Here is a 144,179-nt window from a genome sequence, read left to right as displayed (position 1 = left end):
CTTGAGGTCCAGGACCTGAGAGACCTGGCATGGGTGGTGGCTTGCCCAGCCATTTATTCAACAGCCTCCTCCACTTCGGTCAACTGGGTCAAGAGCTTTGGCCTGATAGCAGTTCCTTGCCACCCAGGCTTCTTGTCATCTGGTGGGGCATGGGTCTGTTGCTCTATTTTGGCATGTATCTTTCTGCCACCAATACCTCCCTGTTGAAGAATTTGATCAATCTGGAGGCCAGGGTGTCTAACCAGTTGAGGAGGTGATGGGGCTGCTCTGGTGCCTTTCAGGATTCTCCCTCCACCTCCCAACCTCCTTGAAAGAAAACTGTAGTCAGGTCCTTGTGTGTATGCAACAATGCACACAGAATGGTAAGCCTACATTTTTGGGCACGGATATCGCAATCACGCTGCAACTATTGGAGATATTAGACAAGATTTTAGACACAAAAATACTCATCTATACGCTATAAGTGCCTATACAAATTTAGCAATACAATTGCATGTGCATTTTTGTACAAAGTTTTATCTTTAAGAAATAAAATAAGAAACTGCTGTAAAGGCTATCGTGTTAGAAAGCCTGTAATATTTAAGAACATAAGAACTGTCAAATTGAATCAGACAAATGGTCCACTAGCCCTGAATCCTGTCTACAACAGTAGCCAGTAGCAGAGCTTCAGGGGGAGTGTACAAAACAGATAGAGTGATCCACCCTGTCTTCCCCTCCTGGTCTCTGACAGTCAGAGGTTTAGGGTCAACCCAAACGTGGGGTTGCATCCCTGACCATCTTTGTTAATCTTTGTTAATCTTTGTTCATTGATGACCACTGCTGTGCACTGAGCTGAAGTTTTCAGAGAACTACCCATGATGACTAAGAACTCTTTCTTGAATAGTAACAGCTAATTTAGAACCAATCGTATGCGTAGTTGGAATTATTTTTTCCAGTGTTCATTGCTTTGCACTTATCAATGTTGAAGTTCATCTGCCATTTTTGTCACTTGGTCTAGTGAGATCCCCATGTAACTCTTCTCAGTGAACTATGGACTTACCTATCTTGAATAGTTTTGTATCACCTACAAGCTTTGCTACTTCATTGATCACCCATTTTTCCAGATCTTTAATGAATATGTTCAACAGCGTAGGTCTCAGTACAGATCCTCATGGGACCCCAATATTCACCTGTCTCCATTGTGAAAATGAACCATTTATTCCTACCCTTTGTTTCCTATCTTTTAACCAGTTACTGATCCAAGAGAGGACCTTCCTTGTGATGAAACAGACATGAGATTTTATATCCACTTCTTAAGCGAGATTCAGTCTAATACATTTTTAAACATGTTTTTCTATAGTACAGTTTGAGAACTTTAACAATCTTAAATGGCTAGCTAGTTTGTTTCCTTGGTGCATTTTGAAATAGGCTTTTAAGTTAAAATTCTCTTTAATGTTATTAATATATGCCTTCAAATAAAGACAAACAACTAATAAAATCTTTATCAATGGGTCAATAGCAGATCAATATTCTGGGCCAGATCCTCAGCTGGGGTAAATCAATATAGCTCCACTGAGGTCAATGATTTAGCCCAAGAACACTTCTTTTGTTAAATATGTAGCATGTTTTTAAAAGTTTTTTTTTTAATTAAAGATTTCCTACTAACAATCTAAAGATGGCTGGAATTCAGAACATTTCAGTCAACTCACCAATGGGACCTGGGGGGGAACGTAACAAAATAAATCTACAAGAAAGACTGCTTCTAATATCCCTGGAGAGGAAGAATGAAAAGAAGTGCCTCCTGCCAGGAAGTCTGACTTCAAAGAGTTAACATGAGAATAAACCCCAAATATTCTCTAACGTACAAAGAGAACTGTCTCAGAGCTGTTTTGGTTTATTACTCCCTTAAATGAATAAATAAATTAATTAAAAATACTTATTTTGCAAGACCTTATAACAAAGTCATGTAGATGCTCTTAGACAAATCGCTGGTCTCAATCATCCACCAATTTTGGGTGTGCATGTTTGAAATTCAAACTGAAATATAGATCTGATTTTGCCAAGGGTACCTATTTTTTCTGGGATGAACTGAAACCCAATTTCTGAATGCCTCCAAATGGTGGTGGTGATATGGAAATACAGCTCAAAATGTGAACTTTGCAAATAGGTTATTTTTAAAAAATACCCCCTCCTCCCTTTCTGTGATTTCTTTCATTTCTAGAACCAAACAAACATGAACCTTTTCAGATGCTGGAATGTTTGAAGACGGTATGGAGATTCTTTCTCCCCCTTGTCTTTGATTGGGGTTTTCCTTCTAGCTAAGAGATGAAGTCAAAATACTGAAAAAAAATTAAATTCTGCAACACAAATTGCTCTCAAGATATTTCCAGGTCAAGAAACAGAAGCTCCACCAATCTCATAAGAAAGTCTTTTCTCATGAGATTTCCAAATGAACATTACCCAAGAGGTGGGAATAGTTAGAATTATTTCAGATTAGCAACAAAAAGTTAGGTTCCTTTATATAAATCACACCCAAATATCAAGAATCACCCATAAGTACTTAGTAATGGTATTAATTAGAAATGGTGGTATTTTGGATCAATCTAATAAGGTGACTGTTGGGGAGGAGTACTGCAAAACATGGGACGCCTAATATGATCTTGAGTTATATATAGGACAGTATTATTGGTGGGGTATGATACTGATTTCAATAGAGAAAAATGAACACTGAAGTAGTATGTAACATCTTTGAAAAAGAGTGATTGACTGTTCTAAAATGGGGCAGTTTGAGAGCGTCGGGATAAGGATAAGAGATTTCAAACCAAATGATGTTAGGAAGCTATGTATAGATATTCAACCAACCTCAGACTGGCCTCTAAATTTGCACCCACAGGTGCCAATTCTACTTTCACATGCACTGATGTATAGAAAAACGTTATTAATTCCACTGAAATTAATGGAGTTACACCAGAGTAAAGTGAGGTCAGAATGAGCTTTGCATGTGTACTCATCTGCCAGTGTATATAGGGCAGTCAGATATAGGTACCCAGTTTGCACCCAGAAATGTCCATTTCAATCCAATAAGTATACTCAGAGGTTGCCTATTGGATTGGGTCCTACATACGAGATAGGCAAGCAAATGCTCATCTTCTCCCAGTTTGTGGATTGCTCTGGGGCTTAGGCAAGAGATAGGTGTCTGGATGCCTAGAGTGAGGCAGCAGTGCACATTCCTGGAAGCAGAAATCTATGTGCTGAGGGAAATTTTACCATGAAAGCTTAGGTGCTGATTAAGTTTAGGTCCTACAGGGTTTGGGTGGAGTTTTGTAGATCACAGTGGAGCCAAAAATTGGGATTTAGGCTCCTAAACCCCAGACTTAGTTCCTTTGTGGATCAGGCTCCAAGAAAGTAAAATAAACAGGGCTCAGGCTAATTGAAACCTTCTTCTGAGCACAATATTCTAGGCACATCAGAAAACAAGCTCAATGCAAAAGGAAAGTAGGAAAAATAAATGAAACAACTATGGCCAGACCACATGATTTTTTAAAGACCTAGAAATAAAAAGTCAATCTTAAAAAAAAAATTGATCAATTTATATGGGGATAGTAAACGTATAAAGATTGAAATTCCTAAAAATAAAGTTTCAGAAAAGAGCCTCTTGTGAGTAGGAAAAATATATAAGAATATAAAGGCAGGAGCAAAATAAATCAGAAAAACAAAGGTACACAGTGGGGTACTATGTACAAGGATTTAGAAAGGGACAAGAGGCTAATAAAGGAAAATATAGGTCTGATTTTTAACAGGAGAGGGAAACTCACAAGTAGGAGAATAAAATATTTAATGGTTACTTTGCTTGATTTTTCTCTAAAAAATGATCATGGTAACAACATCCTTAATACTATTATAGTTGAGAAAAGTTACACGGCAAAATCAGAAAGGAAGGGGATTAGGAATGCATATGTATATTAAAATCAATAAGGCCATGTGACAGGATAGTCCACTTACCCCTAGGATGGCATCTCCTCCTGGCCACTCTGGGGAATAGGTCGTGAGGTCAACGCCCCTTCCCATAGTTGCACGCCATCCTCTGCCTCTCTCTGGGTCTGCAGCCCCTCTCTCGCTCCACAAACTTCTGCTGTCTCTTTGTGACTTGGTCCTCTGGCCACGTCACCAAATGGTTTCCCCTTCTGGGATTGGAAAGTCTCTTCCCACAAACAGGCTCAGGCACTCTTCCCATTCACTGTCTCAGTGGCTGGCAAGGGAACCAGGGCCTGCCCTCTACTCTGGTTTGTAGCTCAGGGACCCTTTAGCCAGCAGTCAAGTTCTGTTCCCTTTTAGACCTTACTGCCTTTCCCTGAGTCACTTCCTACCATCTGGCACTCCCACCTTTTTGGAGTTTGCTAGCCTCCTAACTCTCCCCTCCCAGAGAGTAACTATAGATTACCTTTCCCTGTAGTCTCCAAACACTCTCCCTTCTCCCAGGGAGTGACTGCGGACTTTCCCAGCTTCCCTTCTGCTTCCAGTTTCCTGTTTTTATAGTCCCAGCCCAGCTCATTCCTCCTCAGTTGGACTCCCTCACTCTGTCAGGGGATTACTTAGCCACCTGATTCCCCTCAGATCTGGCATGCTGGGTTGGTTAATTAGACCCTTTCTGAATCTGAATTAACCGTTTCTGGGCAAGTGTGAGGTGAACATCCCATCACATGCCAAAATAATTTATCCCAGAATGCTAAAAGTTGAAACCATTATTAATATAATGATCCAATCTAAATAAAAAAGTACTGAAATTTTGACCTAAAATGTGATTCTCGTCTGATTTGTTACATGCTTTCCATTTTGTGTGTATTACCTGGAAAAAATGTTAATGTACATAGATTAAAGCAATACATCTAGATGGAAAATATCATTGCTGTAAATTTCTTTACAGTTAAAATTGGAAAGTAGCAAGCCTTTGGTGGAACATGTACTGAAAGTGAATTATTGCATATTCAGCCTATCCAATCTGAAAGCCAGAAATAAATGACAACATGAAATAATCAAATGTAATAGGCCAAATGATGCCTTGACTTGTGCAGTGGCACAAGGAAGTAAGGGGGTGTAAGACAACCACCCACATATAGGTATCAACACAGGAGGGCAAGGAGGCTCTGAGAAGTTGTTATACTCCCCTAGCATGTAAGTGGGTGGCAGGGGGCAGAGGTAGATGGCAGAGAATGAGTGGAACACTTCCCCAGCATATGGGGAGGATACATGGTACTGGGTCTACATCTGGCATAGTTTATGTCCTCCTCAAAGTAGCAGGAAGTCTGGGAAGAAGATTTCCAGAGCCACCGTCTTCATCCCAGCCTACTCCAAGGCAGTGCAACAGTGTGCTGCCTCTCACTCCAAATGGATCATTAAGTCAGATCTATCCCAGTATTTACTGTGGGCTAATTGCTTGTTTTTCACTCTGTGGTTTTTGGGGTTTTTTTCCCTTTTGATGTCATCTTAGAAATATTTACTTCAACTTGTGCTGTAATCTGCTTATTGCAGTCAGTTACATTAGGTTTTTACAAATGGATATCCACAGCACAAAAGCAACCACAAAGGCACACTGAGATAATTAATAACCATGCAAACTTAGAACTGGTTTGTATACCATTCATGATGAAGAATTATAACCTACTTTACTCTCTGTTCTTCTAAAGTTATGAAATAATGCCAAGGATGAAAAAAACAAAACAAAACACTTCACCATGTTTCCATTGTTTGTGCGTAGGCCACAAAAAATTAAATACCCTTCCCTTTTTTGTTTAGTGAGCAACAAAACACTGTGATTTATGTCCATTGAAGAGATTCTACAATGAAAAAAATCTTTCAAATAGTCCCAAAGAAGGCCATTAGGCTCCCTTAACATGCTATTAACGTATGTTTCTGATTAGTGGTGCTCATTATTAATGCTTTGCCGTTATGTTCATCTGATATTTCTTTATTCAGAACAATGAAACAAAATAAATGAACCCTTGTTCAGCAGGAGCTGTCAAATTAGAAATGGTTACAAAGCAATAATTAGGGAAAATGGATCACAGTGTTCATGTTTTGGCAATGATTGTCCCTCTGTGGAGCCATTAACAAAATCTAGTCATTGGCTCAGCATACAATTTTAATGAAGCCACAAGTAAACAAACTGCAAAATGATGTGGGACTGGATTTTGCTTGCTTTATGGGACAACCAGCCATTTTACTTTTCCTTTTCTTTTCTATTCCTGCAGCTCCTGATGCCAGTGTGCATGGTAAAGGAGAATTAAAGAAGATTAGTTATTTAGTGGTATGGTTTTTGAAACACTGTCCTCTACTGACCCACATAGTGAAGGTCAGCTGTAGTTATATGAGTATAACAGCATCATTTATTGATTTAAGGGGAAAACAGTTTCACATTAACAATCATGAAAATAAGGGTTCTGAAACAAACTGAAAATCCTGGGATTAAAATTTCCAATTGCTGTGCAGAGAATATCCACAACGAATGCTCATAAGGAATCTAATGCAGCTTGTACATTACTCCACTCATGTTTTTATCCATTTCAACAATCTATATTTAATGCCATAAGATATTTTGGCTGTTTCAACTTCTGAAGCCTGTAGAAAGTCAGTTTGTTTAAGAAAGCCTTCACAACCCTAACTGTGAGTCATTTAAACGTTCCTTTTAACAAGCTGACAGTGTTTACTTCAAATAACCCACCTTGTTAGTAGGTGTTGATTCTGTTGAAAAAGGATGAAGTGGGTTCTCCTAACTCACTGAGGGAAGGTACTCATTACTTCACCAGGTGAAAGGGGTCTCTGAAGGAGAGAAGATTTAGGGTATGGGCTGAGCAGACCTGAGGAATCCCTAAGGCTACTAGTCAGCTTACCAAAACTCCGCAAGCTAATTGGTCTTCAGGATTCTGACTGTTAGGATATTCTTGCTTGTCTTCAATTAGTGTTGATTTTGCTGATATTGGATTTCTCCATCCTATTGGTGAGCAACCAAAAAGAGAGGAGGCTTATGCCTCAGTCACATGGCTTCTGAAGCAATGATAATATGGCCATAGAGACCAAAATTTTCTTCTAGTATCATTTCTTTTAAAGGCTCATAACCAGTTTCTCTCCTCTTCCTGGTATCTCCTTCCAGAAATTCCTTGACAAATCAAAATAGGGCACTCCCTGGAGTTGGTGGGCCTTTCATCCAATCAGATTTGGATTTGTAAACTAAAACTATTTAATGTTTTACTTGGTGCCCAGACTGTTTATTTAGTGATTTCCAAAATATACTTAAGGTCCTGAAAACTTTGAGGAAGCTAACTTGAGTACTCTTTAGTTATATGTTCCACTGAGACATTGTGTCAAGCGACCTCTAAAGAATAAGAATAAATCCAATTTAAAATTCCAAAATGAATAAAAAGGCAAAATTTACAAAAAAATTGGCGCTGAATGTAACCATACTTCAGGCACTTCACACTTACTCTCAGACAGACAAAATTATTCACAGATTCACTTCCTCTAATCTCAGATTGAATAGATGATCTTTCACATTATAAAACATTTGAAGTTCCCTTCATTTTCTGCTGATGCCAATAGAACCACAATACTTGCTTTAAACAACATTTTAATTAAAAAGACTTTTACTTTAAGAAAGGCCTGGAGTCTTCTGCCCTAAACCTCCACAGGACTCCATAGCTACGGAATAGTCTCCCAGAATGTTTTTCTTCGTGAACACAAAGTGACACTATAAAATTGTAGCAGTATTGAGAAAGATGCACACTTTGCAAAGTAAGTGTGGATATATAAAAACACCAAGAGGAAAATGAAAATGACATCCTCAAAGGAAACCTGCCCATCTTCAAAAGGTGAGCCTAGAAACTTAAATTCATAACTCTGCTAGACACCAAAAATCACGGATTTAACAGGGGCACTGACTGGTTTTATGGGTCATTACAACAATTTGTAACACACCACCTTGCCTGCTACCCCTTAATTGCACATTTTAAGCCCTTTATGATAACAATCTAGCCTTCAGTTGCCCACTTCATTTCAGTGACCACCTACTTTTGTTACCTCCTATGCTTAAAAATCTGTCCCACGTTGTATTTAGCCCAGACCCTCTGATTTCCTTTGGCAGACCTGAAGAAGAGCTCTGTGTAGCTCAAACACTTATCCCTCCATCAACAGAAATTGGTCCAATAGAATATATTACCTCACCAGCGTTGCGTCTCTCATATCCCGGGATCTGACTACAACAACACTGCAAACAATCCTTATTATCCACTTTCTCGTGAGTTTCTGTCAAGGGCTCAGATAATAGAACCCATTCAACCAGAGTTTTTAAAAGATTTGCTCTGTTATTTTATTATTAACAAAAAACCACAACTAAATGATTGAATCAGACTATCACAATAAAAATCTGTGTAACTGTAGCCTCCTAGTGGAGCACTCTTGGTCAGTAAGTGTGATACAGTCCACTTGCTGTTCCCTCCCAATTGACAACATAGCTTAATTTAGGACCAAAAGATCTCAGTTCTTTATGTGCCTGTCAATTTCTGGTCTTGTCCCTTATACCTACTCTACACTAGAAAGCTGTGCTTGTAAAACTCACCTTTTTTTTCAGCATAGACTGGTATGCATCCACGCTTCAATTTGTCTCCTACCAACAAAACTGCACTTTTTCTGGAAGTTATTCTCCTTTTCAGAGAGACATAAGCCCCTTGTCCAAAAAATTCTATTGACACAATATCCATGTGGGGGAACATATACCTTTCCTGGTATAAACAGACCGCCAACTGCAGTCTCACATTACAAGACTCCCTTAAGCTGCGACCTGTCTGGTAGCACATTTGACTTCTGCTGCACAGGGTCACAGTATCTAGATTCACATCAATTTTAAATGCCCAGCCACTTCTCTTCCTGTTACCTGCAACCTTTTCACTGAAAGCATGGTTCCTTACTCTTCGTCTCGTGACACTGCCCAGTCCAGGAGGTACAAGCTCAATTTCTTTGCACTTTAGAGAGAGAAGAACGTTCAAACACAGCTACAGCACTACCACAGGAACACTTATCACAACTTGGTAATGGAGATAGTGAAACTTAAGTAGTCCAGAGCGGAGTCTTAATGGCCAGTGCAGACCTGCTCAGTCGATCCAGAAATCGCCGTTCTAAGACCAGCTACACAAGCAGCGCAGTGCAGACAAAGCACAGAAGAGAAGCTCAGCAGTCGATGGGAGTTATGCAAGTTTTTTGCGTACTTTGTGTAACTCCTATCGACTGCCGCTGAACCTCACAGATAGGTGTAGACAAGGCCTCATTGTCACATAAAGGAAAAGACTGAAGCAAGAGTACCAGAAGGTGAATGAGAATGAGAATGAGAATAGTTTTGGAGTCACCTGCATGACCTGTGCCTTTTATAGAGAGCTGGATGTGATATTCAGATGGGACCTGATCCCCTCCCATGTAACTACTGGACATTTCACATCCTGGAGTGGAGGAGGAAGGCTCCACTCAACCTCTTCCCCCAGAGTGACAGATGAGGAAGATGTGTTCATTGGCTAGGAAGGGAGGATGAGGCAGAGCTACCTCAGCATTCCTGGTGAATGTTCTGCCATTCCCAACACACCCCATTAACGTTCCACTCCCTCAGTTTACAACAGGAGGTGAGTATAAACCCAGATCTAGTGCCCACATTATAAACAAACCTCCTTCCTCCACCCCTTCTTGTCAAAATGGTAGGCTAGTGCAGAAGAAAATCTCTTTTTAAATAGAACTTTATTGCAAAGGCCCTGATTCCATCAATAGCAGCACTACGTATTGTTCATAGCAAAGTTAATGAGGCAGCATTAACATTACATGATTTCATTAGACTGGTAACATGGGGTTTACATGTACATACAGTGTCTTCATACACAAACAGTTCTCAACAACAGAGTGTGTGCATTTTAGGCATTACCTGCAGCTTGGCAAGGCATCATAAATCATGAAAGAACACATCCACAGTGCCCATAGGTTTGGAAATTCAAGACAAAATATATGTTTCCTCTTACAGTTGAAGTAGAATTGCAATGATCTGGAGGCATTGCATACAAATTAGAAAGGCATCATGTACCAAATCAGCAAATGCATGCATAGCACATACAAGGGGTATAGGTGGCACCAAGAGGATCTTTGATGGTCTCAGAATTATTATTTTTATCTGTAGATGCCATTATGCTTCCTTCTACAATACCACTGTTCAACTGAAATGTTTGAATCCCGTTTGGTGCCACTGCCACCTTTTCTCAATTAAACAATTAACAATTTCCTCAAACATTTAACAATACCTCTAATCAATAGAACAAGTGATTATGGATTTACAAACATGAACCCAACCACAAGGAATTGTGCACATTCTTATGAAATGCAATATTTTATTAAATAAACAGAAAGAACAGAAAGTATTAGTACATAATAGGGTGTACAAGAAAGTAAGTATGAAAAATAGGGACAGAGGTTGGAGGGTAAGAGAAGCCTATATAAAACAAAGCCCCAAATATCGGGACTATCCCTATAAAATTGGGACATCTGATCTCCCTAATACATAAACTAAATTAAGACTGAAATAGTGACCTAACTGGTGTCACAGACAGTTAGAGGGATAAGTCTCATAACTGGAAAATTGGTACTGAGGAATATCACTTGCTCAGGAAGTACAGATAGGGAAATAAGGGCAGAGCTCATGCATTATGCATCAGGAACATGTACACTTGATCTGAGGTCCAGAAGGCGGTGACAGGCAGACCAGCTGAAATTATCTGGGTGCAGCTAAAAGAGGAAAAAAATAATGGTGACGTCATGTAGGGGACTATTATAGACCACCATATCAAGAGGAGGAAGTGGATGAGGCATTTCTAGAGCAAATAAGAGAAATATTCAATGCACAAGACCTAGTAGTAATGAAGGACTATACCCAGACTTCTTTTGGAAACATAATACAGCAAAACACAAAAGGCCAGCAAGTTCTTGGAACGTACTGCAGACAATATTGGTTTCAGAACGTGGAGGACGTAACCATGGGACATCAATTTTAGACTTGATTCTGAAAAACAGGGAGGAATTGGTTGTGAATCTGAAGGTGGAAGGCAACTTGGATGAAAGTGATAACGAAACAATAGATTTCATGATTCTAAAGAAAGGAAGGGGTGAGATTAGCAAAATAAGGGAAATGGACTTCACAATAACAGACTAACAAATTCAGAGAATTGGTAGGCAAGTTCCCATGGGAAGAAAATCAAAGAGATAAAAGAGTTCAATAGTGCTGGCACTTTCTCAAAGAGAAAATATTAAAGGCACAATAGCATGCTAGCCAGATGCGAAAGAAAGAGAGAAAGAAGTGTAAGAGGCCAATAGGGCTCCATCTGGAGCTCTTTAATTACCTGAAAATCAAAAGGGATTCCTACAAAACGTGGAAACATGGACAAATTGCTCAGGATGAATACAAAAGAATAGCACAAACATGTCAGGACAAAATCAGAAAAATTAAGGTACAAAATGAGTTACACCTAGCAAGGGACATAAAAAGTAATAAAAAAGAGGTACTATAAATACATGAGAAACAAGAGAAAAGTGTAGGTCTTCTACTTAGCAGGGAAGAAGAGTTGTTAACTGATGACATCAAGAAAGCTGAGGTGTTCTGTGCCTATTTTCCTTCTGTCTTCACTAAAAAGGTTAATGGTGACTAGACACTTAAAACAATTTATATTGACAACAAGGAGAAAGGAATGCAAGCCAAAATAGGGAAAGAACAGGATAAAGAATATTTAGATACTGTAATGTATTCAAATTGGCAGGGCCTAATGAAATTCATCCTATGGTACTTAAGGAATTGGTTGACACATCTCTCAACCATTAGCAATTATCTTCCAAAACGCATTGAGGACAGGTGAGGTCCAAGAGTACTGAAGTAAGGGCAAACATAGTACCCCAGCTTTTAAAAAAAGGGAAAAAAAGAGGACCTGGAGAATTATAGACCAGACAGCTTAACTCTGATTTCCGGAAAGACACTGGAACAAAGTATTAAACATTCAGTTTGTAAGCACCTAGAGGCCAGTGGTATTACAAGAAATAGTGAGCATTGATTTGTCAAGAACAAACCATGCCAAACCAATCTAATTTCTTTCTTTGATAGGTTTAGGGGACTAGTGGCTGGGGGGGAAGCAGTGGATGTGGTAGATCTTAATTTTAATAAAGCTTTTAATACAGTCCCATATTGGTATTCTCATAAGCAAACTAGGAAAATGTGGTCTACATGAAATTACTATATGGTAGCTGCACAACTGGTTGAACGTCCATACTCAAAGGGTAGTTATCAATGGTTTGCTGTCAAACTGAAAGTATGAATCTTTTGGGGCCCCACAAGGGTTAGTCCTGGGTCAGGTATTATTAAATATTGTCATTAATAGCTTGGATAATGGAGTGGAGAGTACACTTATAACATTTGTAGATGACACCATGCTGGGAGCGATTGCAATCACTTTGGAATACAGGTTAAGAATTCAAAATAACCTTGATCAATTGAAGAATTTGTCTTAAATCAACAAGATGAAATTCAATAAAGACAACTGCAAAGTACTACACTTAAAAAAGACTAATCAAAGGCACAACTACAGAATGGGGAATAAGTGGCTAGGTGATAGTACTACTTGAAAATGAGCTTGGAATTATAGTAGATCAAAAAGGCTAATATCGTTCTGGGGAGTGAGTGTCATATGTAGACATGGGAAGTGTCCTTACTCAGCACTGATGAGGCCTCAGCTGGAGTACTATATCCAATTCTAGGCACCACACTTTAGGAAAGATATGGACAAATTGGAGAGAGTACAGAGGAGAGCACAAAAATGTTAAAGGTTTAGAAAACCTGACCTATGAGGAAAGGTTAAAAAATTGGCCATGTTTAGTCTTGAGAAAAGCAGACTGAGTGGGGAATCTCATAACAGTCTTCAAAATATATTAAGAGATCCTACAAAAAGGACCATGATCAATTGTTCTCCATGTCCACCTAAGGTAGGACAAGCAGTAATATGAAGTAAGGGAAATTTAGGTTCGATAATAGGGAAAGGATTTCAATTATAAGAATAGTTAAGCACTAGAGTAGGCTTCCAAGGGAGGCTGTGGAATCCCCATCATTGGAAGTTTTTCAGAACCTCTCAGGGATGGTCTAGATATACCTGGTCCTGCCTCAGTGCAGGAGATCCCTTAGATGACCTCTCAAAGTGCATTCTAGCCCTACATTACTATGGTGCAATTAAATCCTCTTCCCCACTACATTGTCTGGAACTAGTTTGCTCTCTGTACATAGGGCTATCAACTGAAAAGTGTGGCAAACTAAAACCTCACTATTACTCAATCTTCCCTCCCATCCCCAATGCCCCATATGACGCACAATAAACAGCAGTGAACAAACCCAACATCCCTTAGCTTAACCCACTATGCATTCTGACACTTTACCTTATATCTTCAGCAGTATCTTGCTACTTTCTTGCTTGAGGGTTCGTTGGTACCTTATAAATCTTTCAAGAAGTTTTCCATTCTCTAGGAAATAAAGAAACGGTACTTCAAAAAGCATTTTTCTTCATCATTTAAAAAAAATAATACAGAAGTCTCCTAAGATGTGGGTCTGCATCGACGCATTGCATTTTTATAAGTTTACTACATATTGATGGATTGTGGTGTGACAACAAATGTAGAAAGCCCTTGAATTGAAATGATTCTGGGGGTGGCTGTTCCTTTTGTGATTCCTTTTTTGCTTTTGTGTTTAAACCACAGACTTCAATAGTAACACATGCCAAAGTTCTCTACAGGAAAGATAGAACAGAGGCATGGGTTTTGAATAAAATATTTAATGAAACTTGTCCTTCTTGCTCTCTAGCAGCCACAGTCTGTGCTTTTCTGCTTCACACACATTTTATGAAAGCAAACTTTTTTCAAGATTTCACTGTGTCCTGCCTGTTTGTCACCACTAAGCATTCTCTTTTTAAAAAAATGGTAGCTAAATAAGCCATTAGGTACCACTGCTAACTTAAATCCTGCTGGTGTCAGCTGGTAGGAGGCAAGTAAAATATTACATGCTGCTGTTTTCAAGTAAGTAAAAAGTTTCCAGCTAAAGTTCTCCTTATAGTGTTAATTTAGCATTGTGTACCACACAGAGAACCAGCTCCAAGACTGTCAAATGTTTTGTCTTATTTGGTTAGTTATTTACTGGGTTATTTTATCTGCAATATATTTAAGGTTAAATGCAGCCTTTATCCAAGACAGAATTCCCATTCAAATCAATGGATATCACCTATGTAGACAGAGGTTAGTTGCTCACAGACAACTTGCTGACAACCTGATTGATGACTTCATAACAGAGAAAAATGCTACAGGACCAAATTCAGAGATGAGTCTCAGTAAGCCTGGAGAGTGTCCATTGTAATGTAATATACACCTTTTAGGAGTTGTCCTGCCCCAGACAGGGTACAGGTACCCTCTCTTTATTAATGTTCTCTCCCACAACTGGTTTTCTCTGAAAGACATACTTATTTCAGACTCTAATTCTGAGAGTCATACCCATTTCTCTTACATGCAGATTGAATTAACAAGTCCCCTGCCACAGTGATACAGTAAAATTTACTGGGCTGTTATATGCAGGATTATAATTTCAGATGGTTGGAACACTGCAGAGGAAGAGAGGAGGAGGACAACCCAAATTGAAAAACTGACCTTTTTGATCCACAGATGGACAGCTTGACACAATTCCATTTCACACATTTTTTTCAATAGGTTTGGTTTTCATTCCAAAGGAGAATACAAAAATTTCAAAACCTCAAAAGCCTTTGTGAAACAGAATGGTCAGTCTCCCACTCAGCTCTAGTTATAATTACTGCTAACTGTGCAGGTTAACACCTGGTTACACTCCATGTGTTACACTCTAGTTTAGACTCCATATAGATTTCCTTAGACTTAGACTTCCTCTAGAGTTAGACAAACTTGCACCCAATTACTAACATGTAATTTACAGACAGTGACTATATCAACTTGCCGGCTGCATTGGGTTTGGCTATCTTCAGACAGCCCTGGCAGAAGGCAATTGGTTATTGTGCCAAACACTGACTAATTACTCCAGGAATGCAGTGGAATAAAGATCAGTCTCTCAAGAGCAAGGGCAGCTCTGCTGGCTTGTGCAGAAGAAGCAATGGTTTCCCATCTTCCCCTTCCTGCCCCAGTTTAGCAGGGTCTTGCACTGCTGGTGGTACTAGGCTTGCATAGTCTTTGTTCTGTGGAGGGTTACAAAGAGAGGAGGGGAAGACATCCTTCTGTCTATCCCTCTCTTGTGTTTTTAATCTAGAGATGGACCCGAATCAAAATCCCAGATCTAAACATTTCCAAGCTTTTTTTGAGGGGTAAGGGACTAGAAATCAAGTCTGGATCCACATCCAAATTTTGCCAATAGCCCACATTTTCACAAACCAAAACTCTGGATCCAAACAACCCTTAACTTAGTGGTGCTGAAAAATCCAGATCTGGATGTTGTCAATTGAGTCATCTCTGCTCTTATCCATTCAACTGTTTACTAAAAAGCAAAACTTCCTTTTTAAAAAATGCAAAAAGCCCCCAATTAACTGATGCAGAGATACAGTATGGTTGCCTGGCAACATGAATGCAACTCAGGGATCTGCAGGTCAAAACCAGATGTCAATATAAAAGTTTTAAAGTCCAGTTTGCATTACAGTATATGAATCTGAACAAGAAAAAAGACTTCAGAGTGTATTTTGACCCTTCTTTAGCATTAATCCTGTTCTCAGTAGAACAACCAGAGGAAGAAGTAGGTACTTTTCTGGCATCTAAAAACTAGAGTTAGCTGTAGGTAGTTTACTCCTTCCATGGATCTGAGTATTTCACATGAAAGAGGTCTCCAGTAACTTGCAGGTTGAGCATCTATTTGGCAACTGCAGTGGAACCACTTTATAAATACCCTCAGGGGTTATGTTATGACCCTCGCTGAATTATTCCAGAGAGAAGCACTATACTCCTACACAAACATAAGCATTTATCACTCTCTGACAATATCCATGGGTTTTCATAATGTCAGCTATTAACTTTCAATAGTCTTTACCCTTAAAATGGGAGCTTTGTGGAGGTGGGGGGTTAAAAAGTGTCGGGGTAATTCAAAAGATTGCCAGAACACTTAGACATAAAGGGAATGGAGCTTTGGAGAATGTCTGTGTGGAGGGGTGTCTGAAGTGAACCTCAGAAGAACCAAAACTTTTCACCGTTGCTCCTTACTCTCACAGGTGATTCATTACACTCTGCTCAATAGATGAAGTGCTGCAGTCTATGAGATGGATGATGTGCTCTCATCCTGGAGTTTCATTTTCTCACCATAAAAGTCACAAATTTACAGAAATGGTCCCTAATTTTGGGTGCCTTGATTTTTGCATGCCCAGCTAAAAGAAATTTAGGGCCAGGTTTTCAGAGCTACTGAGCACTTGTTAGTCCCATTGATTTCAGCTGGAGCTGAAGTATCTTGTTACTAAAAATCTCCAAATGTTCCTGAACAAATACTCTTGAAGATCCAGATGGCATTTCCCTGTTAGAGAATTTTTGTTTGTCCACTAAATTGAGATGATGGTTTAGCAATTTTGGCTTGGCAGAAATCAGGAGTTTTGAGGAGGTATTTGAAAGTGATGGTCAGGACGGACGCGGTTAGGGGAAATGGCATCTCGTATATAGGCATGAAGAATTGGATTCCAGAATAGAGGCCAGCACACAAGATAAGAAGGTAGAAAGACAAATTAACAACAACAAAAGGAATAACAATGGGTACAGTAGGATTAATTAGAGAAGGAGTGGGAGTTGTAAGGTATAGCTGAGGTAGACTGGTTCAGAGTTTTGAAGGTGAAGAGAATAGAAACTTGAATTTGATGCAGAAGTTAAGAGGAAGCCGACAGACATTCAAAGAGGTAAGTGGCATGTGCTCAGCTATGGGCTAGGATGATGATTTTATTCACAGCAATCTGAACTGACTGGAAGAGAACAAGATGAAAGCAGAGGAAGCCAGAGAGGAAAACAGTACAGTAGTTGAGGTGCAGACAATCAACTCATGGGCAAACATGTTAGCCACAGGGCAGAGAGGAAGACTCATCCTTTTATTTAATAAACCCTATATGAATTCTATTATCAGGAAACAAAGTAAACCTTACAAATAATCTGTTTGCAAGTTCAAGAATGATCAAATATGGTTTAAAAATCTACGTTACTGAAAGTTGGTTTGAAATAATCATGCAAGTTCAAAAAGACATTAAGCCCTTGATAGCACTGGCAAAAAGGGCATATTCAATTTAGATTACAAACAGTGAGAACATCGTATTTTAGACTGCATTACACACTGCCCGATGAATGATTTATGTCTTTACAGTAAATCAGTAGCAAAACAAGGAACATTGTGTAGACAATAGTGCTGTCACTGTATGTGCAGGAAGTGATGATATCACCATGTTTGAACATTTCTTAAACTTCCTTGTCTTCTTCAAGAAGTTATTTATCTGAAGAAGAGCTCTATGTAAGCCTGAAATCTTGTTTCTTTCATCAACAGAAGTTGCTATAATAAAATATCTTACTTCACCCATCGTCTCCCGCTAATATCCTGGGACCAACATAGACAACAATACTGCAAACAAAAACGTCTTGCACAATTAGCAAACATTATGAGGTAGTGTATCAGAGCCAACACAATATCTTACAAAAGAGTTAAAGGTCAAAGAAAAAAGGTTCTCTTAGGTCCCAATCCTGCAAGCCTGTCCAGCAACTTATTCTGCAAAGTAGGAGCACAGCCACTGTGTTCACTGCAGCAACCTGAGAATTGTTACAACATCTGCAGCATGTGTGTTCCCTTACCTTAGTTGGGGAATGGTTACAGATCCTCTAGCATACATCACCTCCTGGCACTGTGGTACTCCTATTCCACACTACCCCCAGCATTGAGACACAGTGAGAACCTACAAGGATGAATATTTGCTCAATTGTTTAAATAAATTTGCTTCTTCCATATTTCCCTCCCCTTTGTGTGTTCACTTTTGACAAATATTCACGCAACTGAGTTTTACTGGCATGAATACTTGTAGAAAGCAAACTTTAAAGTCACATACATGAATATTCACAGAAACCAAATTTTGCATTCATATGTGCAGATATGCCTGCCAGTGTGCTCACAGACACATTCAGCCAGGAAACAGGAATAATACATGTGATTTTCTGGCCAGTAATAATTAACCAATGCAATTCAAGTACTGAACATTCACAGAGAACTATTGATAAGCAGTTCAAAAATTTGGAAAAAATTCACTAAAAATGTATAGAACATAATAAATAATGAATAAATTTGAGGAAACTGAATTGCAAAATTATTTTTCTTAGTGCCACTGCTGGCTGATAATATTTCTGGGAAAGATCTAACAGTGTGCACATGGCTGTCCCACGAATAGAAAAAGGCTAAATTCATTGAATAAATTAATGTTATAAAATATTATTTCTGTTCAACCATTTTATTTTAACTCAACAGCAGCACCTATTACACAATCCTTTCCCCCTCTATTGATCAATTGTGCTATCTCCATTTCAACAGACAAAAAACAGTCACTGTTAAACCCATACTCTCTTGGCTCTGTTGTATATAATTTACCTGAGAGATAGCTCTTTGTCCAGACTAGTGGCCTTACTTTAAGCATCACAGTGTGTCTCATTTAACTAAAATGTGGTTAGCACACATAAAATACCATTTGTCTCTTTTTAAAAACAAAAAAGTTGCTTCGAGATTTGTCACACAATTCTCTTCAAATGGAAATTTCCTTGAACTGTCAAAGAAACACAAACAGGTCTAACAGGAAGCACAAAAAAAAAAGAGATTGTAGTCTGTGATCATCAATAACAAAAGACTCAATGCAGAGGGCTACAGTGCTGAGAACCCTCAACTGCAATTGCCATGTCATCACTAAGGCTACAGCAAAGCCGCCGCCGTCAGATCAATTTCTCTGGATTGACTGAGCGGTCAGTGAAGACCTGCTCAGTTGATCCAGAAATCAACATACTAAGACCACTTTTGCAAGTGCAGTGAAGACGGTGCGCAGAAGAGGAGCAGAGAAGTCGATGGGAGTTACGTAAGTTTTTTGTGTAACTTGCGTAACTCCCGTTGACTGCCGCCGAATCCCGGAGGTAAGTATAGACAGGGTCTAAGACCTGAGCATACGCAGCATCTCATAAACAACGCTCAGCATCTTGCAAGATGCAGAAAGGAACAGCAGTGGGTAGGAGAATGGGCATGCTGATACCAATGAAGCTAACAGTTAGGTAAGGCAATACATGCAGTAGAATGACTGTATCCAATAGGGTGAGAAATTTGGGCAAAGCCAAATAGAAACAACTAAGATGTTTGTGCACCAGTGGAAGGAGCCTGGGTAACAAAATCAGGGCCCAAGCATAATTTTTTCTGCCCAGTACAAACTTTTAACATGGGCCCCCTCCCATAATGGAGGGTAATGGGGGTTGCAGCCTGGGCCATGTGGGGGTCCTGAACAAAATGTAGGAACTAGAACTACTGGTGCAGGAAGTGAAACCAAATATTATAGGGATAACAGAAACATGGTGGAATAGTAGTCATGACTGGAGTACAGCTATTGAAGGGTATGTGCTGTTCAGGAAAGACAAATAAAGGTAAAGGTAGTGGAGTAGCATTGTATATTAATGATGAAATAGACTGTAAAGAAATTGGAAGTGATGGTGTGGATAAGACACAGTCTGTTTGGGTCAAAATCACTTTGGGGAAGAAAGCTATCAGAAGTTCTCCTGGGATAGTGCTTGGGGTATGTTACAGACCTCCAGAGATCACTTTAATGTTTTTAATGAAATAAATACTACTGGGAATTGTGTAATTATAGGAGACCTTAACTTCACAGATCTAGATTGGAGGACAATGCTACTAATAGTAGGGCCCAGATTTTCCTGGATGTGATAGCTGAGAGATTTCTTCAACAAACAGTTGCTGAATCAACAAGAGGTGATGGCATTTTGGTATTGGTGATTAGTGAGGACCTCATAGAAGAATTGGTTGCAGAGGACAACCTTGGTTTGAGTGATCATGAGCTAATTCATGAATGGAAGGATAAACAAATGGAAGGATAAACAAAAGTAAATCTGTAATTGGAGTCCTTGATTTCAAAAGGGCAAACTTAAAAAAATTAAGGGAATTATTTAGGTAAGTGGACTGGACTGAAGAACTCAAGGATCTGAATGTGGAGGAGGCTTGAAGTTACTTTAAGTCAAAGGTGCAGAAACAATCTGAAGTCCGTATCCCAAGCAACGGGGAAAAATCATAGGGAAGAGTAGCAGACCGAGATGAATAAGCAAGCACCTCAAGCAGATGATTAAGACAAAGCAGAAAGCCTACAAGGAATAGAAGATGGGAACGATCATCAAGGAAAGCTACCTCTTGGAGGTCAAAGTGTAGGGATAAAGTGAGAATTGCCAAAGCCACGCATATTTGGACCTTGCAAAGGAAATTAAAACCAATAATAAAAGGATTCTATAGCCATATAAATAAAAAGAAAACAAGGAAAGAAGTGGGACCACTAAGCACTGAGAATGAGGTGGAGATTATCTTTAATCTAGGCATGGCCCAACACTTACACAAATACTTTGCCTCAGTTTTTAAATAAGGGTAGTGACGAGTTAAGGGGTAGTGACAAAGTGGCTAATGAGAACAAGGATATGAAAATAGAAATTACCACATCCAAGGTGGAAGTCAAACTCAAACTTCTTAATGGGACCATATAAAGGAGCCCGGATAATCTCCATCCAAGAATATTAAAGGAACTGGCACATGAAATTGCAAGTCCAATAGCAAGTATTTTAAATGAATCTGTAAATTTGGGGGTCATACTCTGACTGGAGAATTGCTAATATGGTACCTATTGTTAAGAAAGGGGGAAAAGTGATTTAGGAAACTACAGGCCTGTTAGTTTGACCTCAATTGTATTCAAGGCCTTGGAACAAATTTTGAAACACAAAATAGTTAAGGACATAGAGGTTAAAGGTAATTGGGATAAAATACAACATGCACAACCTGATCTCTCTCTGAGAAGATAACTGATTTTTTAAACAAAGGAAATGCAGTACATTTAATCTACCTGGATTTCTGTAAAGCAATTGATACAGTGTCACATGGGAAATTATTAGTTAAATTAGAGAAGATGGAGATTTATATGAGAATTGAAAGGTGGATAAAGAACTGGTTAAAGGGGAGACTACAACAGGTCATACTGAAAGGTGACCTGTCAGGCTGGAAAGAGGTTACTAGTGGAGTTCCTCAGGGATCAGTATTGGGACCAATTTTATTTAACATTTTTATTGCTGACCTTGGCACAAAGAGAGAGTGTGCTACTAAAATTTGATTCAAAGTTGGGAGGTATTGCCAATATGGTGGAGGAGTGGAATATTGTACAAGAAGATCTGGATATCCTTTAAAACTGAAGTAATAGAAATGGGATGAAATTTAATAGTGCAGAGTGCAAGATCATGCACTTAGGGACTAACAACAAGACTTTTTGCTATAAGCTGGGGACTTATCAGTTGGAAGTGACAGAGGAGGAGAAAGACCTGGGAGTATTGGTTGATCACAGGATGACTATGAGCCACCAATACAAGGCCTTGAAAAAGACCTAATGCAGTCCTAGGATGCCTCAGGCAAGGTATTTCCAGTAGAGACAGGGAAGTGTAAGTACGTCATACAAGGCACTGGTGAGACTTCATCTGGAATACTGTGTGCAATTCTGGTCTCCCATGTTTAAGAAAGATTAATTCAAACTGGAACAAATACAGAGAAGGGCTACAAGAATGATCAGAGAAATGGAAAACCTACTTCACAAGAGGATACTCAAGGAGCTTGACTGGTTTAGCCTAACCAAAAATGGCTGAGGGAAGATATGACTGATCTCTATAAATAGATCAGAGGGATAAATACCAGGAAGTAAAGGAGTTACTTAATTTAAGCGTCAAAGTGGACACAAAAACAAAGGGCTATAAACTGGCCATCAACACGTTTAGGCTTGAAATTAGATGAAGGCTTCTAACCACCAGAGGAGTGAAGTTCTGGAACAGCCTTCCAAAGAGAGCAGTGAGGGCAAAAAAATCTAACTGGCTTCAAGACTGAGCTTGATAAATTTATGGAGGGGATGGTATGATGGGACAATGGCATGTAGCTGATCTGTGACTGCTAGTAGCAAATATCTCACAGCCAGTGATTGGACACTAGATGGGGAGGGCTCTGAGTTACTATAAGAATTCTTTCCCATGTGTCTGACTGGTGGGTCTTGCCTACATACTCAGTCTAAATGATCACTATATTTGAGATCAGGAAGGAATTTCCCCCCAGGTCAGATTGGCAGAGACCCTGAGGTTTTTGGTCTTGCTCTGCAGCATGGTGCATGGGTCATTTGCACGTTTAAACTAGTGTAAATTACAGATTCTCTGTAACTTAAAGTTTTTAAATCATGATTTGAGGATTTCAGTAACTCAGCCAGAGGTTATAGGTTTATTACAGGAATGGGTAGGTGAGGTTCTGTGGCCTGCAAGGCACAGGATGTCAGACTAGATGATCATGCTGGTGTCTTCTGACCTTAAAGTCTAGGAGTCTAAATGAAATGTCTCTGTTTGCCTTTGTCTCTCACAGTAATATACTTTAGAGACAGTAATGATAAATAATTTCTAAAGCTTAATGATGTTTTGGCTGTTGATTATTCCTAAAAGATCCTTAATGCCAATCAAATCTGCCGGGAGTGATTTACACAGCAAAATGTTTGTTAAAATGAACATTATAGGCTGGCTTTAAGGTCAGTTTAATTAAATATATATGGAGTGCATTGGAAGCTACAGTATATGTAGCCAGGTGCTATTCAGTCATTTAAAAACTGCTTAATCTTCAAATTATCAATCAGAAAAAATGTAAAAATATATATATTACTAATTACAGCAACTTTGTCAGAGTTAATTAACCTTTGATGAAATCAGAGAATCTCCCAGTATAATTACTCATCTGTGGGGGGGTTCCTAATTCTTTGGGCTGGTTCACACTTACTGCGCGATTCGGCAGCAGTCAACAGGAGTTAAGCAAACTATGCAGAGTAGTTTGCGTAAGTGACGTTGACTGCTTTGCTTCCCTTCTGTGTGCTGTTCTCACTGCGCTGAGCCGACGGGAACAGTGTTCCCGTCAGCTCAGCACTGTGCTACTTGAGGGAGTGGACTTACTCAGTCGACTTCCTGATCGATTGAGCAGGTCTCACTGACCGCTCAATCGATCAAGAAAGATTGATCTGGTGGCGGCGATTTTGCCGCCATCAGTCTGAACATAGCCTTTGAAACTGTAACTCGTGTGTATGATTGCTAAGGACAGTAGCTGTATTTCTTGCCTATAAATATAATATGAAATTCAATATGTTTAGATTGCAAGTTCTTTGGGGCAGAGACCATGAAATCCTACATATTTGTAAAAAACCTACTGTGTTGTGGCATTACTGAAGTACAAACAATAAATTAAGGACATACAAGAGAGGAAAAGAGAAGGAAGCGTTTGGATAATAGATATACATCAAATAGGCCAGACCGTTTTAAGATGCTCAGTTCAATATAGCCCTCCCTAATACTGAGGCAAATCTGTACTGATTCATCATTTGGAAAAGGCACAGTTTATCACAGAATTGAGGGAGAGAATATATAAACGTATATGCAAGGATTATATAAAAAAGAAAAGGTACATACTGTTAACTGTATCCTCCAGAAAAGACTATAAACCCTCAGGGCCAGACTTAAACAAAGCCACCAACTCTAAAAACCACACAAGAGGAAAATTGCACACAAATGCAAAACACAAAATAGGTCAGGCAGAATAAAAAAAATAAAGTGTCACAAAGGTATATAATCAGGGAGATCAAAGCTGAAGATGACTGGTGAGCAAATGACATTATTTAGCTTCGGCCTCATAACAAATTTACCTTAGATAGTAGCAGCAGCCACTTGATAGACTTCTATGTTTCAACTAAAGCTGAGGGCCAGGATTAATATCATGTTACATACACAGGCAAAGCTTCTACAGAAATTAATGAGACTCTTTGCTTCTGTAATGAGTACAGCATGAGCGTCAAAGACTTATAACTACTGTTACTTTATGTAAAATTATTTCTGTCATTGGCACAAAGAATCCGAAGAAGGTATCATGAACTGGAAATAAGCCTCATTTTAGGCTTGTTTTGATGATTGTCAGACCAGTTCCAACTTAGAAATGCAAACTCTTCCAAAACCCACTAGAAGTCTAGACTTCTCAAACTTTCATAGGTCTTTTATGGTATACCAGTGCACCCCCATTGGCGTCAATGAAGTTGAATGGATGTGAAGGCAGTATGTGGGCCTAACATTATCTATATGAAACGAGGTGAAATGGTTAAGTAAGCTGAAGTCACGTAACTGATGTTTGGAGCAATGGCGTCCTTCACGTAAGAATGCAGTATATTATATTAACTTAACTCTCTTAGGCTTCTTATTTATCCTAAGTACTTATATAGCCCTCATCACTCTAGTATCTATACGTGTGTCACAACAACTGTGAGATAGTACTTTCCTATTATCCCCATGCTATAGATGGAGAACTGAGGCTCAGAGAGGCTAAGTGACTTGCCCAAAGTCCTACAAGAAGTCTGTAGTAGAGCAGGGAATTGGGTTTCTCAAGTTTTAAGCTAGTGCCCTAACTACTGGACCATCCTACATACCTGAAGATTTCTTAGTTGTCATGTCCCTGAATCTTTTGGAGGCTAGTGAGTAGCACTGGAAGTTTCAAGTGGATAGCACAGTTCTGTCTTTGTACTACTTACTAGAGGTGATATTTGAAAGATTAACTTTACAACATGACAGGTCAGTACAACAGGTACATATGGAGTTCATGGTTTTACACAGGTCCATATTTTGATAAGAAACATAAAAAAGGCAACAGTTATCTATTGACGGAGAAGGGAAAATTCATTGAAATCATCATTTGTCTAACAGTTAATATCTGCTACTGTTGTGTGACTATAGTGAATTGTCTTGACAAAATTATTTTACACATTGGTTATAAGTAAGTGATACTTTTGTTCTCCTAAGGCACCCACTGAGAGAATGAGAATAATAGACTTCACAGGTAGGCTGCAAACACATTTAGGATAAAGGGGATTTTTTTTTTTTATTACTTGAAATGTCTTTATATATTAAAAAAAACTCTCATCTTAGATTCAGCTTCTGATTCAGTATGGTTCTACTTTTTAGTACATTTTCCAGGTGGATTGTTAGAAGAATATGATGTTAAAATAGCCTGCTCCAGGCCTCATATTGAGTAAATGGCTCACACGGGGTTCGAGTTTAGGATCTTAGCATCTTCTAATCCTTCACACTAACTAGACCATATGAGTTCTTTTATATATTTGGCAGAAGATTAAATTAATCTATACACTAGTTATCATTACTTGTTTAGACCTTATAAATAGGCTTGGAAATATTAGATTTTTTTCAGTAAGTATTTGCAAATAATTTCACAATACACACACAGAGTGACAAAAAATATTTCCATTGATAATCATCCAAATTTACAGATAGGCAAAGTAAGAAAAATGCTGCTTAAGAATTTATTACAGTTTGATATTATAGATTTTTACTTTGTATATTTTGACATGTGATGTTGACATTTGTGTTTTAACAGATAGAGATTTAATTTTTTTGAATCTCAACTTCTACTGTCATTAAATAATTATTGTCTGATCCCCCCATCATCTGACTCATCCATAATTTCCAAAAGCTGTGAAAATTTAAATACAAATAAAAAAGCTTAAAACTCATAATTTTGTGCAACTGTGAAAATTTAAATTGATAAAAATCTTTAAAAATGCTTTAGAATAAACATTACATAATCTTTGCAGTTCACATCAGTGTTATCAGCTTGCTTCACTTCTTTACCTTACTCATTTTTTCCAAGGTAAAATGAGCCAAGTCAGCGAAAAGTATCTCAAACAAAGTTATTAAGATTCCCATCACCTGTAACAATCAAAGCTATTAACTCCTGACTTCTCAACTCCTGACTTCTCAACAGTTCAGCAATCTAACACCTTGTGTGGTGGAATTATTTAATGCTGGGAAATGTTTCCATATGGACTGACTGACTGTAGGACGGGCTCCTGCATGGCCTGGTCATTGCAGCCCTTCCTCAGGCCCAGGCTCTGAGGAAGACCACTGCACCATCCAAAAAGGGGAACATTAGCTTCGGGTATGAGTCTGGTGCCCCAGCCCAGAGGCAGGGTGGGTGAGCAAGCAGTGTCCTTCGGTCAGGAGAGCAGGGGACAATAATCACTCCCTGGATGGCGAGGACAAGGGGGAGGGGAGAGGGACACAGGCCCACCCGACTCCACTGCGTCCCAGCCCAGGGCCCTAGCAGTGACAAAGGCGTTGCCACTGAGTCGGCGGGGCTCCCACCGCAACAGACCGACGGGGCTTGCCCCTGTCTCAGCCACAGCTATGGCTGTCCCTGGGCCACTTCCTCCCCATATTCCCAGGTACCTGTGTCCGCCGGGTCCTCGGGGTTGCTGGGGTATACGGCCTGGGGAAGACCTGCCAGTCCCTCCTCATCCACAGGTGGCAAGGCAGGGAGTTCCTCTGCGAGGGGCAGCTCCTCCAGGTCACAGGGCTCGGGGGATGGCTCCACCTCTGGCAACTCCTCCAGGTCCTGTCCCATCTCTGGGGGCTCGGCGTCAGGCAGGTTTTCCAGGTCAGTCCGGCTTTGGGGGGGATCTCCCAGCCCACAGGCTCAGGGGACTCGCTCCAGTCACTGGGGCCCACGGGCCTGGCCCAGTCCTGGGGCCCAGTAGGCCTAGGCCAGTCTAGGAGGTCTGGGGGCCCTATCCAACCCTTAGGGCTTGGTTGTTTGGGCTGTCCCCAGGTCCTATGCTGGATGGGTGAGGGGGGGGGCGCTCGCTTGGTGCCACGGCCCAGCTGGGCTCAGGCCTTGGCTGCAACCGGCAAAACAACACATCTGCCTCCAGCAGCAACCAGTTCCTCACTGAGCTGTGGGGCCTGCCCTTTATACTCCCAGCCCTGGCTGAGGCTCCGCCCCTCTGTTGCCATATTGGTGGGCCGGCGGGGCCTATCACTAGCCAGCTCCCCAGTTGCCGGGCAGACTGGGCTGCCGGCCCTTTCAGTGTCTGCTCTGGGTGTTGCGGCCCTTCCTCTGGCCCAGGCTCTGAGGAAGGCCACTGCACCTTCCTACACAGACCTTGTGGATGGTTTTCAGTTTACCAAAGAAATGGACCAAAACCAAAACTTTTTCTGAAATCCCTTCCTACCCCCAACACACTCACAATCTGAATGCTTCAGATTAAGTAAAATCTACAGCTGCATTATCCCTAAATTTTGGTTGTACAAAAACAAAAACACTCCAATCTCAGGCTTTTCTTGCAAATATTCTAGCAATAAACATTGGGGGGTGGAGGTTGTTTGTTTGTTTTTTAAACTGATTAAAAGTTTCAGCCCCTATTCCCAGCCTTAGAGCTTTTCTGGGAGGAACACAACATCATACAGAATAAATCCATTTATTTACATCTATCTCCCATTTAAACCATACCTCTGCAGTAGTGATAGCTTCAGCCCACTTCTCTGATGATATTAGTGCTCTCCAATACAATTAATATTAAAATTAAAAATTCTTTAAAATTAGACAAATTATTAAGATACTATGTCTAAAGGCACTGAATGCAATAAATAGGGAGGTACAGTATACTTGAGCAGGTTTCAATTTTTTATTCAGAAATGCTTTTCAAAGAACAAGTCTTTTTTCTAAACAAAAATTTTCATATACATCTTTTGTTATGTTTGATCATTTTGAGTTTTTGACAAAAACAAGGGCCCCCCCTCTTTTTTTTTTTTTTTTTTTTTTTCAGTTTTTGAAAACAAGGAATAGATTTATTGCCTCCTTTCCCGTTTTCCTTTTTCTATTTTGCCACTGAGAAAGTTAAGGAAAGGGAAAAAAAGGGGGGCATGTGGGGAAAAAAACCTAAAAAAGTGAAAACCAGAATATTTGGATTTTTGAAAACCAAAAATTCAATACTGATTTTTTTTAATATGGAAAAATAAAAAAAAGGTGGACATTTTGGAAAAAAAAAAAAGATTGTCAAAAAATGAAGTGAAAAACAATTACCATGTTTTGACTAGCTCTATAACTTTCAGCTTATCTGTGATCAAAAATGAGTTTACTTTAAAAAATTTCATTACTTTCTCTACTCTCCCAAGAGTAATGACCAGTGAGTATGCAAGCAATGACCAGGACAACAGCTAAATTATTCAATTCACATTTTCTTTTACCACTGAAGAAAAGCATCAATCAATAAAAAAACACATTGTTCAAAATCAGCAATTACATGACAAATCCTAATTCTGTTGTGAATTGCCCTCTTCCTTAGACAATCAATTCCAAGTTCCAGCTCCCCTAAATGATTTACCAGGACCACAGTTAATGCCCAAGATTAAAGAAAAATCCTGCCTTTGCCATTATTAGTCTGGGAGACAAATGGATTAGAATGGCACCCATTTTGCAATGGACCTGACTGTGCGGGGCATGTTAGGCCCTATCTTTGGGGACCAAGCAGAGGAGTGCAGCATGTAGGTCCACTAACTTATGCTGCACACTGTAGTGTTCACTGTGTAGGTACCAGGAATACGGACGCACGAAGACCGTGACCCTGTGCAGCTGTTATATACTAGCTGGGTCAGTAGTTAGTCCCCATCCTACTGCTTTTGTGAAAACTGGGTTATGATCATCTTCTGCTGCTGTGGGGGGGACGACAAAAGAGGGTGTTCACTTGCTAGGATCACAGAATCATAGAAATGTAGGGCTGGAATGTATCTTGAGAGGTCATCTAGTCCTGCCCCCTGCACTGAGGCAGGACCAAATATACCTAGACTATCATTGACAGGTGTTTGTCCAACCTGTTCTTAAAAACCTCCAATGATATGAATTTCACAACCTCCCTTGGAAGCCTATTCCAGTGCATAATTATCCTTATTGTTAGAAAACCTTTCCTAACATCTAACCTGAATCTCCCTTGCTGCCAATTAAGCCCATTACTTCTTGCCTTACCTTCAGTGGTCATGGAGAATAATTGATCACCAGCCACTTTGTAACAGCCCTTAATGTCTTTGGAAACTGTTATCAGGTCTCCAGCTCAGGCTTTTTTTTTTTTTTTCAAAACTAAATACATCCAGATTTTTTAACCTTTCCTCATAAGTCATGTTTTCTAAACATTTTATCATTTTGGAGGCTCTCATTTCTGTACTCTCTCCAATTTGTCCACATCTTTCTTAAAGTGCAAGGCTCAGAATAAGCTGTGACTTCACCAGTGCTGAGTAGAGCAGAACAATTACCTCCCAAGTTTTACATATGACACTGTTAATATACCCCAGAATATTAGCCTTTGTTTGCAACTGTATCACAGAGTGTGATATAGTATGATCCACTATATCTCCCAGATCCTCTTCAACTGGCTAACCAGTTATTCCCCATTTTGTATTTGTGCATTTGATTTTTCCTTCCCAAGTGCAGAACTTTCACTTGTCTTTATTGAATTTCATCTTGATGATTTCTCCAATTTGTTAGTTATTTTGAATTCTAAACCTATCCTCCAAAGTGCTCGCAACCCCTCTCACCATGGTGTCATATGTGGGACCCCTATAGACATATCCGCCCAGTTTGATAGTGATCCACTCATAATTATTCTTTAAGTATGGTCTTTCAATCAGTTTTGTGCACCCATCTTATAGTAGTTACATTGACAGCACATTTTCCTAGTTTGTTTATGAGAATGTCATGTGGAACTGTGTCAAAAGCTTCTACCATGTGTATGGACTTTTACTGTCCCAAACAAAGTCCACAGCCCCTGTTTGTGGAAAGTTACTGGCCCAAGATGGAGGTCAGGGTCACATGAGAATATCACAAGCTTTGATGGCTCACAGAGGCAGCCAATGCCCATATTCTTTTTGAGGCATCCATAGGAAAGGCTGACTGGGCAGGTTGAATTTTTTCAATGGCCCATAGTGAACTGAATGTCACTAATAAGCCAGCCACACCCTACCTGTCTGGCCTTAATGTAAATTCTATCTGGTAGGTGTCACCCAGGAATGCAACACATTTGGGATACCAATACATAGCCAATATTCATAACTTTAGATACAAAGATGATATGTGGATTTAACCCGGATAATTATACGTGATAGATTGTAACTTTTCCATTGACACCTTATATGACGTACTTTGTACAAGAGTTGTTGCAGTTGTATAACAGTGGTACCAACAAGGATACAACTGATCATCTTTCTTAGCTACAGCCTCACACCTTTAATATTGTCTCTTTGAGAAACTGCCAGCTCTCCTGAATACCTTTTTTCCTTAGATTTTCTTCCCATGGGACCTTACCCAGCAGTTCTCTGAGTTTGTTAAACTCTGCTTTTTTGAAGTCCATTGTCCACTTCACTCCCTCTTTTACTTAGAATCATGAAATCTATCATTTCCTGATCACTTTCATCCAAACTGCCTTTCATCCAAATTGCCAAATGTTCCTTCCTCCTAGTCAGAATCAACTCTAAAATGGCTGTCCCCCTAGTTACTTCCTCCACCTTCTGAAACAAGAAGTTGATCCCAATACATTCCAAAAACTTATTTTATGTTTCCAGTAGATGTCTGGGTACTTAAAGTCCCCCATTACTACCAGGTCTCATGTTTTGGATATTTATGTTATTTGCTCTAGAAATGCCTCATCCAACTCCTCCTCCTGATTTGGAGGTCTATAATAAATTCATGCCATAATGTTGTCCCTGTTTTTCCCCCTTCTATCTTCACCCAAAGACTTTCAACTGTCTTCCTCTCACTTCCTTCTGGACCTGAGAACAAATGTGTGTATTTTTAATGTATAATATAATAACTCCTCACTTTTTTCCTGCTTGTCCTTCTTAAACAAGCTATAACCCTGCAAAGCAATATTCCAGTCATTATAATTTATCCAACCAAGTTTCAATTATGTCAATTAAGTAATAATTTACCTTATGTATTAATATTTCCAGTTCTTCCTGTTTATTCCCCATACTCTGAGTTTGTTTATAGATATCTAAGATGCTGAGCAGATTCCCCATTTGTTTTTTCTCATGTTGCTCCAATAAACCTCTTGTAATTTTCCTTCCTCCTTATCCCAATATCAGCAGTTTGATAAGATCACCTCTTTTTAGTATCTATCTGTAGGCTTATATCATCTGCCCTCTCCTTTGATCATCTGCCTTTATCTCATTAAATCTATTCCTTGCCATTGCAGGGGCCTCAGGCATTGGTGAACATTGGTCCCTCCTGGTCTCTGCCTGTGGCAGTAATAGTTTACTCTCCTGAAAGAGGTAATATTTTGGTCAAATTCTGGTTTCTGGGCTTGCTGTAGGGATAGTTGAGTGATATTTGGTGGTTTGTGATATACAGGAGATCAAATGAGGTGATCTAGTGATCCCTTCTTGCCTTAAATTCTATGAGGTCCTAGATGTCCTCCTCCTTCACTATAACACACCATGCAACAGTGAGGAGGATTTGACCCTCAGTCAGTTCCTGCTGATAATCTAAGCTTAGTCATTATCTAAATACTGATTATCCAGTTCTTTCTGGCACAATAACATATCACATGATAAAAGATCTGAGCAAACCAACTTTAACTCTCCTGTTTCTATTTTAAAGTGCATATTCTTACCCACCAAGCCTTATCAGATATAGTAGGATAAAAGGGCTCCAACCTATTCTTTTACAATAGCACTGTCCCATTATTGTTGAATGAGATTTCTAGTCCTATATCTCTCCCTTCATTTAATCTATATATAGATATTCGGAAGCTATTTGATCTGGCAATTCCTGAATCTTCAACTGGCATTCTGACTCACATATACCATATCTCGGATTTGCAAGAAAGGTTCCAAATGAATTAAAAGGAGGGAGGGCCAGTAAGTTATTATTAGATGTACCGTGCAGGCATTGAATTTTGAAGCTGATATTTAACTGTGATCTGTCATTAGTAACCAAGTGAAAACTGTCTACTTACGTGTATAGTTTCTCTCAAAATCGTTTATACATGGGAAAAATAAAGGTCCTGAAAGTTATTTATTTCCCAAAATTAAAGAAAATGGGTTGTTCTCAATATCTGCTATCATTAGTGCTGTCCTGTTATTGACAATGTCACAGGCTTCTCTGTTTCTTTTTGCTTATGTTGTTCAGTTACAATGACCCAATTTCATTGGGGATATTAAACAGTAGTATAAGTTAGAGTGAGTCTGTTTACTTCTCTATTACACACACACACACCCATGCACGCACACACACACACATACCCCTATCATTTATCTCACTAGGAGTTGTGCATGAAGAGCTGATGGGGCCCTGAGCATAGTCAGTCAGAAAACAGGTGTAATTGACAAGTACAGATGGTTAAAACTTTCAAACTCAAATTTTTCACAAATTCAATAACATTTCAAAATTCACACAAAAGGAAAATTTTACACAGAATTTTTGGGACCTCTTTCCCCTTTTTAAATTAGCTACAGCAACAGGGTCATATGAGGGAATGTAACTTGCGCCAGTATGATATGGTGTACATTACAATATACACCAATCTGGTATTCTGTAGGAATCAAACTCAAACCCTATTCACCAGGTCCCTTACGAGAAGTTACCTGAGTGAGTATCATGTGAATAACTCCAATAGTTTCCCAAACTACATGGTTTTCATATACACCATAGTCATCTCAAAGATATCCAGCCAATTGACCTGTATTGACTCATGCTAAACATCATTATTTGGCTTCCTTCAGGATGTCCAATCTTCTCTGACTTCTCCTTTAGTCTGATTTGTGTCTTAACAGGGCAATTTTAATACCACACTTAACTTTCTGTTCCAGTGGTTACCTTTCTGGCATATCAGCCAAGAGGAGCCAACAGTCCATCCTAATAATTACCTTCCTTTTTAAATGGTCATTCTTCTTGCCACCCTTTATAAGTTATGTTGACTAGATTGTGTTTGTCAAGGCTTTGGCAAGACTCATGCTCCAGTCCAAGCTATTCCACAAGTGGTCTGTTTACAATCATTACCCTTTGAAATAACAATGCTACCTCAAAATAAAACAGCCACAGTTTCATTGTCTTGCAGGTGAAAATTAAGAAAAGTTCTAGTCAGTACCTCGTTTGCCCCCTTACACCCCTTACAATAACTAGTATTAGATACATTAAGCATCTGCAAGACAACTGAAATTACTAAAACCAAATCACTCATTGATTTTTTTCATAGGATAAGATAGGAAGAACATGTCTAAAGTTGGTGACCTGAATGTGTTTCTTTTTCCTAATTTATGAATTAAAATCTGATGGTAAGTCAGTTCCACATAGCATCTTTAATATTGGTATTATGCAAATTTTGATGTTTGTAAATCATGGGACTCAAGACCATGCCAAAGCAACATGCTATAGATTGACAAATACTCTCTTTTTAGTTTCTAACAAAGGGATAGCCAAGGCCAGTACCTTCATTTGACTTACTCATGCAAGTAGTCTTGTTGAAGTCAGTGTATTTGCTGACATAAGAAAGGTGAGAAATATTTGACAGTTAACGGTGTAGGCCAGTGTACATAACGAAAAATATTAAGAACTAAGCTGTTTCTCAATTAGTTGTCAATCCATGACACATTTTTGCTCCTCTGAAGTCTTTATTTTCAACTGCAAATGCTTCACTTAGAGCTGGTAAATATTCTCCTGGACTAATATTTGAACAAATACTCATGATTTAGTGTTATGAAATAAACTGCAACCCATAATTAGCACTGAAACAAGACAACAGTGGAGGTTAGTGGCAGCACAGGAGATGCATGAGGTAAAAAAAATGTCTAACAGGTACTAATTTTCAACTGCAAACACTGCATTTACATGGACTCTCATGTGTATAATTTCTTGGCAAATCTCAGAAACACTGAGCTAAGTGTGAAGATTCAGTGTGTATCATTTTTTTCACTGATAATTTTGCTTTCCCTTTCCTGTATAATTTCACTCTAAAGCCTAGTATTATAGACATAATCCATGGCTCATACTCAAAAGGATCAAGGGATTCTACCAAACTATGTCAGTTCTGTGTGATCAGCCATAAAAATCTAATAAAATAAGCATGCACACTTGACCCCAAGTTAATCACAAGGAAATCAATCACTCTGTAGTCATCATGCCATGGCCAGATCGGAAATCAGATTCGAAAGGGATCCAGGAAACTGAACAAGTCTGCTGTGAGTGGATTCACCTTCTCAATAATCTTCACTGGAAAGGGAATGATTGAGATGGGGCAATAATTGTTTAAATTGTTCATGTGAAGGAGCTGTTTGTTGATCAAGGAAGCCACTTACTTTAAAGTTGCAGATAACTTGACCTCACAAATGGAAGTATTAACAATTCTTATTGGGCTCTCCCTTACTACTATCCCTCAAATGGGTGAGTATAGAAACATCTCAGTGAAGCTGGATGAAACTCAATAGAGAAAAGGATTTATTGGGTCCCTCTTATTCTGGAACTATATACATGGTGTTGATGGATGAACAATGATGCATTCAGTCTGAAGTAGATGGAAAACTTTCAGAGGAAGAAATATTCAATTTTGTTTCCACATGGAAACAATCCAGCTCTCCCTGGCTATCCTCAACACAGATTTATTTTGATCTAGACCTGAATCTCCGTTCCGTAAACCAATTTTAACTATCATAGCTACATTTAAAGCAAAAGAATTAGACTGGCATCAAACCAATGTAACAGGGTGGAGAATTAAGTGATGGTGAAGGAAAAGGTAAACATCGCACCCACCATCAGTACCAGCATATAAGAACATGAACAATCACCAACATTCTAGCCCCTTCCCCCGCTACTTCATTTGTGACAGGACAATGCGTGTGAAGGGAACAATTAGGGGCCAGTGCGTCAGTTGTCTACAGTAGCATGCAACTGGAGTAACACAATCCTGTATTATGGCACACTCTAAGAGGCTGGCACCAACTTCGCATATATACTTGATTTATGCACCATTTCAGTAATGCAGATTACATACAAGATAGTTCAGTAAGTATGTTTCAGGAACAGTAATTGTTTTAGTTAAGTGAGGATTTGCAGAAAAAAATTGGGGAGGAGGAGTTGATTCTTTTTAAATTCAAGGGGAAAAGGATGATGGGATATGATTCTAATAAGGATTTGTTTGATGGAAGATTTGTATTGCCTAGATACTGAGATAAATGGGAGCACAGACAGCTGGGAAGAAAGTTATGTGAAAAATGTATGATGGTCCTACATTAAATTACTGAAATACACCAAAAGGAAGAATTAGTAAAGAAAACAGTACTTATAGGACACCACTGATGTCTGTAGAAGGTTGGGAAGTGTTTGAATTAATGCCAAATGGAACAGACTTTATTGTTGTCTTTAGCCTGCACCCTGCCATCAAAGAAGAGCGTTCTGTGGCTTATTTAAAGCCATTACACTTTTAAGACATACTTATTGAAATGTAATGCATTTTATGTTACTTCCTGTGGCCATTTAAGGAGACTTTGTAAAGTAGTGATTACAGCAAAGGACTAAGATGAAAGTCCTGAGTGACAATTTTACCTGAGGAACCATACAATAGAATCATCAACTGAATATTACGGGCCTGACTATGGTTTACCCTAGGGACCCTTTCCACTGTTCTGGAAGTGTAAAGCAACCTTAATGAGGGTATAAATTATATTTACACTCAATTTAACCCCCCATTCTGGCAGTGGATAACTCTGCTGTGAAAAGCAGTACCTTGCCTTTTAAGCATAAGTGACAAGTCCCTGGGAAATGCTATTTTTACAGCATTCTTATGCAGAATTGCTCAGATTATTCAAAGAGGAGTATTTCCCCCCCAAGAAGTTATCTCTAAAAGTTTGTCATTCAGAAAAAAGGAAAATAAATATTTGAGACATTGACATTTTTAAGGTTGATGATGGTAGTTCCATATTGGAAGAGTCTGGGAACCTTATGGTTACCCTGGAATAAACAACAGAATCCCCCAGAGTCCAAAGGAATTGTAATAGAAAGAGAACCTGAGACATGAGGCCTAGTATAAGGGGCCTGGTGTGAGGGCTAAGGTCCAAACTAATGTCAGGCCCTGCTGATATAAAGCAAAGTTAGCAGAAGTCAGGCTATATGCAAAAGCCAGGTCCTGTTACAAAACATGCCTGCCTGCAGGTTCACTGTAGAGAACATGAACTTGGCAAGAACAGGGTGTGGTAAAAAGTGAGAGCCTGAGGCCTAGTATAAAGGGCCTAGATCAAGAGCTGAGGCCTGAGACAGCATCCAGAGGAGAACTCACACCAGCACGCATGCCCTAACTAGTGTTGCAAAAACACAAACACTCCTAAGAAATGCTAGGCACAGGATACTTGCATAAACACACTCCAGAACACCTGAATATAAAATTATGGTATAAACACACTCCCTGAAGATGATATAGGGACATACTGACCCCTCCTAAAGATAAGGTCAGGATGACTAGGTGATGGAAAGAGATGTTTTGATTGAACCAACATGTAAAAGTAAAGGGTGATAACTAACCACATCAGAAGAACAATACATAACTTGTTTGTATCAGTGCATAAAAGAGGGGTCACAAAGGGAATGTCTTTGTCTGATTGAGGGGGGATCAGAAAGTTCCATCGCTCACTGAGCTAGTCCATTATAACGGGCATACTTGTACCTGTAACCATTGAGCCAGGGCACTAGGACCATGCTTCGTTGACAATAAACCTGGCTGAGTGCCTTCACCACTGAACTCCATCTGTGGTCTTGGGCAGTTCGACTGAAGTCTGCTATATGAGCTATCCAGCCAGAGCCAGTGCAGCACGCAGAGAGAACACATATGTGGGCAACAACTGACAACCGGAATTAATAAGAAGATCCTATTAAGAGCAGAAGTCAAACATAATCAAGGCCTGGGAGCATGATGAGGAATAGCCTGCTTTTACCAGTCACTAGGAATTTCTCTTAATGTAAACTAGCCAACCACACTGCTCTTAACCCAGAACAAACTCACTCTCCTCCCAGACTATGCCATGGACCTTATTAATTATTGCTTGAATAAAGTTATCATACAACCTTGGAATTATAGGGTAGGTAATTCAGGCTACTATTACTACATATTATTTAGTTCACCCAACTCCCCTCTGGTTTTGTGTCTGTGTTGTAGCTCACATCTATAGTTAGTGTTTTGTTGTTTTGTGATAGCGTCTGGAGTGAATTAAAGGTCTGGCACTTTTCACATGTTATACAGATATATTTTCTTTGTTACTATATTCTTCACCAGACGTTAGGTGTCAGAATGCACAGCTCATTGCAGGCAAGCAAGATTAGAGTTGTTTCTACAAACAACCAAAAAATAAAAAAAATAACAACTGTGAAATTGGTACTTTTAATGATTTAGAGTTAAGCTTATTTTTGGATGTTACAAATAATCCATAATAAGTCTGTTTTAAAAATAAAAAAGCAACAAGTTCTGACTTCTTTTTTCCACTTACGTTGCAAGGATTTAATTTCTCAAAGCATATGGTAAGAATCAAAATTATCCCTTCTCCACCTACTGCTGCTAGTTTCTTGCTTACTGATTTCAGCACCTATTCTATAGTGCTAAAACCAATTAGTGAAACCTCAAAGCTTTCTCCACTAACAAAGCTTGGACGAATACACATATTAATGTATCAGGTCCTCATTATAGGCATGAATATATATGATCTCTGAATGGTGTGATAAAAGATAAATTCATAAATATGTTTTCTTTGGCAAGCTTAGTCTACTAATTGAAAAAAAATTGCAAAACTAATTATATAGTTTCTTGCAAGGTTGGCATTTGCTGTAATAAGGATTGTACACAAAAGCTAAACAGTACATGACAAACATAAATTTTACGAGTTGTTTTCTTTCTCCACCACCAACCCCCCTCCTTCCCTTTCCTGCCTACTAGACTGACAGAGAAAGTTATTTTTCAAGAAAGCAGGTTCTGACAGATGGATTGAGGTTTCAGAAGGACAGCTAGATTAAGATTGTGCCTGTGTTGAGTAAAGCTCCGATCCTGCAAAGATATACGTGCTTAATCTTTGGCACTGTGAGTGGTCCTATTGATGTCTTAGGAAAATAGCTGGTGAGGGCTATCCAAAGGTGTGGAGCCACTGGGATCTGATATCATTAGACAGGGTCTGATCAGGTCCAGTGAATGGGGGGCAATTACTATATATGTGTAAATATTGTCATCCTCATGATATTATTCATATTTTTATTATCATTTGCTGCTGCTGCAGTAGCCACCATTGTTGTTGCTACCCAGGAACAATATTATAAACAAGATAATGAAAGGGTTTCATAGTGGAAGAAATTGCATTAATTCTGATCAATGCTATTTATAGTATATGGGCAATTTTCAAAAACACCTGAGAGATTAAAGAGCATCTCATTTGAAAATGGGATTTAGGCTCTAAAATCACTTATATGGTTTTGAAAATGGTGGCATGCACCAGCCGATAATTCTGTTTTAGAAATATTATTATTACAGTATTAAATAGGGATGGGCAAACTTGATGGATGAGCTGAAGGATTTACTAACATGGCAAGAAATTTTGGTGCTGCACAGGTTTGCAAAACTGGCTTGAGTTTGGAATTCTTTCTCTTTAATCTCAACTTTTTGTCCAAGAGTGAGTCAATTTGAAACAAATAAAATTGTTTTCTAAAAGCCTAGGCTACATATTAGAGATCAAATAACCTCAAAAGCTGAAATCAGTAGGGCTCTGTGCGGATGCTGCAATCTGCCCATGCAGAGCAATTTGCAAGATCAGGGCCTATACGTTCCACATTTATTATCCCAAAAGACTGCATTTAGCAAAATAGCCAAACGTTATGATTAAGCAGCAAAAAAACCAGATACAACATTATGTGTGAATTTTTATCTGCATGCATGTAGTACTTGGTAGTGTGCAAAAAACACGTTAACCCTCACAGCTTGACTATTCAAATATATATTCCCCCCCTCCCCTTCATCTCATTATGTTCCTCTTGTATTCAGGGAACAACGGCAAAGCCCTCTGCTGGCCAAACTAATTATAGAGTTGCTTGAATACTGCAAAAAAGTTCATCATCAACATTTGTTTAACTAATACCTGTGGATTTGCTTCTGTGCTATTTGTAATAGAGCAGGATGGAGAAAGGTACTCCGTTCCATGGAGGATTCCACTATTTTGACATTAGGTTTCATTCTGATTAAGAATGACAACCAAAAATATCCACAAACAAGATGGAGCCACGGACCCTGGAAGCCCTGGGATCCCTGACTCAGATTACTTCTATACTTGCAGTGTGATTCCTAGCTTGATTAGACATTGTCACCTTAGCTCTCATCAAGATAGCTCTCTAACACCAGTGGTGTAGCTGGAGTAACACAGGCAGGTGGTGAGTGACACCATGGGCTACTTGTCATGGGGTCCAGACTGGTTTGCACTTGGGGTGACTAGCCCATGCCACCACTCATTGCTGCCCATGCAACCATGGCTACCCTTCTATTTTTAGTAAGCTAGCTCTATGAGAGATAGCACAAGTATGTCTACTCCAGCTGGGACTCACACCCCTAGCTCCAGGTGTAGACACAGCCTCCAAGGCAGTCTGTCTGGAGAACTGTCCTACAGTCTTCAGTAGCCCACCAGGCAGATTGTGAAGGACCCAGGAGAGTGAGCTGGCAGGAAGCCAGCCTGGCAGACCTAGTTTCTTGAGGAACTTTGTCAAAAATTGAGCCTTTTCCACAAAATATTTCAATTTCAACTAATTGGCAAATTCTGACCAAAAAAATTGTTGGAATTTTGGCATCTGACCAGCTCTGTTTGTAACCTGTCTTAATAGGGTTTTGTAAATATTCATGCAAGTGAATTTTGTTCAAAAAAATCTTCACGGAAAAGGTGTCACAAAAATGTGCATGAATATTCATTTGCATGAGAATGTGTACTGGAATTCTTCTGCAGCCATCTTAAAAACCTTTGTGGAATAGAAAATACACAAAAAATAGTCAAAGTAATTAACTTGTAAGCAGGCTGGAGGCTGATATGTTTTTTTAAACCAATTCCTGAATAATTTCAGATAGCTGATTGAAGTTTGTACACAGATAATTTGGAATCAGGAAAAAAAGCTAACCTGGATGAATAAATTTTTTTTTGCTGTGAATAGTTCACCCAGCTTTACTAACCAAAACTTATATATGATAGTGGAGAAAGCATCTGCATCAGATTTTCAAGATATCACTAAGAGCAGCTGTGGTGCAGTTGCCATGGCAGAAGGGACTGAAATCTTCATCAGAATGCATCTGCCATGGATCTGCGAAAGGTACTGCAGGAAAGGAATTTCATATAAGCAGCCTTAGGTCCTGACTCCCCTCTTACACCAGTGAAAATCAAAAGTGACTCACAGGAGGCAGTGGCATTACTCCAGTGTCAAAGGCGAATGAAAGGCAAATTAGGCCAAGTGAGTTCAGATCCTATTAGAATGATTTAGGCAGGCCATACAGATCCTTTGGTGCCCAGATATGCTCACGCTTAGAAACATGATGCAGTCTAACTCTGGGCTTATCTAAGCAGTGGGGTAATGTGATTTATGGGGGTGTGGTTTCTAAAGTGCACTAACAAACTGTGCATTAATTGGTCTGTGTAGACCCTACTGATGTGCACTGAAGCTTCTCTGGTGTATATTAACATAATATTGTTTCAAACAGTACAATATCTGCTGGGTCTACATGGACCAGCAGGGTCTACATGGACCACACCCCATAGAGCTCATTACTGCAACAAGTACACAAGCCCTCAATTATGCCCTTAGTGTCTAAGTCCCAGTTTCAGGCACCACTGTGATCCACAACATGCCTGCTCAGCTGCTGCCTAGCCCAGTAGGTGCCTAAGTCTGTGCATGTAGGGCACATTACTCTAAGAGTGCAGACTTCTATCTCAGGCCTAAACCCCAGCAGGATACACAAACTGGGGAAAGATGTGCTCCTCTGTCTATCTTGCCTGTGGGGCCTAATCCAACAGGTGTGCTCAAACATAACTAACTCCACTGGAAATAGCTGTGGGGAGGCTGCAGCAGCCTTCTTTATAACCTTTTAGCCCCATGGGTAAGGTCCTCAAAAGGGACATAGGAGGCTCAGGTTCAATTCTCCCTTCTCCCTGAGGAGGAGAAGGGATTTGAACAGGGGTTTTCCACCTCGCATGTGAGTGCCTGAACCATGGGACTATATAGTCTTTCTCTCTGGCCCAGTGCATATTTAATTATTTATACAAAGTGGAATAGCTTTAATAAGAGACCCCTATATCAGAACATCCCATAGTGCAGTGATTAAGGCTTTCGCCTCAGAGCTGGGAAACACCAGTTCAAATCCCTTCTCCTCATCAGACTTAGGGGGAATTTGAACTTAGGACACCCATATCCCAGGTGAGTACCCTAACTACTGGTCTAAGAGTTATAAGAGAGGCTACCTCCTCCCTTCCCCCCAGGCATTTTATGTGGAGCAGATGTACTCAGAGGATAGCTGCTTGGTTGGGCCCTGAAAACAAGTTAGGCGGTGTCCTGCCTAGCCTCACTTGGTTTGAGGATCTTCTGGGCTTGGGCATGAGGTAGACATCCAAGAGCATGCCCATCGACAGAAACATAGGCATCTAGTGAGTTTAGGCAGCCACTGAGCAAGGGTTTTGTGGCATGTAGTTGCCTAAGGCCTGATCCATAAAGGGACTTAGGCGTTGCAATACTCAATAGCACAGCATCTAATGTTTAGGCAGCAACGAAATCAGAGAAACAGCAATGGGATCCACAAAGCCTGAGTCAGGCACCTAGGTTCCTCATCACTGAATGGGGAGAGATAGGCGCCTTAGAATACAATCTACAAAGCCAGCAGGCTACGTGGGGAGCTGCCAATGGAGGTGCTGAGGACAGGGGTCTGTCCTAAGACCCATTCCTCTCACAAAGATAGGTGCCTAAGTCCAGGCTGCAGGGAGGCAATTCTTGCTGCTAACAATCCACAGCTAGAACCTCATTCCTGGAATCAGGAGGCTTAGGTGTCTACAGCCATGTCTTATGAAACTGCGTTAGGTGCTTGTCTCACTCCACAGAGAACAACCAGAGAAGGAGGTTGTGTCAGGACCCCCTTATAACTTATATCTCTGTGATTAGTGCACTCACCCTAGGATGTGGAAGACCCAGGTTTAATTCCCCTTCTGCCTGAAGGGGAGAGAGAATTTGAAGAAGGATTTCCAACTTCTCAGGAGAGCGCCCTAACGACTGAGCTATGAGATATTCTCATGGGGGTAGTCTGTCCTGTTGAAGCTGTTCCATTGTGGATACATTAATAATCAATGACGCAGGAAAACTGGACTTTGGATATCCCACATTCCAGGTGGGTGCCCTTACCGTCAGGTGACAGTCATTCTGAGTCATTCTCTGTGGCTCAAAGATTCTAAATATTTAACCACAGTAAAATAGCTTCAATAGGAGAAATGGAGAGACAGAGCCCCCACATCAGAGTATCCCATAGCTCAGGGGCTAGACCACTCTTCTGAGAGGTGAGGGAGATGCCTTTCTTCCCTCCTCAGATGGTGGTAAGGGGGGGGAAGGGGAATTGAACCCTGATCTCCCACATCCCTGATGAGAGCGCTAACTTCTGGGCTAAATTTATAAAAAGGGTGATACCACCTCCTCCTCTGGCCAGATTTTGAATTGGACTCACCACAATAGGCAGCCTCTGAGTAGACCTACTGGATCAGGCAAGAGATGCATGCAAACTCCCATCTTCCCCCAGTTTATGCAGCGCTCTGAATCTTACAAGGAAGATAGGTGCCCAGGCACCAAGAGTGAAGCAGCAGTGCATATGCCCAGAGACAGAAACATAGGAGTGTAGGAAACTTTTACCCTGAAAATGTAGGTGCCTACAGGGTTAGGCAGCAGCTGAGCAGGAGTTTAGTGAATTGCAGTGGAGCCTAAAACTAGGACTTAGGCACCTAACTATTTTTGTAGACCTGGGCCTTACAGTCCAGGTGAACCATAGATTGATGTGCGGGCCAGATGAAGTGGGGGAGATTAAAATTCCAGCAGGTGTCCTAGATGGGATTTTTAATTCCCATGTGGGATTGCCTTCCTGAGTTAAGGATAATTGGGGGAATTGCTAGATTTCCCATGTACCTATGATTGAGTTAATCATGGGCAGCTGAGCCTAGTTAAACTAAGAGCCATTAAAAAAGGAGCTGGGTGTCCTCTGAAGAAACAGTTGGGGTTTTCTTGTTTAAAAAATCGGGAGAATATACACTGAAGATACAATAACCCATCAGTTATTATTTTCTTGATAATTATATTGTTTGTCTTTGTGTTTAAAGAATATTCAACTAGGTGAAGTAACAGGAGCCAATGACTTTGCTTGTTCTTTTTTGGTTTTCGTGCACTAAAAATATCCAGTAAATATACCCAAACTCCAGAAAGTTTGGTTCAAGCTCCACAGAGCACTTCTCCAAGCCAATAACTTCTTCAGGTCCTGTAACTGCGGAGGCATTAATTGCCCACTTCATTTTGAATGGTTTCTTGCAACATGTGTTAATTCCTTTTGCTTAACTATCTGCTCCACCTTCACTTTAGCTGTGACACTCTGATTATCTTTCCTAGACCTGAAGAAAAGCTCTGTGGAGCTTAAAAGCTTCTCTTCCACCAACAGAAGTTGGTCCAATAAAAGATGTTATCTCACCACTTATCTATGAAAAGACAGTGCCACATTAGAAATGTAATTCTTTTAATGGTCAATGATTCTTAGATTCCAAGGCTAGAAAGCACCATTGTGATAATCTAGTCTGATCTTACATATAACACAGGCCATAGCACGTCTCCAAAATAATTCCTAGAGCGTATCTTTAGAAAAACATCTAAACTTGATTTAAAAATTGTCAGTGATGGAGAATCCACCCCAACCCTTAGTAAATTGTTCCAATGGTTAATTACCCTCACTCTCAAAAATGTATGCCTTATTTCAGATCTTAATTTGTCTAAATTCAATTTTCATGCATTGAGACATGTTATACCTTTCTCTGATAGATTGAAGAGCACATTATTAAATATTTGTTCCCTATATAAATACTTAGCCTATAATTAAGTTATCCCTTAACCATCTCTTTTTTAAGCTAAATAAATTGAGCTTAATGAATCTGTCACTGTAAGGCGTGTTTTCTAATTCTTTAATTGTTCCATGGCTCTTCTCTGAACTATCTCCAATTTATCCACATCCTTCTTGAATTGTGGGCACCAGAATTGGACACAGTATTCCAGAAGTGGTTGCGCCAGTGCCAAATACAGAGGTAAAATAACCTCTCTATTCCTACAAAAGATTCCCCTGTTTATGTATCCCTAGGATCACATTAGCTGTTCTAGCCACAGCATCACATTGGCAGGTCATATTCAGCTGATTATTTACCATGACCCCCAAATCTTTTTCAGAGACACTGCTTCCCAGGGTAGAGTTCCCTATCATGTAAGCCTGGCCTACATTCTTTGTTCCTAGATGTATACATTTACATTTAGCTATACTAAAATACATATTGTTTGCTTGCACTCAGTTTACCAAGCAATCCAGATTGCTCTGAATCCGTGAACTGTCCTCTTCATTATTTACCACACCACAATTGTTTGTGTCATTTGCAAACTTTATCATTGATAATTTCATGTTTTCTTCCAGGTCATTGATAAAAATGTTAAATAGCAAGAACTGATCACTGTGGGATCCCACTAGCAATACACCAACTTAATGATGATTCTCCATTTACAGTCACATTTTGAGACCTATCAGTTAGCCAATTTTTAATCCATTTAATGTGTAACATGCTGATTTTATATCATTCTAATTTTTTAATCAAAAGGTAATGCAGTAGCAAATCAAATGCCTTACAGAAGTCTAAGTATATTACATCAACCCTATTACGTTTATCAGTTAAATCTGTAATTTGATTAAAAAAAAAAGTTATCAAGTTGGTTGACAGGATCTATTTCCCATAAATTCATGCTTATTTGCATTAATTACATTACCCTCCTTTAATTCTTTCTTAATCAAGTCCTGCATCAGCCAGTCAATTTATTGCCCAGGATCAATGTCAGGTTGACAGGCCTATAATTATCCAGGTCCTGTTTACCCTTTTTAAAAACTGTCACAACCTTCATTTTCTTCCAGTCTTCTGGAACTTCCCCCTGCATTCAAAAGACTTATTGAAAATCAACATTAATGGTCTAGCAAACTCCTCATCCAGCTCTTTTAAAACTTTTGGATGCAAGTGCTCTGGACCTGATGTTTTATAAATGTCTAACTTTAGTAGCCTCTGTTTTACATTCTCCAGAGATTCTAGTGAAATGGAAAGAGTGTTATCATCACCATATGATGAGACTATATAATCTGTTTTCCCCCAAATAAAGAACAGAAATGTTTATTTGTTATACATATATAAATATATATGTATATTTTATAGCTGCTTTTACTTCGTCTCTAAACCAGTCAGTTTTTTAAATTGTTTTAATTCCTTAATTGTGGGATTGCGAGTTTTTGGCCATCTCTTAAGGTCTTCTTAAATGGTTCCAAATTATCATTCATATTTTTCTGATTAAATTCTTCCTTCCAGCTGATTTGACTCACATTTGTTTGTGAAATCAAGCATATTCCCCATGTTGGCTGCAACCATTTTTTAATTAGAAATTTGTCATCAATTATGTTTAGGAATTTCAAAGATGTTTTAGTACTGGCAGCATGAGACCTTCAGCATAGGTCACTCAAACTGAAGTGCCCCAGGAGCACAGTTCTCCCCCCACACACACACATTATAAAGAGGTGCGTAAGGAGATAATCGTCCTGTTCCCTATTGTGATTTAGTGGTCTGTAGAAGATACCAATACCCCATCTTGTGCTTTATCTGTTAGGATATTGATCTGTACACATTCAAGATAATTTTCTTCTGAGTTATCCAATACTTGGAAACAGGTAATCCCATTTTGACATAGAGTGCCACTTACCCAGTCATTTTGCCCACTCGATCCTTCCTAAATATGTTATAACCATTGATTTTAAGATTCCCATTGTGCAAATTATCCTACTTGGTTTCAATAAGACCAGTTAGATCATATTTATGCTCATAAATGAACAATTCCAACTCTTCTTGTTTGTTACCCAGGCTCCTAGCATTAGTGTACAGGCAATTAAAGAATTTCTTCTCTTCACGTCCGTTGGGTTCATTGGTCAATTTTGTGCTGAGTGCTCCTATCCTCCCTCTTTTTAACCCTCCTTTTTTCCTACTTGTTTAATCTCCTCCTAACTACTCTAGCCAGCCTGTCCCCGAGGAGATTGGTTTCCCTTCTGCTGATGTGAAGGCCATCCAGACTATACATCTCCCTCTTACCATAGAAGGTGGACCAATTTTCCAAAGTCCTCCCCTGACATCACTCACCTAGCCAGCAGTTCACTTCCAGAATCTTCTGCCTTCTGTCTTCCCTTGCTAGTGGGACAGGAAGGATCTCAGAGAAGATTCCTTGGATATTCTTCTTCAATATGCTTCTGAGTTCCCTGAAATCATCAACTATTTGTGAGATATCATGCAAAGGAGTGTCCTTAGTGCCAAAATGTACCAACACCAATGGATTCTTGTCCATTGACTTCAGAAGCCTTTCCCATCTTAGAGTGACATCTTGTATGTTGACCAGGAAGGCAGCACATTGTCCTGTTGTCTGCCTGTTGCTTTCAGAAAGTTATTTTGATTCTTCTAATTACTGAATCTCCAACAAGGATTTTTTTTGGATAGTTGGACAACGTTTTGTGGGCAAGCTTTATTTTCTTACAGGTTGAGCTGAGCATCCATCCACGGGTATGTTCCATACATGTCTCCATTCCCTGTTATCTGCTGGATCTTGAGAGGTATTCCACATGGTTTCGACCTGGTATCGATTTAAAACTTCTAGCTGTGTGGAATTCCTCCTGATCCTCGTATCTCTGGTAGCAACAGCTTGCCCATCCTCATCTGTCTCCAGACATGTAGAATGCTGCCATGACTTCGTGCTTCTAAGTGATTATGGTTGCAATTAAGCTATGCAAGAATTAGGACTAATTTCTCTTATTTTATTTTTAATATTTTGCTTGCTTATCCCTGTATCAGTGAAACTTATTTACTACATTAAGTGCCTTATTTCATTTCATTCCTATTTTATTACTGGATTAGTGAATAATAATATTTTTCCTTTTTTTTTTTACATTCTAAATTTAAGATATGATATTAAATTTAAATGCTTTTTAATGAGCTCTAAAAGATAAACTGAATTAACTCTAATTGTGTAATTGTGTTTTGTTTAACTTTATCATTTGAATAAATAATCCTTTCCTATTGTGATTTATAGAGAACAGATCACTGGTGTTTTGTTTTTTTCCCTTTCTCCCTTGCAAGGGACTGACGAAACAGAGAAGATGTTATTATGCGAAGTAAGTGGTTCAAATATAGTACCTATATATGCAAAAAGGGAAATAAAGACACCTCAGGGAATTATAGACCAGTTTGTGGATGATATTGAATTGGAAGGGGTTGCAAACATTTTGGAGGACAGGATTAGAATTCAAAATCTCCTTGACATATTGAGGAAATAGTTTGAATTAAATAGGATGAAATTCAGTAAGGACAAATGCAGAGTACTGCACTGAGGAAGGAATAGTGAATTGTACAAATACAAAATAGAAAATGATTGCCTAAGAAGGAATACTGCAGAAAAGGATCTAGGGGTTATAGTGATCACAAATTAAATGTGAGTCAACAATGTAATACTGTTGCAAACAAGTGAACATCACATTGGGATATATTCGCAGGAATATTGTAAAGCAAGGCACGAGAAGTAATTTTTCCACTCTACTCGGCATTCATAGGTATGCAACTAGAGTATGGTGTGCAGTTCTGGACACTCCACTCTGGGAAAGATGTGGACAAATTGGAGGAAGTCCAGAGGAGAGCAACAAAAATGATTAAAGGTCTAGAAAACATGACCTATGAGGAAAGATTGAAAACTCTGTATGTGTTTAGTCTGGAGAAGAGACAACTGAGGGGGACATAACAGTCTTCAAGTATGTAAAAGGGTGTTATAAAGAGGAGGGTGATAAATTGTTCTCCTATCCCCTGAGGACAGGACAAGAAGTAATGGGCTTAAATTGTAGCAATTGAGATTTAGGTTAGACATTAGGAAAAACTTCCTAATTGTAAGGGTAGTTAAGCACTGGAACAAATTATCTAGACAGGTTGCAGAATCTCCTGGAGATTTTTAAGAATGGGTTAGACAAACACCTGCTTGGGATGGTCTAGATAATATTAAGTCTTGCCTCAGTACAGAGGACTGAACTAGATGACCTGTCGAGATCCGTTCCAGTCCTACATTTCTTTGATTCTATGAACGATAAAGCTGAAGTCACTAGAGTTTCACTAGTATAAAACTGGTGCATGTGAAATCAGAATCTGGCCCTTCGTCTCAGTACCGATTAAGGGTAGATTTTCAGCCGCAATAGAATTAATCATAATTTTCTGTCTCATTTCAGTTTATCCTTAAAGGTCATCAAGTAAACTAACTCTGAGTAAGAGAAGAATTTTACGTTTTCTTTTACATCATGTTTTTTGTAACTGCAAATATGTTCCACACTGAATGAAAAAAAAGATAACGGTTATAGTTTTGAACATGACACTTACCATTAAAAGGGAAAAATATCAAAGCAGTACCTGGTATATAGGTGAACTATGAGTCACGTACAAATATATGGTACTAGAGGGAGTGTTGTAATGGTTAAGGGGGGAAGTCAGGTTTCCTGAGGTCAAATCCAGATTGTGTAATTCATTTGCTTTACGACCGTGACAATGTCAGTTAACCAGGTTAATTAACCACCATAGTTCATCCATCTTAAAAATGTGTATATTTAATAATTAGCTGTTTTACAAGGTTTTTGTTAGGTTTAGTTAATGTATGTAATTTTCTTTTTGATCTTTAGATGAACAAAGTATTAGTGCTTTACAGTCATGTCCATGTGAATGTTTTGTTCAAGTAATATGAAATAAATCAATATAGGGGTGCTATATATTTGTTTTCTTGATATATCACACAGTTGCTCACTGTCATACAGAAAAGGGAATTAAATAAAAAAGAAAACAATGTTATTTCATTTTTGATTGCATGGAAAGAAAATGAAATTTACAGTAAGTGGGTGTCTTGAAAAAGGAGGAGGACTATAAAAACTTGAGTGCCTGCTTCTGCACTAGAGAAATCATTTTTGAATTAGATTTATTCTGTGCTGCTCTGCATGAGAGATGGAGAAAGAGATTAGATTATTTAATTGTGATTTAATGCAGATATTTCTGAAGTCATATTTGAGAGTTTCAGTAACAAAGGAGGAGCAGCCTGGGAATAGTATCCAGATTCTGACCCCCTCCTTCTCCAACATACACAATGTTTACTCATTGTGGGGTGGGTCCAGAATTTGGCCCTAAATATAGCTGTGAAAGTTTTTTTCTTTTTTTTAGAGTACTATTGAAATTTAAAGGACAGCTGTATTCTGAAAAATGACTGTGAAAGCTCACACTGTAGAATCATACCTTAATTGTATCTCGCTAATTTGAATATACAATTTCCTTAGTTTAGCTTTTCACCTTCACCCCTTCATTGAAAAAGGTTTTGTAGGCCAAATTACAACCTCGGTTACCCCTGTGCAAACCCATTGGGTCTAATTTTTCACTTCACCCACTTACAGCTAATGTTCAGAAAGCATTCTGATTTGCATGCTGTCACAGTAAACATTGGAATCTGTGGATTTACACCCCTCCTCCCACGTGACAGGGGTTATTCTAAACCTGTAACTGTAATTTGTAATCCTAAAGGAGACCATATGATTGGGCCATGAAATAAGGACCAATCACTTACTAGCTTTCTTGTGAGTCACAGCTTTATTACAGAAGCATTTGGCACTCACTTTGCACAGTTGTAAATTGTAACCAAGATGCAAGGTAGTGAGAATCAGCCTTATTGGCCTTGGAACACCTCTGTGACCCTCTTAGCTTTAAGTGGGTTTCCAGAGGTGCAGATGATAATATTATTTGGCCTGCAGAACCTTTATTACTGGTGATGCTATGTCAGAGAGAAAGACCCTAGTTTTACTTTTAGATATCGGGGGGCAGATATCTAGGAATAGCATCTCTTTACTTGCATATGAAAGTCCATGAGATATTTAGATATTTAGAATTTTGAGATAGCATTTTGACAGTTACTTTTATAGTAGTACTATACCATAAACAGGAACAGGGATAACCTTGCTACACTTGCAATCTAATATTGCTTCTGTAGTCTTTTCAATGAAATAAATATGTGGGAAATGGAAAAAACTATTTAATACACTATCATCAGACTTTATTTATTTATTTATTTATTTATTGTGATGACACTACAAACATTGGCAGCAACTTCCTGAAAGTTTTGTCTAAAGTGTTTTCTCAGGGAAGTGACAGAAGCTTTATTCTTGAAGACATTTCAGACTTGTAAGGCAAAGTATTGGAAATTTTTTTGTAGGGACATAGAGGAGCTGTTTGAGTTGCTTAATAAGTCTTTTCCTCCTCTAATTTCTAGTAGGTCAAATTCTGCTTTCTGTTAAACTGGAAATCAGCTGGCTCATGGTGGTGCATCTAAGGCCAAAATCAGCTCCACAGTACCCTTCTTTTACAAGTGTTCCATAAGAGCTCAGTTCTCTACTTCACAGGGAAGGCATGCTCCCTATAGAACCTTACTAAATACTGTCTTCCCCACATGTGTGTATAGTGGAACCACCCCAGTTTTTATGTGGAACGTGGGGTTCATCGCACCTCCAGAGAAAGGGCAGGATTTACCCTATCAGCAGAATTTAGTTCAGTTAATGATTATGCTGAACAGCTCTGTTTGCTTATGACTAACCTGATTCAGGTAAAAAGTTAATGGTTTACCAACTCCATGCAAGGATGTAGTGCAGCTAGACAAAACTAGTTTCAATGCTGATCATTATTAATATCAATCAAATTTGGATTGAAAAACAAAACAAATCCATTTTGCTTGAGATCATCTATTTTGACATTCATGCTGAAGCTACAAGGAAGCCAAATTAGATCTGTTTATAGGCAATGACCATTATTGCTTTCTAACTGTGTTTTTTAATTTTTCGTATCTGTTCAGTTACATCCTAGAGAAATCATAAATGACTCTAGTACAGAGATTTAACCCTGTTCATTCAAAACCTTCATGGCCAGTTTCTTGGAAGTATTTTAGCTTTTAATATCTGAGCTTTATGATTACACAGACAAAAGGGTAAAAATATTTCAACTGTTTAATACTTTGCAAAATAATATTTTCTTTATGATAGACCATTAACTTACCTCAGCAATAATGTAGCATAGCTAATCATTATTGTGATACAATTGCAATTGACAACAAGAACAAAAAGATTTCATTTCTATGTCATGTGATCTGTAAATGGTAATTTGAATTCAGAAATCATAAATTTATTAGCCTTCAAGAGGAAGATGGGTTTGCCAAGAGGCCACTGACCAAATGGCTGAAGCAGCTAACTCTGAGAGGTCTCTGAGAGATTGTGACATCCTCAGAGAGCCATAGAAACACCCAGAAGGAAATTATTAATTCTGTCTTCAGAGTAGGGTTTGAATAGTGTTTAGTAAATAAGGTAAGGGGCCACACATTGAACAATGAGGAGAAAACAAAATACTGATTACTTGCTCCTAAATCAATATGGCTGCACTGATTGAGGCAGGGTTCCTGTGGAAAAAAAAAAGTGTGTTATCATGTAATTAAAGACTGTATCATAATGCATTTACACACGGGAGCCAAATTAAGCTTGTGTAGACAACCTGAATTCTGGAGTTTTTTAACTTTTGAGTGTTTGACAATGCAACTTTAGTAATGTTCTTCTCCGTCATGTGGCATCATATTGACACCTACATCCATACCAGAATATCCCAGAGCCCAATAGCTAGGGGATCCATATGAGAGGTGGGAAACCCATGTTCAAATCCATTCTTCTCATCAGGTAGAAGGGGGAATTGAATCAGGATCTCACATATCCCAGGTGAGTACTCTGAGCCCTGGGCAAAAGATTTTGGGTACTCCTCCTCTACTCCTATTTCAAATCTAGTTCTCCTTTGTTTTTGTCAAAATGACCAAAATTAAAATGAAAGATTTGGGGTTGGATCAAAACAAAACATGTTTGTTTCAACCAACAAATTTTTTTTCAGTTTTTTGATTGGCTGAAATTTTTTTTTAAATTTCATTTTTGGTTCAGTCAGAAACAATTTTTTTGTGTGCCATTTTTGGGAATTGCAAACAAACCAAAAAATCCATTATTTGCCCAGCTCTAACTGAAACCACAGGTCAGACAGGATCCCTGATCTCAGTTCTTGTGCCCAGCCCCCTGCTGTCCTGTTCAGAGTGGCTGGAATCTTTACAGAATTAATCTGCAAAGCTCTAGCAAATCTGAGCATATGCAAACTGCAATTTTTCAAAGGCTTATCATTTGGCCAAATTTAGGTAGATTTTTACAGGGGCAGCAAAAGACATACCCTTTACACAAAGGCCACCTCCTTGCCAAATTTTCAAGTCCCTGCTCCAAAGCATGGGATCTCTAGTGCTTCTCAAAGAAAAGTTCATCAGAATTTTTTAACATGGGCAAAACAAGGTATTTTTCCATAGCCTTGTCCTCAGAAATAGTTGAATTGTTTAGTTGAAATTTTCCAGAAAACTTCAGTCTGAGGCAGCACCTGGCATAGGGAATTTCAGCCCAATTGGTTAAAGTTTGACAAAATTATAAGCAACTGAAATCAGGCTCTTATAATTGGACATAATCAAGCAACCTTAAAGATGGTGCTGCCAGACCCACCTATAATACACATACATACTGTGTATACTATTAAGGCATGTGGTTGCTCTTTGTTATAAATCAAAATTAACTCAATTGAAGCCCATAAAGTTACAATATTATAAAATCAATGTGAGAGTTGAATATGACCTTCATATATATTCACTCTTTTTCTTTCTTGAGCAAACTGAAGGCAGTGGAAGTGTATTTCTCTAAAACGACTATGCCATACAGAAATGCCAATACAGAAATGTGTATGAATGCTGGAGGTAATTAAACAAAACTACTGAAAATATTCTAGGATTATTTCATACTCCAAAATGGAAGGAAAAAAAAATCCCCGCTTTCAAACAAAGTAACAATTTGTTCTGTTGGTAGGTGTGAGGTTGACTGGGGATGAAGGAGTTCAAATTTCAGTAATTACAAAATAGAAATAGAAACTGGGAGATGCAAGGCAAAATCTTCTGCTGATGTTAATCGGCATAGCTGCACTGAATAAACTGAGCTACATCCAATTACACCAGCTGAAGATCTGGTCCATATTGCATAGCACACTGGAATCCAGTGAAGACAGTGATATTGTAATTAAGGAAAAGCTGGAAAAGACACAGGATGAGATTCTGTGCTGCAGCACTAAACAGCACAAAACAGAATATGCAGCCCAGGAAGAGAGGGGACTTAGGTGGCGATAAGCCACCTTTGAACCATTCTGAACCTGGGCTGCACTTGGGGCTGGAGGGGTCCCTGGAGTAATACAGACAACCCTTGAGGCCTGCCTAAGTCCTGGGGTGCCCTGTGGGACACAGTACTTTCCAGAATCCCTGTAGCACTGTGTGAGGTGGCCCCATCCCTAACCTGCCCATCTCCACCGTAGCCCCTCCCTGCAACATACTCCCATGCCAGGATGAACCAGGAAGGTCATCAGGAGACAGCTTTACAGCTGTCATCCACGTAGAGTTGCCAACACTGTATTTAAAAAATAAGAAACTGTTTTCTTAGCACCCCCACCTCACTCCTCCTCCTCCCGATGTTATTATTTATTATGTATTATTATTAATAATAATAATAAGCAGTACTCAGCTACATTCGCCAGGGGTATTTCTTGCTGCTTTTTGAAGCACTCAGCAACTCCCAATCTTGTTGTACAGAGATTAAAAAAAGACATCTCCCTTGTAATAAGAGACTGTTGGCAACCTTACATCCCCAGTACACATGGAGGAATTCTCCCCAGCCAGATGTGTGGCTTTTAAGGCCCTTTTTTTGCTGCTCCAGCCTTTTTATGAAATATAAAGAGGCTGGTGATGGGTCTTACGTACAAACTGTTTGCTTCAATGCACAAAATACAAAGTATGACAGAGTTACTTCCTAAAGCTATCTAAATAATAAAAGATTTCTGAGCAAAGAAGAAAATGTCTGTATAACTTGAGGACATGGGAAAGAGAATGTAGAACTAGCCTTACAATATGTGTCAGCCTGCCACTAAATCAGTCATGAACAATATTGACAAACAGACTCACTGTAGAAAAGCCAGCTGCATCCTCACTAAGGTTAAGCAGGTCCTAGTCACATGTTTTTGATATACTTGCATTGACAACATTTGTATTATTTATCATGCCAATCAAGCTATTGCAACTGAAATCTAAAAGTTTAAACAAGTCAAAAGATATTGTTCTAAAGTATTTAATTTGCCCAAATACTAATTTAAGCCTCAGGTTCATAAAGTTCCAAAGTTCTTCTCACAGTAGACCTAAAGTAACTCTTTGTGGAAATGCCTTTCTATAGCACCTTTCCAATATCACAGTGTATCACACGACGAATTATTGGTTAATTCCTGTGCTTTAGTGTACAGGGATCAGTAACCAGAATGCTAATGGCCTGCACTGTTTTGTAGCTTATAAAAGACTAATTATGATCAATGTAGTGAAGAAAAATAGGGGTCTCTCATAACTTGGTCTGCACTAGAACTTGTAGAAAAATGCAGAATGCTTTTTTGCAACCATTTTTTAAAATGAAAAAATGTAAAGATTTCATGCACTCTATAAACTGGTCAAAATAACATCAAAATATTTTTTGCCTGTTTTTTGGTTTAAATTTAGAAATTGTCATCCTCCTTCAGGTGTCCCTTCATTGACTCCTTGTGTCTTTCTTCATAAAGTGCATACCCTTCATTCATTTTGCTACCTTTAGTTTTTCTGCATCCCATTTCTCCCAATGCTCCCCATGTACACTATCCCTTTTCTTGCCTTGCTGTTCCACCTCATCCTTACACATCTTTTCTCCCCTGCAGTGACATCTTCACTTTCCTCTTCCAATTTACTCTTGTCTTTTGCCTTCCTTTTAGACCGTGATTTCCACTGCTATTCTGTTTACTTCACCCTCCTAACTTAGCTCTGTCTCAAAGTATATGACATTACAATATAGTATGACTACAATTGATTGAACTATTGGTAGATAGAAATTCATCTGATAAATATAGCTCTTTATTCTGTTTTTGAATGATCTGTGAACACACTAATTTTTATGAATGTATTCAATATTTTTAATTGTTCAATTACTACTACATGAACATTTTTAGGTGTACTGGTTGTTAATGAACTATTTACTTGTACTCTGTCTGACCATTTGTTAATCACTGTTCATACTATGTGAATGGTCATAGAATCATAGAAATGTTATGAGTGGAAAAGGATTTTCAGAGGTCATCTGGACCAGCCCGCTGTATTAAGGTTGGACCAAGCATCCCTGACAGGTGTTTGTCTAACCTGTTCTTAAAAATCTTCAATGATGGGAATTCTACACCCTCCTTTGGAAGCCTGTTCCAGAGTTTAACAACCCTAATTGTTAGCAGGTTTTTCCTAATATCACACCTAAATCATCCTTGCTGCAGAATAAGCCAATTATTTCTTATACTACCTTCAGTGGACATGGAAAACAATTGAACATCGTGCTCTTTATAATAGTCCTTAACATAGTAGAAGCCTTTTATCAGGTTCCCCCTCAGTCTTCTTTTCTCAAGTCTAAACATGCCCAGTTTTCTTTATCATTTCTCACAGATTGTGTTTTTCAAACTTTGTATCATTTTTATCGCTCTCCTCTGCACTCTCTTTAATTTATCCACATCTTTCCTGAAGTGCAGTGCCCAGAATTGGGTACAATATTCCAGCTGAGGTCTCACCAGTGCCAAGTAGAGTGGGCCAATTATTTCCTGTGTCTTACATACGACACTCCTGTTGATACACCCCAGGATGATATTAGCCTTTTTACCAATTGCATCACACAGTTGACTCATGTTCGATTTGTGATCCACTATAATGCCCAGATCCTTTTCGGTAGTACTACCATCTAGCCATTTATTCCCCATTTTGTAGTTGTGAATTGGATTTTTCCTTCTTAAGTGTAGTACTTGGCACTTGTCTTTATTGACTTTTATCTTGTTGATTTCAACCAACTCTCCAATTTGTCAAATTTGTAATTGAATTCTAATCACATGATATTGTTTCTGCTTCCTGAAGGAAAGGAAGGAAACTTCTTTAAAGAAGGACTGAGCACTTCATGCTCGAATAGCAAGTACCAGTATTCACGTATGATTATCCTGGTTCATGTATGAATACCAATGTTCGTGTGAAGAAAACACACTCCCCAACATTTATATAAATACAAAATTTAAAACCCCTTCACACAAAATGTTTGTAGAAAAGTGGACAAAACAGTAGGGGAAAGGGGGTTGGAGGACAGGCATGGCTGGAGAGGTAAGCGATCCAAAATTCACAGAAATGTGCAGAGATTTTTTCCCCCTCACTATTCATTAAGCCCTAATTCTGACTAACATGTCTTCAAGCCCTTCTCCCTCCTTCTCCTATCCCCAGTATCTCTTTTCTGTGTTTGTCTATTTAGGCCACAATCCTGAAAGTGCCCTCTATAAATGCAAGGAGCCACCTATGTGAAGCCAATAGCAAAACAGGGGCTTTAACTGTATACTGTTTAGGGCAGGGACTGTGCTTTTTAACATCTATGTAAGTCACCTTGCTGCTAGTGTTTAATAATAAATAAATAATAATTAATTATGAGTGCACTCTCCCTCTCCCTCCTCCCCGTCCCGCTGTATATGTTATTCCAGCTCACATAGATTTAACAATGTCCCTTCTGAATTTGAACCTATGCTTTCTTAATTGTCTGTAAAGTGCCATCCATACCCATGGCACTGTACAGTTAATAAGGAGCAAGAATAAAAGGCATTTTTCTAGGTAAAAAATTCAATGAGCTATAACAATCTAAACATATTCCATCAATAAACAACATCTTTAGCGTTCAAATCCAGGAGCTTCAAGTCAGACCGGTTACAGATTGTCTCCTCTCTAATTTTCTCTGCAGGCCGAAAAAAGGCTGAACAAAATGTTTGTTTCCAAGGGTACTTTCTTTCTAGTATGTCTTTTATTAATTGCTTTCCTTCCCCCTTAGTTTTTAGAGCATCTGCTGAGACAATATATGTCTTAGTTTTCTCTATCATAGCTCTTTGGAAGAATAAATTCTCCATGAAATATAATAGTAAAAATATAAACTTTTCCCTTAGACTGAAAAGATATTGATAATGTTATGACATTTTTTATCTTTACAAAATCTGCCAGAAGAAAAGCCCTAGTTTAGTCATAATCAGGGATTATGAATTCTGCACTTCCAAAGCTGTGGAATTTACCAAGTACCCAGTCCTTGCAGAAGAATTATGCTTCTTTAAAAATGTGAATCAAGTGGTAACAGATACAGTGATATCTGCCTAGATTTGCAATCAGCCTGAAAAAATAGAGTGGAAAATTATGAACTGCTGCTTCATCTCATCTGAATACCACTGATACTTATAAAAGTCAGGCTTTGCCTACGCTACAAAGTTTTGTCAACAAAAATCACCAGACCTCTTGCCCCCCACATCCTGCCCAGGCCAAACTCACTATGTTTAGGGCATTCTCAGAGCTGTGTGCTTGCCAAGGGATAGTGAGAAACTGATTCATGTTTAAAAAGAGGTGTATTTTACTATAATGATTCAATGCTGTAAGTGCACTAATAATCATGCTTCCATTTATTGTTTCTTGTGCTTCTTCAGATGTGGCCGTCAGGAGAACCCCCTACACACTATTAGAGTGCCTCCGCCAGATAAGGAAGTAACCAAGGAGCAGCAAGGAGTACATGTTTTCAGAAGTGCTCCAAATCCCAGAGGCTGAAAAACAAGAATGCAGGGCACTGAGAGACTTTAAATGAAAATTATAAAATAGGCAGCACAGAAAGGAGAGCGAGGAGCAAATTTTAATGGGCCAGGAGCGGATGATAAAGTGACGGAGGACCAAAATGGAAATATTGAAGTCCCTAATCATGCTGCAGGTAGAATTCATATGTGCCCCTCGCAGCCAATACAGAAATGCATGCCATGCCCTCCCCAAACTACTCCCACGCATTCCTTCCAAACCATTTCACTAGCCCATTCACTCCACCCATTCAGACAGCTTCCAAAACGATAGCTGAACTTACACACATCTATGAAAGCCACTGCCCCTCATTGTTATTGCACTTTCCACCAAGCGTTTTGTGTGTGTTCATTATTTTTAATAAAAACATATTCTTTGAAAGATAATCAATCTTTATTTGTCTCCTACACATGATGGTTGCTGCTGAAATTAATACACAGTAACAATTGAATCACTTGCAGATCATACAAATCATAGTCAGGAATCATCAAAATTTTCATGCAAGGCAGCAAGTTAACAAAGCACGGCAGAGTGCTGTATCGAAAGACACTGGTGTTCATTGTCAAAATGGTACTTCCAGGCCATCCCAATTCGAATAACCCCCGTTGTGCCCCTTTAATAATCCTGGTATATGGGTGCTCAAAATCAGCTGCCAAGCGATCTGCCTTTGTGCTTCATGCAGGGGGAAACTTTTCACTCTTAGCCTCAAAAATATTAAGGAGTGCACAGCAGACTGCTATGATCATGGGAATATTTTCCTCATTTACATCTAACCTGCCTTAAAGACATCACCAGCGAGCTTTTAATCTGCCAAACACACATTTCATGGTCATTCTGCACCTGCTCAGTCCATTGTTGAAGTGACCCTTGCAATTGTCCAGGTTTCACGTATAAGGCTTAATGAGCCATGGGAGTAAGAGGTATGCTGGGTCTCCCAGATCACTAAGGGCATTTCAACGGCCCTGATTGGAATCTTATGGTATGGAAAGAAAGTCCCTGCTTGTAGTTTTCTGTACAGGCCAATGGTCCTGAAGATGCATGCGTCATGCACCTTCCCTGACCATCCCATGCTGATGTCAGTGAAATGCCCATAGTAATCCACAAGCACCTATATTACCATAGAGAAGTGCTCTTTTCTACTGATGTACTCTGTTGCAAGATAGCCAAAATTGGGATATGTGTGCCATTTATTGCCTCGCCGCAGTTAGGGAATTCCATTGCTGCTAAGCCATGCACTATTTCACACACATTTCCAAAAGTCACAGTACTTTGTAGCAGAATGTGATTAATGGCCCTGCACACTTGCGTTAACACAGCCCCAATGGTGAACTTCCTGACTCCAAACTGATTTACGACAGACCAGTAGCAGTCTGGAGTTGCCAGCTTCCACACAGTGATTGCCACGTGCTTCGGCACCGAGAGGACACCTCTCATTTTGGTGTTCTTGTGCCACAGTGCTGGGGCAAGCTCTGCACAATTCCAGGAAGGTAGCTTTCCACATCCAAAAATTCTGCAGCCACTGCTCATCATCCCAGACATGCATAATGATGTGATCCAACCATTCAGTGGTTGTTTCCCAAGCCCAAAAGCAATGGTCCACTGTGTGCAGTTGCTCCATGAATGCCAAAAGTTAGCTGGTGTTGTTTCTTTCCATGGCAAACATCAGGTCAGGCACCTCTGATTCCTGTTCAGATTGGGAGCTCATGATACACTGCATGGCCATCCATGGTGTGTTCATAACATTGACCACAACTGTGGCGAGCAATGCAGGATCCATCCTTTCAGACAGAGATGGCAGGCGCACAGTAAAAATGCTGTTGGAAATCCATGAAATGATGGGACATTGAGCCCGTACCCATGATGCACTGTGCTTCACTCCGCCTTCCCACAACTCCTAGCTGCGGAAAGTGACAAGTGGCACTGTGGGATAGCTACCCACAGTGCACTGCTCTCACTGTCAATGCTAGAGCTTCAACTGTGGATGAGCTCAGCCGACAGGAGTGTTGTGTGAACACGGACAAGCAATGAAATTATAGTGCTTTTGGACCATCAGCGTAACTCAGGTTGACAAAACTCTGTAGTGTAGAGAAGGCTGCAGTCTTTAACTATTTCACTAATGATCATTTTAACAAAAACATGCTGCTGTTATGCTCATTTCACAAGCATCCTCACATGCCTTCTTAGATGCCAAAAATGTCTGCTAACCACTGCTAAAACCTCCAGCTTTCCTTCCTGGACAATTTCTAAAATATAGTTACTTTGTTGATGCAAAATATATGAAGCACTCTGGAAATCAATAATGTAACTATGGACATAGTAGAATAAACTGAATTACTATGAAAATATGTAACACAAGGAATATTGTGCTGATTGTTCTGATTCATTTTTATATTTAAATCACCAGAAACCTCCATTTTTTAATTTACCTGCAGTTGGCACAGAATTTCCACTCTACTATAGAATCCAGGAAGATTTGCTACAGAATTAAGGCCCAGATCACAGAGTACACAATGCCATGCACAGAGCAAAAAAATATTTTCATATATCAGGTGAAAGGTCTGCATTATCTGATTACCAACTTAACACAATGGAAATTAATAATAAGTAAGAGGAAAGCAACAGCAGGATACCAGTCTGTGGTATATGTCGGAGCATGATCGTCCAGTTTCTATGCTTCCTTCATCAACTGTCCACATTTACAAAAGAATGTAGTGGGAAGAGAATCAGAAGCCTGTAATTTTTATGCAAGATTCCTTACAGCTGCTCTCTGTCAGTATAATGACCAATAATACAGGGGCATTCTTAATGCTCTCTCTTTAATTTCCTGCCTTCTCCTACTCCTCCAGAGTCAATTTTTTGTCAGCAGATCCAAAAAATCTCACTTGCAGTTAGTGACTTTGGCTGCAAGGTAACCACAAATCAGTCCTCAGTGGCATTGCCCATGTGGCACCTTCAGATTCCCATTCAAAAACATTATGTATTTACAAAATACATTAGTCCCATTTAGATTTATTGCAGCATGTAAAGCCTTGTGTAGCAACCTAGTAATGCAGCTAATTTTTAAAAAAAAAATCTAATTCTATACCAACATGCGCAGGAAATGTTTCTTCCGTATCCTCACAGCTATGGGATTTCCACCTTCAAATCACTCTGGCCTGATTCCAGATGAGCAAGATTCAGTCCTGCACCACTGACAGATTTTCCGTATGCAGAACTGTCATAGAGGTTTCTCATTTTCTGGGTGTCCAACATGAGATACCAGAGATCTGTTTGGAGAAGTGCTGAGAGTTCATAGCTGCAACTGAAATCAGTGGGAGCTATGCTTTGGACAAGAGATGCTACGAGAATCCTAAATACCCTGAAAAATCAGGGCCTAGATATTTCAATGTGCAGACACAAAAAGGCTAGTTTGTGAATGTTTGTGGACGCTCCGATAGTGGGGTGATGAGTGTATAAAAGCCCATGAGGAAATTAATACGAGATGAGACAGAAAAGCCCATGAGGAAATTAATAACAACATATTCAGTGCAAGATATGAATGTCATGCAGTAAACTAGGCATGGGACCACATGAGATAGATAAATAAGAAATATTGAATAGCTCCCCATTCAGTGGCCAGGTTACACACAGAATCTTAATTTGGAACTTCATAACTTCTGAGCTCTTTACTTTGCAACCTTAACATTCTTTTAATGTAAGAGTTTTTTATAATATAATTCCTTGAGCTTTTTAAAAAGCAAATTGAAAAAACAGAAATCTGATCACACAGAACCATACTGACCTCCACACAGGTCACTAGCAGGGTGGAAACCGTTAGCTACATAGCACAGACCTCCCCCTTTGTTTTGTACTGTTATAACTTTAGTTTGTTTAAGGGACCTGTCAAGAAAGGTGGGAAAATGAGACATCGTTAAGATTTATCAATGAATTTAGTGATGGGTGCAAATCTCAGCAGTGCCCAGTGCAGATCAGCAGGTGGTGTGCACAAACCAGCAGGCCATGCACATAAAACTAGTGGGCCGTGTGCATAAAACTAGCGTAACGTGTGCATCAGCTCTCACAGGAGGGAAAAACTAAGCCCCCGATTGGTCAGGGAAGTCTATAAAGGACTTGTGGAGACTTCCAGAGGGTGCTGTCCATCAAGGTGGCAGCCTGTATTTTCCTTCATCTCTATGGATCAAGATTTACCTATGTTCCTGTATGGTTTTCCTGTGCGTGTGATGTCTCCCCATCTGCCTCTCGTGTGATCCATTTGTTAGTGATGTAATACTCTAGTTAGTATTCGTCGTTGTCATCCACCTCCTCCCCTTCCCACACTGTTACTTGGTGGGTCCCTGAGCTTCAGGCTCAGAGAGTTGAACTGTTGGTCTTTGTGCTGTTTAGTTATTCATTATCAATAAACCATTTCATTTGTTTAATCAATTCTGTCCCAAGTGTGCAAGTCCCGGGTGATTTAGATCCCATAGAGGGGCAAGAGACACAGTGGGTTCTTAAATTCCCCAGGGATGGGGTAGGTGAATCGTTACAGGCCTATCTGATTTTCTCTCTCTTCCCTTTAAGTTTTCCTCTTTACAGTGTTACTAGGTAGCTGTAGAGATATTATTCTGTGATATGGACCAGACACTAAAGGGGGATGAGACATATATTTTGCCACTGTGCTTCTCAGCTACTTGGAGACAGCAAAAGAATACTGGAACTCAGGAATTCTGGAATTGATCTCATAGTTACAGACCTTTCTTTTACCATCCCTCTTAGCTCCCATCGCCCTGCAGCCCCTTGCTTACCTCAGCAACCTTTCCCCTCTCCTCTTCATCTACTTTCAAGCAAACCAGGCCTTCTCCTCCATGCTGCCTGGGAACCACCAATAGGAGCACTGAGAGCACAGGATAGTCTCCTTGCCCTCACTTCTGGTGCTTAGTATCACCATGCCCCGAGCTCCTGGGGGGAGCAATTGAAGGAAAAGGCTGGCTCAGGCCCTGCAACCCTGGAATGGGATTCAATGCAGTGGGCATGTAGGAGTTGGGTGGAGATGGGGTATGTTCAGTACAGACTCTTTGGAGAATAATGCTTCTGGCCTCCAACAAATTTCTAATGAATATAAATGCAAGCTGAGATTTTCAAAGGCTTATAACTTGGCCAAATTTGGGTGAATTTTCACAGGACTGGCAAAAATTACATCCCTGATACCAGGGTTGGATTTAGGGGCAGGCTATCCTTTAGGGGTGCCAGGATTGGGGGGCTAGGAGGTGCTGTTTTTGTTGTTAGTGACAAAAGGGAAAATAGAATGTTTGAAGTAAAATGTTTCAGGTATTTTGTATATGGATTCATTTTTCACTAACCTCCTAGAATGTTCTGGACCTTTGTAGAATTTCATGGGACCTTCCAGACTGCCTGAGAACTACATTTTCTTCCTAGATTTACATAAACTTCCAAGATTTACTGATTCTAGCATGCACATTTATCGTCTTAAATGACAGGGATAAATCATGCATGCAAATCATGCATCAAAGTCGTGAAATGCAATACAAAATAAGGCATACAAAAGTTTAACAAATGAAGGGGGGGTGCTAAAGATGCTCTTTGCCTGAGGCGCCATTTGGTTTAGGGCTAGCCCTGACCAGGATGACCTCCACTTCCTGGCGCTAGAGTTTCTCACAGAAATAGGTGTAAGAATTTAGCTTTGGCAAAATAACATATTCTCCCCTATCTTTTTTCCCAGAAATGGCTGAACTGTTTTTGATTAAACTTTCCACAAAACAAAAAAAGAAAAAACAAAACAAAAAACACAAACAAACAAAAAACAAATCCCCAGCATGGAAAATTTCAGCACCAACAGTTAAATGTTGGTAAAGTTCTATTCAACTGAAAAAAGTGTCTTATAACTGCAGGCATTGCTAACTTTAATATTTATTCCTCGTAGCAGAGTTTCGAATGGTTTAATCAGAACCTGTTTATCTCATACTCCTATTGTCATATTTTTTCTTTGAATAATTACTGTGATAGTGAACATATTCTTCTCCCTCGATATTTAAAAAACATTTAATTAACAAGGAATAAGGGACTTATCTGGCCCACACATAAAACAAGGACAATCTACAGTTTTCTAATTTTTCTTCTCCAAAATTCACAGCAACTTTGGTCCCCAGAGAAGTAAATGGCACCAGCTAGAGTGACACTCAAAGCACTGAACATTTTTGACAAGCTTTCTGAAAGACAAAATGAAAGATTAAAACAAGCTGCAGCAGCTTGTGAGCCAAAGCAGCTGGCAGTGTAATGTAGGGGAAGGAAAATATGCACATTCTTAACAATCAGTGTGGAAAATCCACTGAGGAAAACCCACATTCTTTTGTGTTTTGCCTTTCTATTTGGGTCATCAGTTTTCGTGATTTCTGGTTGAGGCAACAGGCTCTCAGAGAAATTGTCAAGAGACAGAGCTTTAACACAAGATATTAGAAATTCTAGGGCAGCTCTGAACTGTCAAGTAGATAGACCATGGTAAATCCCTTAAGCCACATCAGTACAGGGTAACACAAACACATGCACCGCAACACAAGATACATAAAGGTTCTGAAATTGCACTCTCAGATCCTTCTGGCTTACCAAGAGATGAACAATAATTCATCTTATTACTTGGAAACTGATATTTATTCTGTTGGTAAAATGCAGCAGTATCTCTGCTTCATGGTATGTGTGTGTTGCTAGCAAAGCAAAAAATGAAAATTAGAGAGATGTGCTGTTTACAAATGCAAAATACAATTTACACTTTAAAATATAAAAAACCTGCAAATAGAAAAGTGGTAGTTTATTTTGCGTAAAAATAGTGTGAACAAGTTGGTCATTGTTTTTAAAGGCTCAGTTCAGCTAAAACACAGAATTTATGGCTTTATATATACATACTTTATACCAAGGATTTGAAATACATATGTGTGCCCTAGACATATGAATGTGGAAATTATCTGCTCAAGTAGGGATTCTGGATGCCACAGAATCGAAGCTTCTAGCCCTGTCCATTGAAAAGGCAGCCTTCAAAATACCAGGGTGGTGGCTCTCAAGTAAATGAATGATGAATTCATCAGTCCTACAACACTAGGATGCACTGGGATTTAGAATGCATTTAAATACATTGTTGTTATTTATTTCTATTTCAGTAGTGCCTAGATAATCCCGGTTGAGGATCAAACCCTCATTGTGCTTAGTGATGTACAATCCATGTGTAACAAGGCGCTGTGGCCTTCCTTGGAGCCTGGGCCTGAGGAAGGATTGTGACGCCCCTTTTGGACAGAACCAGGCCCTGCAGGCCAAGCCACCCAGAAGCAGAGGGGTGGAGCCAGGACCAGGGAGGGAAGTATAAAAGGCAGGCCCAGCAGCTCAGTCAGGGGGAAGCTGCTGCAGGATGCAGATGTGTCTTCCCAGAGGCTGTGGTCTAGGACTAACCCAGGCTCTGTGGCTGTTTGGAGCAAACGTTCCACTGACCAGCGCCTCCAAAGCCTGCCTGAATTGCCGGACCCGAGAGGGCTGCCGGGCCTGAGTGACTGGAGATGGCTGCTGGACCCTGGGAGCAACTACCTGAGCCTGCTGGGTGGGAGAAACCCCTTGAGGCTGGCTCTGACCTGGAGAAGCTGCCTGATATGGAGGACCCACTGGAGTGGACTGAACCCTGTGGACCAGAGGAACCCCTGGGACCTGGAGGAGCTATCCTCTGTAGATGACCCGGAGGAGTTTCTGGATCTGCCACCAGTTGACAGTGAGGGACTTGCAGGATGCCTGCTTGCCATCTTTGCCCCAGTGACCTGAAGAGAGCTATGTGGATGCAGGTACCTGGGGATTGGGTGGGAGGAAGTAGCCCAGGGAGAGTGGCTGAGTGTGACTGAGTCAATCAGTGTGTTGTGGCTAGATCCCTGCTGACTCAGTGGCAAAATAGGGCCCTGGGCTGTGATGCAGTGGAGTCGGGTGGGCCTGTGTCCCCCTTCCCTAACCACCCTGGGAGTGCTTGGCATCCTCTACACTTCTGGCCAGAGGACCCCAAGCTTTGCCAGCCCCACCTGACTGTAAGGCTGGGGGCTATAGACCACTATACCTTCCCTGCCTGCTTGAGGGCTGGGGGCTATTGATTACCGCACCAGGGCTGGGGGCTGCAACCTGCTTATGTACCCTGCCTGCTTGAGGGCCGGTGGCAACAGACTGCTTGTCTGCCCTGCTCTGCCTGGGTGCTGTGGTCGCCAGACTACTCACCACCACCCCCTGCCCTGTTTGAGGGCCAGGGGCTATAGGACCTTGGTACTTTCCAGCCCCGCTTGTGAGCTGGGGGCTAAAGACTCCATTGCTTGCCCCATCCTGTATGAGGGCTGGGGGCAATAGACTAGTGTCCCACCCCGCCTGTTGGCAGGCCGGGGAGCCGCAGACCCCTTACCATCCCTGCCCTGCCTGAGGGCCAGGGGGCTACAGACTCATAAACAGATCTTATTCCCCTTGACAAAGGTGCTGTGGCCTTTCTCGGAGCCTGGGCCCAAGGAAGGGTCGTGATGCCACTTGCTGGACTGTGCCACCAGCCTACACCATGTTAATAACAGTCACTGCTTCAGAGAGCTCACAGATTAGGATTATTGCAAGACATCATAAGTGGAAAAAACAGACAAAAGCAATTGGTGTGGGCGGGTTAACAAGGTAACAGTAAAATGGCAGCTTGCCACTTGCCTACATGACAACTGTATCAGAGGAAGTGACGAGCAGAAGTGCATCATTATAGTTTTAAGGTATGGGCATTAAAGTTGGATATTGGGAGTAAAATGGGGTAATTGTAGTTCGCATGGCACGTCTGACAGAGACTGGAAGGCCAGCAACAGGAAGGGCCTCTTCATCCAATCATATCTCTGGTGAGTGCAAAGGAGACTCAATCACCGTGAGAAATGTTAACACTATCACCATGATAGGGCAGCTGATCTATGTAAACCATATTGACCAAGATTTCATGAGATCAACACAGAGCAGAGTCCCTCAAGGCGGGGAGAGGAAGGGGAGGAAAGTACGTACAGGATAAAAAGGGGCCAAATAGCTGGGGAAATTGATAAGGATATAAGATGTAAAAGGAGAACCAAATAATTAAAGGGAAGAAGGGAGAGAAAAAAAACAAGAGAAACTATTAGGATCAGATTCTCACCTCTGTTAAGGTGTAAATCCAGTCCCTTGCCCCTGAATTTTTTAAATATGTAAAATGTTTTATAAGTGCTAAGTATTATCATCGTCTCACTAATAGGCACTCTGAAATCATAGCTCCCAGATAAGTGGAGGCATTTATACACAGGGTCATATTCTCCGCAGGTGTAAATCAGCATAACTCCACTGAGGTTCATAGTACAACACTGACTTACACCAGCTGAGGAGCTGACCCATTGTATCGTCACCTGCTAAATAGTGCTTGCATCTTAGGTGTGGCTTCTGGGCATGTAAGGGATCTTGAGAGTTTTATAAGCAGGTATTTGTATAACAGTGCTGCTGCTCTGGGAAATGCTTTGCATGAGTTCACCATGTCTTAGCTCAGAGCACCAGGACAGAGCTTCAGTGAGCAGCAGGAAATAGCTGTTTGGAGGCTAATCCACCTTTAGTAAATTGAGATGGAATCTCAATTCTTTCTCAGACTGTCCGAGACAGCTTGAGCAAGGAACTTAGGCCCATTGATTTCAATGGAAGTTAGAAGCCTCAATACCTTTGAGGATCCGGATCTTAACCACTCTGTGCCACAGTGTTCCGTAAAATGGGATAATATGATAATAATACTGTCAGAAGATGTCAGAAGATGAGCTGCAATTTAATTCGCTCCTGCTTGCAAAGTGCTTTGAGATCCTCCAACAGAAGTTTACTCTCAGTGATGAGCAACATTACAGGAAACATTGTTCCCGGAGAGTTCAGAATCAAAACCCGAGATCCATGTGCAGGTAAACCAAAACAGGTAACGGACAGCAGTCAATCAATAATGGATGAAAAAAATGATTTTTTCAATGTGCTCCTAGTCCCCTCTTCCTATCCACTTTAATTGTGAGGCCAAATTAATTACTCAGTGCTTGAGATTTCAGATTTGTGATACTTGAGCTGCACGCACCATGATGTGGTTCACTCAATATTCTGAATGAGAACATTCTTCATCCATAATTCACTAAAATGCATTTTTAAGGGACATTTCTGTAAAATGCTGAGGAAATCAGTTCTCTGAATATTTTTATAATCCGTTGGCATTTTTGGACAAAGACATTGTTTTGTCTCCAGAATTATTTAATCCTTGCATTACAAAGTGAAGCAATTCATTTAGTTACTTAGTGTTAAATTCCCACGGTCAGTCTCAGAAGAGACTTTTTGAAGGAGCCCTTTTCAGGAAGAACTCTGAAAGGAATAAGCAGCACTTGCTTCAGTTGAGGGAAGATTGAAAACTGATAGCCCTGGGTCACAAGGAGAGTGAGAATCCCATAAAAGAGTTGAACTTGTCATCACCTTGTTACTGCTGACATAGGAAAGACTTGTCAAGACAATTGGAAGAATTCATTCCACAAATAAAAGCAAGAAAAGCATAACTGCAATTACAGCAAAACAAGAAGATACTACTGACAAATACTGGAAATTCTGGTGAAGGAGACCCACAAAACTATTCAATCTGAATCAACGGGAGATGATGAATGCTACAGGCACATAGCTTTATAAGCTAAGTTTGCCTATGAAACAGGATCTCATAGAAGCAACAAATGGAGCAAAGAAATGATAACCAACAGGAAATAAAAATGAAGGGATCAAGAGTGTAACCAGAAACTGAATATACACACTCAGAAAGAAGAGAGGAAAGAATCTAAGGACATCATTGATGCTTTTTGTGCATGATTTTTATTAAAGGATATTAATAAAATGTTAATTATGCAGAGAAAAAATGTGCTCATAAGTTAAATGTCAGGATAAACTACTTGCATCGAATTTTAAGTTATAGTGCTCACACTAAATCACTTTTTATCGGCCTTAGAGCAATCCAGAAAACATTACCTCCATATTTTCAGTATTATAGGTGGGGCTAATATGGTTAAGGTTGCTCAACGCTTCCCATTATGAGATTCTGTTTTCAATTGTTTATAACCTCATGAGATTTTAACTGTTTGGACTGAAATGTTTCATGTTGGATGTCTGCTTCAGCTTGAATTTTTTTGAAGCCTTGAGAGCCATGGCTAAGCTGGGAGCGCTCACATCTAGGCAGAATTTTGTTTTAAAATTTCTGGAACAAAACTATTCGATTATATCAAAACTAATTTTTTTGGAATTTGTACAGGAAATTTCAAAATTTCTCCCTTTTGTTCCAAAAATTCATTTAAAAATTGCAGAATTTCCCACAGAATGGAAATTTCCTGCTTTTGACCAGCTTTACATAACCTCTGTATCATTCAGGGTACAGGATGGACCTGTTCTGTAGATGAATCAGGATTGTGTAGTGAAGAAGTCTGTAGGACTCCCTGCCTCATTTGTCACAGAAGTTAGAAGATGTGTAAGTGAATGAGGCAGGAGATTGCAGGAAGAGAAAGGAGGGTGTAATGGTTAAATTAGTCAAAAAGCTGCCCTAGAGAACTGAATTCTATCCCTGCCTCTGCATTAGAACTTCTGTGTGATGTCTAACAAGTCACTTCAACTAAACATCTCACACATGGTCACTAACTGTGTTTTCCCATATTTTCTGGGTGCTTGACTAGAGACCTGATGGTCTGATTTGCAGAAATGCTGAATGCTCACAACTTCAGCTGAAGTCAGTGGAAGCTGTGCTTTGAACTTGTAAAGTACAATGCTGCATACTTTGAAAAATAAAGTCCTAAATTGAGCAACCAAATTTAGTGGATACTTTTGACCTTAGTCCCTCTGTCTCAGATACTTGTCTGTAATATGGGGATAATAATACCCCCACATCTCCAAGGTTTTCATAAAATTAAATGTATTAATTTGTGTGAAGAACTAAGATACTTTAGCAAAAGGTGTCATAGAATAGCTCATAAGGAAATTAATAATTCTGTCCTCAGAACAGAATTTGAATAGTGTGCAGTAAATAAGGCACGAGACCACACACTGAATAACAAGAAGAAAACAAAATATTGAATGCTGGTCATTAAGTGAAGTCCATCCATTTCATGTATTGAATGATGCAGGGTCCTGTGGAAAAAAATGTGTGATCATGTAATTAATGACTGTATCATGATACATGAGGAGGCCAAATTATGTTTGCAGTGGCAATCTGAATTCTGGCATTTCCTGACTTTTGAATGTTTGAATTTACAATCACATTAATGGGGGTTTTTTACATAGTTTTTTTGTGTGTAACAAGAATATTGAATAGTTACAAAGTACAAAAATTACCCCAGAGAATACAGCAAATATTTAGGTAATGGGAGCTAAATATATCTAAAACTTTCATCATGCATTAGATAACATTAACTTAATATCTGCAGTATAGCCCAGTATTTGCTGTAATTCTTGGGCCTTCCCTGTATTTCATGGTATTGAAATTCAATGGAAGTTGGGTAGCTAACTCCACTGAAAATCCTTACTGCTATCTAAGGGGTAATTAGAACATTTTTAGGTGTGACCACTGTTCAATGGATGAACTTCAAAAATTTAGCCCCAAACCAGCATAGCACTTAAACAAGTTCGTTATTTTTTGAGTAGTCCGATTGACATGAATGGGACTACCCATAACCTCAGAGTAATACAAGTGCTTAAGGCCCAGATCTTCATAGGGGAATTTAGGCTCCTAACTTCCACTGAAATTAGTGGGAGCTTGGATCCTCAAAGATACTTAAGCTCCTTACTTGAGTGCTTTGCTGAATTGATGCCTTAGTTTTATTTGGTTTAAAGCAACCTCCGTTCCATAAACTTCTTCAATCTACAAAGCCTGGCTAAAAATCTCTTGTGAGATTTCCAAATTAAGCTGGTTAAAAAACTGAGAGGTGGGGGTCTGAGGATAGTCACAAAAGTGTTGAAAGTTTCCCTTCTCTCTCCCTTTTTACTCTTTCACAAGGAGTGTAATAAAATGAATGATGTCCATGGGAGGTTGCTTGTTTTTAGTTTTGACTTTTTTTCATTTTTTTTTCTTGTTTCCATTCTTCCTTTTGCCACTCTCACCTTAACTTTTTTAAAGAAAGAGTTTTGAAAAGTGAGAGAGTTACAGAATTTAATTTTTCCTCTTCCCACCCTGCAACTTTTCCAAAAATGAGGACTCCCAACTTCCATCTAGCCATAATTCATTCTATTCCATTGAGTGGCAAAAAAGGAGAATAGGATGAGAGAGGTAAAAAACCCAGACACTTTAAAAAAAACAAAAGCTTTTAGTCCCCCGTCCCCCCCCCGCCCATCCCCCCCCAAAAGCTGTTTTTCCTTCAGATAGTTGGTCAAAATTTTTCATTCCAAACTTATCTCCAATACTGCTGAGTCGACAACATTGCAAGAACTTTTCTCATGCTTCCAGGCCAGGCCAGGCTCTGCAAGTGCAGGGTTGTGGGGAAATGAAAAACAAAGAGGAAAAGATAACAAATTAAAAAAGATGTTCAGATGTCAAGGGACTGGCACTTAATGTCCATGATCCTCTTTAGCAAACACTGCAGTTAAGACTTCTGATATGTGACTGTATTAAACTTCAGTTCGCATTTTTAAATGAAATCAGTGACGAATAAACTCAAGGAAGTGTGAAACTCAAGGAGCGTGTAGTAACCATATTCAGGCCGCTCATCCCACAAAAGGGAAGGAACACAACACCCACAAGGGGCAATGTAGGACTGAGGAAGGGGAATAATTCTTTCCTCTGAAGACTCAGAGCACGTATCTTTAAACTGTGCACAGGTTCCTGATCTTCCCCCTTTAACTTTGCAAAATTATATTTTTATTCAATATACAAAGACACATTCAAAAGGTATAGGTGCTCAGGGATTTTAAATTCCAGTTATTTTCATTGGCAACTATTCGATGAGTATGAACCTCAATAGTTGCAGGCATAACTGTGGGAGTGAGCTAAAAGAAACGGAGCTAATTATAACTAAGATGGAGACATCAAGAGCATGAAAATGGACTTAAAGGCTAAATGGAAGTAGAACTGTACAGCTGTGGCAAGTTCTTTATTAAAGGATTCAACGCAAGGACTGTGGTGTTTTTATGTACACTCAGTGCCTGAAGTTGTGCATTCCTAGTAAAAATCCATCTGTTCTGCAAAGCCTGGCAGCAATAACACCCAGACATCACTATATGTCTGCTTCTCTTTGAAAAAACACCATCACATGTGTACTGGTGTTGCCACAAATACAGACTAGTGATGCAGAAATGAGAGCCTATGTGCAAGAAGGAATTTCAGGAACACAGGTTAAGTTTGTAAAGCCATATGCAGCTGTGCATGAAGTTCACAGGCAATGATTGCAAGCTGAGGAAGATTCATTTTCCCATTGACAAGGAGGCATTTTGGATATCAAAATATATATAATTTGGTATATCAGTGTAAAGCATGAAGGATTCTTTCTCCAAGAATCATGCAGCACAGATAATACTGAAGAGATTTATTCACGATACCAGGAAGTCTGACAAATCAGCTTCAACTTCATGGTGTTACAGTGGTCAATTATATACGCTTTCTTATCGATTACATAGTATATCTAAATTCTTTATCTATTCACTTACAAATACAGACATTGTCCCATCTGGAGAGAACAACAGTGATAATGGTCGTTACATACCTGCAAAGAGAGTTTAACTACTCTATTTACATCAAGGATCCTAGGGCTACACTCGGGGCGGGGGTAGGGTGGAGGAAGAAGGGGGGTCCTTACAGATAGGAGGAAGACAGAGAATTTCTGAAAGAAAATGTGCTGTTCTCATTGGAATTAGACTCACTAAGAGGACATCTGGCTTCCTGAGCCAGCGGATGTTTACACTAGCCATTGTCCTTGAGGCTCAGGTATGCTCGTTAGCCATTTAAATGAGTTTCGACCTACAACTTGTGAGCTGAAAACAACCTCAAGTCTTACATCAGCAAATGCAGCAAAATTATATCTAATTATAATACCTATGTGATATCACCGGAACAACATCAGCAAGAAAAGGCAGCGTTCCTTTGGGGTTTGTAGTGATTATTGGAGATAATGTTAGGTAAGAGCCCGGATACCGCTATCCCTTCCACTAGTTTTATACTGGTGTAACTCCATTGACTTCAGCAGAGTTACTCCTGATTTAGACTTGGATAAGTAGGAGCAAAGTTAGGCTCCTAGCATCTGAGTACTGCAGCAAATAGTAAATGCTGGCTGAAAGGAAAATTCTCATTGCCCAAATAATATAGAAATCCAGGCTTTGAGATCATTTTTGTGCTTGATTACTACCAGATGTCCTGGAATAGTGCAAGTTCTGGCAGAGCCAATATAAATGAGACATTTTACATTAAAAAGTAAGTAAACACTACTTAAAAATGTTAGTACATTCTTTTTTCAAAAATGCTGTTCATCTCACAAGCAACTCCCCCATCCCCCTCTCTCCTAGGCAACATGGCCTGCATTTTGGAGAGAGTCCGCCCCTCTGTAAAAAGCCCAGCTGCTTCATAAATAATAACAACTAAAGTCTTTTAAAAAAATACTTCATAAAATATTTATAAGGTTGTGTAATGCCCACCACAGATGAAGTGCTGCTTGTCTTACAGCCAGAGACAACTTGATACTCTGCTGTGGAAAGAGTTAAGGGCTTTTTGGGATCACACGATTGAGGAGAACAAGGGCAGTGCTCAGGGTCATGAGAGGCCTTACACATTCCTTTCTTTGCTCATCAAGGTGCATTATTTGTCCAGTAGAGAAGTTAGTGAGAAACTTGATGGGGTAGGGGGAAGATGGTGTGCACACACACACAGACAGGTGCCAAAACACCTCTTGACCACCCCACTCCCTAAACTCAAATATTGAGTTTCAAAATGAAATTACGATGAAATTGCCAAGTTCTCCTTGCTTTTACATTGACACCAGGTATAATGCAATGGCTTATTGCATGTATCCCTCTAGAGGCATGAATCATGCATCCCTCTAGAGGCTGGTTTGCATAACCAACTACCTAATGTTGACCACTAACATAGTTACTCCTTTGCTACAAGAGATGCGTGCTTGCAATCTTTATGGGTTCTAACCTGGTTGATGCCCATGGTGCCTGTAATGTGTGCAAGAACTTGATTACAAAATGGCCATGAGATCATTCTGAGCTGCTATAATGGTTAGGAAATACCTGCTGTACCCAAGGAAAGTAATGTGCACACACACAAAATGACATGACCTTTGCCACGCCAGCTTGGTCCACCAAGATATTTTTATTTTAAACATTTCTTAATGTTGGAGAGGAAATAGTTCAACGGTAACCTCAACAGGAGAATCAAATACTCAGTTGCTACCCTCCTTACTAATTTCCCAATGAGTGTCCTAAAGATCCCTACTACTGTGAATCACCAGTTCTGGAAGCACCACCTCCACCTTTCCAGGCAAGAGATCTCTGTTAACAATTTAACACACAGTCCAGTGTGGAGGGAGAGAGAGTCTATTACAAACTGCATTTGTACTGCCTCTCATATTCTGGTTTGCTCATCTTGTGAGCTTTTTACCCCTCTTTCATATTATTTATCTTCCCCCCCCCCCCCTTATTCCAGGTACCTCTCTTAATGGTTTGGCATGCATTTTGTGCAATACTCTTAAAAAACTTTTTTTATGATTCAGTCGCTCCTCACCAAAACACCATCTCTTACAATGCTGAATCACTGGGAGGAGGCACTCCTGATTAGGACAGTTCAATGTATTGTGTCTGGTTACTCACAAGCTGTGAGTATTTTTGTAGTACTCGTGGGTACAAACAAGTATTTCAGTAAATTTGCATCTTTAATCTGCATTTGTTTTTATTAAACAAAAAATCCTATCATAAAAACAATACTCTACATAATTAGAATATTCCATGTTTTATCTAAAATTCTCACCTGAAATCACAAATTCCTAAACCAGTCTGCTCTCACTATAATTAGATTTGGATGTTAAGGCTCAGGTGAACTGAACCTTATTCAAATGTAAATTAGACATGAGACAGCAGAAGTAATTGGTTGGTAGATTTCTGTTTGCTTCTGGTGTTCTATGTTGCATACTCCTCCTATTTCGATTCCAGCCCTCATAGCTTTTGTAGTCATGTAAACATAATAAAGAGGTTTTACCATTGAATTATGGATTCCAGGTAAAACTTTAAATAGAAATGTGGATAGTAGATTATTGCAGATTTTGGACATTGGTGATTATTGCATTTTATTTTGCAATTTTGAATTTTATTTTGCAAAAGTGTTGCTGCACCAATTCTGCCATGACTACCCGTCGCCCTCTGCCCCCCCCCCCCCATTCGGTGCTAACAGTCAACCCATGACCTGACCTTATTAGGGTATGCCTACGTGATCGGCTGTGCCTTCAGCTCCCATGTCATATATGGGAAATGAAACTTAAAAGCAACCAGGAAATGAAACCTATTGCTAGTATCCCCCGGCCAATCTGGTGCTGGCATGAAGCCCGTAAAAGGGGTCTCATCCGAGCCCCTGGCTGAGAGCCTTCCCGAACTACCAGCCTGATCACCTGGTACGGAGTCTCCCGCTCCCTTGTCCTCCTTCCCCCTCCCCCCGAGCGTGAATCGTTTATTAGCCGGCCGAGTTCGAGTTTTTTGCTGTCCCTTTCTAGTCTGGATGGTAAGGAGTTAATTATCAGCCCGTGTTCTTTAGCTAGCTGACTGTAACATTCCTTCGTATCAGTCTGACTCGCAGTTAACTGTCTGTTGTCTTTTTAAAATCAGTCTGTCTTGCAGTTAACTGTCTCTTTAAAATTAGTCTGTGCCTTGCAGTTATCTGTCTATTTAGCATTCCAACGTATTAGCTTGTGTATTGTAGTTAATTGTTTGTTTAAATGTGTATAAATAGATAAAATCCTATATTATTTCTGTTGTCTTATAATAAAATCCAGTTAATTACTAACCGACTCATTATTAACTCTCGGGGATCATTAACCTGTCGGAACAAAAAGTACTGACCCCTAGTTTATTGCTCACCAAACAACATAGTTGAAGATGGTTTCCAATATGTACATTGTTTAATTCCTCCTGATTGTCTATGAACATTAGCTCCCAACAACATCAAGGTCTCTGTACAAAATGTCATATGTCCCTCATAATGTGCAAGCACAAAGGATAGGGCTTTTCACTCTGTTGACCTATTCATGATGGGAAATGATTCCTGGTCTATGTTATGGTATAGCCACTGTGAGCTACAGAAGTGGAGAAAGCAGCTGGGTCCAGTTTTACAAAGACACCCGCTAGGCCAAATTAGGGAAGAATAATACGAGGGCATAGTTCATCTATGAGCTGTTTGGACTTTGCTTGCATTTATCAAAGCTTCATGGTGGGAGCTGAGGAAGAGCAAAGCTATGGGAGGAAGGGGAGAAGAGATTAGATGTTGGTGCTTAGCGTAGCAATACTCAAGCATTCCCCATTTCATGGTTTTGTCTAAAGACAGGCAGTCCCTGGAGGGTTTTTCTTCTCTCTTCCCAACCCAAAGTAGAGGGATGCTTTTAGTTTTAATGAGTTTTAAAGGTTTAGTCTGTGTATGATTTGTGACACTTTTTATATGAAAAAAACCACTTCAACACCGAACTTCGTATCCTTCAGACTACCTGGTTCACACAATGCCACAATCTGGTATAGAGATTGCAACAGACATGTATGTGTAGTGTTCCTGAGAAACATAGTTTCCGTGCTGGAATGTGAATTGAAAAAACTAGTAATACTATTGAACAACACCAAAAATAGCCAGTGATTTTTCTCTGCCTCCATTAACTTAACTGTTAAAAGACCTTGAGCACAAGATGACAGAAAACAAGAGCTAAGGAAATAGCAGTTGACAGTATAAACCCTGGCAGTGATTGTTAGCATCTCCTGGTTCTCACCAACTTCACCTGTGGTGAACATTATCAGATATGCAAGGGATTCATGAAGAGAATGATACACAAGCTCTAGCTCAAACGTTAAGTATGTTCTGTATTAGCTGACACTTCTATATGATCTACAACCCTCTAACATCCAAAAAAACTATGGCTATTGTTGCTTATTACATGGAAGTACTGTGTGCCCCCTGTAAATTATTTCTTTATCCAGCCCCATGGCCAGTCAACTTCCCATTTTTTCAATACACAAGAGAGTGAGGATGAGAAGAGGAGAACACGTCATTTAAGCACAGTTATCTTTCTCCGTGTGCAGACAGAGTAAGCATGAAGACATCTGTGTCTGTCTAATTTCAGCCAAAACCATCTGCCACCAAAGTGTAGCAAATGGGTAGAAAAATTATTCATGACTCAGGAGTCAGTAAGGAATGTAGGAGTGAAGGCCCAAGTACTGAGCCAATGGAGATGTGTATCATGGAGTCTACTGCAAAAGGATGAGAAGCAGGACCTCAAAAGTCTAATAAATGGAGACCTGGTGTTCTACAATACTTATAGTAGTTATATGAATCCAATAATTAAATGAACAGTTACAGCAGGTGCCCATGAAAACACTATGCAACATTTTTCAGACTAATATATGTGTCCCACTCTTCCTCCCCAACCTTTTCCCTCCTTCTCAGCTCCAAACTAATGTAATCATTAGGAAATTTCCAGCACAATAAATTTTGTAGTTATATAGTACAAGAGTAGTCTGAAATCGATTCCAGCTCTGAGTTATGGTGGCCATTATAAACTTTGAACCTCTTAATGGAATTATTTATCACTGCAATTATTTATTATTTATCATAGCAGCTCATAAGGTATTGTCTCCTATTGATCATGTAACCCCATGCACTTTATTTATCATTTATGCTGTCTAAACTAGCAGCATCTTAAGATGACAAGCATAGATAATGCTTCTATTTTCCATAATCAACAGAGGAAGTTCTGGGGTACAAAACAACCAAATGGAAAGTGCATGAGCATGGAGATTAATAGACTCTGTTAACAGAATAAGCATATTCACTGATCTAGATTCATAACTAAATGAACACAAGCTCTCAAGGTAAATCACTACCCCAACTGTCTGTGGCTTAGGTTGGTGCCTGTGTGACTTAACTGGAGGTTCCTAGTATAGTCATAACTCTGACTGAGCACACACCGGTTTCTAAGCGATTTTGAAAATGTCAGTTGAGCAACCAGTTCCTTAGCCATTCCCTGGATTGGTCCTCTTGCAGTGCTCAAACAGGAGTGCTGAAAATCCCAAGTGTCCAAACCGTTATAGCCATAATAGGTCACTTGTGTCCACGTTTGCTTTTGAAAACTGACAATAGTGTAGACTGAATAGTAGAGTCCTGTGGACAGGGAAGTGCACTGGTACTCAGGAAACACAGGCTGTTTTCCTGGTTTTACCTCCCACCTTTATTATATCCTGTCTGTTCAGATTGTAAGAATTTGGGGCTGTCTCTTACAATGTGTTTGTAGAGTGTCTGACAAATGGGGCCCTGATTTCTGTTCAGGCCTTGAGGTGCTATCACAATAAAAATGACAGAAATCGTCATGAAAATGTTTGATGACAAACTCCCTAGTCTGAGATGCTGTTTCAATAACGCTGATTATCAAGGCTGCAGTCCAAGAGTTTTCTAAAATAAATGGTGTGCACCAAGCAGAGAGGAGGCCTGCAAACGTGACTTTGAGATTCAGAATGAAATATCCAGTTACATTTTAGGGTTCATCTTTCAGCCTTTCGATATAATCAATTGCATGGCTAAGGGGAAAGAAGACATTCTGCTAGATGTATGAAATGTCAAAGGGTGATGAATGTATACCATAGAGTAACCAGCTGTGTTGGAAATGGAATGCTTGAAGTTTTCTCTGGAAATTGAACATACATGACTAAATTCTCCAGATGTGAACTGAGCTTTGAAAAAAAATAATTGAGTATAGGAAAAGGTCTTCATTCTAAATTTTAGGGTGATGACATTTTCAAGGGGCAGCAGTACTTTTATAAATATTAATGTATTTTTATGTCCAACTGCATATCAATTTTAATAAGGCACTTTATTCAGCAAAAATTGGGATCTTTAAGAAACTCCAGTATGGCACTTTTAAGACAGGAGTATATTGGTTCCAACCAAGTATTTTAAGAAACATTCATGTCTCACTTGTCTTGTCATTCTCCAGGTAAACTTCACTACAGGATAAAGCAAAATGTGTCTTGATGAAATGTCTTCAAGTACTTCTTCTCTTTTCTGCGCCATTTCCATTCTCTGTAATTATCTCATGAGTGGAACCAAAACAGCCATTACATTACATGATCTGGATGAGGCGTTATGGTGGGGATCTCCATCTCTGTTCTTTAATTCCTCCTGAGAATTATCAGACTTCTAGTTTCCAGCAAGTGCAAAGATCTTCATTAATATTTCAGGGAATCTAAACAGAGTAGCCTTGAGGAAATTTTCTCTTTTTCTTTTTTTTTTCCCTTTGCTGCATCATAAAATAATTGCACACTAAGTGATGGTACACTGAGTTGGTGTAATCTAATCATCTCAAATATGTAATCTTTGATAAACAAAACCAATAAACCAAAAAGCAAAGGAATTTAAATATGAAGAGCTATGTTAATACAATGTTATGATGCACTGAATTAGAGATGTGCATTCCCTTAATCATAGAAATTAGATCAGTCATCTAGTCCATTTTCCACCAACTGCTGGACTTGATAAGTATTAGTTGAAGGAGTCTTGAACCAAACACCTAAGCTATGGCTTCAAGGGCCATTCAGAATAAGGATAATTACACACCAACTCTAGTTGAAAAATTAAGTACATCAGAGACAAGACATGCAAAGTTATGTTACTGATTTCCACAACACACTGTCAGAAAGTCCCACCTTGATTACTTTGGACTCCATTAGACAATGACACGCATTTTCATCTCGTCAAGGTTGAATATTATAGATATAGCCCATTCCACATATTAACAGTGAAGACTCAAGTGGCAAGCAATGGGAGCATGCCTCTGTCTGGCCATTTGCCAGGTGCACTGAGGTCAGACTGAGAAAGAAGCAGTGTGGAGCTAGATCTGCATGAGGATGGGGTCATCTCTTTAAAAGGGTACCAAGAAGCCAGCCAGGAGGGGGCTGAGGAAGGTTTTAGGCAGATTTGAATTAGGGTGTGATAATTCAGGAACCCCTTCAATTCACTTCAAGTTTGGCAGCGAATGTCAATCTTTTCCCTCATCCTTTATATTTATGATCATCATCTTTATATGTTTATTTGTTTATTGAATGTTGAACTACTTTTCTTGCCACAAACCTCTCTCCTTCCACTTTCTAATCCACAAAGTGTTTTTAAGATAGCCAAAAGAGCACTTCCTGGTATGACTTTCCAAACAAAAAATTATTATTCAGCCAAAATATTGTGAAAGTTTCCAGATTCACCACCCCTCCCCCACCTCCCACCCACACACACACATTTCATAAGTACATAGTGGATGCTTGAATGCTTCTGAATACCAATAACGTGACTGTAAACGTGCCCTTCTGGGGGCAGCGTCGGGGTTTTCCCTCTGAGTCCTCTCTGGAGGGGGACCACTCTTCCTGACTCTCCCCTGTGGGGTGAGTCTAGTCCTTCGCCCAGCCCTAGGCAGGGCAGGCGAGCCTATAGTCCTTCGCCCCGGCCCCTAGGCAGGGCGGGCGAGCCTATAGTCCTTCGCCCCGGCCCCTAGGCAGGGCTGGCCAGGCAACAAACAGTCCAGCACCCGGCCTGTAGGCAGGGCTGGTGAGGCAACAAACAGTCTAGCATTTGGGACGGTGAGGAGGATAAGGTTCTCCCGGGGTGGCTCGGGAAGGGGGGAGGGGGACGCAGGCCCACCTGTCTCCACTGTGTCCCAGCCCAGGGCCCTAGCAGTGGCAGGGGTACCTGTCACTGCGTTGGCGGGGCTCCGGCCGCAACACGCCAACCGGGTTGCCCCGTACTCAGCCTCTGTTTAGGGCTGTCCCTGGGCTTCTTCCTCCCCGTACCCACAGGTACCTGATTCCATCAGGTTGCCGGGATGTGGTAGTCCGATCAGGCCCTCCTCGTCCACCAGTGGCAGCTCCGGCAACTCCATGGGCTCCTCCTCGGATGGGAGTTCATCCAGGTCCTGCAGCCCCCAGGTCGACGGTAGGGTCTCCGGGTCCCAGGCTCGGTGCTGCTCAGGTCTATCCTCCTCAGGTTCCCTGGCAGCAGGCGGCCTGGGCGGGTCCTCCTCTGGCTCCCGGGCAGCGGGTGATTCAGGTGGGTTCCCGTCCAACTCCCAGGCAATGGGGGACTCAGGCAGGTTCTCCGTCAGTCCCCAGTCTGGGGTTGAGACCGGCCTTTCCCCTTCAGCGGGGGCTTCAGGCCCGGCTCTAGCATGGAGCCTCCAGGGAGATGCATCCTTCTCCCTCAGCCGTCCCCACCTGACTGAGCTCACAGGCCGGTGTTTTAAAGGCCTGGCCCCGCCTCCCTGCTTCCGGTCAGGTGGTGTCCGCCCGGCTTCTAAGGGCCTGGCCCCGCCTCCCTGCTTCCGGTCAGGTGATCTTCTCTTGGGCTCTAGCAGCCAGGGTGGGTTTGGTTCTCCCTCTGGGTCTCTCTCAGAGGGGAACCATCCCTCCTGGCTACAGTGACCCTGTCCTCCATAAAGAATAGTAACTGAGCTCATTGCTTTGGTTTGTGAAAATATTCACAAATTAAATTATCTTTTTATTTAAGCAGCTATACCAAGCTCCCCTGTGAAGTATCTGGTCCATAATAGAGTCAGCCTTGATGTTGCAAACACGTGCACACATGCTTAACTTCAAGCATGTGAGCAATCCTATCACTTCAATGGCTGTGCTCCCATGAGAGGAATTAGCATGTTTGTATTGGCCCTAACATAAGCTACTTGTTTTCACTTTTAAGGACCTTCACGACCTACTCTCTCCCTGCCTATCATCTCTTATACCCATACTATCATCAAGATGGCAACTCCCACCTTTTATCAGCCAATGATGCCAGTCTCCATCACACCCTATTAAATAATCACCTTCATGCTTCTCCTATGCTGTCCCTCACACTTTGGAGGAGCTCCCCACAAACATCCATAAAATTAACTCATTATCCTCTTTCAAAATCCTTAAAATTCTCCTTTCCATGATGCCTATAAAAAACTGACAACAGTTAGGCTGTTGCTGTGTTGAGACCACTGCCTGTCATGCTGACTCATAGTTTATTTGTATTCCCCTGCTGGTCTCTCTGTAGCCATCTGTTATTTCTTACTTTATACTTAAATTATAAGCTCTTCAGGGCAGGGATCATATTTCTGTACAGGGCCTAGCACCAGGGAGTCCTAGTCATGACTATGGTTCCTAGGCACTATGTTAATACAAATACTAATGAAAATGTGCATGACTATTTGCAGGATTCAGGACTTGGTCTCTTCTTTCTTGCTCTAAATTATGGTAACTCAAAGAATATTGTTTAGCCTCAGCACAGCTTCTGGGAAAGCTTAACAACATACCTATCATCACAGAGTTTGGGGTTGGGAGATGGATTTTAACAAGGTATGAGATTTATATGTGGATAAATATAGACTCCTGGACAGCGACGGCTATCTAAAGTAAGAGAGGCTATTAAACTTACAATGAAAGATCTAGGAGTTAGAGGTATGGTAAATGACTCATCCTATTGCTAAAGTGCATACTTTTTTTGCCTACATACCATTTAACTTATCCTAGGACAGATTATATTTGCATCTCTTGGGGCCTGATATGTTGCACAGAGAAGGCAGAGGAGAGGAGTGTGGCATGCATAAAAGATTACTCCCCAGTAACACTTGAGAACTGCCTATGAATTTTTTTTTAATAGATGCCAGACATTTAATGCCTAAGACATCAGAAACTTGGTGGAAGGACAGATGAAGAAATGACAATCTTCTTTAACATTAAAGACTCATCACTTAAGGGAGTGTGGGATGCTGGAAAAGCAGATACATTAGAAAAGAGATTATTTCATTTCATTTTGTTTTGTTAAAAGAAAAACGAAATATCAAATATAAATATGGATCTAATAAAGGAAATGAAGCCACTTGTTCCTCTTTATATTTTACAGCCAAAAGCAGAATACTCTCCAATTGGGAATAAAAGTATGTCTATAAAAATGGGAGTAGGAGTGGAAGAGTAATGTTCTATCAGACCAGACAAGTACAAAGAAGTATTTTAAACTCTGCTGTAATTAGAGATACAGTAAATAAAATTCCTTACATTAAAAAAAATTGAAATTAGCTATTACAAAATACTCTCTCTGAACATCCCTGAATTAAAAGAAACAAATATTGTAAATAATTTGACTAAATAGGACAAATAAGAGTTTATTTTTCTTATTATTACTATCGTTGTTGTTGCTGCTGATGGAATTAGAAGTAGCTGTGGGAGCTAGGATGCAGATAGTGGTTTAGAGAGGTTCTCTCCATGAGATGAAGCCTGGAATGAGAGTTTTGGTAATGGTAATTAAAAGAACTCCCCTCTCCTCATCACACATACTTTCTCGGATCCAAGATTAGTGGGCGGCCATTTGGGAGGCTGGGATGTTCCCCCACAATAAGCAAGAGCCCCAGGAGTTGAGAGCCAGATGTGGAGGATGGAAGCAGCAGGCACAGAAGGACCATGCTAATTAGCACTGATAATTAGTATGATCTTGCCATGATTAAAGATGCAACAAAAGAGAGATTCTTCAAAGATCAAATAAGGTATTGTGACAGCCTGTCTATCCCACACAAGACTCGAAGGGGTTAAGGTGGTGAGGTAGGCGAGGCTGCACCTGGAAGAGGAGTCAGGGAGCAGTGATTATTTAGAGGAGGCTCAGCTGGATGGGAACAGGAGAAGTCTGTCAAAAGCCTAGGAGCGGAAAGCAGCTGGGAGGCTGCAGGGAAATAGTCTGAAGTCACTCTCGGGAAAAGAGAGGTGTGTTTGGAGCTATCGAGACAAGTGGCCTACAGTTATTCCCTGGGAGGAGGGCATTTGGACTGGCAAATCCAAAGAAGGGGGAAAGCTGGAAAGGCTAAGGGGAAGAGTAGCAAGGGATAGGATAGGGCAGAGAGGCTGCTGCTAATGAGAGGGCCGCTGAGCAGGAACCCGGAGGGGGGCCTGGGTTCCCCTACCAGTCACTGGGCAAGTGGCACAGACCATACAGTGGAGAGCAGACTATCTTGGACAGTTTTCCCTGAAAGACTTTGGTACCCCAGAAGGGGGGAAACAAACATAGTGGCCTGGATGGAGGGCCATGTAATGAAGAAGGAGCACCTGGAGTTGCAGAGATAGGTGGAGAAGAGGGTGCAGCACATGAATGGAGCTAGCCACCAGAGCCCCCAGGAGGAGATGACTCTAGTGGTGAGTGGACCCTGTGACAGGTACATTTCAGAAACAATCATGATCTTGTCTATTTCTCTGTGAGATACAGAAGAGAGGGGTTGCCTTCTCGGGGAATATACACAACTTTAAAGACCTTTCTCCGCTTTACAACATGTATTTCTGGTTTCACTTCTATTTATGTTGTTTGCATGGCAGGCTTGCATGGACATGACAAGATTCTACATTAGTGCATGTGTTTGTCTTTTCACAGTATGTATTTAGGGTTGCCCTCAACCAATCACTGATCAAACCAGTAGACAACACTTTCCTTCTAGAACCGGGACTAGAACCCAATCTGGCCATCCAACTTTTTATTACTGTCTAATAAATAGTTGTGGAACCCACTGGTCCACTGTGTTTCAGATCCCCCTCAACTAGTTGGACCACATAAGGGACAGTCATTAATGTTTTAGCTCAAATGGTAGAGGTCCATGCTAAGACTCTAAGGGTCTGTGATTCATACTGTACTGATGACCTATGTAAGAAGTCTTTATGATTGCACACAATGGAATTTGTTGTTTCAGTTTTCTTGCATTAAAAACTGGTTTATTTAATTGGCACAAGTGAGAAAATTTTTAGTAACAGGGTTTATTGTTAAAAAAACATTATAATCTCTCATGTGGTGCAACCCACAAGTGTTCCATAGTTTGGTCGTTTGTCACATATTTTGGTTCCTTGTGACACACACTGGTACGTTTGGAGTTTGTATGCCATGATTAGTTCCATCAACTTCAGTTTACAGGATCAGGGCCCAATTTACAATCCTATTACTTCAATAAAAGTTAGCAAAATAACTGCAGAATTCTACAGCAACCCACAGTGGCTGAAGAAAACCAGAAAATCCTAACCTACAAACTATTCTGTTTGTGATAAAGGGAGCAAGAGCTCCAGCTCTCTTATTGCCCAGAAAAATTTATGAACACTTATTAAAATGTAATGCAATTATAGCTGAAAAATATTCTTACAGCTTTTAGGCATATCTAGTAAAAAATACATATTACACTTGATTTACTTTCCACATTTCCAAAATGGAATGTCTACTAATACGCAATTCTAGAAAGCAAAAGAAAATGATCTCTGTAAAGTACTGCAAGGACACTACCAACTTCTTTACCATACACAGGGAGTATTTTACGCCAAGCAAAAAGGCTGGAGTGGCTCTAAAAAGCCCCGCATCCAACCAAAGAGCATTCACCTCATCACAGGCACTGCAGAGGATAGCTGTAAGGCTGCCTTTTGAGGACTGCTTCACAAGCCCTGGCCTAGGGGGGAGGAGAGACATGTCAGGGTGCAGCTACACATATTGCACTGTGGAAATTGAGCAGCACTTTTCTCCCAGGCACACACAGGAAGGCTGTCATCACAATGACAAGCTTCCAGAGCTTTCTAAATTATGTCAGGAGCTGCTCTGGCTCCTGGAGCAGCATGGGATTAGAAGGGCACAAAGATATTTAAACCACTTTAGCCTCCACTCTTCCTGGGCTTCAAGTTCTGTGCTGCAACTCTTGTGTTTCAATTCCAAAAGACACTGCAAGTTCTGCCACAAGAGGAGCCACTGGGGTGGGGGAAAGGATTATATCCAGGGGAAAAGTGCATTTTCTAAAAATGTACAGTTACAAGATCACACTGGCAGGTTAGAGAAGAAAATAAATTAACCTACTAAGCCAGTAACCCTGGAATAACCTTAGGTTTCTGATTATCTCAGGTTTATAAGGGCCAGGTCCTTGTAGGTTTCATCCACAAGGTCCTACCCTTAATTGCAAAACCTTAACTATTACATGTGCTCTCTGAATCACCAAACATTGAAACTGATAGAGATATTCCTATCCACAAAAGAAAAAAATAGAGATAGACAAGGTTGAGAGAGCACGTTCTGTTAATTTCAGTTTTCATCATTTCACTGAAAGTGCCACAGTCTTGTGAAGTGTAAAAATAAAACAACACATAAAATGAAAGAATTTTCATTTACTTGTATGCTGAACACATGTTTCCTGACTTTCAGGAATTAAACAAGAAAATACTCTTTTTTCATCCTCATGAAAAAGGCTTTCTTCCACACTATGGCTAAAAATTCTGCTTCAATTACCCTGACACAATAGGAAATATATTTTCCTTCTGTGCATGTGTGCAACATCCACATGCTTTAATGGATAAGATTAAAGCAATAATCCCTTGTTGCAGAAATTAGAGATGGCAAAGACCCATTAAGATCAATCTCTAGTTCATCTCCATGCAATTAAGGGATGATCCCGACTGTTTCTTCTACAGTGGTTTCTCTGGTCTTGTTATAAAATATCTCAAGGGATGGGGTTTGTATCACTTCCCAGGAGGTATATCCAAATTACACAATTGTACTTTTGGTAATTGAACCAGTAGGATAGAAGCAAGGCTGTGATTTGGGGTGTAGTTCTGTTGCATGTCCACACAGAGAACTCTAGTCTAGGTAGCCATGGTATAGTCCTCTGCATAGCTATCCCACAATTCCAGGCACAGCTCCCTAAAGCAGACAGCAACAGTTGTGTAAATTGAAGCTTGAGCACGCATATTAGATGAGTTATCTAAGACACAATGCTTAACACTGATTGGAAGAATACTAATGAATATGCAATATGGAAAGATATAAGAAACCAAACAAACGGGCCCATATTGGAGAAATACCAGATCAGAGACAGAGATGACCATCATGAAGTATAGGAGAGCTTCTGAGTACCCTGGAACTTGGTAGCTTGGGCCCCTACCTGTTCTGTCTTAGCTGTTTATTATATGTTATCTGTATACAATCAGAAGTCACAATAATTCTGTCTGAAAATGTATAAATAAAGGCAACAATTAGTTATGCCCAATTTGAGTAAATGCATGACTCAGTTTTCCACCTTACAGTGGGTTGGGTTTTAGTTATTTACCTCAATATTTAAGCATAAATGAACTAGACAACATCTTCTGTATAATGTGAGGGTGATTGATAGAAGCAGCATGAAATGAGAACAGGACTTGAAGGAGAACCATTTACATGCTGGTCAGACTCACTAGCTCATTTTCATATGGGAGGCATTAAGCATCTGGTGACTGGAGCTCAGGGCAGAGAAATAGGCTTCAGGACCTGAAAACTTCTTGACACTGACTAAGACCATAACGGAGAACCTAAAGAAGCTTGGAACTGGGAGAGCCTGTGCTATGTTGCATGCTCTGATTTGTTTCCACACCATCCACCCAACATCAATTTCACCCGCTAACGCAGCGGTTCCCAAACATCTTTCCTGCATGACCCCATTTTCAGATGTGTTGTTTCCCACTACTGCAGACAGCATTGAAGTTGCCATTTAAAATGATGTCCTCCATGCAGTGTGACCTCATACCCACTGTACAGGCAAGGTCAAGCTACAAGGAGGATGCCATTTTGCTTTATATAGCATGCGAGGTCATGCTGAATGGAGGGTGCCATTTTGTAGAGCAAAATAGCTTGCCCTGTGCAACACGACCTCGTGCATACGGTGCATGTGAGGTCACACTGTGAGGAGGAGGCCATTTTGTAAAATGGCGTCCTCTGCACGCTCGAGATTGTTATGACCCCATATGCTGATGAAGCAACCCCACTTGGGGTCACGATCCACAGTTTGGGAACTGCTCCACTAAAGTTTGCAAAAGTTATATCCCAAGTTCAAACCAACATAATACTAGGAGATTATAAAATTACATTGCCTATTCAGGGGATCTATTTCTAATAAATAACATAAACAAACCAAAGAAAATGTATACCCCAAACCTGCCTCTTGTCAGCAGGAAAGAGAGACAGAGCAAGCACTGTCCTTACATTTGTGTGGTAGGGAGAGCTCAGCTAATATAGCAATGGGAACTTATATAAGGACTTAGACAGGTTTATAATCTTCTGGCCCCCAACCTTGCAGTGGTCTATTAGTACATGTACTCCTGTGGCCTCTCTAAGCCTCATTGATTTCAGTGATGTTCATATGGAGCTCATTGAAGGATCAAAGCCCTGATATTTTATGTTCACATTTGCACATACTTCTTGCAAATGTTAGTGAGTGAAGTTAAGATCTGGTGAGTGGTATATGCTGGGAGGGTGGATAGAAGATGATGAAGGGTTGTAAGGCCATAGGGGAAAATGATCTAGATCCCTTTATTGTTCATTTCCAGTTATTCATATCAGCAACACCTTTCAAAGGAAATATTTACAGAGATGACAAAAACCAAACAACCAAATTAAAAAGGCAATGCCCACTGTGAATAAATGTGGGTAGAAAATTATGATCAGCCCTGTGAAAAGCTTTGTTTTAAAGTATCTAAGAGCTACAGAATGCATTTTCACAGGAAGTCTCCTTTCATCTTTGCATTACAAAAGGTTCCCTAAGATATTAAAAAATCTTGTGAAAAATGTAACCACAAATGCTTATGGAAAGCTCCCTCCGTCTCCTTATGACAAATCGTCACCTTAAACCCAGCCTCTTCTGTGACAAATGATTAACTGTCACTCCATTTTAGTATTATATCATCTTGTATTTTCACAATAGATGTGCTCCTAGATTGCAACCCTTTTGGACAAGGAAAGTTATTTTTTGTTTTACCTGAGAATCATTTTACCTGAGAACTGCTTGTCCCCTATATGTGAACAAATATTATATGATATTTGCATTACAGTAGTGCCTGAAGGCCTCATCCATGCTTGCAGCCTCACTGTGCAAGGCACTTTACTTACAAATAGTAGTAGACAGTCTCTTCCACAAGGAGTTGACAATCAAAATTAATAAGGTAAAGTTGTGGAGAGGGAAGTATATTATCCCCATTCTACAGATGAGAAAACTGAGATAGAGAGAGGTTAACTGACTGGTCTAAGATCACCTAGGAAATCTGTGGAAGAGTTGTAGCTCAACCCAGATCTACTGCAACACATTCCAGTGTTTTAACCCCAAGACTCTCCTTTTTCCTGTTAATTGTTTTTAACTGAAATTAAAGGAAAGTCGTATGCCATATATCAGTGGCTCTCAACCTTTCCAGACTACTGTATCCCTTTCAGGATTCTGATTTATCATGCTTACCACAAGTTTCACCTCACATAAAAACTACTTGCTTAACAAATCATACATAAAAATACAAAAATGTCACAGCACACTATTAATGAAAAATTGCGTACTTTCTCATTTTTACCATATAATTATAAAATAAATCAATTGGTATATAAATATTGTACTTACATTTCAGTGTATAATATATAGAGCAGTATAAACAAGTCATTATCTGTATGAAATTTTAGTTTATACTGACTTCACTAGTGTTTTTATGTAATCTGTAGCAAAACTAGGTAAATAACTAGATGAGTTGATGTACCTCTGGAAGTACCCTTGGTTGAGAACCACAGCTATATATTATTGAAACTCTGCCATAGACAGTCCTTAGACTAGTTGAACAAAGAGGAGGGTTAGCATAATGCTGGCAGATGGCCATAAAATTCTGCCAAAGAAATTCATTATCTAAACTAATGTAGATGGGACTAAAGCTAGAAGAAGAAGGAGATACCATATATTATTTTCCAAAGTCCTGTCCTAAGCAGAAACTTTCTTGGTAAGAGTAACATTTTCTAATACAAATTTTGTAAGAACTAATTTGTGCTGGATTTGCTTAGCTCCATTGAATGCCCTCTCTCTATCTCTTTCTATCCAAAGTTGGGGTGTGAAAAAGGAAGGATAATATTATTATTTAATGTCTTATCCCATTCCACTACCACAACAAATGGCAGAAATTAAAATATTGTTTAATTTATTTATTTTTCTAACTAACATATTTGTCTGCAAAACAAACCAACAAACAAACCTAAAACCAACAACAACAAAACCAGAAGGAGGTTGAGAATAAAATAGTCCTCTAGAATGTTTTCCAGATGCTGTGTAATCCATACAAATTACTATAAACATTAGCCCAAAAGCCCATCAAACCTCAAAAACAAACAAACAATCTTGTAAGATTTCCAGTTTTTGTGGGAGTTCTTTAATTAATACTGGATTGTTTCCAGGTGACGGGAAATTACACCTTGAAGGAAACAATAACTCTTCAGAAGTCTAGCAGCAAATTGGAGGAGAAAAAAAAGATATTGGCAAATCTAACATCCCTGCTTGTGCTAACTTTTATGTTTTATGTTGTGCTATCATCCATGACTCTATTCAGATGGAATACAATAGCAAACCTTTAAAGTCTCCACTGGGAAATGTAAAGTAATTTTAAAATAAGAGAACAGAATCTCATACCAGCTCTTGGGGCTTACTGTTTAGGGTCTTTGAAAATTATATGCACATTAAATGTGTTGGTCTAGTGATATTAAACTAATATTTCATCTTTATTTTACAGTCCATGTTTTTAAAAGCTTTATGATCTCTCAATAGTGTTTCAAAGACTTGTTACTTAGCAGGGTAACTCATAGTGTCTCATTACTACAAACAAACGGGCAGTTTTTGGTAACTTATTTCTAACAGCTTTTTTTTGTGTGTGTGTGTGTATGTTGTAATGAAAACGTGGCTGAAAGAGACACTGTTTGGTTATGTCTTCATTGTGATGCCTGTGATTGCTGCTACCAACTGGCCATGAACCACCAGTATGTCTGTGCTAAAACATCCTGTTGTAAGTTATTTTGTCATCCTCCCCCACCTCCCACATACATGTTTATCTCATTACCTTTTTGCCTCTTGTCATTTTACCATGTAAGTACTTTGGGGCAGGGACTATCATTTCATATGTTTGTACAGTGCACAAGGAGGCCCCAGCTCACTTGAGGTCTCCAGGTTATATTACTAATATTACTGCTAATAATAATAGACTAAAGGCCTGCAAAACTTGTTCAGAAAGAAAAAATCCATTACAGCAAAGTACACACATTTTCCTTGCTGCTTTCTTGGTGGGACATTGTTAGTGGATATTTCATTTCAGTAGGGTTTAGTCATTTGCATAACAAGGTCACTGTGGTGCATAATCTAACAGATACAACAGATCCTTGCAGTATATATAGAAGACATCCTTTAAAAATTGGAAGTCATATTCTACTGAGGAAAAAAGAAAGGAGTATAAACGCTAACAAGTCAAGTGTAGAAGTATAATTAGTCAGGCCAAAAAAATAATTTGAAGAATATCTAGCAAAAGACACACAAACAGCAAAAATATTTTTAAGAAACCTGTCAAACAATCAGTGGGACAACTGGACAATTGAGATGCTAAAGGAGCATTCAAGGAAGACAAGGACATTGCAGAGAAGCTAAATTAATTCTTTGCATTGGTCTTTACTGCAGAGGATCTGAGGGAGATTCCCACACCTGAGCTATTCTTTTTAGGTGACAAATCTGAAGAACTGTGCCAGATTGAGGTGTCAATAGATGAGGTTTGGGAACAAATTGATAAATTAAACAATAATGAGTCTCCAGGACCAGAAGGTGTTCACCCAAGGACCTCAAATATGAAATTGCAGAATTCCTAACTGTGGTATGTAACCTGTCACTTAAATCACTCTCTGAACCAAATGACTGGAAGATAGTTAATGTAATAACAATTTTTTAAAAGGCTCCAGAGGCAATCCTGGCAGTTACCAGACTGGTAAACCTAACTTCAGTATCCAGCAAATTGGCTGAAACTATAGTAAAGAACAAAATTATCCAACACATAGATTAACACAATATGTTGGGAAAGAGTTAACATGGCTTTTGTAAAGGGAAATCATGCCTCACCAGTCTTTGAGGGTGTCATCAAGCGTGAGTCCAAGGGTGATTTAGTGGATATAATGTACTTGGAATTTCAGAAAGTCTTTGACAGGGTTCCTCACCAAAGGCTCTGAAGCATACTAAGCAGTCCTGGAATAAGAGGGAAGATCTTCTCATGGATCAGTAGTTGGTTAAAAGATAGGAAACAAAGACTAGGACTAAATGGTAAGCTCTCACAATGGAAAGAGGGAAATACCAGGGTCTCCCAAGTATCTGTACTGGGCCAATGCAGCTCAATATATTCATACATGATCAGGAAAGGGGGGTAAACAATGAAGTGGCAAAGTCTGCAGACAATATAAAATTACTGAGGATAGCTAAGTCCAAAGCAGACTGTGAGAGCTGCAGAGGGATCTCACAAAACTGAGTAACTGGGCAACAAAATGGCAATGAAATTCAATGTTGATAAATGCAAAGTAATGCACATTGGAAAACATAATCCCAGCTATACATACATTAGCTGCTATGACTCAAGAAAAGAGATCTTGTACACATTGTGGATAGTTCTCTGAAAACATCCACTCAATATGCATTGGCAGCCAAAAAAGCTAACAGAATGTTAGGAACCATTAGGAATGGGATAGAAAATAAGACAGAAAATATCATCATGCCACTATATAATTCCATGGTACCCACATCTTGAACACTATGTGCAGTTCTGGTTGCCCTATCACAAAAAAGATATATTAGACTAGGAAAAGGTACAGAGAAGGGCAACAAAAATTATTATGGGTATGGAGCAACTACCACAGAGGAGAGATTAAAAAGACTGGGACTGTTCATCTTAGTAAAGAGACAACTAAGGGGGACTATAGAGGTCTATAACATCGAATGGTATGGAGAAATTGAATATGGAAGTGTTTACCCCTTCACATAACACAAGAACCAGGGGTCACAAAACTTAATAGGCAGCAGGTTTAGCACAAACATAAGGAAGTACTTCTTCACACAATGCAAAGTCAGCCTGTGGAACTCATTGCCAGGGGATGTTGTGAAGACCAGAAGTATAACTGGGTTAAAAAAGATCTAAGTTCATGGAGGATAGGTCCATCAATGGCTATTAGCCAAAATGGTCAGGAATGCAACCCCATGACCTGGGTGCCCCTAAACATCTGACTTCCAGAACCTGGGACTGGATGACAGGATGGTTCACTCAATAATTTTCCTGTTCTATTCATTCCCTCTGAAACATCTGGCACCAGCCACTGTCAGAGACAGGATACTGGGCTAGGTCGACCATTGGTCTGTCCCCATATGGCTATTCTTACGTTCTTATAAAATAGATGCCTGGGACTGTAAAAACAGGAAATGAGTGGAGGTGACTGGAAAACAAAATTTCCATTTCCTGGAAAACTAACATTTTCAAATTTTGTCTTTGTTCTGAATCAGAATGAAAAGTCAAAATTTCAAAACTTTTTGTGCAACAGGAAGTCTAAAAATGTTGATTTGGAGCCATTGAAATGTTCATTCAAAACATGTTAACATAAATGTTGGCTATAATATTACTTATACTATGCCTAAATAAAATTTAGTAAATTAATATTTTAATATAATAATATCTAAAGTCAAAAGAAAATGTTTACACCTTATCAAAGCAAAATGAGAGTCAAAATGACTTATTTTGACTTGTGAAAATATCATTGAAATTCAGCATAAAAATACCATGTTTTCGTGAAACTCTTCAATTTTGACAAAACTGTTCTGTTGAAAATGTTTTGACCAGTTGTACAAATAAGATCTTGTGATGAATAGGAGTCTTTCCAATTAATTTAATGAGCTTTATATCAGCCCCCATGTATCACTTCCCTCAAGCATGGAAGGATGATGTTTGACTTGTTCTGAAGAGTAGTTTTATGATGCTGTATGTATTTTGGAGTGCCACGTTTTGATTTGTGTGAATGTGTTCTGGGGATTGTGTTTGGACAATGGTTCCCAACCTGTGGCCTGTGGGCCAAAAGTGGCCTGCAGGGTCTTTCAGAGTGGCCTGCAGCTCCCCTCCCACTGGCCCAGAAGGGAGCTGCTGCCTAAGTACCAGGCGAAGTGTGTTGCCGGTGCAGGCTCCTTGCTGCAGCCAAGTAGATGGGAGATCAGTGCTCCCCTCCAGAGGAAGAGGAGCACTGATCTCCTGTCCCCCTGGCTGCAGAAGGGAACCACTGCCTAGGGACCCAGGTGGAGCACATGGCTTCCCTGCTGCAGCCAGGGGGACAGGAGATCCTCCTCGCTGGACTCCTTCCCTCTGGCTGTGGTGAGGAGGAAGAGACAGGGGCTGCTGGCAGAGACTGGTGTCCCTTCAGGGTTGTAAAAATTATATTTGTGGCCCTCAAGCCAAAAATGCTGGGAATCACTATGTTAGGATAACACTTGAAATCTCTTGTTTTCTGTTGCTGTGGTATTACAGGCAAGAGTTGACTGAGCCAATATGTAGTTAAATGTTTTTGTGGTTCCTCCTCAGATTTTTGCAGAACCTAAGCTTTCATTAAAAAAAAAGTTACTTGTGTTCCTAGTTGTGGACGTGATCAAGTACTGTCCAGGTCTGCACTGAAAGAAAGACAGAATCAAATCTCATCATCCCTGGTGTAAGAAGCCAATAGAGTTACACAGGGGATGAATTAGGCCTAGCTGGTCTAAGGGAAAGATGAATGGCTCCTATTCATCTGCAGAAGTGTAAACTTTGAAGTCTAACAACCATTGCTAATGTGGAAATCCAGAAATAAGAAATGTGAACAAACTGGTGTGAACAAAAACCTAACAAAACACATATCCATACCCAGGATCAGAGTGAGGAAAAAGTGGTGGTACTCTGTGTAAATTTTGCTTACCATTCCAAAATTTGTTCATAGTCCAATAGTACCTGGATGTTTCTGCTAAAATGGTCAGCAGGGATGGTGAGAGCACTTCCAGAGGCGTTACAGGTTCAAAGAGAAGGACACAAGATTACAGACACAAACTATTTCTCTGGTAGTCAGCTGGTTCAGTGGGACCTGAGACTCTTGCACCTGTGATTTGGAAAATAAAGGCATAGGGAGCTGTAGGTGCTCTACCTCTTACAATCAGGCCATTTTTTTATTCCGGTGCCTAAATGTGGTTTTAATAGCCTAAGTTAACGCCAAGATTTTCAACCCTGGATGCTTAAGACTCATATTGTCTGAGTTTTTATTTTCAAGGACTGTATACTCTTAGCTGTTTGGCACATTATGTGCTTTCTGTGTGCTCAATGGTTTAATAATAAATGATGGAGAAACTCACAGGACAGTTTAATTATTTATTTTTTCTTTTTGGATTTGTTTGTATTCATATTATTAAATGTTGTGCTATTGCTTAGTGAGTCTACAATGTGCTTTCTTACATTGATTAGATCGTCTGTATACATCATAGCAAGTGCCCATTAACCTGCTCCCAGTTGGCAGTCACTATTTCAGAAGTTGGCTAACTTTTACTGCTCTATTAGATGGCAAATGCTCCAGTCCCCTTCTCTCTAATGGAGTGACAGCAACAAACAGTGGTGGATCCCTGATAGTTTTTCCCGGTGTCATTCTCTTGCACAAGTTTTAGTATCTCGTTGGCTGGTCAGTGTACAGCTGGTGAGTTTGTTCCCTTTGGCCTCTGCCACTTTACTGAGTGTGGGTTTAGCACAGATCCAAGCTAAGTTGGTCTACTGTGTCCCATTGGTACTGAGACTCTCTAAATCACTTTTTACCCTGTGACATATTCTTAGGGATATAGAGATTGGGCATACCAATGAGTCCATCTTATTTTATAGCCTATGTCTGACAGTGGCCTCAAGTAACCTCCTCTCCATTATCCCATTCATCTGCCACTTAACCCTCCTCCCCTTGCGACAAAATGACCAAGTGGGAAGTGAATCACAAAGGCAAGGACTATTCACCAAGAAGGTTTTACTGACAGTTGCATCCTAGATTAACCAGGGGACAATTACCTTAACTGCCTCAGAAATTGCAACTGCTGCATTATCACATGGGACAGAGACAATCTCTCCAGTAACCAGGATTCAGATCTTAGGGGCTTGTAGGTAATTAGCAACACCCTTCAATTTCACACAGAAATCAAATGAGGAAGGCATAGCTCGTCTCCTGAAAACTCTGGGGAACTATACTGAGCTGTTAAGTCATAGACAACAGAATTTTTCAAATCACTGTGATTACAACAGTGTGTAAGGAATTATCCAGATTGAAAAGTCAGCTTTGAGGTGTATGAGGCTATTTTTGAAAAACAATAGTTTTGTGGATAAATAAGTAATGGTACATTCGGAACTCTACCTCAGTTAAACATTTAAGGCTCCATTTCAACATAAGCCACAGTCAAAAGTAAGATCTAGAAGGACACTTCCCCTATGGAAGAGCCCATAGTATCTTTATACTCTTCAATCAGCTTTCATCTGCCAGCCAGCGCAGACCCCTATAGGTAATCTAGAGGGCACCAGATCTCCATAGTTTTAGCACACTGAAAACGCCTGCACAGGGCCCGATGCAGATGTGAAAGAGGAAGATGTGCACAAAGCACCCTCTTCCTTGCCCACCAGTTCCCATAGAGGAAGACAATCTGGACCTCAGTCTGTAATTTAATGGATGCAAAGCAGGAAACAAGCTCATATCCAATGTTGCCAACTTTTACCATGTTATCATGTGTTTCATGATATTTGGTCCTTTTTTTCTTAAAGCCCTAGTTCCTGGAGGCACGGGGTTAGCTGAGAATCTCAGCTTTCTTTTTTTTTTAAACAAAAGTACATTTCCAACCCTCTTAGATCTTGAAAATTTGACCTAAGTGTACTCTAAAGGCTTAGAAATCAGAAGGCAAATAAAAAGAACCTCAAATTTGAAAGAAAAAAACATCACCTTGTCATTTTTAAGCCAATCTTGATTTTTGAGGGGCCTGGCATATGATTTTTGAACTCTTGCACGGGGGGGGGAAGGGGGGGAGAGGAGACGACAGACAATATTGCATGTCTGGACTTTGGAGTATAGTAACCAAATCTATATGAGTAACAGGCTGACAGGTATAGATTTTTGTATGACACAGTACCCCTACCAAATAAGTTGTGTGGTAGGCTGAAATAGCAGTTAACTTAATTATTATTACTAATTATTGGTATTGTAGTAATATGAGAGATCTCAATCAATGACTTGGGTCCACATATGACAAAAAATTATTCTTGCCCCAAAGAACTTGCAGTCTTAATGGCAAGTCTATCGTCTGCGTCCAAGATTAGGTGCTATTGTGCAGATATTGAAAATACCCATGAGAAGCATGAAAACCACCAACCACTGTTTCTTGTCGGCAGTGTGGTAGGAATGAGAAGCTCTGTGAATATCTAAGTTTCTCTACTGCAGAACAAATAATGGGAAAATGTCTGGTAAAGTCACCCCTCAAGCAGATCAAGGTGGAGCTCAGCCTACTCAAACTGGGGGTAGGAACAAACCTTTATTATTATACTGTATTAATAATAATTAGTTGAGTACCAACACTGTGTTAGGTCCTTGAAAAAAATGCAAAAGAATGCTTCCCAACCTGGCAGCCAGGCACCAGTCTATGCCAGGCTGGGCAGAAGGCACAGGAGAAATGCAGAAGGGGTAGGAGAGTTTGTTCACCCACTATTAAAACATACATACTTGAAAGTCACACATCTACCCTGACTATTTCTACAGCTGGCTGTGCATCTCATGAACTCAAGGTTTCAGCACTCTAGCCCAAATTTCTCTTCTCTCCTCATGTGGATTTGGCTCAGATGCTCAGCTGCATAGAGTTATCAATAGTTCCTGCTGCCCACCCCACCGAGTAGTGCATAAACTTCTGCTGAAGAGGGACTAGGCAGGGCTAGAAAGTGGAGAGACATATTCATAAAAAGGGAAAGCCAAAAAGGCAGAAAAGAGACATTACACAGGCTGACAACTGTGCCAGGACATGACTCAAGAGAACACAGTGGGTGGGGTGGAATGGAGACAACTGCAAATGCATTGAAAGGCCATCTCCATATAAAGCAAACGCTGGGAAACACTTACGTAGAGCACACTGCTATTTTCTAGCATGGATATGACAGAGCTAAGGATAACTGTGGCTAGGCTCACATTGGCTACAAAAGAGCACTGCCTCCTAGCTGGCTGAGGTCAGAAAATGGCGTTCCTGGCTGCTGTTTTCTGTGATGACTGCCACCCCAAGACTGTGCACTGCCTAGATAACCAGAGGACAGATGAGATCAAAGCTCCTGCCAGGTTCATCCAGTGATTCTCCCTTCCAACCAATATGACTCCTGCCTTAGCTGGCTGAGCTTGTGCGGGCTGTTTTCTTTCTTGTACTTCTCTCTCTCTCTCTCTCTCTCAGGGCCTGGACGTCTGAATGATAATTGTCTCTGTGTCTGATGAGAATGGGAAGCAGAGCTAGTACGGTTAGCACTGAAGGCTGTAGCTTCTCACAGCTTCCTCTAGTGGTTTAACATATAAAATGGAATCATAGCCAGGCGACCTCGGTAGCAGAGGACCTCAAGGCAGCTGCTTGTATTTGCGAAGTAGCAGAAGTGGAATGAGCAGGAGTCAATTCCATGCTGTCTTTCTTTGGCAGATGTTATATATACAAGGTGGATTTTGTGAAGATTCCTTGCTGAGAGTCTAACATAGCTGTTTCCCTACATTCATCTTTGCAGTCACTGCTAAAGTATTTATTACAGTCTGACAAAACCTGCCAGCAGCAGATACTGACATAACCATATTTCAGCAGGTGATGAGTAATCAGCATGCAGCAAATTGAGAAGTGGCCTAGAAAAGACGTGACTTTTTTGTGAGAAAAGCTACTGATAAACAAATAATGCCTTTTAAAAAAATCACGTAGTAACTTCATGTAGAGTTGTATAAAAATCTGATTTGTATTTATTATTAAATTGTATTAATTGAACAACTATTTGCTTTAGAGAGATATCACATTTTAAAAATAAGCACCAGAAGACAAAGTTAGGTCTATATATTCTAACTTTTTAGATCCTGATTTTTCACTTTTAGCATTCTATTGTGTATAGGTATTATCGAAATAGTGTATATACCTACTGTGCATAGATATATAGGTATGCATGAACCTCATATACACAGTCAGACATAAAATATGCACATTTTAAAGAATACAGGTCTGTGCCTAACAGTTCAATTTGGACCTTTTGAAAAATAGACAATGTGTATATTCATTTCAGTGCATATGTTTTTAACATGGCTGCTAATTTTTGCTCTAAATTTCCCAATATTGCAAATTAATTTTCCTACAGTAAATAGTTCTTAATTCTAGCCTTTAGTTGGAATGGGCAAAATGGTTCAGCTAAGAAACTCCATTTAAACTTCATAATGAAATTGTACATTTTTGATGGAGCAGAAAAGTTTATCATATTCTTGCCTTTTCATTGTCATGCACTTCAGTACATCCTGGCTTCAGCCTAGCCTGGGACTAGCATGCCCAAATACTTTGTGAGAGGCTCCCAGGATATATCAGAAGTGACCAGAAGTAGGAAGCACTGCCACTATTCTAGGAAAGTGTGATGTCATGAGATTTCCAGCCTGGCTCCTCAAACCTAAAAGTTCATATGTATGACTCAGTTTATTATTTGAACTTTCAGTGTGTCTCTGAACTGAACCAAACTTCTCAATCTTTTGAGATTCACCCATAATTATTCCTTGCCATTGTTTAATCCTCCTTTGCTGCCTGTAGCATTAAAAAAGTTGTTCACTTCTAAGTCCTATTTGTTTTTATGAAACATGTTTCCTTGAAGGGTTCCTAGTATTAATTGCGTATAGTGTTTTCTTCCTCAGATCGTTTTGGATTTGACCTTAAAATTTAATGCTCATCTATTTGTTTTTAATCTTTCAGGCAACATCAACTGAACATCCTCCCTCCCTTTCCTCAAGAATTTTTGTAGCTGTGTGGCTTTGATCTTTTTTGTGATTGTTATAAGATCAGGGTCAGGCAAACTTCAAACAATCTACTATAGTTCAGTGGTTTGAAACAGAGCTAAATCAAACTTTGTGTTTAAACACAAGGATTGCTTATGGCTTTAGAACAGTTTTCTGTTGTTTGTTGTTTGTGCTGCTGCATGCATTCATCTACTCATGGAAAATTTTATTGAAAACCACTCAATCCTCAAAGATGTAATAGACCAAGGGTAAAGAACTGAAGGTCATATCATCCACCTCTGAGCAGAGTGCTTGGGTGAAAGAACAGCTGACACGAGAGAATTTGTGAACAGAATCCACATCAGAGTGGGGTGCCTATCTCATTATGCACAGCAGTGGTTACACTTAGCCTGCTGATTCCTTGAGGAAGTCCGGAAAAGCACAGGCATTCTTAACAGAGTCTGTCAACAGCTCAACCATTCCTAGATGTGTATGTTCTACTCGGCAAGGCACCCACACTGGAGGAGCCTCAGGGTAACACTACAAACCTGAATATGGCTGCCACTACTGATGCTGTCATTTCCTCTTTACACTCAGAACACAAGAATCATCCACGCCACCATCAGAAGTGAAAGAGCCAGGTGTCCCTGCCTAGGCTCTAAGGAGACCATGTAAACATATGGGCCCTGCTAGTGAGGGCATCCTCCTAAAAAGTCACCATGCAACAGGCCAAGCAGCAGAGGAAGTGACCACCTCCCACCACTTTCACATTTGAGTTCTACTGCTGGTAGTAACACTGTGCTCCGTACTGCTCCCCACCCAAACTTCATTCAGATAAATTAATTTTTGTAACACACACTTTTCTGTGGTTTCTTGCATTAAACTGCCCCCCATGCCAAGTAAGTTCCCCACAGGCATCCTCTCCAGCATTAATCTACCACCAACAAGAAATCTGGACTAGAGCCTAGTATCTTGGCATGCTATGGACAAGCTGGACTTTTCAGCATCCAAACCTACTTAGGCTTTCCCCACTTACTTTGCAAATCTTTATTGGCCACTTAGTCCCTTGAACATGCCCACATTTACACAAATACTAGAAACATCCACACCAGTGTCATAGCAGGCTTGCATATGCATAGATCATCCTTCTGAAACTTCCAGAGACACCTGCCTGCTACTCACATCCTGGTTAAACCCCACTCTACCTATTTAGGAGCATGATATGCTTCAAAAATTGCATCCTATTGCCTTGCAATTAGCCATTGCCTAAGATGTATACTCAGCTGCTTTAATTCCACTCTTCCACAAGCCTGGAGCTGTCTTTGATGACAGAGAGGGAGAATGAAGTTGCCTATATCGTGTGAAAGCAGAAGTTTCTGAATACTGCTAAACTTTTAATGACTTGCTAGGTAGCGCATCGATTCAAAAATAGATGAGCACTGAACAAGGAAAAACAAACACTGTATACTGTACAATCCATGTCATATACAGTTTATCTGCCTAGATACTGCAGGGATTTAATGCTTTAGAAACATCTTAAAGATATGTATTACACAAATACAAGAAGTCCATCCCTCAAGACAGGGCCTCAGAGGGATTTAAGGCATTGAGCTAGCCCTCTGAAAAGGGTGATTTTCACCTAGTGTTTGTAATGTGCTTTGAGTTTCTTGTGTAGAAGGTGACAAAGAAATACAAAAGTTGTATTATCTATTTATTTTATATCCTAGACAAGATAAAATATAATGATATTTATATTTTGGTTAGTTTGTTAAATTCACATTAATTGTGAAAATAGTACATTCTATATTAATTTGATTGGATTCTATGGCTTTTTCATAACTTCCAATGGGCTCTCAGACCTATTACAGACACAGTTGTTGATAGCTGTTTGTACATTGGCTTTGAATTGTTGACCCTAGACCATTTGGCTGTGTAACTAAAATATGGTCCTATAAGTACCATTTCTTACTTTGCCTTTGTTATTAGAGTTTGTTGAAAAACAGAATTTCCATCCTGTAGGAAATTCTGAGATTTGTAAATGTGGTTTCATCACAAATCGGGATGAAAAGTTAGAGTCTTGGAATTTTTCACCAATTGAAGTACTCTGAAAATATTTCATTTCAACCTCATCAAATCATTTAGATTTGATCCAGTCAAAACATTACATTTTGACTGCATCCTTTTAACTGATAGAATTCAAAATGTTTTGATAATTTCCTGCACAAAATTTTGACAAATTGACCCATTCCTGCAAAATGTTTCAGTGTTGTTCAATCAGAGTTTTCCAACAGTAAATTGTTCCATTGGAAAATTTTCAACCAGCTCTAGTTGTTATATTCTATAAGGTACTTTCTGTATTTCCTGGATTGCACTCAAAATCGTATAGTACTAAAATAAAAATGGGGAGGGCTAACATAGGCAAGTAAACGTGTATGTGTGAAAGAAGAATCACCTTGTGGCATTTTCTCCACCTCCCCCTCAAAAGAGCAGCAAGGATAGTGTCTATCCTCCTCACCTGCCTTTTTGCTGAAAGTCTCCCAAAATTTGCTGTTATGTTCATAGTATACACAGAGAAGTTAGAGTATTTGATGTTTCTTTATCCTTCTAGAAGAAAACTACTTTTATTCTTAGAATCCAGAACAATAACACACAGTAACCAAAAACAGTGAGACAAAACACGCTGCTTCCTAAGGCCGAGAGGCACAACCCTCTCCTATGTTGCTCTAGGCTGACTCTTTTCAGACAAACGCTAATCATGTGCTTTTCTATTGAACCCCCTAATCTGCACAACGAGAAACCCCTTAGAATTTAAAGCAATAGTTTACAATTCCAACAGTTTTCAAATACACCAAATCTGCCTAGAGAGACAGGGTTATTCACATGAGATCTTTGGGGCTCTGTTTTGCTTCCTATCTCTGTGTGACTTCCCTCCAGTTTCCCAGATAGTGCTGATATGCAGATAGCGCTTCCCCAGCAGACAGCTTTCCTGGGAACCTCTCTTAAACTGGGGATTCCAGAGCAGGAAAGAGACTCTCCTTCAGAGGTAATAAGCCTCTGACTATATTAACTCCAGAAAAGACATCAAATGGAGTAGGGTGGGAAATAATGTATAGCCCGCTGAACCTCCCATAACTATAGTGTCAGACCCTATTAGTGTTAGACCCTAATCCTAACTCTGGTGTTGCCAATTCTCATAATTTTTTGACAAGTGCCACAATATTTGATATTTTTCTGATTGCCTCAAATCAAAGTCATGTTGTCACACTGTCTGGAGTGGTTCACAACTATGCATGCCTGCCTAAGAGCAGACTGTCAAAAGCAGGGCAGACACCCCAAACTGGTGGTATAGTTTATAATTAGAATTCACCAACTCAATAACAAATGTGAACACCTGGATCACTGTAACAGTCTTACCATGAAGTCACAGACAGTCCCCTTAGGCTCTCCAATCTGCCTTGCCACCCAGGTAAACTGGATTTAGTGATAAATAATCACTTACACACACAAAATCACAAAATATTCAGGTTGCTCCCAGACCCAAGAGACCAGTCACTTACCCCAGATCAATTTGTATCTTAGATCTCACACCAAAGACTATGTTGGTAGCGAATCCTGTAATAAAATAACTAAAGGTTTCTTAACTAGGAAAAAGGAATAAGTATTATTTAAAGTTAAAGCAAGCAAGCATATATTCACAAATGAGTTTCAATCTGTTATTCAAAAGGTGACAGAGTTGTAGTAATTCAAAATATCTTTAAGGGGCTTGTGACCCTTCCGTGCCCAGGACATCCACCTGATAATGCCAAGGTCAGGGCAGGCTGTAAAAAGAGAGCAGATTCTCCCAGCACTGGTGGGTGGCACTGAAGCCAGACTTCCCAACCAGCCACAAACTGCACTTCTGAATTCCCACAGAAGCCAGTATACAAATACACACAGCCCCCTTTATTGCATTTCAGATTCTGGCTCCCAAATAGCCACTGAGTCCAGTAAAGAGACCAGTTATTTAAACTCTATGCTCTTTACTAAAAAGATTCCCTCTGATCCCAAAGGGTCGCCACAGTACCAGATCAATATAAGTTTGGATCTTACCCAAAATACCATGCTGCCAGCCTATCCTTTAGTAACTAAAACTAAAGGTTTATTGTTAAAAGAAAGAAATAAACCATAAGAGAAATGTTAGAGTCAAAGCAAATCAGATACATATAAATGATTGAAAGTCCATATACATCAAGTTTCTGGGAGAATTGTGGAGTTGCAGGCTTGTACAGTTCCTCTGGCATACATCCAGTATTTGGATGGGTCTTAGTCCTTCGGTGAATTGATCCAGAGGCAGGTATGTGTCTGTAGCTGAACAGGCACAAAAGACAAAATGGTTTACCAGGCCACCGCCTTATATATCCCCTGGCCTTGGCCATGCTGTTTGTGGAATTTTACAGGGACTAAAATGGAGTCCAGAGTCACGTGGGCCAGTCCTGGTGCCTCATCAGGTATGCCTTTAAATTCTTCTTGGGCCCCTTGCATCTGTGAAGGTTTCGATGGGCCATCAAGCAGGCTATTGTTTTGCATCCATCCTGTCTGAGTCATTACCCAGACAGCACACTTTGAAATACAGATATATCAAATATATCTATAACTTCCATTTCACATATCACACATGAACATAAGTATTATCATCTTACTTAGCATATTACAACCTTTCTAACAGTACCTGACATGGCATATCTCACATGAATTATTATGATTTTGACATATTGATGTTAAACCATATGTTAAATGCTCCCCCCACTCCCCATCTAACCAGCGTGACAGGGCTAACCCATGCCAACTAGCATGATATTTTTCTTTTTTTTTTTAGGAATCTTTGCATGAAGAGATTCCGTTTCAGTTTCTTCTTGACAGGGATTTTTATCCCTCCCCTCCAGAGTCCAAACTGATTGGATAAGTTCCCCTGAAGGTCTCACCTTCATGGAGGGAGGTATGAATGCAATCAACAAGGCCTCTCTGCTTTGATGCTACACAATACCTTTTTTGCCTTGAGTGGGCCACTTTGAGCACTTCACCTTAATTAATGCTAATTTTCTTGTTTGAGTTACACAAATTACAGAGCTTTACAATGCAAACAGTCTATAACTTTATTCCATGGGCTATAGAGGTTATAAGTGAGATCAATATATCAATAAAGTCTAAACACAATTTTATCAACTTGGCATCTAAGATCTATTTTGATAATGCTAACGCACAGGTAAGCAAAACTGCTTTCCAGCTATGCATTTGTAAGTGTTCAGTGGGGCTGGGGTCTTGGCATGAACTGGCACCTGGCCTACCAGCATCACATGTGCTAAGATTAAAAAAGAAAAAATAGATTTCTAGCCCTCCTAACTGTGGGAGAAAATCTTGAAAACATGAACCTTAAGGAATGAGAAGACAAATAATAAGAATCCAACATGTCTTATAAAATTCTATGATTTTTAAGCCAGGAGAAGGGTGGGGCCTGATTCATGATTTTTAAAGACTTGCAATAGTTTCTTATACATGGTCCCCTGAGGCCACATAGAACCCTCCACAATTCAAGGAAAAGGAGGAAACAGAAGAAATTGATGTCCCTCCCCACACACAGCAGATCTAGCAGGAATGATGGGATCTATCATTTTTAAGTCTGGCAAGTTTTCTTTTGTCTTGATGAGAACTTTTGTAGGGTCAACGAAAGGGTGCCAACTTTTCATGTACAATAAAAGATTACGATTTGTCCAGCTGTGTTGTCTCAGCTTAAACATAGCTTGTAAATTCTTTTTCTATATATGTTTGTACAGTGCCTAGCCCAATGGGGCTACAACAACAATAATCAATAAAGAACAACAACAGCCAAATATCCTTTGTAGATCTCTGTAATTGCATAACAAAAATCTCTGCATACTAAAACACTGAATTTTTTGTCTTTGACCTGTTAAACCTATGAAAATAAATCATATATTATACTTAATCCGTAAAGTGGTAAAGGGCTATTAATCTGTCTTCTCATATACACAATCCATATTCCAACTTGCTACTTCTATATCAACATGATACACTGTGTATCCAGCACACAATGATGAACTTTTTAGAATAATTTTCACAGAACTCTGTTCCTTAGAAACTAGATATTTACAGGGATATGCAAGTGGAAGTGATATTTCTCAGCAGATACTCTTGATATATTGAAGCCATTATCCAGACTGAACCGACACATTTTATTTCTGCATAAGAGAACAGCATATTGACCAGTGCCAAATCCATTAGAGTCTAAAGAAGTGGTTCCCAACCTGTGGCCCGGGGGGTCTTTCATAGTGGCCTGTGGCTCCCTTCCTGCTGGCTGCAGAAGGGAGCTGCTGCCTGAGGACCCAGGCGGAGCACATTGCCGTGGGGCTACAAGACCAGTGCAGGCTCCTTGCTACAGCCCAGGGGCAGGAGATCAGCACTCCCCTCCCCCTGGCTGTTGCAGGGAGCACGGCAAAGTGCACCTCCTTGTTTTATAGGTGCTGGGGTCCCTGCTGGAGCCAATGGGAGAGGAACACTGATTTCCCGTCCCCCTGGCTGCAGAATGGAGCCACTGCCCAGGGACCCAGTATACAGCGCACAGGGCTACAGGATCCATGTAGTTTCCCTGCTGCAGCCAGAGGGACGGGAGATCAGCAAAAAGGCAGCCTCCTCCGGGGAGCGCTGCTGGTGGAGCAGCCAGGACCTACCATGCTTGAGGAGGGGCAGGACTCTCAAAATCTGGTTTGGTCCACACGTAGCAGGCCACCCACCGTGACTTAGCTGCCAGGCCATGTGCTTCAGTGTTTAGTGACAGTCACTCATCTACACTAGTGCTTTGTCCGTGAGCATGTGACATACCATGAGTAATTTGTAGGTGTAAAATACTGAATGTAAAAATGAGCACAGTAGCATCAAAATGTTTCCTTTAAATATGTAGTGATTTGTAGTCCTTGATGGTCTATACATCAATACATTTTTTATGAGTCGACAGACTGGTGGCCTTTCAGGGTTGTAAAAATGATATTTGTGGCTCTCGAGTCAAAAAGGTTGGGAACCATTGATCTATAGATTATACAGAAGTATCCACAGTAAAATCCTGAATTCCTTACCACGGGGCAATTCCTGCTCCCAGCCCTCAGGTGGATGTGCAAAGTGCAAAACACATCAGAAATGCCATATTTCCACTCTTTAGGGGATCTAGCCATTGGAAAATGAATGCAGAATACCCCCCCACACACACACACACACATCTCTGTGCCAGCTTTGGGAGGGGCAGTTCTGCACTGCTCCTCATGGAAGGACGGGAATGTATATAGACTAGAGATGTTAAAGGGCCACAGTGAGTAGCCTATGTGCACCATAAATCCACAGGCTCAGGCCCAGAATATTGTGAGAGGGGAGGAAGATAAATGGAATGCATCACCCACTACTCCTGTCTACATTCACTGCTAGCAGTCACAGCCCAGCTGTATAGATACACTAGTCCCTAGTTGTACAACGGAAGAATTTTATCTCATCACCTCTGTAGTTCCTCTAGGCAAAGGCCTTGCACTCAGCCTTTTCTTGTAAAATCAGGGTTGGTCCCCAGTAAAGGGATACGCATTTGCTGTTTGCCCTGGGTTAGAGCTGGCATGTAGTTCCACAAGCTGAAGGTGGAAGGCAAATTTGGGTGTGAGTGATCATGAAATGATGATTTCATTATTCTAAGGAAAGGAAGGAATGAGAGCAGCAGAATAAGGACGATGGACTTCAAAAAGGCAGTTTAGTAATCACAGCAAACTGTTAGATAAAGTCTCGTGGAAAGAAAATCTAAGAGATAAAGGAGTTCAGGAGAACTGACAGTTTCTCAAGGAGACAATATTAAAGGCGCAACAGCAAACTATCCAGATGCAAAGGAAAAATACAAAGAATAGTAAGATGCCAATATGGCTCCATCAGGAGCTCTGAATTTAATTACCTGAAATTCAAAAAAGAATCCTACAAAAAATGAAAACATGGATGAATAAAGAGGAATATAAAAGAATAGCACAAATATATAGGGACAAAATCAAAAAGTCTAAGGTACAAAATGAGTTAGACTTAACAATGAACATAAAAGGAAATAAGATATGCTTTAAATACATTAGGAGCAAGAGATAGACTAAGGAAACTGAAGGTCTTCTACTTAGCATGAAAGTAGAGATAACAACGTCAAGAAAGCTGGGTATTTGATGACTTCATTCTTCACTAGAAAGGTTAATGGTAATCAGATAATCAACAGAGTTAATATAAACAACAAGGAGGAAGGAACGCAATCCAAATTAGGGAATGATCAGGTTAAAGAATATTTGGATAAGTTACATGTATTCAAGTTAGCAGGGCCTGATGAAATTCATCCTAGGGTTCTTAAGGAACTAGCTGGAGCTATCTCAGAACAGTTAGTAATTGTTCTGGAGTGATCTCAGAACATTTAGTAATTATCTTCAAGAACTTATGGAGAATGGGTGAGGTCCCAGAAGATAGAAGAAAGGCAAAAATAGTACCTATTTTTAAAAACAGAAAGAAAGGTGACCTTGGGAATTATAGAGCAGTCAGTTTAACTTCGATATCTGGAAAGATATTGGAACAAATTATTCAACAGTCCACTTGTGAACATCTAGAGGATAATAGGGTTATAAGAAACATCCATCATGGATTTGTCAAGAACAAATCATGCCAAACCATACTAATTTCCTTCTTTGAATGGGTTACTGGTTTAGTGAAGAGGGGATGAAGCACTAAAAGTGATATATTTTGATTTTAGTAAGTCTTTCGACATAGTCCCACATGACATACTCATAAGCAAACTAGGAAAATGTGGTCTAGATGAAATTATTATAAGGTGGATGCTCAACTGGTTGAAAGTCCATACTCAAAGTGTAGTTATCAATGGTTCACTGTCAAACTGGGAGAGTCTATCTAGTGGAGTCCCACAGTCCTGGGACTGTTACTATTCAATATTTTCTTTCTTAAAGGCTTGAATAATGGAATGGAAAGTATGTTCCTGAATTTGTGGATGACACCAAGATAGGAGGGGTTGCTAGCACTTTGGAAGAGAATTCAAAACAATCTTGACAAATTGGATAATTGGTCTGAAATCAACTAGATTAAATTGAATAAAGACAAGTGCAAAGTAATTTATTTAGGAAGGAAAAACAAATACACAACTACAAAATGGGGAATCAGTGGCTAGATGCTGAAAAGAATCTATGGGGGTTAGTGGATCACAAATGGAATACAAGGCAATGGTCGGATGTAGTTGCAAAAGAGGCTCTATCATTCTAGGGTGTATTGACAGGAGTGTCACGTGTAAGACATGGAAGGTATTTGTCCCACTCTACTTGGCATTACTGAGACCTCAGCTGGAGTACTGTGCCCAGTTCTGGGCACCGTGCTTTAGGAAAGACGTGGAAAATTGGAGAGAGTCCAAAGGAGGGCAATGAAAAAGTTAACATAAAGCCTCTGATCTATCAGAAAAGGTTAAAAAAGTGGGCATGTTTAACCTTGAGAAAAAAAGACTGAAGGGGATCTGATAAGTCTACATATATGTTAAGGGCAGTTAGAAAGATGACTGATTAATTGTTCTCCTTGTCCACTGAAGGTAGAACAAGAAGTAATAGGCTTCTGCAGCAATGATCTGCAGCAAGGGAGATTTAGATTAGCTACTAAAACAAACTTTCTAACTATAAGGGTAATTAAATCCTGGAACAGGCTTCCAAGAGAGGTTGTAGAATTCCTGTCACTGGAGGTTTTTAAGAACAGGTTGGACAAACTCCTGTCAGGGATAATCTAGGTTTACTTGATGCTGCCTCAGCCCTGGGGGCTGGATTTGGCAACATTTTTATAACTCTGTGAATCTCCGGAGCATAGGGAAGGAATGATGCCTCAGAGAAGACTGATTCCTTCTCTACTCCTCCTTGTACTTCAGGGGGCAGCAGTCTGCTGTTGGTTTTTATCAGTAACAAACTTTTATCCCCTTTTGCTGATTTAGCCATGCTGGCCAGCATGTTGACTCCACCTACTTCCCCCCAGGCTCTATCCACTCCCTGCCACTACATGGAGGGAGGGGTGTAGTTCGTGTATTGCACCTTCTTATTGCTATGTACCCAGTCCAAAGGAGGGTGTGAATGGCTATATTGTATTTCTCACTGGATATACAGACTTGATCATGATCTGGCCCAGAATTAAGAGTTGTTTTGCCTGAATAGGGACTGCAGGATTTGGCCTTACATAACTTGATACCAAGTTTTGCCAGAAAGGTTATTTCCCTACAACAATACAAAACTCATGTCTTTATAAAAGTTGCCTGCAAAACAAAACAACAACAAAAACCTATCACTTTGTTGTAATGTAGTTGTTGAACAAGAGGTTATGAATAGGGCCACATGAACATGCTTGGGAACAAATTCCTACCCATATGGAGAGTCAGCATTAGATCTGAAAGCATAGGAAAACACCTGCATCTAAATTTTGACCTCAGGCTTTGTTCCCAGTTATATTTCTCCAGGCTTAGCCAAATGAGCAAATAAACAATTCAATCTAACTGCAAGACTCCGCCAAGAATTCACTGACCATCTGTTTGTAAATCAGTCAGATGCAAAAATCAGGTAAACAATAAATACATGAAGATATAAGTAATAAGATTTTACTCAAAAATTCCACCTCCTCTAATGCCAGGAATGTGATCTGTTTTCTAAAGCTGGCATTCCATTACTTTCATTATGGGAGAAAGAAATAAGCGAGCATTCCAGCAGACTTTCTGTGATTTCTGAATAAGTATTTCATTTTTAATTGTTTATTCCCTTTATATTTTTTCCACTGATCAGAATGTGTTTAACATAGTGTAAAAATATGTTCATTTTCATTTTTATTTCCTCTTAGGTAGTTTGAACACTAAGAATAAAAGGCACCATTCACTTAAAAACATTTTGCTTCTGCCTGAAAAGTTTTTACCTACTACTGTGACAAGAAACACCTCAAATTATTATAGCAAAGAGATTAGAAGAAAAATATGCTTTTCAGTTTGTTTATGCTATGAATTTAGGCCCTTTGTATATAGTAAATGTCACTGTTTTTCCTCTATAGTCACACACGACCACTACTTTCCCATTTGGTACCCTCAGAAGTGGCATGGGATGGAGCCTGGCCCAGTTCTCTTCCCTCCATATCCCAATACAGACGTCCTGGCAGCTCTGAGGTGTTCTGAGATGCTGCTGCTTTTGGCAGTGGCATGGGCCTAGCCTTAGAATGTTTGTCTTCAGTTATTATTTTGGCATGCTGTGAAAATTTTCCTGAGAAACCCCAGTGAGAGAAGGTAAATGGTGATTTTTAACCAGTTACATCTCAGCCAAAAGTAAATGTCATGTCATGGGACGAAGAAAAGGCATTTCTCTAGCACTGGGGCATTCCCCTATGGAATATCAAAGGCTTGCTGCAAACAACGAGGTGTGAGAGATTTTCAAAGAAAATGTTGCAAGAGTTTTTTATAAGGGAAAATATCAGACCACTTAAATAAAAGGGGCACCACCAGCTCTCGCTATGATATTAAATCTATTTATTTGGAACTGAAGTACATTTGTTCCCTAATTACAAATACTAAAACCAGATATTGAAGGAAAGTATTCATTCATCTGCCCCCCACTTTGCAGGTGTATGTGGCCTGAAAGGCATTAAAACCCATTAATTTTACTGAGCAGTGAGGAAGATTAACAAATCCATGCCAATTAATCACCATATTAATTTGCATGTATGTTATAACCCCATCCTCTACCCTTTATGGGTTTGTTTAGATTGTAAGCCCTCCCATGTAGGGATTATCTCTTTTCTATCTGTATAGCACCCAGCACGCTAGGACCCACATACCAAATGGGGCATAGGGTGCTGCTATAATATAAATATTTATTTCTTATACTTCTAAGAATATGTTGACAGTCCATTCAAGAAGGGTTGCAACGTCCTGTCCACTGTACAGGTAGAGAGACATGGCCAGTGAATCCATGACCACTGAAATACATGATCCAACTCCCTCTGAAAACAGTTGCCATGGAGACTATTGAATCCCAAGGCTATAATAATAGCCAGAGTGGCACTGCTGGCATTTCATGCCTTGGAGAGAGAATTAATCCCCCATAGAGCATCCCTTGAGAAAGCCCATTTGCTCATGCCTCGCAAACGAGAGAGTACGCTAAACCCATGGGCCTAAATGGTTTTGAGGCAGACTTCTATAAAACCTTCTTAGAACAGATTAAAACTCAACCCTAACAGGGTGCAATTACACACATTTGAACCATAGAACATCTCCCTCAACCTCTCACAAATCTCGCAAATTCTTACAGTTCTGCCAAAAGAAGGCAGGAACAATCCTATGTACTTCCTATAGACCTATCTCTCCATTCGACTGAGCAACAATCCTGACAAGAATAATAACCACCACCTAAATCCACTCAAAGGATGGCCTCATAAACCTACACCAAACTGGCTACTTCATTCAGCTAGACAAGACTCGAACAACCTAAGAAGAGCCTTAAATATTTTCAGTTAAACCATTTTCTGCAGATAGCTACTTTGTCATGTATTTGGATTTGAAAAAGCACTAAATAGAGTCAAACATCTGGACCTGGATCTGATATAAGATCATAGGGAAGATCACATCTTAGCAAGTTGGACCTCTGGTTCCAAGCACAGAGTACGGTTATGTATGGCTCAGTTGTCAAGCTGGCTGAAGTGGCTCACGAATGTGGGTGCCAATCTTGAGCCAGACTGTTACAAACCAGGGCATAAACCTCTAAGCTGGGTGTGTGCTTTAAAATTAGATTTCACCAACCAAGTATCAAGTGTGAACTCCTCAAGCACTATACCAGCCTTAACATGGAGTCACAGATAATCCCCTCTGGGCACTCCGGTCTATCTTGCCATCCAGACAAGCCTGCCTCTGTGATAATTGGTCCCTTACACCAAAAATCACAACAATATTCAGTCACAATTACTCCCAGTCCCAATGGACCAGTCATTTACCCCAGATCAATTGTGTCCTAGAACTCTCACCAAAGACAACGCTTCTAGCCAATCCTGTAATACACTAAATAAAAATTTATTAACTATTTCCAAGTTAAACCAGGTAGCACACACACACAAATGAGTTACAGACTTAGGTTTCAAAAGGTAATAGAAGCTGCTGTAACATGCAAGCCCTATACATCCCTTAGGGCTAACCCAAGCCAAGCAGCTTGGGGATCCCTTGCTTAAGCTTAGAAATATTGCTCTCTCCAAATTCCAGGTAGCGTTGTGGTCAGAAATTTTTATTCCCTCCCCCCAGAGTTCAAACTATGATGGTACGAGGGTTTGTGCATGTCCCGTCATCAGGGTGTGGTGAGAGCAATTAACAATGTCTTTCGTCTACTGATGTTCCATAATGGTTCATCTGGTGTCTATTGGCCTTCTATTGTTGGGCAGATGACACCTCTTGTGGTAAATTAGTTTTTCACACTTGGTAATGCTTCTATCTTAACTGTGTGTTTCACAGCAAACAGTTTCAATGCAAGAACTAATAGGCCATGTCTACACTAAAAAGCTTACAGCAGCACAGCTGTACTGATGCAGCTGTGCCATTGTAAGATCACTCATGTAGCCACTCTGTGTTGATGAGTCAGAGCTCTCCCATCAGCATAATAAAACCACCTCCACAAGCAGCAGTAACTATGTCAGCAGGAGAAGCTCTACCACTGACACAACGCTGTCCACACAGGCACTTCTGTTGGTATAACTTATGTTGCTCAGGGGTGGGTTTTTTTCCACATTCCTGAGTGACATAAGTTATACCAACAAAAGTGGTAGTGTAGACATGGCCTTAAATGTTATTGTATAACATGGGGTACAGCTATTATAAGTGAGATTTATGCATGCAGCAACTCACAAACATTTCATAAAGTCCAAATTCCAAACACATTCTTTTAAGTGTAACATCTATTTTAACAATGCTAACACGCAAGTGAGCCAAACTGATTTCCAGCTATGCATCTGTCAGTGTTCAGTGAGGCTTGGAACCTTGGCGTAAGCTGACACCTGGACTGCCAGCATCACAGCAGTCAGCCTTTATCACTACATCTCTGAAACTTTGAAGCCTTTTATAATATTACAAAAATAGAATTAATAGATAGATCAGTTATGGGTCAAAAATGTTTTGTCCACTTAAAAAATGTCAGAAGAAAGTAGGAATTCCATTATCCTCCCTGTTACACATACCAATGTTTGACATTCCTGACTTTACACCTTCTATCTTCCATGACATCATAGCCAAATGAGAGCTGAACAAGCTGACTCCCCTACTCTAAATTTTCAGCATGTCAAAGCTGAAATCATTTCAACAACTAACCTTAAAATACAAACTAGAAAGGTCAGATTTTCACAAGTATCTCCAGTGGCATCATTACCTCTGTTTGTCTTCCATCTGGGATGATCTCAGCCAGCTGATGTCCAAACCTAAAATTGAACTGAAGAAGCCTATACAAGTAGGAGAAGGAAAAGGTTAATCACTGTACTATAAGTTAATGAATGAAATTGAAAGCCTGAGGGGTGTGTGATATAGTGGATCAAGCACTAGTCTGGGACTCTGGAGATTCAGGTTCAATTTCTGGCTCTACCACTAACCTGCTTCATGAGTTTGAGTAAACATGCCTCTGTTTCCTCTATCACTTTTAATGTGTCATGTGTTTTTGATTGTAAAAGCATTGGGGCAGGGATTGCCTCTCACAGTGTATTTGTACAGTGCCCAGCACAATAGGGTCCATATTTCAACTATGGCCTTTAAGTGCTACTGTAATATAAATTAATAATATTAGACACAAAAGTTATAACATATAAAAGAAGAATTTGAAGTAGAATTTCACTATAACATAGGAAAATTTTCCTGGACTATTATTTTCCAAAAATAATCTATATCTCTACCACCCTTTTCCATAATTGCGGGAATTCTAGTGGAAAGTTTTCTTGTTTTTTTCTGCACCAAACAGAGCAAATAAAATGCATCCAAATGCTGTCAGACAGTGATTGTGGGAAGATTAGTTGTCACGTGCACATTTTCTGGGACTGTGTTCAGATCCAAACCTTCTGACCACCTACACATGATAGCATAGAAAAGCAGTCAGCATTTGGTTTCATAAGACCCAAGTTTACTCCAATTTCTTGAAGTTAGAGCAACAAAGAGAGACATGTATCCTAAATATAAACAATAGCTGCTATGAAATGCATTACAGTACTCTGCCTCACAAAAGAAACTCCCACACAGATGATGTGGCTAAATATATTGCAAGATTCAAGGATATCGAACAAATTATAATTAGAAGCAGACAATCCCAGGACTGCTTTGATGGCAAATGGGTTTTAGCCAGACCAGTTACTCATTATTCCTGAGAACTGTCAAGCAACCTCATTTGTGAGTGATATCTCCTTTACAAATTGTCCCCACTTATGAGGACCCTTTCTAATAATAGAAATTATACTTCATATACTAGACACTACTTCCTGTCTTATAATGCAAGAACAAGGGGGCATTAAATTGTGGCAAATTCAAAACTGATCAAAGGAAATGCTTTTCACACAACTCATAATTACATGGTGGAGCTCAATACCACGGGAAGTCATTGAGGCCAAGAAATCCGTCAGGGAGTTTCAATTCAAAAAATGAATTCAATATTTATATGAATAATAAGAATACTCAGAGTTATCATAATTAATGGTAACAATTAGGAAGGGAAGAGATATAAAATTTAGGAAGGGATATTAAAATGGAGCAGTGCAGATAACTGAGCTTGCAGTTCAGCAGCCACTTAAAAGAAATGGGTCAAAATGAAACAATTTGATGTTTGCAGATTTTTTTTCAATTGAAACAATTTGTCAAATCTGACACGAATTCACAAAATCTGCATTTTGGGGGAAAAAAATTGTCTGAAAAATTTTGCTTAGCTCTATATTAAACCTCATGCTCCAAGGTTTAAAACCATTCCTAACTACTAGAGATGAGGAGGATAGGACATGTGGGGAGCAGATTATCCCACATCTGCCTACTGCGGAGTTCATATACCTTCCTCTGAAGCATCTGGTGCTGGCCGCTATCAGAGACAGGGTACTGGATTAGGTGGGCCTAAGGTCTGATCACGTCTCGCCATTCCTGTGTCCTATGTTATTTCATTCTATCCCCTACTTATGTATCAATCAATACCCATCACAAGGGACTATAAATTTGAAACATATAAGGTCACTGTTACAAGTATGCATCCCAGTTGTGTTCCAGCATATACATAACACCTCAGTATTTTGAAACTCTAGAATTACCTGAATATTCACCTGCATTACTTCATGTGCAAAATTCTAGCTTAAATTTATATATGGTTTCGCAAACTGTAGGCTTGAAAAAGTACCAGACATACTTGTAATTAATCTTTTGAAATGCAAGTAAACGTTTTAGAAATGTATATATTTTTTAAAATTGCCCATCACCATAATTTCTAATTGCTGTAGAAATGTGTATCCATGCAAATGCAGATATTGTACAACAACAATTCCATAGTCTAGTATGCTTATTATTACCAAATGTTCTTGCAAAAATTTTCAGCACAATATTGGGGCGGGGGCCGAACAGCTTTGTGGAGAGATAAAATGCAGAGTGTTCTGAAAAAGCTGGAAAAGGATCAAATATTTTGGAGAATTCTACTTCTTTACTGTGCCGAAAATGTAACCTTTGATTTATATGTTCCCAATTAGTAATTTAAAAATAAAGAATAAAACCAAACTGAATTCTTTAAAGTTCCAACCTCCAGAACCGATACAAAATTAATTTAATTTATTGTGAACAACACAATAAGTGATCAAATTAAAAACTTTAGTTAATGTAAAATAGTTAAGCAAACAGGCATTACAGTATAACCATACACTGCATTTATATTCACATTCTAAGACAAAATGACGCATTTAGGGTGATCTGTCCCAAAATGAGGAGAGTACCTTGATGGTATATGGGTTCACCTAATCTAAAATTAGCATGCTACCCTTTTTAAAATCAATAGTTAGTTAACATTAAATCCATCTTTTTTCCATAATTAAATAATTTTTTACTTTCTTACTGGTTATTTAACAGTAAGCATCATCTTCATCAACATCTGTGTAAGTGGCATACCTACACATATCAATATAGATAATATTTTCCAAATCATTATCTTTTATCTAAAACTCTTGTAAAAACCAGTTAGGACCAAAACATGTTTACAGCATGACCGGGAGTTATGTCCTAACTTATCTTCAACTTGCTTCTGAATTGCCTCACTTCACTTCACTCAGATTCACTCACTTGACTATTGTCAGGTCTATTTTTAAGGAAATAGATTTTTGGGCCTACTTACATTTCAACATCTGTATAAACATAAACCAGCTTCATCTCTATAGGCTACACAGCCCTCGAGTCTGAGAAAATGGAGAGGTTTTTTTTACTAGCTACTTTTACCCAGGAGATGAATATTTATTCTATGATTCTTGTTTTAATAAGAGTTTTTGCATGAAGCTATTTAGAAAAAATATTGGAACTGGTTAACATGTACCTTTTCAGTGGTTCTGACTCTGATTTCCTACCACTGTAAATAAGATGGTTGTGATGGGGTTTACAGGCCCAACACAAAACCAGAGCAAGGCAGTATTGAGCTAGGAAGACAATGCCCCTCAACAGCTACAGGGCATGCTCCAGCTGGAGAGACAGTTTAAAAAGGACACTGGTAGCCCTGTGAGAGGTGGGGAAGGAGTTATAGGATCAACAGGAATTGAGGCTGATGCCTGGAGCTGTGGGCACTGACTTGAGCCTTGCTAAAGCACCTCTGGGAGTGGTAATCCATATGTCCCACCTTCCTTTGGAGCTAAGAACCTACAAGAAGCACTGAATAATGGGGTATTGTCCTCCAACAGATGAAGCAGATATTATTACTACTGTGACCATGCCCCAAGCAGAGGAGCTGCAGCCCAGTAGAAGACTGGTAAGACTGTAATTGGGTAATGGGGTAATGACTATAATGGGGTATACAAACATCATACTGGACAACATGGGTTTAATGAGACAATGTGGGCTCAGGTGGCTCTGCCCTGTTGCACCTATGAGAAATGTCAGGATTGGAGGGAAGGCCTTTAAGAGGGAAAGCTCCAGCTCAGTTGGTGGCAGGGTGGGTTGGGGGCTTTTGCTGAGGCTGGCTGAGCTAAACTTGGTGGAGGGAGAAAAGATGATAGATGTAATGAAGAATACTGGAACCAGTCTAGAAAACAATGGCAGAGATAGCAGAGGAAAAGACTGATTACAGGTTAGGAAAAAGAAATGGGTGGATATGCTAACTGCTAATTTATACTCATTGCTAATATTTTATCACTTCTTTCTCTTCCCTTCTTACCCAAGATGATTTAACCAGAGAAGTCTCCTTTTATGATGGAGGAATTTTGGTTTTGGGGGGCTTCCAATAAATCATTCTTAAACAATGTCTCATCGTCATTCATATTTGTATGTTTAAATATTCCCCCCACATACCCTCTTGGTTTTGCTTCTGATTGTTTTTAGCATTGGAAAATTGGCCTCTTTAAAACACAAAGTACCTATATTACTGTGTGGGAAGAGAAGAAAATAAAGTTAAAAAAAACTTACATTTTATTTGTGTTTCATAAATCCCTGTGCAAAACTGGGCTCCTTCAGGAGTAATGATATGTACTTAAAATAAAAACATAATTCCCAACACTTTCCCAGAGTTATGACTATGTGCAGGACAGAAAAATAGATATATGCAAAATTCTTCACAAAAGCAAAGAAAGAAGGTTTTAAAATGTACTCAAGTTTAATGTATTACTGGTTCTGATGGTTTTGTTTTTCCTTACCCATCAGCTCCTGGAGGTATGAATCCTAGCTTTCATTTAACAATTTTTTAAAAAGTTTCTTATTAAATCTGGTCAGAGACTGATTCCTTTTCTGCACTGTGGAAAACTGACTTTTCATTTAAAAAAAAAAAAAAAAAAAAGTTTTTGACCAAAAGGTTTTCAGTTTTAAACTTTTTGGTTTTTTGATGAAAAGTTTACATTTTCCACAGAAAGTAGACCAAAACCATGACATTTTAATTGGGTTGAAAACTTGATTTTTTCCTCCCTCAAACTACAGTTTCAATGTAATTTTTTTCAAAAAGCCTTATTCTTAGCCTTGCTGATTGTGGACAAAAATCTTGAAAATGTGAATCATAAAGGCTCTAAAATAGTAGGCAAATAAATAGAATGCAATATATATATATATTAAATTATATTATATTCATTAATTCATTAAATATATATTTAAAATAAATTAATGTATCTTATGATTTCTTGGGGCCTGACTCATGATTTTTTAATATGTGGGGTTGGCAGTACTGCAGTAGACAAAATAATCTCTCTCAATACCTGAACAGAATGATAAAACTACTTTAATTATATTTTTTACCTAAAATCCATATAACAACTTACAAAACTATTTTGATTTCTACTATAATGGAGGTTGATCAATTTAAAGAACTATGGTATGTGTACTAAGGCTTCTCTAGACTTACACCAACTACAGACTAGGCCCTGAGAATGTCAGGATTAATTGTGGACAAAACGATGAAATTGGTTTCACATGCAAAAATGAAATTCCATTTGTTCTGAAAACGAGACTATTATAGTTGCTAGTGATTTTGTTGGGATATTAGAAAACTCAGCACACACTCTAGCAGAAAGGTGGGGTAGCATTATACCATTCCATTCTTGCTAGGCACTGGCTGAGGGAAAGTAGGAAATATGCCAAGTGAGCCGATTCACCTGCTACATCTGTTAATTGCAATTTCCATATAGGAAGAGAGAATTCATAATAAAAAGAGTGAACTTTACATTTTATAGAATTCCCTGAGACTAGGACCAGCCAAAAATCTCTAGTTGCTTTCCCCTGGGACATGAGAGCTCAGTTCATATGACGATGAAAATGTTAGAAGTTATGCTCAGACTCCTGAGATAAACCCCATAGCAAAGACTCAATTAATTAAACCATGATAAATTTGAAGAAATCCTTATTTTGTTGGTCTCTGATAAAATCAGCTAGCATGACATACAATCTCTAAGCTATTTTTAAACACATACCAGAAACTTTAAAAAAGCCTACGTTCTTTTCATTTGTGAATCATCTCTGAAATAGTGAGAGACTGGCAGGTTTTACCTCATGAGCTCAATTTGCTGTCCTACACTTTAAATGCTCAAGCAGCTGTATCACCTAATGAAATATGAAAGCCTTCATTTCCTCTTTAAAAAATATCATAGGCTCACAATACAAGATAATGCTCATAAGTTCATTTCTGATGGTAACTACTGTAAATCAAATATCGAAATAGTCTGAACAATTGTTTTATTTGTACATTATATAATTGAGAACTAATCAAATGCTACTCTTAATCAGAAGCAAGCAAATCCATAATTTACATGAGCGGTAAATAATACTGTACCAGGGACTAAAGAAATTCTCATTCCACAGAGTATTTAGATTAGAAAGAGTGAGTGGGAACACATGCAGTTCTGAAATACATTTTGATATTTTTAATCTTATGCATGCTCCTTAGTTTGACCTATTCAATGCCTGTGGAACTTAATCAACAGCTAGCTGTCCATTGAGTCATCCCTGATAAGTATAATCAATTTTAAGTTTCCCCTTTGAAAATGTTAGCTATTTGGGGGGAAAGGTGGCAAATTATTATCTACCCATATCAACATTCAGATAAAATGAACAGGGTAGACTTATCTGGCTGAGAGGTGGTGTTGCTCTGCGACTATTCAGAAACCGTGGCAATGAACTTGTTGTAAGAATCCAAAACAGACTCCAATTTACATGTTATTAATACATATTAGCTTCTCTTCCCCATATGCCTGCTTGCATCCCTCTCCTTCTCCATTCCCATCGCTGTAGCTTTCTATTTCCTTTAAGAAGAGGAGAGCATGGGAAAACTGAGCTGGGTTGTCTGACAGACAGAACATATAGATTTAGGAAATCATTATAAAAAATAATATCCACTAATTTGTGTGCTTCCAGTTTGTAAATCCAATTTGAAATGCTAAGGCCTTGACTCTCAGAAATGCTGAATGATTGTAGTTCTATTTGCTTCAACTGGAATTGTGAAGTTGATGTCAGTGAGAACAGGATCAGGCCCTATCTTATTTATCTTTTCTCCCAACTTTAAACTAATGATGGCTAGAATCAAATTGGAGTTGCTGTACTTTGAAAGACTTGCGAACACAAACATCTGCAGAAAAAAGAATAAAATTACAGCTTTTCACTTGCATTGCCCATGGCCTATTACTAAGTTCTACACATGAGTAATAAGCTGCCTCTATCCATATTTGATTAAATTCAGAAAGGGACATAACACAGCAGTTGTGTCAGGTCTTTCTTTTAAATTACATTCTTATTGAGAACTTCCTTCTGGTGGAATTAAACAAAAAGTGAAAACCAATATAACACAATAGCTATTTAAAACTTAAATCCCATGAGTCACCACTGAGACAGTTGCCAGTCCTGACAACATCCCTAAAATATGAAAAAATTGTTACTTGTTTTGTCATCCACATTTGCAAAGTTCCAACTGTTTGACTTCCAGAATGACTCATATTTTGTTGAAGTTTGGAGGCATTGGTTTCTTGTCGTATGGGATTTTTTTTTGTTGGTTTTTTTTTCTTTTTCTATTTTAATCAGAGTTCATTTGTGGGGTATAAGTGACTATCCCAGGCCATCACTTCTTCCATTATCAGAGGAAAGGGGTGTGTGCTGGGGGAGTGATGAGAAGAGTAGGGGAGTGACAGAAGCAATGGAGAAGAGAAACATTGGGAAAAAAAGAAAATGATAGAAGAAAGATACCATCGCTTTCTCCCCTTTCTAGCTCAAGACATTTTAAATATTTTCCTTCCTTTGAAATCTCTTACAGAATATTTGAGTTTCAGAGAGTTGTGCAAGTAGTAAAGAAACCAAATTGACCAGAACAGATTTTGTGACATAAGCTCTTAGACCCAAAATGAAATTTGTTGACTTTTTTATTTCACTGAAAAATTCCAAAAAAGTTAAGTTGGACCAAAACCAATTTATTTTCTTTTTTGATTTTTTTGGTACTGTCAAAAAACTGAAAAGTCAGTTATTAGCTCAGCTCTACTTAACATAGGTCCTGTGATAGGAGCCAATGAGAGCATTCTATTATCAGAACAGCACAGTTAAATGGCAGGTGATCTTTTTCCCTGATAAACAAAGTAAAATATGTAAAATGCTATGCAAGTACTAAATAATATGTTATTTTCATGGACTATGATTCCATTCTTGAGCCTGTCATCTTTGACACCTTTAACTCATATCTCCTGAGAGGTTATTGGAAACTCTGTGCATCTGTTGAACTGCAGCCCAGCAAGTGACACATCTTATGGGAGATGATCCTTCTTTTGACCAAGAACCCTGGGAGTGGCAAGCTCCAAATACCCTTCAACTACTTCTTTTTTCTTAGCACTTCTCTGTTTGGAGTTGGTGACTTTTATAGCCTTCTTCCAAAACTCATGATTATACACCTGATTGTTGTGCAAATTTGTCTCCATAAGATTCACTGATATCTCATCTATGTACCAAGTCATTGGCCGACCCATTGGTAGTCCTCCCTCCAGAATCATCACAAGGGCCATCCTACCAATATAACACTCACATCTCCACTGGACACATCCATACCAACTTAACTTAGCCTTCCTCATCTTGGCTTCTATTGGGGCAACCCTCTTTAGCCTCTCACAACCTCATTTACTTTCCAACCATTTGACCATCTCAACATATTCATTTCCATAATGGAGACCCTACTGATTTCCTTTCTTCTGGCTGGACAAGTCTCTCTTCCATACATTAGGAAGGTTCAAATTGTAGTTTTATACACTCTACCTTTTAACATTATGGGCATCTTTATCACAAAGAACTGTGGTCAGCTCCTGCCATTTGCATCAAGGCATCATAAAAACAGCCATATTGTGTCAGACCAATGGTTCCATCTAGCCCAATATCCTGTCTTCCAACAGTGGCCAATGCCAGGTGCTTCAGAGGGAATGAATAGAACAGGAAATCATCAAGTGAGCCATACCGTCGGTCATTCCCAGCCTCTGACAAACAGCAATTCCTGCCTATCCTGGCTAATAGCCATTGATGGACCTATCCTCCTTGAACTTATCTAGTTCTTTTCTGAACCCGGTAATAATCTTGGCCTTCACAACATCCTCTGGCAAGAAGTTCCACAGGTTGACTCAGGAGGGCAATGCTACCAGCAAGCATTGATCCTAGGTATTTAGATTCTTTCACTCTTCTAAGCTCTATGACTGTAACATCCTTTATAGTGGATCCTCCTCCTTTTATCAGAGCTTCAGTCTTACCAATATTCACTCTAAATCCTGCTCAAAACCATGTTGCCACTGTTCAAAGTTGGTTTGCAGAATCTCACAATCCTCTGCACCTGTCACTAAATCATCAGCTTGGATCCTAGCTGCAGGTGTTGTAGACTGAGCTTTTCTCAGCCTACCTTTACATTTTTTGAATAGTTTTCTCTCACCTTCCTTTCTGCTCTATATTAAATATGAATTGTGACACATTAAAATCCACTTTTCACATGCTGTAAATAGCTTTCAAGGAAGTTACGGGCTGGAATCTCAACTGTATCCACACACCTGACTCAGCACAGCCTGGTCCTAGGACAGCAAGGGGCCAAAACAGCCCAGCAGAGTTGCTCTAAAGTATGCTGACTGCTGTACAAACCAAGGATCAGCAGAGCACCATCTGCTCTTCCCCATACCTCCATGGACAATCTTCCAACATCACTTGCTTTAGACAACTTGACAAATTCCCAGTCTGTTGTTAAAAAGCTAGAAATTGTATAATATCTAATTTCAAAGACACTTACTGTATCTGGTTGTTGTCAAGTAAACTGCTATGACTTAGTCAGTCTCTAAATTATAGGTTCTCCATTTCTTCTGCCACTCATCATTACCCTTTGTCACCTTATTTGTTCTAGCCAATTTAATTCACTGATGTTGGTTGCAAAGGCTATAAAACTCCTTGTGATTCTTGGCAAGTATGAGTCAGCCTCATGCATAATAAGTAGGAGTGCAGTCAGTTGATAGTAAGAGATGTAAGTCATAACATCCTTTTGATGCTCTTGAGGCCTGGATGGGGAAAGAAAGCTGGTAAAAGAATTATCAAAGAAATCTGAAATTTGAGATCCCTGCTCTCCAAAATGCAGTTTAACATGTTGATGACGTTGCTGTTTTATGTTGAAGACCATCAGAAACTCAGAATGACTTTTCTGAAATAAATATGATAAAAAGGGACAAGTTGATTTAAGACCAGAGCAAATGAAAAGAGCACTAATAATTTCTTAATCACACAAGTCATTTAATATTTTTCTTTATAGTAATTGTTGTCTGAAACTTTCATTTACAACCCTGAAAACAGGTGAAACTCACCAGTTTTCAGGTTGCAGAATTGACCTGAAACTCATCCAAGGGTCATCATGGAAGCATTTAATGAAGCTCACCAATCTTGCAAGCAAATCTGGATCCAGTATCAAGTAAATCTGGGACAATTTATGCCTTTGCATCAAAATTAAGTAGTTTCAAGTTAGTTTCACTGTGGCCTAGATTGTTGTCAAATCCCTTACTCAGCCATGCCGGAGAATAAGAGGAAATAAGGTTTCCCTTACATACTTGTTTGGCCTGCCCAGATTGCTATGCTGGTCTCAGGAAGGAGAGCAGAGAATACTCACCCAATACTCCCTTGTATGAGTAAGAGGAACCCTGACTTCAGCCACCATTCACTAGCCAACATATCAAACCAGATTTGCAGTGGGGAGTAAATTGCTTCATAGAAAGGAATAAAGAACTTACTTCCCTATAAGAACAAGGTGGGAGCAGACATGGAAATGTGGGGTTACATCCCACTTCATTCTCTGGGCTGCTCCTGGGGCGCTATAGCTGTGCACTGTCCCTTAGTGCAGATTGCGAAGCTACGAAATAACCATATTAGGATCAAAATGGAACTTGAGATCAAAGCTCCACAGGAGGTAGTATCTAGCTGCCTATCAAACTAAAGAATGTTTCAGTCTGAAACCGCTTCCACCCCACCAGTGAAACAAAACAATTAAGTTTCATACTGTTCTCTTATTAGCCCCAAAGAAATCATTCCATTATAGCAGGACTGATGGATCACGTTCCAAGAAACTTTATTGTATGTTACTGACTAATCAGCCTGGAAAGTAATCAGTAGAAGGAACTGCTAAACACATGTACTGGCCCCACTTCATCTGTCACAGATAATATGTAAACCATGGTGATAGTCTAGGTCAGTGGTTTTCAACCTGTGGTTTACGGACTATGTCTCAGATTTCCAAAGGTGTCCGCCCTCCATTTGAAATGTCTAGCGGTCCACAAATGAAAAACAAAGTTGAACACTACTGGTCTAGAGTGGAAATGGTAAAGAAAGCATTCAGAGATTCATTTTGACAGATGGATTAAAGTCCAAGACACCTCTTATTTAAGCCAAACTAATTTGCTCAGACATACATGGGAGAAATAGTTCATTCACCTAAAAGAATCACATCCTTTGCCCAAGCCATAACCTTTCCTAAAACACACTATAAATGAAGGATCCATCCCATCTCCACTGAATAAATCTGACTACATGCAAAGGAAGTTACCTTTCAGACCTTGTGCCTGATTCACCACTGCATTATTCCAGTTTTAGGCCAGTATAACTGCACTGAAATTAATAGTTATGCTGGTGTACAGCTGATGGAACACAGAGGTCTCCATATCTTCAGACATAAAACACTACACTGCAAACCATCTTGGTTGACACAAAACAGGCTGTCCTACAGCTGGAGTGCCCAGCAGGAATCCTGGTTCATTACAGTAAGAATTATTCCTGGGGACTTTAGGGCTTGTTCACTAGAACTGTCTCTCTGCCACTCAGGGAAGGGTTTTACATGGCCAACTCCAGAAAGGGGAGTGAGAACAGAGTGTAGGGCTGCACCCAATGGATTAATTAGATTGAAAACGGGAGGATGGAGATCTTACTGCACTTATTTACTCCAAGGAGGAGGGGGAAACTGCCACTCAGATAAGGCAGGGAGAGCTTTGCTTTCTTGTCCCTCAGTCCCCTTGACTCTATCCCTTGGCTCCTCCCCTCTCTTCTTTCTATCGTGGTGCCTACCGCTACCGCCAGATGCTTCCCAGCCATAGGAGAAGCCTTTCTTCTCATCTCTTGTGGCTCTGCACAGGGTCCAGTCATATATGTGAATCCTTTATTCTGCTTAACATGGCTAATGAGGACACTTTCATTCACAACATGGAGCTTTGCCCAAGTGTTAACATTTTTGCGTCTCACTTTTTCAAATGACTCCTTTAAAAAACAAACCACCCCCCGTTTTCATGTCATCTCAGAGAGAAGCTGGAACATTTTGTCTGTTTCATCAGACTCAGCTCCTTGGAAATGTAAATGGGACATAGTCTAAACGTGACTCCAGGGACAGATGTAGTCATATATCGAGAAGAATTAATCTGTTTACAGCAAGAGTCTCCATTTTAGATATATGAGGGCCCAAGCCTGTGTAACTAATTTACTAGTCCACCTCTGTATTATATTCAGAACCCTGGGAGTTTGGAATAGGTCATCTATTTTCCAGCACAGGTTTTATTTCCTTCTCATTTAAATGTTTTCTGAACCATGAATTATTTATAAGTGATTCGCTAAAGAAAAAGCCATTTACATTGTACCAAATGCATTTTTAAATATGAATTGCAGGAAGAAGCACCACTTTATTGTTTAAATGGTTTTATGAAAAAAGTACGACTTATCTAGATAATAACCAATTTATGATGAGAGATGAGCTAAGTAATCTAAGATATAGCCCCATATCTAAATTAAGTAGGTAATCTCTATTTACAAGCATAAAACCCTATAACAATAATTACTAACAATTTAGTGGTGAAGTTGTTCCTCTGTAGTGTTGTGAAAGATGAAGATCTGCACAGCATGGTCCAAAAGGTCTGCATCCATTTCTGCCTAGTTTATGTTATATGCTGTGTTCTCCAGCTGTAGAGCAGCCAAATGTTAAAAATATTGATTCAGAAATTAAAGCTGCAAGTTTGGGTCACTGTTATTTGTTGGGTCATATTATTTGTGGTTTGTGAGTATTTGGCAATAAGATATTCATAAAAAGTATACTGAATGACAGAAGTTGCAAAAATGAGTATACATATGGAAACCCATACCAGAAGTGCAAAATACATTATTCCTCATTTGTTGTTTATTAGTCTTCTGTTTTAAAAGTTTTGGTTTCGCACTCAAGGAATTGAAACAATCCTACATGACTTATGTGAATGTATGAATGGTCACCTATAAGAACATTCTGCAAGCAGCCCAGGACTTAAATTAGTTAGCATCCAAAGAATACTAGCAAATAACTAATACGTTTACACACACAAAATCAAGTTAGTTGAACAGAAAAATGGTCTAATTTATCAATGAATGTTATTCACATTAAATAGTTACACCAGCTGTAGCCAAGAGTTTCAGTTAAATCATTAACTTTACCATCCCCAACAGAAGCAGGACACTGTGATGCTGTGGAATGCTACACACCACAAACTGAGCCACTATAAGTAGTGTATTGCTATCTAGGCTTTTTACCAACCTTTCCTCTCTCAGGCCCAAAAGGACAGTCACTTACACTTTGCATCAACAGACTAACCACTGATCAGAATTCCCAGGGCTCTGTGGCAATGCCACAAGGCTTAGGAGTGGGAATGATGTTAGTTGTTGCTAGGTCATTCCATTGATCTGCATATTGGAACAAAACAACTTCTGTGGTTAAGCTGTAGGAGGATAACAACACCACAGTGTGACATGGCAGGGAAAAAATGCATGTGGGTAACTCAGAGAAATATATGAAAAATGTTGTTATATTGTGGTATAGTGTGGTTAAATGTGAGGATCCCATATTTTAAAATGTCACTGGTTACTTTCTCCTGCTGGGGTGGGGAGGAAGAGAGAGAGAGACCATCAAGACAAATTGACATAGTGGTTGATGGCCTCCTTTCTGTCCGCGACCCTTTGACATCACATGCTTGAATAGCTTCAGACTCAAATATTGCACTGAGCCCCATTACATTGCATGGCTTTCCATGAGCACTGAAACAACTTGTATCAATAACTGGCCACACTGTGGACATATCAGTCCATGTTCTGGGTCAGGAATACTTGCAAAGGTAAGGCGTCTTTCTGCTGCTCCAGCATCCCACTATAGCCCCCCTCTTTTTCACTGCTTTTCATTCTGAGTGATCTCTCTGTTGTGTGTGTGTTTGCAAGTGAAGTGACTCAGGTAGGATTTTCAAAGTCAGTTTGTGAGAGAGACAAGGTGGGTGAGGTAAAATATTTGAATTGGACCAACTGCTGTTGGTGAAAGAGACAAGCTTTCAAGCTACACAGAGCTTTTCTTCAGATCTAGAAAAGATCATCGAAGGGCTACAACTAAATACAAGGTGGGACAGATTGTTTAGCATAAGGTGTAAACATGTTGCAGGAAAGAATATAAAATGAAGTGCACAATTAACACATCTGTAATCTCCAGCATCAACTTCCTGGACACCACCATCAGCTTCAGCAATGGGAACCCTACAGACAACTATATACAGGAAACCTACAGAGCCCCACATCTACCTCCACAGATCCAGTAACCACCCCAGACACACCAAGAAATCGGTTATCTACATCCAGGCACTCCGATACCACAGAATACATTCCACAGAGAAAGTCCAGCATATATCCCTTAACACACTTAAAACTGCTTTCACCAAACAAGGACAATACACCAGAGAAGTAGATTGCATCATGAAATGGGCCATCCAAATACCCTGAGAGAACCTGCTTCAATATAGAAGACAAACAAAAACAAACAAATAAAAGCCTACCAACTGCACACCCATAGTTGTCACCTACCACTCCACACTGGAACCTGTAGAGGGTACCATCAAACACTTACAACCCATATTTGATGAGAACCACATCCTGAAAGAAATCTTTGCTGATAGCCCTCTTTTGCCCTTCAAACAATTCCCCAAACTCAGCATACTCATCACCAGAGGCGAGTTCCCCACAAACCAGGACACACCAATTCAAAGCAGCACCAGACTGCAAGAACAACAGATGTAAAACCTGCAGGCATATCTCCCCTGCTACACCCTCCTCCCCCAACACACCTTTCAAGATCCATGAGTCCTCCACATTCCTATCACAACACGTGATGTATCTCATCCAGTGCAACAAAAGCCACAACAATAACTACTGAGGTAAAACCAGACAATTGCTACTGCGTTGAATGAACTCACACAGATAAATGATAAGACAAAATACATGTGCTTGCATAGTTAAAAGGTCTTCCCCAAACACTCATGTGAATAAAGCTGGTCTCTTAAATATTCTCAAAGAGGCAAATAAAAAAAGATGCAAAAATGACTGGATCAGTCTGCAATTCAGAATTCATGAACACATTTGTAAAGAGCTTTTTCCCCCACATGTCTGTCCAACTCTATTGTAAGTACAAGTCAGACAGACTGAAGGCAGAGCTAACTTTCACAGAGCTAAATTATAACACCCTGAACATGTTGCTTAAACACTAATGTAAACTCAATTTCTAATGCACTCATGGCTCCAACATGATTAAATTCATCAAAACGAATCCATGGAAGTTATGTTGTCGTATCTGATTCCTGGATAAAAATATAGAGCTTACAGCTTTAAAGAGATCTTCTGTGAACAGAACAAGCTTTACTCATTTATGCCCTGTTGTCACTGGCCCTGACCCTTTAAGGGAGATGCCAAATGATTCACATTACCAACAGTGATAAGACTGAATGGAAAAGATGTAATGCAGGTAAACATCTGTGCATGTTCCCTCAAATAAGTGAAAGATAATCAAGAGAAACAGTCTTACCTACTATTTATGTGACTGTGCCAAATAACTAGTCAAGTATAGAGAAACAAAGGAGTATGGCCTTTAATAAATGTGTGTTTATGTATTGTAGCTGTTAACTACTGTCATGAAGACAGATGATTAACAGTATGTTTTAGCCATTTACATTTTGAATAAGCAAGGAAGTCTATCACAGTTATAATCTACCAACTAGTTTTAATTTAAAACAAACTATTTCTAACCATCAGGGGAGTGAAGTTATGGAACAGCCTTCCAAAGGGAGCAGTGGGGGCAAGAAACCTAGCTGGCTTCAAGATTGAGCTTGATACGTTTATGGAACGCACAGCCTAATTTGGCAATTGACTGATTTTAGATTACTAGTGGTAAATGTGCCCAATGGTCTGTGATGGGATGTTAGATGGGATGGGTTCTGAGTTACTACAGAGAATTCTTTCTTGGGTGTCTGGCTGGTGAGTCTTGCCCACATGCACATGATTGCCATATTTGAGGTCAAAAAGGAATTTTCCCCCAGGGCAGATTGGCAGAGGCTCTGGGACTGTTTTGCCTTCCTCTGCAGCATGGGGCACAGGTAACTTGATGATGGATTCTCTGTACCTTAAAGTCTTTACACCATGATTTGAGGACTTCAGTTACTCAGTCATAGGTTAGGGATCTATTACAGGAGTGGGTGATTGAGGTTCTGTGGCCTGCGTTGTGCAGGAGGTCAGACTAGATGACCATAATGATCCCTTTTGACCTTAAAGTCTATGAGTCTATGAATACAACTGATGGCCATGTGGTGGCCTGTGTCCTAATTATTGTCTATAGAGTTTAAACCTCTCATGGTATCACTATGTTTCCTTTATTCCATACAGTGCTGAGTGTTATCACTCAACAAACAATTATGATAAGAAAACAGGTCATCCTGGAACTGAATGACTTATAGTCATAGCTTGGAAACTGAAAAGTAGCATCAGGCAAGATGATCATTATGTTCCAATCTTCCGGGCAGTAACCAGAGCAGTCTTTCTCATGCATTGAAATATTTCTTACAGCTCCAGGAGAGATAATGTTAGTATGAGTCAGATAACGTGCAAGTCATTTATACAACATTATTTCATTGAGCTTCCACTCATTTCGTTACAACTAGAAAACAGGCAAAGAAAGCTTTCTGCTTCCTATCAAGATTTCCACAAAACATCAGTCATTCACTGTACATATATCTCCACCATAGCTTTGTGATGGTAAGAAACAGCAGCTTGCCTTTCCAGCTACTTATGAATGTCACTTCAAAATCATGAAGATTTTTTCTAATTTGATAGCTCTCTTAGCCCATATGGGGGAAAAACATCCAGGGAATTTGAAATTTCAGATTCTATCTTCCTTTCTATTTACTAAACTCTTAGTTTAATATATCTCATTTGTAAGAGAAAATTCTAACTGAACAAAGAAAGGAAGATGATAAATATATAATGTTGCTGTTACATTGCAGTGTGTGTGTGTTGTATAACTGAAAATACTCTTTTTTTTTTTTAAAGTCAAGAACCTTGGTGTTTTGAGGAAGAGAATGGATTGTACTCTCTGGTTAACCAAATATGGCACTATAATATTTTGCTGTGTTGGCCCCAGGATGTGAGAGAGACAAAGTGGATTAAGTAATGTCTTTTATTGGACCAACTTCTGTTGATGAAAGAGACAAGCTTTCCAGCCACACAGAGCTCTTCTTCACATCTTGTTATGTTATAGTTATCAGCAGAAAGATGCTTTGCTAAGCTCACGTGGATGCTCCAACACAATAAAAGACCCACATCACATGATATGGAACAATGCAAGCCCATGATATTTTAATAAGTTGTTTGCAGTGTTGTAGCCATATTGGTCCCAGGATATTACAGAGATGAAGTGGATGAAAAAGAAGAGCTCTGTGTTGCTCAAAAACTGATCTCTTTCACCATCAGAAGCTGGTCCACTAGTAGATATTACCTCAGCCACCTTGTTTCTCATTTTAGTAAGCTGGTAGTGTACCTGAATGTATGATTTCATCCATATTTCAGAGACAGGTGACTCCTACAATGAGAGGGTTTCCCTACATTTCTGTTCTTGAGTGCAGAGATGTGTGATGCTAAACAAGTAAATTTATGCTGCATGTGATGGATTTTCCACCATCACCATTAAAAGAAAAGTCTTTCTTTTCCCTTTCACCACCTTGCCTTCAGCATTAAAAACAGGTGCTTCAGGATCAGTACTTCCAGACACCTCTGATGCTCTGAGTTTCGTCAGATATGCAAGAGCAGCAAGGGAGCTATAAGCAGATCAGTTCATGTGGTCTTCTCTTTTAGCCTCTTACATCATCATATCTTTTTTACTCATTCTCATTATCAGTATGAAGGCAGTGGGTTTTTCCATTGAAATTAGAAATGTGTCTGAGCTATAAAATCAGAGCTATAAAATCTGCATTTTGATTTGGATCCCTTCTGTTGGATTCTAACAGAAAGTTCATGGTGTTCTGATAGGATAGTTTAGTTTGGGCACACTTCTAATTTAAATACATAATAATAAATAGAATATGCATTTGAGTGCTTATCTTCAAAGAATTTTAGAAATATTAATTAATTCCCAACTCCTTACTTACCTTTCTCTCTTCCTGGGGGGTTAGATAAACCATTTTTTTAAAGGGTGAGAAAACTGCACCAGAAATATTAAGGCCTCAGTCTAGTAAAGAATTTAAGCACCTATTTAACTTAAAATATGATAGTTTGAAAGACTGGGGGAAAATGGATTTGTTTAGAAGAGAAGACTAAGGGAGGATATGATAATGGTCTTCAAGTACATAAAAGGTTGCTCTGAAGAGGTGGGTGATAAATTGTTCTCCTTATCCACTGAGGGCAGGACAAGAAGGCAAGGGAAATTTAGATAGACATTAGGAAAAGCTTCCTAACTGGAAGGGTAGTTAAGCACTGGAACAAATTACCTAAGGAGATTGTGGAATCTCCATTATTGGAGGTTTTTAACAATAGATTAGACAGACACTTGTTGGGGTGGTCTAGACAATATATAGTTCCACCTCAGTGCAGGAGATGGACTAGATGGCCTATTGAGGTCCCTTCCAGTCTTATATTTCTATGATTGTGTGTGAGTTGTCCTACTAATGATTCACATGCTTAAAGTTAAGCAGGTGTTTAAATACCTTGCTGAACTAGTGTCTTCATGAATTATCGAAAGAGTATCAGTGTTGGTGGTGCAATCAGAACACAACAGTCCTGGCTTCTACTCCTGTGTTCAGACTATGTCTCATGTGAAGGGGTCAACTGACTCCTGGTGCCTCCTCATGGTCAGGCAGGACATAGCAGCTCTCTCCCTGCTGGTGTCCCAGCCAATGGCTGCCCAGCCTCTGGCTCTTCCTGTGATTTAACCTTTGGTACAGATCACTGTAAAGTCTCTCCCCTTCTGGAGTCGTCATTGGCAATCCCTCGATTCGAGTATGATCTCTACCATGGATTTACATATGAGTCCTGCGATGATTCAGAAGTCCAAACCTGGAACCACAGATTTGCCCGTAATAGGTACAGACATTTCCTAGCCGGTCAGCTGCCTGCTGGTAAAAAGTTCTTTCTTTTTCCTTCCTTCTTTTTCTCTTTTCAGCTTCGAGGGCAAGATGCATCTCCTTGAAGTGGACTGCTGCCTGATGGAGGATATGGCACCACTAAGGCTGGTTGATGGCTTGCTCCTCCCAGCTTATCCTGTTCACATGAGTTTTCTTAAGATATGCTTTCAGTACATCTTTGTAGCATTTCCTCTGACCACAGGTAAACTGAGAGTAGAGAACTTGTTTTGGAAGGCAAAAATCTGACATCAGCACACAACATCCAAACCAGTGTAGCTTGTACATAAAGATCATTGCTTCAATGCTGATGACATTGAGGATGCTGGTTTAAGCAAGGTCTGAATGGCCCTCCCCTGCTCAGCCAGCTGAAAGGGGGGACACTTTAGTTGCATAGGCTCTGTATTTGAATGAGTACAACTAGGTGCTCAGCATGATTGCACTGTATCTTCATAAGCACACCTAGGTGCTGAGTATGATGGGAAATGGTCAGTCTGACTGGTATTGGGTACAAATCACTTTAGAGTTAATTGCAGGGGTAATTGCGTTCGGATGCTAGAGCACTGTGAGAGCAGCAGGGAGGGATTGGGGTTTTCCTGTTGAGGCTGCACCAGCCCTGACTAAGGGCTGCTCTCAGGCATGGATTGACTATGTCCTACCACTGTTAAAAGGTAGAATTAATTATTCCTCTTGGAGTCTTTTGTTTTGTTAAAAAGCAGGGACAGTGCTCCTGTGTCAGCAGAGGGTTTTCCCATGAACTGAGAGCTGAAATCACTGGAAGCTGAAACTCACTAGAGCTGAAGTTGTTAAAGGAACTAGGAAACCTCAAGAGACTGACAGCGAGCAGAGGGGGCTGGTCAAGGTCTGCGTCCAGTGGGAGCCAACAGAGGGGGTCAGTTGAGGCCCATGTCTGGCAGGAGGCGGGAGCCAGTAGAGGGGGTCAGTCGAGGCCCACAACTGAAAGGTGACCAGTGCAACGACGACAGTCAGGGCAGGGGAAAGCTAGATGGGAGAGGTGAAAGACACACCCCATGTACTCTGGGGTGGGGTGGATTCTGCTCATTGTCGTTCTGAATTCTGTTTGCACTGTTTTCCCAAACCAGTGCTGTGTTACTTCCTTCCTTTTCTTAGAAGGTTTATTTTCTACACTCCGACTCTGTACTTGCAAGAGGGAAAGTATTGCCTTTTGGAGACACCCAGGGGATAGTGTGTGATTTCCCAGGTGACTGGGTGGGGGCTCGAGCCGGTTTTGTGCTGTATCATTAACAGAAACCCCTAGATATAGAACCCAGCTCTTGTTGCTGCCGACTCGGTTGGGCAGAAGGGTTACTCTGGTATTAATGTGGCGATCTTCCCACTTGATGTGAAGGATGTTCCAGGGGCATCTTTAGGATACCTCTCCAAACTCTTAAGGTGTTGTCGGTAGTTCACCTAGGTTTCACATCCATAAAGGAGTGTAGGGATGACAACTGTCTTATAGACTTCGATCTTGATGTCCTTCCATAAGTCACGATCTGTGAAAATGCATCACAGCAATTTCCCAAAGGAAACACTTGTGCACTGACTCCTGTGCTGAATCCCATTGGCAATGTTTGCATTTTGGTAGCCAACTCTCTACCAAAGTAGCAGAAATGCTCAACTGTCTCCAAAGTCTTTCCCTCCTCAGTAATTTGTGGTGGATCATGTGCAAGACCTGAGGCAGGCTAATAGAGCACTTTAGTCTTCTTGATGTTAAGGGAAAGTCCTAGGCTTTGGTAGGCTTGTGCAAAAAAATACAGTGCGGACTGAAGGTGATTCTCAGTATGCACTAGGATAGCAAAATCATCAGCATGCTGAAGGTCAATAATGGTTGCCCTGAGGATTTTAGACTTTGAGCGGAGATGTTGAAGATTAAAAAGCCACCCATCCATTCAATATTAAATGTCAACTTTAATACAGAGACGGTCGTTAACTACTAAATACATGGAGACAGGGTTGGGGCATTATCATGTCATTTGTACCACAAGATGGTCTGAAACTGCACTGAGATTCCAGTAATACTTCCTCAGCAAGGGGAAATAATCAGTTAAGAGACGGCAGGCAAGGATTTTCCCTGTTTCTTTTCATTTAAATTTTTTTTTAACAAACATTCTTTAATTAAAATGAGACAAACATAAGCAAATTATTTTAATCCACCTTCTTGTGAGGATTATTCTTCAATATAAAGGTTTATACTGGCATCAAATTCCTCCATCTGTTGTAAACAATTACCAGTTTTCCTCCATTTCCACTCTTGAACAGGCTGGTATTATGTTTATGTTATGGTTACAGGGCTAGCTGCACCTTCATCCCCTTTCTGGTCTCTCTCATTGCAGCCCCTCAGACATCAGGCCTCATGTCCTTACCTAGATCATGGTGGAATTCTACAGTTCTCCCATTCCTAGACTGGGCCCTGGGCTAGAGTACCATGTGTGTATTCTTACCCTGCAGGTCTGACTGAATTCATGTACCTGCAGTTCTTCTTTTCAGGAATCTGATCAGTGGTGTATGGTGACCAGAATGCCTTCTTAAACCAGAGGTATTGTTTATTTTACAGTCAGAACAAAGCATTAGAGAAAACAGGATTTTAAAACAGGCTACACATTTTATGAATAATTATTATTGATTATTTATTTTTATTGCAATATTTCTTAGGAGCTACAGTCCATGGACCAGAAGCCAATTGTGCTAGGCATTGTACAAACACAGAACAAAAAAATAGTCCCTTCCCAAAAGAACTGACAATCTCCTTGCAAATACCACTTGTAAGGATTTTGAGGACAATCTCTGTATGGATCCCTGTAGGAGGAAGGTGTGCACTAGGAGACTCCTTGGGACAGACTAGAAGCCATCCTTCTTCACAGTCCTAAGAGCCAGTATCACCTTGTGGGAACTCATTTCAGGATCACACACACAAAGACAGGTCTATGCTGTTCTTTTGGCCTAGCTTCGGCAACCAGCTTCACACTCTAACAACTCCATGCACTACTGACTAATCCTACCCCTGATGTTTTGATTTTCAAGTTACAATTGTGCAGTAGGCCTGGTCTACACTTACCTTCAAATTTGGCAGCAGTCAACACTAATTACACAAGCTATGCAGAGTAGCTTGCGTAACTCCCATCGACTTCATAACTCCTCTTCTACATGGCGTCTTCACTGCACTGCGCCACTTGAGGGGGTGGTTTTAACACGTTGACTTTCGGATCAATTGAGCGGGTCTTCACCGACCGCCCAAGCAATCCAGATAGATCGATCTGACGGTGGCAAATTTGCTGCCGTCAATGAAGACGTACCCATAGTTGGGTCGTACCATAAAAGGGTTTTGTAAATCGTGTGCTTCACACTTGTCTAAATTATTTTAAAACTTGCCATCATTGGTGGCATGGGCAGTTCTAGCTTCTTCAGGCATTCCAGCAGGTCTCTGTGACTCCACTTGGTTCCCTCTAAATAACTGGCCTCTCTCTTGAGAGTGTTCCATTAAATCGTGCCAGAGTTTGTATGTTCTTCTGTGTTTCAAGATTTTGGTGCTTCTCTAGATTGGCTGAAGATGGAAGCAAAATCATGAAATCTAATAGTTCTGGCATTGTCTCTTATCAACTCTTCAGCATTTGCTTGAAAGGTGGCTAACTTGAGCCATTCTTTTCCTTCTCTCCTGTTTTTCCAGTCTTCTACTACACTAACCCAATGTATTTATACAGTAAACATATGAACAACCAAGTCAACATACAATAATCATACATCATCACAAAGTAGCTCAAAATCCATCACAGCACATTTTGCCAATAGTGGTCAAATTGCCAATGATTAGACAAATCATTGTTGTATTCTGTCCAGAGCGCGGAACAGAGTAGGACCCATCACCATCAGAGCAAGGGAATTTAGAAGCATTATCTAAACATTTTAATGAGTAAGATTCAGGAACCCCCAGAAGACTAGTAAACATTTCCTAACCGACAGATATGTTTTACAGTATTTGACTCTTTTCAGCAAGTTTCCAGTTGGTTACAATGAAAGCTTCATGTATTGAACAAGGGCAACTTATCATCTAGTGAATGTTCCAGAACTGCCCTAGCAAAATGAGGTCACTGGTCACATTTAGTATAATAATAATACTTCCATTCCAGGAACCATGAAGAATAACACCATCTAACAATTCCATTGGTTCTGGATAACTGGCTCAAATCCATTTGAACTGAAGCATTTTCTTTTGTTTGGAAAGAAGGAGTTAAATTGTTGAATGATAAGATTCACTTGGGTGGTGATAACATCCTTTGCTTGTCTGCAGCGTAAATATCATGGGAAGAAATTATGCAAAACCTCACCACAGCCCTTCCAAAGGAGTGATAGAAAGGAATGACTCTGAGAAGCTCGATTCCCTTTGCTGAACAATCCCAATGTTCCCTTCATGGAATTTTGAGCATTCTGAGCCTCGTTGAAATTTAGAAAAAACAATGACCCCTCCAACCCCCAGCTGAATTACAGAAATTCCAGGTCTTGCAGCTCTGCAGCAGAATGAAGGTTGTGCTTTCATTTTCACAAATGTAAACCAGAAATAACTCCACTAACGTTGAAGGACTTATGTCAGTGTCAGGCCTGTGTGAGGTCAGAATTAAGATCAAGGGCCTGGATTCTGATCTAATTCACAACAGCTTTACACTAGTGTTGTAGTAACTTAGCTGACTTTCTTTCTCTTGATTTACATGAGTGTAAATGAGAAGTTCAAAATACTTGCTGAATGTACGCTGGTGGGTAATGCAAGCTATAGTTCAGAACACTGTGGACCTATTTCTGATTTCACAATAGCTCAAATAAGGAACAACTCCACTTAAGTCAATATAATTACACTGGTGGAAGCAGGAGCAGAATCATGGCCTACAACCCCATTTCTTCCAGACAGCACAACCAGGAGGGGTTACCCCAGCAGCTGTGCGCATGCAATTCCCATTAACATCAGTGGGACCTGAACATGTGCAACAGGCATCCTAATTGGACCCAATAATATAGTGGCCCATAGATGAGCAAAGCAGTGTTATGAATAATGGAGACATTTGCTTCTTATCAAAGTTAACAAACCCTAGAATTTGGAACATATTGGGAATTATTCTCCTCTCCCTTATAGTATGTAAATCAAGAGTAACTCCACTGTAGATAGAGATATCTTATATGCCCCCATAAGTATCCAAGCAGTTCACAATACCCCTATGAGGTATGGAAGTACTATTAACCGCATTGTATCGAAGGAGAACTAAGGCACAGAGAAACAAAGTGACTTGCCCCAATCACACAGGCTGTCCATGGCAGAGCAGGACTTAAACCCAGATCTCCCATAACCCAGGCTAGCACCTTAATCACCAAACCAGCCTTCCTCTCATTCATCTAATATACAAGACTTGAGAAGAGAACCAGGCCCATTGATTTATGAAAGATGCATGTATTCCTGTTACTTTATCTTTCATGAGAAATAATTAGACAAAATAGTTGTGCAAAATTCAATGGAAACAACAAACCCTTAAATAATAAACACTTAATAAGAATCTTAGAAATCCTCTGCTGATTATGTTTTCAATACTACCAGAACCAAGGTACATTATTAGCAAAATGCTATGTGTGATAGTAAGAAAATTAGAGAAACTAACATTTAATATGCTTGAAATCTTCAATCCTCTTCTGAGCTAGATCTTTTTCTAGAATCTTTTATTAAAATCAAAGTTGATGGTTCAAGCCATGTTGTTGCACCAACACATAATACAAGACTATTTATTTTTCTAATAGCTAATACCTAAGTCACTGATCCTACACATACACTTAGGCATGTTAGTAGAATTATTGTAACCAATGAGATGAAGCATGTACATAAGTATTTGACCAATCTGGGTGAATAGCATGGAAAATGTTCTGTAGATATTGGTATAGATTTTTCAAGGAATTCACTTAATCCATATTCATGCTCCTGTTGTGTTCACTATAAATTAACATTCAAACCCTTAGGTTTTAATAACATGAGTATTCACAAAAAGTTAGTTTTAAACTCATACTTCCACATACTCTCAGACAGCTAATTTAAATTTCACCTTCTACAAGAATTTGCACTACAAACTGGATCGTAAATTATATTTATCCAATCAGAGAAGTGATGTCATATGATTTACTGGACCAATCAAACCCAGCAAAGCAATTTAAATTTTAAGTGGCAAAGCACTAAATTTAAAAAAATAAATTAAAATAAATAGTCTGAAAATTAGTTAAAATAATTAATAAATCCAACCAAATTGCAGTCTGTTCACAAATGGAAAGAACATGCACGAAAATACATTTTATGTATCATTTGTCATGAATTATTCACTTAAATCTAGTAAAATCCTTCTTGAGTTAGAAAAAGCAAAGAGATAAAAGTGACTTAATTCAAACACATCTGAGGTAACAGTGATTACCCACAAGATTTATTAGATTAGACAGGTTTCAGAGAAATTAAATTAGTATTATTATGAAGTGTGCACGTTTATATATTCTTATGACTTCTCAATTCATATTTACAATTTATATTTACAAAGTCCATCTCTGATGACCGGGACAGAACAAAAAAAGGTTACTTTACACAATCCGGCTGCAGCGGAGACTGGATCTGAGACATGATGCCAGAACTTAATTGAAAAAGATGTACATATATTGTGGATAGAATAATTGAATTTATGGAAACCGTATCACTGGAAACATACCATTATATAAACACAGTTTGCTTGAACTGTGCCAAAAGTTTGTTTCAGGCCCATGTATTTCTGACTAAATATGTAAATTATCAGAAGGAAAATACTGTTTCTAAGTTGTATAAATATTTGGTCTCAAAGCCAGGATTGAACAAATGGTTTCTAATGTGGAATTTAAATGCAGGGGCCGATCCAACTCCCACTAGCTTAAATGAAAGCAGATCAGGCTGTTAGTTTATATTTTATTACTATTATGACACAGTTGGCAATTAAATGCAGGTTAAGAATGATCTGACATGAGTGGTATGGGCTAGATACCCTTCAATAGAAAGGGCTAGATTCCATTAATTGATGTCTATTGGTTTCTTTTGGTGTCTATTTGTATCTTCTCGCCGCCAATGATTTCAAGCAGAGGATCAGAAGCACCAGGCAACAGTGGAATGTCGCTATGTTCTAAAATCTGATTAGTCAACTAGAACTAGTAGAAGCCAAATGAAAATGTTTAACTGTTCAGTCTAATAATGTCAAACAGGACTTTCCAACTGAAGAAGAACTCTCGCATAAGCTTGAAAGCTTGTCTATCTCACCAACAGAAGTAGGTCCAATAAAATTGGATATTTTACCTCACCACTTTGTCTCCCCATCATTTTCCAGGAGTTTTTTAAGAAGAGAAGAGGCCACCAGGAAGCGGATCAAATACTATTTTGAATTATTTTGTGCGGAATTTTGGTAATATTGTGAAAATAGATGTAGTCACCAGATAAAGAGGTGGCTAAATAAATGCAAGTGAATGCCATAGAATGCAAATGTTGTCCTGTAATTAGTGATAAAGCAGATGAGCGGTAGCCAGGAAGCTTAGAGTGTGGGCCTTTTGAAACTGAAGTGGTAGAGAGCTGCTGGCAACGACAGTGAAGAGATCCCAGTCTTAGATTAAAGCTTTGGAAGCCAAAGTCTAAGGGCTGGAAGAGATGATAAGATAAGATGTATTTAAAAGGTTTGGGGTCAGGTTGAAGCCAATGGAACTATGCTGATTTACATCAGGTGAGGAATTGGTTTATGTCTTTGTCAAAACACAATCACTTGATCTGCATACTATTGCGTTTATACAATTGTCATCATTCACAAGTCAAATAACAGTGTCCCAGTGTTGTGACTAGAATTGGGTAAATATCTTTAGAAAATTCAATGGCATGGAGGTACTTTGCACTTCACAAGTGCTTTGGTAAGCTTCAATTTTCCTGTGATGTTAATTTTAACATTTTACTATTTATTTAAGGTAGGATTTTCAAAAAATGCTCAGTATTGGTCTCTCTCTGCTCCCAGTGATGTTAATAGGACTTTTGCCATTGACTTCAGTGGGAGCGGTTAAGCCAAAACTGAGGGCTTTGGAGAATCCAATCCTTTATTTTTACAAACATATGGCCCCACCTACTCACTGCCCCCTGGGGACCAACTTAGTAGCAGACCTTACACTCCCTCTAGCGGGAGGACGGTGCTCCTTACTTCTATCTTCTCCTATCCGATATATCCATGTTAGAGATATCCATGATGTAGCCAACAGTGCCCGCACTGTTCTAGAGGCTGTAATATGTGTTCATATTTTCTAATCTGCCTATTATAACTGAGGACACAAAACAATGCATCAATATTTATTTAAAAAAAAAAAAAAAAAAAGATTCCTGAACTGATTCACCAGCTGCGTATTTTAAATCTGGCTTCTTCCTTCCATGCTATCTATATACAAACACCACTTAAAATTAGTTGAATCAGTCATTAGAATGGCAATCATGACATCAGCATCTCAAAATTCAAAGAATTGCAAGGTTTTGTCAGTATTAACACTATAACACCATGTCCCTACATGGGTCATTGGCTGCCAGGATCAAACATGGGGCCTCTGGATCTAAAACTATGAGCCTCGACTATCTGAGCTAAAGGACAGAGCTCATTTAGTGCAAAGATTATAGCTGACATGTAAACCACTTTGTGGGCCAGCCTCTAGTGGGGGACAAAGAGCAGCACTGTAAGTATGGGTCATAGTACTGTATCTTTAGCTCTAAACTTTAATCAGGAAGATAGTGAATAGTTATTTGTTTTCAGTGCAAGACTTTGCTCATGAAAAACACCATACTCAAGTCTACTTGAAGAACTATATAGAAGTAGATTCTCTTTGAAATATGTGAGAATGTGTAATGGAGCGTTGGATGCTTTATTCTGTACAAAAGTGTGAATACGAATACTTCAGCTAAACTATTTCATATTGCATAACATGTGAATAGAGCAGTCAGATTTTCAGTAATACAAAGTGACAGTCAAGATAGTTCACAGGTTTAAAGTATTTTATGCAACATTTATTTTTGGAACAGCTGACAATCATGCTTTGCCAGTGTTCTGGCTGAGGAAGCAAAGCTATTCATTAACTATATATATATGCTCTGCAAACAGAAAATGAGACTGGCAGTGATATTTTAGCTAGTGGAAGAAAACAGAAAATATGGGTTGCCAATATCTTTTTTAGGCTTGGTCTGCTCTTACCGCAGCAATTCAGCAGCAGTCGATGGGAGTTATGCAAAGAACTTGCGTAACTTCCATTGACTTCTGTGCTTCTCTTCTGCATGATGTCTTCACTGCACTGCGCCGACGGGAACCGCGTTCCCATCGACACAGTGCTATGCCACTTAAGGAGGTGGTTTTAGTATGTCGACTTCTCGCTCGACTGAGCGGGTCTTCATTGACCACTCAGTCAATCCAAATAAGTCAATCTGACAGCGGCAACTTTGCCGCTGTCAGTGTAGACATAGCCCTAGTCAGCACTTGTTTTCTGCTTTCATAATAACGGTAATTAGCAATCACAAGCAAAACTACATATATTTTTATATTTGATAATTATGAATGCATATACTCATTTTATCATTATTTACCCATCATATAGCATCTTTCTTAAGTATTACATTACTGTAGTATCTGAGTGCTTCAAAATGTTTAATGTATTTATCCTCACAACACAGGGGGCAGGAATTACTATTATTCCTCTTTTACAGATGGGGAACTGAGGCACAGAAAGGCTCTGACTTGCCCAAGGAATTCTGTGAGAGATCAGGGACTATAAGCCAGATCTGTCAAGCCTTAGCGTAGTGTTCTAACCACTGGATAATCCTTCCTCGCTACATGTAATTGAATGCAAATACAAAGATGATATAAACTGAACAAATGGTTAAACAAAAATGACCACAAAACTAAACTACTCCTTCATCCATATTTTCTCAGTCCTGTACTTGCTGCTAACGTATTTCCTGCACCTGGTAAATCCAGACTGAATGGGTCAAAATTAATCATCATATAACTATTCACTTCAGTGGAGTTTCATTCGGGATCAGTTTGGCCT

This window comes from Emydura macquarii, unplaced genomic scaffold (genome assembly GCF_026122565.2).
Source record: "Emydura macquarii macquarii isolate MOO-44397 ecotype Brisbane River unplaced genomic scaffold, CSIRO-AGI_Emac_v2 contig_212, whole genome shotgun sequence".
Taxonomy (NCBI): Eukaryota; Metazoa; Chordata; order Testudines; family Chelidae; genus Emydura; species Emydura macquarii.
This window is presented reverse-complemented; position numbering follows the sequence as displayed.